The sequence below is a fragment of the Gobio gobio genome (assembly GCF_949357685.1).
Source record: "Gobio gobio genome assembly, chromosome: 25".
In the NCBI taxonomy this organism is placed as follows: Eukaryota; Metazoa; Chordata; class Actinopteri; order Cypriniformes; family Gobionidae; genus Gobio; species Gobio gobio.
The window spans coordinates 12,155,376-12,299,554 of record NC_137121.1 but is presented as its reverse complement, the minus strand read 5'-3'; positions in this window follow the sequence as shown (position 1 = coordinate 12,299,554).

Here is a 144,179-nt window from a genome sequence, read left to right as displayed (position 1 = left end):
ATGATTTTTTCAATAAAATATCAAAAAAACTCTTTCACACTGTGATATATTTCATGCAGTTGTGTACTTACATTATCCCAAAAGGTCCCAAGGATTTGTAAATCCAGAGAAATTCCAATTTTAAATAATGGATCGTGCCTAGTCGTTGTCGCCTATCAATGGCTATCCTCGGTTTCCGCTTGTAGAAACCACGGTAACACGAGAAATGTGGAAGTGGTGGTTGTACAGCATCTATAGCATCATCATGGATCACAATTATTCATTGGTGAGTACAGAAAATCCCCCCCAAAACGTAAAAGTAGATCAGGCTTTGGGACAAACTGAGAAATAAAGGATATATATCGGCATGATGGGGAGAGTTTTACGACAATCTTGGGCTTGACAGACTCCTCTCTCGCATTTGTTTAGACAGGTAAGCAAATATATATTATTTATTGTACAAGTAATAATCATGTACAGGTGATTTTATTAGATATGAATGAAGTTACAGATGAATATACAGATATGATGTGACAGCTGATAATAGATACTGTAGGTTGATTCACTTGAAGTGTAAGTAATTGTACATAATTATGTGTGGGTTATGCTGATGAAATTACACAGTTATATTTCACTTTGTTTGTTGATCAGAAGTGACAGTAAAGACATTTATAATTTTATAAAATATATTTAAAAAAAATGCTGTTCTTTTGAACTTTATATTTATCACAAAAAAAACTTTAAAATGATTTATGAAGGATCATGTGACACTGAAGACTGGAGTAATGGTGCTGAAAATTCACAGGAATAAATTATATTTTAAAATATATTAAAGTAGAAAAGAAAATTTATTTTAAACTGTAATAATATATCTACAATATTACAGTTTTACCACATTTTTTATTAATTAAATGCAGCCTAGACTTCTATCAAAAACACTAAACCCAACTGAACCCAAACTTTTGAATAGCAGTGTATGCAATATAAATGGTTATAATTATATTAAAAATGTTTATACATTTTTATTGAATAATTAATTTTATAATTCATATACACAATACAATATTTAACATTAAACTACGTGGTACGTGTCAAAGTAACATCCGCATGAATGGCAGGACCCAAGGTTTCCCAGCAGAACATTGCCCAAAGCATCCCACTGCCTCCGCTGGCTTGCCTTCTTCCCATAATGCATCCTGGTGCCATGTGTTCCCCAGGTAAGTGACACACACGTGATCCACGCGACCAGGCCACCGTCTTCCATTGCTCCGCGGTCCAGTTCTGATGCTCACATGCCCACTGTTGGTGCTTTCGGTTTCATCCATTCTAGTCCTAATAGATGATATTGTTTCACAAATATTACATTACAGAAGAAAGAAAAAAAAAGGAAGATTTGAATGCCATGTCATGTCCACTTTCAAGTAGTTCAATGCTAATCAACTGCTAAACTAGTGCTAACCATCCTAAACTCACTTGTGTTGCTTGTTATTCGGATAAAACTGACTAGACGATGTTTGAAGAGTGACGCCCGTACTGTAATATCTCGATTTTGCAGCGGAACAGCTCAGTGAGGGCTCGCCGCAGTTAGCCATGTTCAAACGGGCACCACCGTGAGCAGGGCTAGCTCTCCCTGGCATCGTATAATGCTTTAAACGCCATCGGCGGTCTGGTCTAAAAAGGCCCTCACCGGAAGGAGAGCTTATAGCACCCATGTAATCCATTACCATCAAGCACAGCAAACAAACCCGCCCCGAGAGGAAAAAGTGTATGCGTTTGAGGATCACATGAGGTGGGGTACTCTATTTGTATACTTGTTAGCAGGCCCAAAGGATAAGGCTTATTTTTACCAGGCTTTGGGAATGGATTAAAACAAAGAATCGGACTCCGAGTTAGCTTTAAACTAATCTAAGATAAACACAGCCCTACAGGATTTTAATTAGAGTGGCTCCATGCCTACCACAGGGCATTCTGATCTTAGCCGTTAATGACTACCTTTCTTCATTTTTCCACTGTTTATATAAAATACAGTTCAGAGTGGCTAAATTGATTGTTTCCATTGAACTAGCCATCCCCACAGACTTTAACCGGCAGATGGTTACACAGTCCCCCTAAAGTACTTATATAACACACACACAAAGCACCTGTGTTCATACCACACAAGCACATTCTTCTGATTTCTGAAGGATCATGTGACACTGAAGACTGGGTAGTGAATATACATACAGAATATTGGCCACCCCTGTTATGCGGTTTCCCCTAAAGTACTTAGAATTAACACACTTTTCCCCCAAAGCACGTGTTCGTACCTCACAAGCACATTCTTCTGATTTCTGAAGGATCATGTAACACTGTAGACCGGGTAGTGTATATACATAGGCTACAGAATATTGTCCACCCCTGTGTTACGCAGTTCCCCCTAAAGTACTTGGGATTAACACACTTTTCCCCCAAAGCACGGGTGTTCATACCACACAGAATATTTTGTTCAAAGAGGAATTTGTGTGGGTGCTGGGGGAATTGTTGAGTAAAAAAACCCAAGAAACACGATCTTAAAGCAAGTCGTTAAAAACAGGTGGCTTTAGACATTCGTCTGTGTAAATTAACCACTCTACACACAAACTCCCGCCTCAGGGTAACAGTAAATGACTATTAGCGGAGCGTGATGACCTTGGCACAACATAAATGCTAAATAGTGCACATGGATACTTACAGTAGCTACAGGGCATGCGTTGTAAAAGACAGGGAAATAATATACACAAGTGTCATTCTACCCGCTTGCTTCATCTTTCTGGAGCCCGAGGAGATGAGTGAACTACACTTTGTCATTTCGTGTCAGCAGATATAATTAAAGTTTGGCAGAGAGCTTCTCCAGAACGTCCATGTGTCCCGCTGTTGTAGTATATCTGTCACGCAGAAGAGTTCGACCTCAGGCTATTAGCTCCAGATATCACCCTTCCATTTTCACCCATTAAAGCTCCAAAAAAGATGAAACTCGCTAAAAGTGTGTCACCCCTGTCCGCGGTCAAACATGTCCTGTGTTTTAATGCATTGGTTGGTGAGCTTCATTACAGCTAAAATGTTGCTATGAACACACAGACACACATAGAGAGAGAGAGCTTGTGGTCAGTAAGATTATTATTATTTTTTTATGTATTTTATTTACTGAAAATGCATTACATTGATCAAAAGTGACAGTAAAGACATATTGGGCCAGATTTAGTAAACAGGGCAAATTAGCGTGACAGGAGTGGAAAGTTCTGTGCGTGCTCTACTGACGACGCGCAAATTAATGAACACAGACGCAGTCGGATCATTTCCATAATGACCAATGCAATCTACCCGTTAGCGTCTGGTTTAAGACGTGCTTTTTTGGGGGCGGTAAATAATGCCACAAACACCAGTAAATTGACGAGTGCAAACCATTGTAAATCACCTTGCATGATTCATTTAAATACACTCCTCCCATGAATTTTGTGCCTGAAACGGAAACTCCTACAAATGCATATGCAATAAGGTCAGCTGCAAAAATAACCCTGTCCACGCCTTTTCAGCGCAAATGTATCACTAGGTGCGTTTACATGGAGCCCTGTAATCGGTTTAAAAGTTCAATCCGAATGAAAATGCTCCATATAAACACCTCCATCAGAATTAATTCGGCCCAAACCGAATATGAACACAAATCGGTTTAGGGGGGGTGGGATAAACCTTTTCATCAACTGATCAAATGAAAAATTCCACCATGTAAACTACCTGATCCGATTACTTTGAGTGTAAGGGCGTTTTCACACCTGAAAGTCCGCACCAAGGTCCGAACCGAAGTTCATGTTTTGATACATTTTATACATTTGGTTAGTTTTGGTTTGGTTTCACATTGCAATTATGCGAGCGCACTGAAGAACTTTACATGATATATTCTCATCCTGTCATCATCATCTATGTGGGCTGCATCTGCACATTGATTGGTTTGTAAACGGACGTGCGTCTGACGTCAGCGTCTTTGACAAGAATGAATGAACGGACGCATATCGTTGCCACTATTGAAGAGTGCGCATTGCTTGACTATTTTCTTTTCGTTCCGTTTAAAAGTGGACATTTCAAGCTTTATAAACACATATTTCTCATACCTGTCAAGTATCCCGTTTTGGCCGGGAAAGTCCCGTATTTTACCCTTCTTTCCCGCCGTCCTCCCGTATTAGTATTTTCCTCTAAATCTCCCGTATTTTAACCTGCGTTATTAAAAACAATAATACCGGAGTAAAAAAACAAAAACATTTCCAATCTGAGCACTGTAACTAGCCTCGCGATAACTGGCATCTGCAGTAGCCTCCAGTATAGGTGTCAGTTGTCGCGAGGTTAGTGTGTGACTGAGGTCAGATGACGAGTGACAACGCGGGAAAAAAACAAAACCGAGACGGATGATGATGGACATAACGATAGAGACGGATTAAGGCACTCCTGCCAAAACAAACAAAAAAAAAACCCTCGTGTAAATACCGTGATCAATGGGACAGCGAATTTAATTATAAAATGTAAGTGACTTAATGTTAATTAATTGTTTATGGAACTGGCGTATGAAATCAGTGTCATTTCCAGTCGTGATGGTATTCAGGAAAACAACACTCTTGTTAGTGTAATGTTGCTTAACTGTATCATATGTTATAAATATAATAACTACACCATTTTAACCGTGTATGTTAACTGAGTTTCTGTGTGTGAGCGCCGCTCATTTGTTTTCGATTTTCTCCTCGAGAGGCTGCGCGAGCCTCAACCACTCAACATTGTTGTCAGTTCGTTTGATATTATTATCCACTATCGATCGCCACTTACACTAACTGAATGCAGAATCATTATTGCACTTTGGTGATTCCCTAGTTATTTTTTTGTTTTGACATTTTACTCAGGATACTTGTCTGTTGGGCAAGTAAAATTATTTTTCACTTGCCCCTTCAAAAAATCCACTTGTCCCGGCGTACAAGCGTTCATGTCGAGCCCTGCCCATAGCAATGCAAGTTCAGAAAGGGTATTTAGCATGGTACGAAAGATTGTTACAGAGAATAGGATGACATTAGACAACAGAACTGTTTGTGCTCTACTCTCATGTAAAATGAACCACTCTGGCCCAGCCCACAAATACACTCCTTCCAAAACAGTCTTAAAGAATGCAAAGTCTGCAACAAATGTGTACAATAACTCACTAAAAGAGTAAAGAAAAGTTGTGTGAAATGAAAAGAAAAGAAAAACTGTAAAAGAAAAGCAATATGAAATGAAAAGAATGTGTGGAATGAAAATAAAATCTAAAGACAAGCAATTTTAAATGAACAGAAAATATGCAAATAAGCCTTTAAATAAATGCTCATTATATATACCCTTTTGTGTTTTCATTTGGGCTATAACACCTGTCTTAAAATGTAAGGGATACTGGAGCTTGGTTGGGGTGGTGGGACTGCTTGCGGTGGGCGCCGAAAAATGTCCCTTATTTTCAAATCCAAAACTTGACAGGTATGTATTTCTCATGTTTGTGAGACAAGTAGCCTGGTTTATTTGAGACGCGCTCCAGTTCATGTGCAAAGCATGTGATCGCTCCCGCGATTATTGTCTGCTATAGGCTATTTGCTTCTTATTTATTCAATTTCAGGCAATTATCTTATGAAACATTGATTAAAATTAAGATACAATTTATACAAAACGAAATTCACATTAAAGAAAGGCTTTCTAAGCAAAATCATACAACATTTCTTTCAAAATCATTTCTGACCTTCTGTCTTCTGACAGATTGCGCATCTTTTCACTTTTCATAATCAATGTAGCCTAGATGAAATTTAAAAATAACATTATAATATTAAAAATAAACAGGAACTTCCTGTTAAATGGTCTGAGAGAGCAGGAAGTAGAGCTGCAATATCAAAAGCCCGCCCACACTCTCGCAGATGCAGAACAATTCATTATGTTGGTGTGAAATAAACAGTTATGGAAATGTAGAAATTAAAGCTAAAGCTCCAATCTCCTCCCGAAAATCCCAAAAAAAGTCTGTTAGTGCCTCAAAAACTTCACTCAGAGAAGCCGTCAATCTCAGTTGTCAATCATGACGTCACATCCCCCGTTTTATAGCATCAAATAACTAACTAAAACTAAACTTATTTAAAAAACGAACACTTGAAAACTAAACTTATTTAAAAAACGAACACTTGAAATGAAATCAGCGTGATAAAAGCTGCCTAAAATGACAGAAACCATCTTTAGGAAACAATTATTCGAAGAGTAATTTAATTGTTTAGTTTGTCTTGCGTCCAATGTAATACATAGAGGGGCGGGATTTATGAGCTATACTGGGACCAACCACCGGCGAGCGATCGAGGCGCGTAGGCTTCAGTTTCTGAGAGGAGTGCTGCAGGCTGGGATGTGATATACAGCGTGTGCGCCCCCACAAACGAAGAGTCTAATTTTTCTTTATTAAACTGTTTATTTCGTAAAAAGTTATGAACATAATGTTGGAATAATGACACAAACATAGCCTGGCTACACCATATCTTGACAGCGTTTGTCCTAGGCTTCAACTGCGCCTGACAGAAGAATTTATTTTTCTGAGGTGATTCTTATACTTTACAACAAACAATAAATATAGCTTTTATAAAACTGTATAAGTCCTGGTGGCCGTTGAGAGTTGCCATGGCAACGGGGAACATTCAAGCTGCTGGAGAGGACGTGTCAACATTTCTCTCTGTTTCTTGTAAGTTATATAAAAATGTTCAACAACTGCTTCAAATTGGTGAAGTACTTTTGTTAATATTTATACCTCTGTGATTATGGTATCTTTCCTTAATCATCTGAAATATCTATGCGTTTAGTAAGCTATGTATCTACTAGTAATGATGCGGAGCACGTCTTGAATGCTTTCATTAATGTTTCACTGTATATCCTGTTTTTATTCATAAATTGGGTGCATTTTATTGTTAATTTTGTGTTTTTCAAAATAAATGAATTGAATTCATTTTGATTCCGCATTCATCATTCACAGCTTTTGAAATAGCCATTGTATAGGACATAAATTAGGTTAAACTACTGCATGTCCACCCACAGAAAAATGTATAAATATAAAAATTACCAACACAGAACTATTGATCCACGAACGTCGCAGTTACTTTAACTGGCAACGGTGATGCAGCAGACAAACTGTGTGCTCATGTCACAAAATGATTCAGTTTGAAAGTCAGCACATGTAAACACCAGATCGGTTTAGATAAAGTCTCATGTAAACAGTCCACCGAATCTTTCAATCGGAATGATTTTAATCGGAATGACAAAAAAGTGTGCATGTAAACGTGGCTACTGAGTGTCTTTAGTAAATCCTGACAGTAGTTTTTTAACATCAAAAGAGGGTTTGTGCTGGAGCAAGCTGTTAGTAAATCTGGTCCTTATAATGTTACAAAAGTTGTATTTCAAATAAATGCTGTTCTTTAGAACTTTCTATTCATCAAAGAATCATGAAAAGAAATATATCAGTTTCCAAAAACAAATTAAACAGCTAAGGTATGGAAGCTTGTTTCCGCCACCAAATAAAGAATAAAAAAGGTAATCGTGACTTTATATCTTACAGTTCTGAGAAAAGAAGTCAGAATTGCAAGAAAAGTCTTTAAAAAAATGTCTGATATAAACTCGCAATTGTGAGATAAAAAGTCGCTATTATCTTTTTTTTTTTTATTATTCCGTGGCGGAAACAAGCTTCCATAAAGCAGCACTGTTTTCAACATTGATAAATGTTTCTTGAGCTGCAAAACAGCATATTAGAATAATTTCTAAAGGATCATGTGACACTGAAGATGACGCACTAGAATCATTGGTTACACTTTATTGCGATAGTCCACTTTAAACATTCTACTAACTATAAGTATCTTTGCAACTACATGTCAACTAACTGTCATTAGAGTATTAGTTGACTGTCAGTAGACTGGTAGGTTATGGTTAGGTGTTAGGGTTCGGATTAGTAGAATAAGTTGAATTGTAGTTGCCAAGTTACTTATAGTCAGCAGAATGACTGTTGGGGGACCAACAAAATAAAGTTTTAGTAAATATTAATCAGAGAGTCTACAAATACTCTAATGACAATTAGTTGACATGTAGTTGCAAAGTTACTTATAGTTAGTAGAATGTCTACCAAAATAAAGTGCTACCGAATCATTAAAGGTGCAGTGTGTAATATTTATGTGATCTATTGACATAAATGCAATATAATATACATAACTTTGTATAAAGACCTTACATAATGTACCGTTATGTTTTTATTACCTTAGAATGAGCCATTTCCATCTTCATACACCACGGATCCCCTTACAGGTGTCGCCATTTTGCACCGTCATGTTTCTACAGTAGCCTAAACGGACAAACTTCTCTACAGAGCGCTAGTCACTCTCTGCTCTTTCCGACGACGCCATTTTTGTCCTGTGTCGGTGAGCGGTGGGTGATTGCAATTCACAACCTCACTAGATGCCGCTATAATTTACACACTGCACCTTTAAATCCTTATTTAATCGAACCAAATTTGTAATTATTCAACTAGTACCCCCCGAAAAACCTTGGGATATTCATGGTTGCATGGTTACTTAACAACAATGTACTAAAAACGGAATTGTTTCTCCTTTGTATTTTTCGCTTACAGGCGGCAATGCTGTCAAAATGATCCCAGACTAAAAACACTGTATTCTGCTGCCAGGCCAGTAGTTGGCGATGTCACTTTGTAAAGAAACACTATGCACCTATAGACTGAACACGTGAATGCGCATGGCGTCACCGTTTTCGCAAATTCCATTTTTCGTAGTTTACATGGAGAAGATAACGGTATCGTTTTCAAAAACTTGCACTTTGAAACCCATTTTCAAAAGTTAGCGTTTTCAGGCCCCCAAAAAGCTGTTGTCATGGAAATTAACAGCTAAAACGTATTAAAGGTCTTTAGTAGTTTTTCCTTTTTTCAGTTGAAAACAGTGTCGTGTAAACAGCCCCTAAGTCTCTAAACACTCAGCTGTCATTTTGGGTGGCCTGCTATTATATAATCTCCTCCTCAGACGGTTGGCTGAAAGTCTGATGAATTCTACAAGATTTCCGGGAGATGTGTGTCACATTTTTTAATGGTTTTAAACAACCCCCCCATAATGCCAAACCCTAGCCTGGATGCCAGCCGAACTTAGCCCCGCCCACAACATTTGAGGTCGGGAAGTTCGGTCTGGACTTGATCCGTTGTGGAGCAACTATGCTCGAACCAGAGCTGTTCAGACCAATCAAGGCTTTATACGATGATGGACAGATGATCAACAGTAACATGGGTTGAATTCGTTCTTATCCTAAATGGAGAACATGTTTGTATATGCATTCATCTTTACTATTTCTCTTTAAAATGGTGACCGTGTGGGTAAGTACTCAGTGTATCCTTAAATTCTTTTTACAACACCGGCAAAGATCGTTTACACTCATCTTCTTCTTCTACTTCTTCCAGCGTGCGTGCAGTTGAGTTCTGTTGACAACTATGCGTCGCTCCGTTGCTCTGATTGGTTGTAGGTCTATCCAATTGAGTGCAGAGGCATTTTCTTTCCTGGTTCGGTTGAAACACGCCTCATAATCACAGCCCATTGGAGCAGGTTCAGACTCATATTCTGACTAGAATCTGAAACCCCCTCATGGAAGACGAAAGCTGTCATGTTTACAACTGTGACACTGAGCACTTAAAAGCTGGATTTTCAAGTATGTGAAGTTCATGGCATACACTTTTTAAAATTCCTCCAAGAGTTTTACAGGCTGGTCTGTTATTGTAGGGACATCAATATTACATTTTGATGCCAATCAAAACGAGCTGTGATTGGTTGCTTTACATGTCAGTCAGACAGCCACTGGGCGGTCCTTGGCCAAGAAAAGCTGCTATAAAGTCCAGACCGTCTGCCAAGACTAGATGTTATAGGACGCAGTTTCCAACGCTTCTCCCCAAGCATAGTATGCAACTATCTCTTTTCTTTAATTAGGTCAGCTGTAACATCATTACCTTCAAATGTGTTATTGTTTGATTGAATTTAGTATTCAGTGATTCAAAAATATGCAAATGCCGAGGAATTACCATGTGTCAAACACAGGAGTGTGATGGTTAGTTTTATGAAAGCTGACATTTAAGTGATAACAGCAATTGCTGTTTTGATCAAATGAAACTAAAATGACTGTACTGTTCTTTTTTATAAACGTAATCAGTTTTTGTAGTCTCTTCTCCAACAAATGCTCTTAAGTTTGTTCCGAAGTGTATCGGTGATTTATTGCTGAAGAAATGGCCACGAAAACACTATCAATCACAATTGTGGTCACCTTTCTACTGGATAGCTACAGTATATACTTGAACTTATAGTTCTCCAGGTTGGTTGCAGGAAAGTTGTCTGAATGTTCTATCTATACGTATGAAAGTGTGTAGTATGGATACAATCCAAACTCTGTGGGAAAAAATATAGCATACTATTTCATGAGTACTATACACCCATCAGGCATAACATTATGACCATGAAAAATGGTATTCATTGGTGAAAGCTGGGACCGAGATGGGTCTTCTGTATGTTGCCCACTTGGGTCCCACCTAGTGGCAAGTGCCATCCTATATGAAATCCATGTGGGCAACTAACATGGGGCCATTATGGAACCCGCGGACAATCCCATATGGGCCCCACATGTAAATGTTGGCTGGGTGGCTCTTTTAGCAGGATAATGCGCCCTGCCACAAAGCAAAAATGGTTCAGGAATGGTTCAAGGAGCACAACAATGAGTTTGAGGTGTTGACTTGGCCTCCAAATTCCCCAGATCTCAATCCAATCGAGCATCTGTGGGATGTGCTGAACAAACAAGGCCCCACCTCGCAACTTACAGGACTTAAAGGATATGCTGCTAACATCTTGGTGCCAGATGCCACAGCACACCTTCAGGGGTCTAGTGGAGTCCATGCCTCGACGGGTCAGGGCTGTTTTGGCAACAAAAGGGGGACCAACACATTATTAGTCATAATCATTGTATCTGTTTAGAATGGAAAACAATGCAGTACTGTCAATGTATCAAATTTAAATAAAATGTTGGTTACACTTTATTTTAAGGGGACTAAGTTAAGTTGTACTTTCTCAAATAAGTACTGAGTAATATTAATTAACTACATGTACTTACTATAGAGTAAGGGTTTGGTTTAGGGTTAATAATTATGCATTGATGCATTTACTGTTTTTACAATAGTAAGTACATGTAGTGTAATATGTAACTATGTCACATTAAAATAAAGTGTTACTAAGATGTGTATCTATATGTTCAATATAATAAGTCGATAAACTGATAAACAGATATATAAAATAAAAGACAAAATCAGTGCCAATAGTACAACCAGTTCATTCATCACACTGGAAATGGAAAGTCAAGAGCGCACTGCATTGTGGGAAACCCTTTCCCACGCAGAAAGCTCTGTATTCTGCTCATTTTGGCAAATATAATGGGTTATCTATGCATATTAGGTTTTATACATCCAGAAAATTAGCATACCGTGCACAACAGTAAGTAGACAGTATGCATGCCAGGCTTTTGCCTGAGCTTTCTGCTCTTTATACACAGTTAGCCGCCACTACAGCCGTCCTCTGCCTTGCTGAGTGGGCGGCAGCTTGTTTCTGCCGTTTGCATGCTGTGGTTGCCTACTTTGGACAAGCACCTGGACTGATAACGCTGTCGGCTTGTGTCACACAAGACCACTCCTGGCAAGAGCCACTCCTCTGACCAGCCAAGCAGATAGAATGTCTGTCTCCAAACATTTGTTCCCTCTCTAATAGGGATGGCGATAGGCTCTCTGGGAACAGATTAGGGCACTTTCAGCAGGCCAGGATTTGCCCCGAGCCACGATGTCTTCACACTGCACGGGCTTTATCAGCAGCGTCCTTGATGACAGCTTGGCCGTATGTTCATATTTTCAGCGGGACTGTTTAAGACCTCGTAATCCGAGGCCATTTTACATCCAGTTAGAGCTGCTCAATATTGGAAAAAAACTGACAATGCGATATTTTGTTTCTCTGCAATATATATTGTGATATAAAATAATACAAAACCAATTAATTAGATGACTTGAATGGCTTATTATCATATTTGGAAAGAATTAATCATTCTAGAGTGAGTGGGTGACATGTTGGGAAGTTTATCTGCATCGAAAAAAAAAATTATAATAAGATGAAAAATTACTTTTTTGTCTAATGAGTTTTTTAATGATGAATGATTTAGGAAAAGCTTCACTGTAATAAAAATGTGTATAAGTTGCGAAATAAAATGAAGATTAATGGAGTATGTTTTACAACAGAGATATTTTTTCAGTCTTTGAAAATTGCACGTTTAATTGTCGTTTTTTGTATTCATTTGTGAAATACACTGAGTGAAAATTAAAAGTCTTAAAGGGATAGTTCACCCAAAAAATTTTAATTTGCCCATGATTTACTCACCCTCAAGTCATCCTAGGTGTATAAGACATTCTTCTTTCAGACGAATTATATTGGAGTTATATTAAAAATGTCGTGGCTCTTTCAAGCTTTAAAATGGCAGTGAAGGGTTTTGTCGTTTTTGAAGTCCATAAAAGTGCATCTATCCATCATATAACTGCTCCACGCGGCTCTGGGGGGTTAATAAAGGCCTTCTGAAACGAAGTGATGCGTTTGTGTAAGAAAAATATACATTTTTAAAACTTTATAAAGTAAAATATCTAGCTTTCACCAGATCGCCTTCCGTATTCAACTTTCGGGAAAAAGTGTAGTGCCTCTCGCAGTTCAAAATGCTTACACTATGCCTGACGACATTTCACACCAGTTACGCGTTTTTTCCGATCTGACGGCAATTTCCACTAGAAAAAAAAACAGTAACTTCCAATGTACTGTAGAGAATACAGTAACACAGTAACCTATCATGTATACTGTATAGAGAAGGAAAACAAAAAACTGGCAGCTGGGTTTCCAGACAATTACTGCATTTAAATTGACCTCACTGTAATTCAATTACATTATCACTCTGAATAGAGAATGCAGGAAGCAAATGTATAATTTAATAAAACTTCATGAAATGTCAAAAATCACCAAAAATGATTCACAAGTACTGAAGAATGGATGATGAAGCTGTTATAATGATGAGCTGTTTAACTGTGACAGTTGATAAATGGATATTCATATTCAAATCATGCAATATGCATTACTTATTTATTTGGGTTGAAAAATATGAATAACACTTTAAAATAACAACACGCTATGAAGCATTAGTTAAGCATTAGTAAATAGTTAATTCATCATTTATAAAGCATTAATATACATTAGCAATTTATAAATACAGCTATAAATGCTTTATTCTTGATTTATAAGCATATCTATAATGTGTTTAATAATTGTATTTTCATACTTTTAGATTAAATAGTTTAAATCTCCTTTGTAAAAGCTTTACGAGGCATGCATAACTAGTCCTCACTTTAGATGAGCTCACAGAAATAGTTTACTGACAACTAGTAAATGTTTTAAAACCACCTGAATTAATCATGAATTACAGTAGGAATATGTGTTAATAAAGCATTTATTAACACACTGATTAACTATTACTATATGTCTAAATAATAAGAAGCATAAATGTATATTTAAATAGTTTATTAATCCTTTACTTACACTTTCTAAATGATCTGATGAACCACTGACAACTCCTAAATAACTGGTTTGTAAATAATGTAATACTTAATTTAGAAATTATAAATTAATCATTTATAAAGTATGAAAATATAATTATTAAACACATTATAGATACGCTTATAAATCAAGAATAAAGCATTTATAGCTCTATTTATAAACTGCTTAGTAATGTCTATTAATGCTTTATAAATGATTAATTAACTATTTACTAATGCTTAACTAATGTTTTATAGCGTGTAGTTAAAAGTGTTACCAAAAATATATAACTTAACATCACTTAAACATTAAGATCCAGTAGGTGCCGATAGCCTAGGGGTTAGTTAGTGTTATTTAGTACACTGACATACTGCAATAGCGGTGATCCGATTCCTGTCTCAAGGTCCTTTGCTGATCCCATTCCCCTCTCTTCACCCCACACTTTCCTGTCAATCACTACACTTTCCTGAAACTATATACATATACATGAGGAAAAATAAATGAGTATTAGTCTATTGTTGTTAATGTAGTTTATCTTATTTCCTCGCTGTTGACACCTGAGAATAAACAAGAGCCCGTCCCCGCGGCAACTGCAAGATGAAGATCCATGATTGGGAAAGGAATTCTCTCAATGATGAAGCCCGATAATGCCATTCGCTAAGCAAAGATGAAGCCTGATAACGCAATTTGCAAAGCAAAGAAATCGATCCGACATCTGATTGACGAGGAACTCTGACAAAGATGAAGCCCGAGAACGCCATTGGCTCAGTAAAGATGGAGTAGCTCGTGCTGATTGGCCATCGTGAGACAGCTCGCAGGTACCGCCTGTCTGAAAAGCAAAAAAAGCAGTACTAGCAAATAAGTCAGTTTTGCTTTACAGTTACACGGTTGCTACTGTAAATAAAAACAGCGAAAATATGCTATTTCTTCTACAGTAAGTTACTTGTCACTTGCTGCCAGTTAATTACTGTTTTTATTTTACAGTAAGTTATTTGTCACTTGCTGCCAGTTAAATACAGTAAGTTACTTGTCACTTGCTGCCAGTTAATTACTGTTTTTATTTTACTGTAAGTTACTTGTCACTTGCTGCCAGTTAATTATTTTATTGTACAGTTACTTGTCACTTGCTGCCAGTTAATTACTGTTTTATTTTACAGAAAGTTACTTGTCACTTGCTGCCAGTTAATTACTGTTTTTATTTACAGTAAGTTACTTGTCACTTGCTGCCAGTTAATTACTTTTTTTATTTTGCAATAAGTTACTTGTCACTTGCCGCCAGTTAATTACTTTTGATTTTACATTAAGTAACTTGTCACTTGCTGCCAGTTAATTACTGTTTTATTTTACAGTAAGTTACTTGTCACTTGATGCTAGTTAATTACTGTTTTTGCTGCCAGTTAATTACTGTTTTTATTTTACAGTAAGTTACTTGTCACTTGCTGCCAGTTAATTACTGTTTTTATTTTACAGTAAGTTACTTGTCACTTGCTGCCAGTTAATTACTTTTTTATTTTACAGTAAGTTACTTGTCACTTGCAGCCAGTTAATTACCTTTTTATTTTACAGTAAGTTACTTGTCACTTGCCGCCAGTTAATTACTGATTTTATTTTACAGTAAGTTACTTGTCACTTGCTGCCAGTTAATTACTGTTTTTATTTTACAGTAAGTTACTTGTCACTTGCTGCCAGTTAATTACTTTTTTATTTTACAGTAAGTTACTTGTCACTTGCAGCCAGTTAAATACTGATTTTATTTTACAGTAAGTTACTTGTCACTTGCTGCCAGTTAATTACTGTTTTTATTTTACAGTAAGTTACTTGTCACTTGCTGCCAGTTAATTACTTTTTATTGTACAGTTACTTGTCACTTGCTGCCAGTTAATTACTGTTTTTTATTTTACAGTAAGTTACTTGTCACTGGCTGCCAGTTAATTACTCTTTTTTATTTTACAGTAAGTTACTTGTCACTGGCTGCCAGTTAATTACTCTTTTTTATTTTACAGTAAGTTACTTGTCACTTACTTACAGTTCATTTAACTTCAATTCCTGAACGTATTTGTCGACTCGTGCCAGTGCTGCTGGTGGTGTTGCAGTTTTCCATAAGTGTTTAATGTGGCTGTGGTGTATTGTCTGGCCAAAAACAAGGAAGCTAGCAAGCCCGGCAAACACTTGCCAAACTTGCTTTCCAAGTCAACACTGTGTCACCGCCACCCGCCGAGCCAGGAAGGGTGCCAGGGCTCACGAAGCTCGGGATCTGAATTTCAAACAATGCCATCTGAGGGCAGCCTTCGAGAAGGAAGATGCAAAAGCCAATTGCCGTGAACTTGTGATGCAAAGTTAAGCGCTGAAGATCAGCCACGTTCCCAGATGGAGGAGACGGCTCGGGGGTTTAAACCCTTGGCGGTGTTACACAAAGACGAGTTTTCCAAGGCCCACGGCTGTTTATCTGAAGGCAAGAGAGCAGACAAATGGATTATGCTGAATGAATGACTTTCTGAATGGAAGAATATATAAACGGATTATGACACAATGCAGTGTGAAACCGACGCTCCATGTCATTGGTTGGTTGGTTAACGTGTAGATCCCTACGTGCACATGCAGATATCCGAGACCTGGTGTTAGAAAAAAGGTGTTTTATTTTTACCATGCAAACCCGATTAAAGTAGAACCATCCAGGAGGATATAACCAGTGGAGTGGGAGTGCTTTCGCCACGGAGCATCGCAACAAATCTAAGACCCTCCGAGATTTGTCACTTCTGTAAATCAATTTCACGCCCTGTGAATGTACAAATATTGTCAACAATCAAAATATTTGTTTCTCAAGGAAATTTCTTTAAACATCTCGGTGGTTTGCTTTATCCTAGGGCTTAGCGATATCTTTAAAGGCATCTTGAGCGTCCAAGTAAGAACAAAAACGTGAAATTAAAAATACTGTGCCAACACAAAACAATAAAGACAGTTCTTTCTTTCACTGAGCTAAATCTGTTTTATGAACACAGTTCATTTAGATTCATTTATTTAGATTAGATACATTTGAATGCATTTATTCATTTATTTATGCCGCATTTGGGGATGGGCATAATGAGTTGTTGCCTTGAAAAGTTTAGTCCCATGATGACTAATAATATATAAATCAGTGGTTCTCCACTGGTTTTGCTTCACTCATATGGCAGCCCAAAAAAGGACCAATTCTGATTATCTTTATAACTTTATAACTATAATATTAAAAAGGAAAAGTAAATGTGAAATACTATATTTGAACTATAAGCCTACTATATTTTAATAATACGTAAAGTCATATTTTAATAACTATTAAATAATTTATAATGAATAAATATTTTATACTGCATTATTATTATTATTAAAAATAAAATAAAACAAAAACTGAGCAAAATAAAGTGTATCATTCATTTAAACAGCATATAATTGATCATTAATAAATATTGTATATTATTATTATTATTATTAAACATAAAATAAAAAGGAGCAAAATAAATTGTCATTTATTTACACAGCATATGATTTATAATTAATAAATAGTTTATATTATTATTGTTATTATTATAAGAATAAAATAAAACAAACTGAGCAAAATAAAGTGTGTCATTAATTTACACAGCACATAATTTATAATTAATGCATATTTTATATTATTATTATTATGAATTATTGTTGTTGTTGTTGTTGTTAAAAAGTAAAATCAAATAAAAACTGAGCAGAATATAGTGTCATTTATTTACATCATTCATATGATGTTAGCTATTATTATTATTATTAAATAATAATATCATTAAATAATAATAATATGTTGTCATTATTCAATAATAATTATTATTATTTTTGTTATTTATTATTATTATTATTATTATTAATATTATTATTTTAAAAATCCAAGTTACAAAAAACAAGCTCACATTTACTTATATTATTGTTATTTATTTAAAACACACTAGACGCCCCCGCTTCATTTGCTGTGCAAATCAATGGCACACTTTATTTTGCTCAGTGCTTCTTTTATTATTTTATTTTTTATTTAAACATTTAACAATTTAATTTAATTATTTGCATTTTAAGCATTGCTTTTTTTCCTAGTGTCCTACCAGAACAGACCAACACTGTAAAGACTCCTTCTTGTATTGCTTTTTGGAAATCAGGGATTCTAGACTAAGCAAGATTTTTTCTTTTTTTGAACCCAAACCCAAGAGATGACATACCCAAATTAAAACAGATAGAATTCACTGAGCCTTCGCAACAAGACCCACGGCAACAAAATCAAAAGAACAACCAGCGGAATGTTGAAATGCATTAAATTCTTTGTAATTACTATGATCTGCATTTTTGGATCTGACACGAAGAGTGGATGTTTTTGAGGAAATAATGGATAAATGCTATTTGCATGGCTTTGTTTGTAAAAGAAAGGGTAATTAGGTTAGAGGGAGAGAAGACACCGCATCTGGCACTGAACGAGAATCTCTGTGTATGTGATTAGTTGCCAAGAGGGTCCCCAGATGGCATCTATTACCTGCGTGCATTAATTAAAGATCCAAGCGCGGACCCCATTAAAGCTCAGAGTGGCCCTGAGGACACATGTGAGTATACGTTCTGGAGATTTGAACTTCACTGAAGATGCTTTTCATGCACATTCTGGAATGAAAGTAAAGGACTTATGAAAGAAAGAAGGCGGGATAAGAAGGGACACATTTTGAACACTGGACGTGTTTCAAACATAACGCATTATGTTTTCATGTCGGAGAACAGTGAAAGACACCTTTCAAGCTGTACCTTGATTTATTTAGTTCATTTACTCGCCCTCATATCGTTTCAGACTTTCTTTCTTCTTTCTTCTGTCAGAAATGTTCAAGACAGAAATTCCAAAGAACTAAAGCTTTTAAACTTCAAAAAGACAAAAGTATTAAAAAAGTAATATTTGGTCTTTTGAAGTCATAGCCTTGTGTGAGAAACAGACTAAAAATGTAAGTCATTATTCACTAGTTATGTTTTCATCCACCTATTTTATGCAAAATTCGGGATATCACATACAAAAACGCTGGTTGGAAACAACAAGATGCGCATAATACTAAAACTGTGCATTAAGACACACTTGACGTCTTTCTTGACAAGAAAAAGTTGACAAGAGCGCTCTTTTAGTAAAAAAAAAAAAAAAAAAAGCTGGCAGCGTTTGGTTCAAAATAGCAGCCGAGGGCGTCTTTTGTTGCTATAACAACAGCCGTAACAACAAGAGCGCTGTGTGGTGCAGAGATACAACATGTCTTGATGAGAAACCCTACGAAATTTTAAAATACTACTGTTATTAATGTGTGACGAAATGTAGTTTTAAGACTTTTTCAGGCGATAATGTACTCAAATCTGTGGTTTATTTATAAAAAGAGTGCCTATTTGAATATTTTATATCGTTTTCGGAGTTGTGAGATCCAGTCGATCAGTGGCGCTCAGCGCTCATTAAGCTGAGAGCAGCCTTTCCTCTGCCAGTCCTTCTGACGTTTGCCGCTGCCTCTGATGTCTCTGTTGTGGTTAAACATGAGATATAATTTGTCTTGTGTAGATCTAACGGCCGATCTTTGGTCTCATGGATCTATAATTTGTTCCCTGGCAAATTAGTTTAGGCTGAGGGCAAAGTTTCATAACTTTATATTTGTAGGCTATTTAACTTTACATTACCGTTGTAGCCTACTAGCCCTGACTTTGTATGTTTGACTGAACTGTTTGCTTTATTTCTTGTATAGCTTCTTATGCCTTTTACTTATACTTTTATAAAGGCTATTATTGATCTTACATAAACTTACATTTAACAAAAAGAGACTGGGTTGTGTTTTATGTCATATTTAATTTTATTACAGTGATAATCATATATGCACACTTGTCTGAACCACATATTAATATGTTTAATATTGTTTTAAATGTAAACGAAAAGAGGCAGGGTTGTGTTTTAGGACATATTTAGTTTTTGTTACATGTCAAGACTGTTTTGCTTGTCTTTTGCTGTGTTCACATCAAACGCGAATAGAGCGTCTGGCGCAAGTGATTTCAATGTTAAGTCAATGGAATGGCGCGTTGACGCGCGTCTGGAGGTCCTTCGGCGCGGAAGGCGTGTTTCGCGCTGCACAAAGGACGCAAATTGGACGCGAATTGAGCGTATTGCGCGATACGCGCATTACACGCGAGTGGTGCTTTTGTTCATTCACGCGTTTGAAGCGAATTCGCGTCTGACGCGCAAGTTGAAAAATTTGAACTTTGGCGTCAATTTGCGCCACGTTAACCAATCAGGAGCCTGCTCGCTGCGGTCACGTGGTAAAGTGACGTAATGAGAAACCCTGCATAATTTAAAAATACTACTATTGTGTCACAAAATGTAGTTTTAAGACTTTTTCAGGTGAGAATGTAGTTGTTTAAAGCTCAAATCTGTGGTTTATTTATAAAGAGAGCGCCTATTTAAAAAAAATTATCTTCTGTTTTTGGAGTTGTGAGATCCAGGCGATCACCGGGCGCTCACCGCTCATAACCCCGACAAGACCAGCCTTTCCTCGGCTAGTCCTTCTGACATTTGCCGCTGATGTCCTGTAGTGGTGCATCTTCAGATCTAACGGGCGATCTTTGGCGTCATGAATCTGTCATTTGTTGTCTGCCAAATAGTTTTGACTGAGGCCAAAGAGAAGTTTCATAACTTTATTTTTTTAAGGATATTTAAATATACATGCAGTGAAGATAATGTAGGAGTTGCCTGGACCACATTTGTAGGGCTATTAATGCTTAATATAGATTTTTAATGAATATAAAAAGAGGCTGAGTGGTGTTTAATGACATATTTCTCCTGGAGCGCCTTGAATGCGCGTCTATTTAGCTTCAAAAGCTCAATTTCTATGCGCGTCCAATTCGCTGCTGACGCGCGAATGGATTCAAAATGTTCACGTGTCAAACTAGATGCGGTAGACGTGATTTTGACGCTCTATTCGCGTTTGGTGGGAACGCAGCATTTGAGTTTGTTCCTTTGTTCAGTTTTCCCGCCATTGTCATTATGGGTTCATTCCATCACCTGTGTCCAGTTAATTAGTAATGTCTAGCACCTGTGTCTTGTCAATTACCTCGTTTGCCTCTGTGTATTTAGTTCTCTGTGTTTATTCAGTGTTTGTCCGTCGTTCCTGTAAACTATTGTTTTGAGTATTTCCTGAGTGTTTGTCATTAAAGTTCCTGTTCCAAGTTCTCCTTCGCCTTCGTGAGTTGTTATCCACACTAAGTTTTGTAACAGTTTTATTGTAGACTAAAATATACATACAGAGATAACCGGCACCTTCTCCACTTTCAGGTGTTGCTACTTGCTTGACATTGGTCAGCTGTCAAAAAGGCACTTGACATAGGGCGTCTTTATCAGAAAAGTTGAACTTATTTCAACTTTAAATGATGCGCTGAGCTGCAGAAAAAGACGGCATTGGCGTTTAAAAAAAGCGCTCTTGACTTTTTTGAAAACACGGTTTACTCCGTAGGATTATAATGTAAAACAGACGCTGGGAGCTTCCAAAAAGACGTCAAGTGTGAAAGCAGCCTAAGTATGCGTTTAATTGAGGTGTATATTTTAAGAAGGCAAGTGCATAAACATATGAAACACATTTACCAAAGAAAATCCCTCGATACACAACAGTGTGCACGTGCATGTGCACAAGACTTTGCCTCAGCAGAGGATGTGATTGGATAACTTGACTAACCAGTGGACCAGTTTCATCACACAGCATCTCAAATGTTGGTTTGGTCATTCTGAAATGCCTCATGATGACATTCTGAAATGACTAAGTCTGTCATCAGAATGATTTAGTATAATTACCTCCCAGAACTGTCCCACACGATTGTGTTTCCAAACACCAGCCATCCGCCTCCAACCATGACAGCGTTTTTAGAGGGTATGCCTTGACGTCACTTTCCCGCCGGAACATGCCCCCACTTAGCCGGACTGAGTGGCAATAGAGTTGCTGCATGATGCAAAACAATGAACATAATCATGGTGAGGATGTGTAGTTTGAAAAGTGTGTAATTTATGTTATCTCTTCTACTCATCAGTGATGTTTAACTCTTTTGCCGCCACTGTTATACGGTAGGGGGTGCTATGACTCATCTTCTGAAAGTGTACAGAATCTCCTGATCAAAACACATGCGAAGAAGAAGCGGGACAAGCGATATCATAGGTAATCATATGCATATGTAAAATAATGGGATCACCAACGGTAAACATCATATAAATCAAAACTGCCTAATGTTGCCTAATGTCGACCCAGGATGAGCTATAGGGCAAGTGTTATGGGTGTTAATGGACTCAAATCTACTCCATCTGTGTTTGATCATCTTGCTGAATCTGATCTGGAAGTAGTCTATAGCCCTATTCGGACAGTAATTGTTTCTCACGTGGAAGTCCGTAAAAATTAATTTGCATGCCACCTCAATGATAAAACTCGTGCATTCGGATGGTGATTTATTCACAGTGGAGGAGCGAGTTTTGTGACCCTGCGCACCTGGCAATGCACTGCTCACGTTGTCCGTAACATAATTGTATGCTGTAAATAAAATGTCATATGCTTGGTATATTAAGAATAAAGGCATACTTATTTTAATAATAGGAAAATAATATCCTAATTATTATTTAATTATTTTAATCTGTTTAAAAATAGGAAGATATAGAAGCATAGTTAAAATGGTTTTCTGTCTTGTATTTTATCTCAAAATAAAGGATGTGATTTTATTCCACATGGAAATAAGTGGAAATAAGTTAATACAGCCTCTTATTTACATGAGGTAAACATAATGCTGCTTGGTTATTAACATATATAATTGCTGCTGTAATAACAGCCCATTTCAAATGTTTACATGCTTTTCTTATTTTTAATTTTTTGAGCGGTGATGAAATATAATGCTAAATCCAGCATTACAGTAATAAAAGTCTAGATCTTTAAAATGCATCCAAATTACAGCAAAGCGCAACCGTACAGTGCTCTGCAGTGGTCAAAAAGGATATAAACAGTGAATTTTGAAGTGATATATTCTTGAAAACTCAGAGATGTGGATTCGGACAGCAATTAAATGACCACACGACCTTGGTGTTTGTCAAAAACAGTAATTCGGCCTGGGATTTTTACGCGGGTGGTGGGAGAAAAACACTGACATTCTGGATTCGGACAGCAATAAAATCACTGACTATCCCCTGTAAATTATGAAAATACCTTACGACCCCACCAGAAACAATTAACGTCTGAATAGGGCTTTTGACAAAGATGTGATTTTCTCAGCTTTTATTCTCAAAATGTGGCTTTTTTATTAAACTTACCCACATTCAATTGTTGATAAAAATAAGAATGAATAAATCTAGAATAAAACAGGGAATTTGATTAAAAGCAGAGGGTCTGTACTATGTTCAGATATTCACACAAAATATTGTGAAAATGGTGCAAAACACTGGCAATGGCTGGCAAAAACAAGAAAAAAAAACGGTGGCGGGGAAAGAGTTAATGCAGATGTAACGGAGGCCAGCTAGTAGTTGCTGCGCGAGTAAACTTCACTCTTCTGATCTCAAGAGACGCTCTAGCATCTGACACTAGAGGTTGCAGCCTTTAGCCTCCTTGTTAGAGCATTAGATTAGATTAGATTCAACTTTATTGTCATTACACAAGTACAAGTACAAGGCAACGAAATGCAGTTTAGGTCTAACCAGAAGTGCAATAGCAGCAAGTGCAGGATATACAATGGATGCGTAAGTGCAGGACATGGATATGTACTGAATATGTATAAATATGTATAAATAGAGAGACGTTATTACTATAAACAGAACTGAATTTACAGGTGAATATGTACAGTGAATAAATATACAGATGGCTATTACTATAAAAAGAATTTACAGGTGAATATGTACTATGAATACAATATACAGATGGCTATTACTATAATCAGAATTTTACAGATAGAGGTATACAATAATATGTTAGGCTAATATGAGGAATAGCAGTGGATTAGGGTAGTGCAATAAATTATGGACAGAGCTATCCGGAAAAAAAAAGTGTAAAGTGCAGTGGAAAGTGGTTGCATATTACATTTAGAAGTACAGTGCAAAAATGCAAATGTAAACATTGGTACTATAAATACAGTCAGCAGTGCAAATGAGCATAATCCAGTTAAGATATGGCAGTGTAAGATGCATATGTAAACAGTTGTTACTGTGATAAACAGTCGGTAGTGCAAATAACAAAGTGAAGGTGGATGTGAGGTAGGAGAGTTATCAGTATATGAGGGAAGTGGATCAGCGGGGGTTGGAGTTCAGTAAGGAGACAGCTCTGGGGAAAAAACTGTTCTTTAGTCTGCTGGTCCTGGTCCGGTGGATCCTGAAACGCCTGCCGGAGGGCAGGAGAGAAAACAGTCTGTGGGCTGGGTGCGAGGAGTCCTTGAGGATGCTGCGAGCTCGATAAAGACAGCGTTTCCTCTGGATGTGCTCGATGGCAGGCAGTGGAGTCCCTGTGATGCGCTGGGCAGTTTTCACCACCCGCTGCAGTGCCTTGCGCTCCGCAACAGAGCAGCTCCCATACCACACTGCCACACAGTTGGTCAGGATGCTTTCTATTGCGCAGCGGTAGAAGTTCACCAGGATAGCCGAGGAGAGCTGATTCTTCCTCAGTGTCCTCAGGAAGAAGAGGCGCTGGTGAGCCTTCTTGACCAGGCTGGAGGTGTTGGTCGTCCACGACATGTCCGCCGAGATGTGGATCCCCAGGAACTTGAAACTGGAGACACGTTCAACAGCCATTCCATTGATGTGGATGGTGTCGTGTGTGCCTCTTGACTCCTTCCTGAAGTCCACGATGAGCTCCTTCGTTTTGGTGGTGTTGAGGAGCAGGTTATTATCAGCGCACCATGTGGCCAGGTGCTGGATCTCTTCCCTGTAGGCAGTCTCATCGTTGTTGCTGATGAGACCGATCACCGTTGTGTCGTCCGCAAACTTGACGATAGAATTAGATCCATACACAGGCTTGCAGTCCATCCGACTCTCATGCCGGCGGACCAGGGTTCGAGTCCCGCTTGGAGCGGGTGGTTCAAACAGGAGGGGTTACACAGTCTTTCTTACCATTTTTCCTCTATATCGCTTTAAAATACAGAATTCTGTGCAGAATTCAAATGGGTCCAATACGTTTTATGGTCTGCGCCAACTTGAGCATAAGATCTGCTCTGTGCTATTGTGTCTCTGGACCGGAGCAGACTGTGTGCGCGCTGCGGCGGTTCACGTGACACTAAAGCCGAAGGTATACTTCGCTTTATTACGCATATACGTGCATATACGCACAGTTGAGCGTGCAGCCTTGCAAAGTATAATTATTTTGACTCATACGTGTACACAGGCGTTCGACGCATGCGCAGTTTTGAGCAATCTCTCGCCGCGATTTATAACCATAGACTGTAAAAAAATATAGGCGTAGTGTCCGTGACGTCATCCATAGGATTCTGAAGAGCAGTTTTGAAACGTAAAGTAGGGACGAGCTGGCCGTTGCCATCTTGGCAGCGCGTCACTCCCAGATAACAGAAAATGGGCAAAAAGGCGGGACGTGCGCAGAGCTGAAGTGACGCAATGACTAACAGACAGCAGATAAACGGCTATCCACCTGTCACTCGAAGTGGCCACACCCTTAATTATGCAGAACTTTAATGCTTTATATAATATAAACGAATGAGTTATAAAAAAATTCACCCCCCTCACAGTTGTCATGAAGGGCAAAATTAGCCGTATAGACCAAAACCACAATTTGTACCAGGCTGTAAACATGTTTTATTCTGCTGTAAAGATGGCCATTTTAACATCTCAATGAGAGGGGCTCAATGAGATTCTGCTCCCTTCTTGAGCCGGTCCCTAGTGGCCAGTCGATGAATTGCAGTATATGTCATTTCCGTATTGGCTTCAAGAGAAACTGCGGGAGGTTGCAGCTTGGTTATAACCCATGTAAATACTGCAAAAAAATGTAATGCGCATGTGCAACCTGCGCGTACAAAGTACAAGGTTACAAAAATCTGACGTGCGCATTCAATACGCGTGTACTCTCCAATGACGAAATTTACGTCACGCACACTGTACGCTGACCCTCACGTACGCATAAAAAGTATACTTTGGCCTTAACGTGAAACCATACTTCATTCGCCCCAATGGAATGATATTTACACTATCTGAATTATTCCCTATATAGTGCACTATGTCCCATTCACCATGTAGAAAATAGTCATTTTGTGAACAAGTAACCAATTTCAAATTGAAAATCTGATGTGGAGCTAAAGTGCAGAGGGATTTCATCAAAATCATTGATCCATCTTGGCAGAAATGAGAGACTGTAAGTTTTGAACGCTTATCTTCTAAATGTGGATTTTGTCATTGTTTTGGAGATATTTGGAGATGTCATTGTCTTATAGATAACCTTAACGCTAACATATTCGTACTAAAATCCACAAAACTTTGGAACTTTGGATAGAAACATAGCTATTGTTGAACCACAACTAAACTAAAATGCTGTTTCATGTTGCACAGTATAAAGCCTCTCAGCTTTCATTTACCTCAAAATGCACCGAAACCGAACAGTTTTCCTGCTTATCATAGATTTTGTACATCAACGGTGGTTTTGCACTCAGATGTTGTTTTGCCCTGGTAAGCTTTTGGCAGATCGCAGGGGTTCGGCAGTGTGTGGGTTCACATTCGCCGTCTCTTAATCTCTCATGGCACTTGTGTTTTTACAGATAAAATTAACACATGTAAATATGCTCGTGAAACACATATCATGCACTTGACATGCATGACTTTACGTTAAATCATAAATTGCATAACATAACCTCTTCAATTACCCTACTTGAGTAAAGGAGACTGATGCACATGCTGAAAACAAGATGTGATGTTTACGTCTTGATACAAGTGGCAAAAACAGATGTTAAATCAATCTCTATTCCACAATGCCTGCAGAGTGTGACAATATAGGAGTTTAAAGGGAATTTTAGTAATAGCAGTTAGCAAGACAATAAACCAAAACGATCTTTGAATGTGACTGTCCATTTAAGCAGGCCACAAAACTGAGCAACGGAAGTCTGTAAACTGCATTTGGAGAGTAAAAACATGTCAGTTGGCCTGTAACTTTTATTAGAAATTGTAATATGTAATTGTTTTAAACTCTAAACTAAAATTGACACTGATAGTTTGACCCTCGCTAACGTAAGTGATAAGTTAACAATGTAATTTAAACGCATACAAACCACCTACTGAAAACATCTGCTGTCTATGAATGTACAGGTGGGGGGAAAGGTTCATTATTTTTTAAAGTCCCCCAGTAGTCAATAATTTTATCCCTAAAAACGCATCTTTGATCACCAAAATTACATATTTAAACTTTTCTTCCTGTGAAAAAAAAATCCTTAAAATAGCTTGAATGTAACTCTACACCCTTGCTTAATTTAGTTTACGTGGATTCATATGCAAATAAGTCCCGCCTCCACTCACTCGCACAAGCTCAGAGACCCACTCGCTCAACTTTACTCAAGTTACTGTAGTAAACACTGCACAAAGGTATCACTCTTTACAATGTCTTAACATCATAATATACATCAAATACATAATTCACCTGCTATATTGCTAAATGTACCCGATTTTTCTTTTTAACAGAAAAATATACCAGGATAACCTGGCTTCTATTGAGACTCCCCTGCTTCAAAGAATAGTTAATGATATGCTAAAGCCCGCCCACATATTGATTGGTTACAAGGTAGTTTGTGACGTAGTTTGAAGATTTCAAACCGCATTTTTGAGATTGTCTTTGGTTCACACGTTTTGGGACGCCTGCCTTTACATGTACATGCACTTTAATTACATCCCATTCTTAATCCGTAGGGTTTAATATGGAGTTGGCCCACCCTTTGCAGCTTCAACTCTTCTGGGAAGGCTTTCCACAAGGTTTAGGAGTGTGTCTATTTTTGACCAGGTCAGGCACTGATGTTGGACGACAAGGCCTGGCTCACAGTCTCCGCTCAAACTCCTCCCAAAGGTGTTTTATTGGGTTGAGGTCAGGACAGTCAAGTTCCTCCACACCAACTTGCTCATCCATGTCTTTATGGATGTTGCTTTGTGCACTGGTGCGCAGTCATGTTGGAACAGGAAGGGGCCATCCCTAAACTGTTCCTATAAAGTTGGGAGCATGAAATTGTGCAAAATGTCTTGGTATACTGAAGCATTAAGAGTTCCTTTCACTGGAACTAAGGGGCCAAGCTCAAACCCTGAAAAACAACTCCACACCATAATCCCCCCTCAACCAAACTTTACACTTGGCACAATGCAGTCAGGCAAGTACCGTTCTCCTGCCAACCGCCAAACCCAGACTCATCCATCGGATTGCCAGACAGAGAAGCGTGATTCGTCACTCCAGAGAACACATCTCCACTGCTCTAGAGTCCAGTGGCGGCGTGCTTTACACCACTGCCTCTGATGCTTTGCATTGCACTTGGTGATGTTGGCCATGGAAACCCATTCCATGAAGCTCTCTACACACTGTTCTTGAGCTAATCTGAAGGCCACACAAAGTTTGGAGGTCTGTAGCTATTGACTCTGCATAAAGTTGATGACTTCTGCATAAGAATAAGATCCAACCCCCCCTTCAGAGCATCTCCAAACCCACGCCTCCTTCAAAACACATGAATGCACACATCAGAGTCTGCTATGCCTCATGAGAGATGGCGTTAAATTTCCTCATGTCTCAAAGCACATAACATTACAGTAATAATGAACATAAACAACTCTTAGTTGTACCACCTGACTGCTACAGATTCATTTCAGCGTTGATAGTTTTGACACAGAAACACATCAATCCGATTCTGCCATTTTGTAATCACAGTTATGATATGGCGTGAACTCAGCCAGTTGTTTTGGTTCAGGAAGAACTGTAAAAGATTTGTTTACGGCGCCCGGTGACTGTGTCTATAACGCGCTGAGGACATACATATGTTAACAGGCAGGTAGGACATTGTATCATTGCATTCGGACCGAATTTAATGATTGGACGAACATTATTTTGTTCTGAGACTTCCACAAAAGATATACATGTTTTATATTTATACCATTTTGATTGCTAACAGGATGTGAAGAAAGTTTCAACCAGTATAACAAAAAGTTTTGCCTATGGCATGCTTTAATGGCTTTAATGCTTTAATGCTTTAATGACAATATATTTACAGCCCATAAATTTTCTCAATCCACTTGCCATTCGGCATGTTTGGCCAAAAGTTAATTTTGGATCCCTTTTTTAAGGGAGCGTGGGGGGGTTGGGCCCAACACACAGCTGTTTAGCCAAAGATAACACATTGTCACAGTGCAGGTAACATGCAGAGGGCCACTGTAGCATTCATTTGCTAATTCCTCATCCTATTTCCACACAGCACAGACCAATTTTTCTTTCTTTTTTTTTTTGCCTCTATTTTTTTGTAAATAATATCACTTGTTTTTGTGTCAGGGTGGGAAATATGGAAATTCATAAGCGTTTTGAAGCGCTCCGGTAACAGTGGGTTTCCTCCTATTCCTGTGTGACAGGAAGTGAAAAGACGGCAGGAGGTGGACAATATCCAGCACCCCTCCCTCTCGGCCGAAAAAGGCTGTCGCTCACCTCCTTGTGCGTCTGTCTCCCTCGCACAAGGAAAATGAGATTACTTTTGACAATGACTGATGGGCTAGCCATGAATACATTTGTTACTGAAAATGAAAATCCCTGTTAAATCTCATTTTAATGAGCAATGTGGACGGTCGACACCAAATTTTTGTTCAATAGCAGCAGCGTGTGCTGTCTTTGTGTCGTCGATTAAATATTCATAGAGGAATGTCGAAACTCATTCAACATTCATGTTTTGGGCCGTTGTGAAGAACTGTATGTTTTGAAAGTTGATCAAAAACTTGGGTTGCAAAGATAAAATTGGCAATATTTTGGTGAAATTTAGTCATTAAATCATCCTTTCCATTAACGTATTTTTTTTGCCGTCTAAATTTAGTGCAACATTGAGAATATTTACTGAAACTATTTTGATGTTTATGCTACAGGTGGTGATATGATGTAAATTGTTGATCTATGTATACATGCATCTTTTGGCTGTTGCATCATCTCCACGATGCATTCAATATCAAGGTAAAAATAGATCAAATTTTAAGGTGCATCTCAACATCCTTGTGTTCATATTCATTCAGGTACAAAAAAAAATGCTTGTCTGTATTTACAATCGACAGATTTGTCCAAAACAAATAATATATATAATAAAAATATGTTTTTAATCATTTATAATAATATTGTGATACACTAACATTCAAAAGGTTGTGGTCGGTAATTTGCTTTATTGTTATTATTAAGACATTAAAGCTGCACTATGTAACATTTTTTCAGTAAAATATTAAAAAACCACAAGGCCAGTGTTATATATTTTGTTCAGTTCACACGTCCCGGTTCCTTGGTTAAAATAGCAAATTTCTCGCGATTTACAAATAGTTTGGGGAAACGGTCCCCAACATTTGGGATATTGTAAAGCGGTCGGCTGAAACATTACTTCTATAAAGTTTTAAATATGGATATTTTCTTACACAAATGCATCGATTCGCTTCAGAAGGCCTTTATTAACACCCCAGATCCGCGTGGAGCACGTTATTCGACGGACAGATGCTTTTTTTATGGACTGCAAAAACAGAGCAACTATGACTGCTATTGTAATGCTTGGATTAGCCTGGACTTTTTTAATTTAACTCAGATTTTATTCGTCTGAAAGTCATATACACCTTGAGGGTGAGTAAATCATGGGCTAATTTTCATATTTGGGTGAACTATCCCTTTAAGCAGGAGCCGGAATAGCTCCGCCCTCTTCTGGAAAGGGGGCATGAAGCAGCAGCTCATTTGCATTTAAAGACACACGAAAAAAGCGTGTTTTTGCTTCCACCCAAATAGGGGCTTTTAAAACATCCTATAATAAATTAGCTGTAGGGTATTTTGATCTGAAACTTCAGTCCATTCTGGGGACACCTGAGATTGACATTACATCTTGTAAAAAAAGGTATAGGCCCCCTTTAAAAATCTTACTGACCGCAAACTTTTGAACGGTAGTGTTTCAAATTTAAATTAAACAAATAAAATGTTTATTATTAAACTGAATATATATATATTTTTTGATCTGGTTAATCTAAATAAATGTCCAAATTAACTTCCCAATGCATTAACTAGCGGTGCACTCCTTTAGGCCATATTTTGTGTATGGCCTGAAGTGTCTTACGAAGATAATTGTTCTGTTTCTCCTCCCCTTCACGTCTCTTCTTTGCGCCCCAGAGCTTCCCTTTTCTCCCTCCTGAGGTGTGGCCTCCTCCCACCCCCATCCCATCTCTGACATGAACCTGACAAACATCAACATTGTCAAGTCCCCAACGGATGACAAGCCAATCCATCTTCACCCCACGGTAGCCCTTTAAAACAAGCCCTGTCATCATTCTCCGCCCTCCGCCAAGGAGAATGAAGATGGGGACACGGATACATTTCATACATGCTGTCGACAAATTGCCGACAGATGTTGACTGTAAAAGTTCACCTTTCTGTTAATGTAAAAAACCTTCAGCAAACAGACACAATTATGAAACTTTCAAGCTATGCCATATATAATCAAATATTTTAAAGCAATATCGTTTTTAAATATGAAAGAATAATGTTAAGTGGAAAATATAAACGAATTAGCATGCAAATAAGGAAAGAAAACACAAGGGCTGTCTTTTGTATGGAACTTACACCACAAATTCCCGCCGTTGTTCAGGTGCTGTATGTAATTTTTGGACTCTACTAAAGCATAAAAATGCTGTATGTTTGCAGATATTTAGGAGAGGTGCTAAGTTTACATACTTGTTTCTCTGAAAAACAATGCTACAATCAGTTATTCTACAATGAAATGTGTGTTTTTGTTACGGTCTGTGTGATCCCGCCCACTGACAATTTACCCAATAGTATTTCGACACCCTGGGTTGCCAGTTGGCGGCAAACACAGCATATTTGTAGCCAAGGAAGCAAGCAAAAGAACTGGGTCAGAAATCGCAGATCCTACCCGTACCAAAAAGCCTAGAAATCCATCTAAACCTTTATGACCTGAAGTATAGGCCTAATAAAAAATGGATAAATATTGGAGATGTGTTTAAGAGATTGAGTTTAAAGCCCAGAAAGGTTTTGACTGCTGAGTTGGCAAATTTCCTCCTCGATAGGTAGGCTAAGCATTGAGCTTCAGCTAAAGTTAGATAGCTAATTTATCCACTCTATTAGTAGGAATGAATATTATCTGAGCAACTTACAGTGTAAGGCTCAATGCTTTCCATTGTCAATTGCACTCTTTCATGATGGTGTCATGGCAACCCACGTGAGTGTCGAGTCTGAGGAGAGGAGAGGAGGAGGGGGCAGGGGAAAAAAACCCTCTCCAATATTTAGAATTTGGACTGCAGTACCCGTTTTAACCGCTAGCTATCAATATTACATACTACACCTTTAATTCACATTGCGTAAGAATTGCGTTTCTCAGAATGTATTGGAGTAACGAACAACGATAGCATTTGTGATAGTACAACAAGAAGTTAACATTGAGAAACTCACATTTTATTGCCAGTTGTGTTTTTGCAACAACCCAGCAAACACAGAACGTTCCCCTAATGTTAGTATTTGGTTATTTTTTTAAGAACCATAGTATGTTTATAATAATGTTCTAGGAACATTCTTTTTAGGGTTTTTTGCAACCATAAAATAACGTTCCCAGAACGTTGCTGGTAGTTATTTTTAAATAACCATAAAATAACTTATACAGAACATTTCCTAATGGTTATTTTTAGGTTATTATTTTGCAACCATAAAATAACGTTCCCAATAAAGTATACAGAACATTCCTTAATGTTAAAATAAAGCTAGAAAAACATTAGGGAGGACGTTAGAATAACGTTAGAATAACATTCTACAAACTAAAAACTAACGTTCTATTTCCGCTAAGAAAACTTTCCTGGCTAACCAAAAACAAACCTTAAAAAAGAACATTCTGGGAACCAAAATTGTTACCTGGGAATATACTGTAGATTCATATAATAACACAACAGCAATTTGTTCCTGAATGATTCAGTTTGATCGAATCGGTTGAATTAATGATTTAATGACTCGTCGTTTGTTGCCACCGACTGGCATAACATTATAGCAACGTTTACGTTTTTAAATCTTATATATACATTTTATATATATACATATATACGTTTTATATGTTTATAATATTTTATATACATGTAAACATCATGAATACAGTACATACAAACTATATTATAATCATTACATAATAATTTTTTTACAGGACAGAAATTTTAAAAGAACTGCATTTATTTTAAAATGATTTTTGTACCTCTAGCCTATAGGCTAAATGCCTTTACTGTTACGTTTCACTTTTAATCAGAAAAGTAATCCTTTCACAAAACATTAGGCAGGCTATATAACCTACTATATCCCACAGACCCTACACCAGGAGTTTGTCTTTTACACAAGCGGCCAGCCACAGCTGGAGAAAATAAGATCACTTCCAGGCAGTTCATTATTAGAGGAACCAGCACTGCACATTCGCTCTCTGTGTAAGAGCTGCATCCACCAAAGCTCAATCTCACTCCGTCACACACACACAGATAAATGGCAAACAAGCCTCAACAACACAGATAAACACATGCCGCACACACGTGTGGCGGGCCATGGAGAGTACTCCTCGTATTTCACATGAGCAAAGGGACAGCAAATACCCCGTACATCATTTAGACCAAAAGCATAATCAATAACTTTCTTAGGATCGTTGGCGAAAACGGTCCCCAGTTGGATCTTATCCTGACGGTGCGTCATCTTATGGCTTCACTCCAAGCTATATCTCAAGGTATAGCCCATTATAACTGGATTTCACTCCCACCATAAACCATTCTCATTATTGTTGTGGTTTCTGCACCCCACCTTGATCTCAGGAGATGTAAGGGAATTTTAAATATTGTTGAGAAGTGTAAGAAATGAGAAGTTCATTAGTATTTATTAGGTATGTGTAATCAAAGCCCGGACAGATTTCTACCGCTTAAAAGAGATTTAAGAGGGTTAAAGGGTTCTTTGATAAGGGAAGATGTAAAAAAAAATCACCCTTTTTGAGACACGTGTGAATGAGCTTGTCTTTTTGATCCTATAGATGGACGCCTAGAGGCTTTTGAATCCTGGCAATGGCCTCTTCGAATCATTTTAGTGAATACGTTTTCACCTTTAACCCCTAGAAGTCTGCACAGTTTTGGGGCCCTTTTGAAGTTTTGACATGCTCTGATTTAACAGATTATAATGATGTATAACACTTGCATGAATGATAAAATCGACAGTTATTTGAGTCTCTTTGGCACTGATAAGAAAAAAATCGAGGTGGTCCACATCAAATCTAATCGATTCACTAAAATGATCCATCCATCCATCCATCTTCTTCCGCTTATCCGGGGCCGGGTCGCGGGGGCAGCAGTCTAAGCCGAGATGCCCAGACTTCCCTCTCCCTAGACACTTCCTCTAGCTCTTCCGGGGGGACACCGAGGCGTTCCAAGGCCAGCCGGGAGACATAGTCCCTCCAGCGTGTCCTCGGTCTTCCCCGGGGCCTCCTCCCGGTTGGACATGCCCGAAACACCTTCCCGGGAAGGCGTTCAGGAGGCATCCGGAATAGATGCCCGAGCCACCTCAGCTGTCCCCTCTCGATGTGGAGGAGCAGCGGCTCTACTCCGAGTTCCTCCCGAGTGACTGAGCTCCTCACCCTATCTCTAAGGGAGCGCCCAGCCACCCTGCGGAGAAAGCTCATTTCGGCCGCCTGTATCCGGGATCTTGTCCTTTCGGTCATGACCCAAAGCTCATGACCATAGGTGAGAGTAGGAACGTAGATTGACCGGTAAATCGAGAGCTTCGCCTTACGGCTTAGCTCTTTCTTCACCACGACAGACCGGTACATCGACCGCATTACTGCAGAAGCTGCACCGATCCGTCTGTCAATCTCCCGTTCCATCCTCCCCTCACTCGTGAACAAGACCCCTAGATACTTAAACTCCTCCACTTGGGGCAGGAACTCTCCACCAACCTGGAGTGGGCAAGCCACCCTTTTCCGACTGAGGACCATGGCCTCGGATTTGGAGGTGCTGATCCCCATCCCAGCCGCTTCACACTCGGCTGCAAACCGTCCCAATGCATGCTGAAGGTCCTGGTTAGAAGGGGCCAACACGACAACGTCATCCGCAAAGAGCAGAGACGAAACCGTGTGGTCCCCAAACCTGACTCCCCTCTCGAGGAGTGTGGTTCCAGAGCCCAAGCCATGCGTGGAGGTGATTCCGACTATCTCTAGTCGGAACCTCTCAACCTCACGCACAAGCTCAGGCTCTTTCCCCGCCAGCGAGGTGACATTCCATGTCCCAAGAGCCAGTTTCCGTGTCCAGGGATCGGGTCGTCTAGGCCCCCGCCTCCGACTGCTGCCCGATTCGCTTTGCACCGGCCCCTTACGGTCCCTCCCGTGAGTGGTGGGCCCACGGGAAGGTGTCCCCACGTCGCTCCTTCGGGCTGAGCCCGGCCGGACCCCGTGGGGGAAGGCCCGGCCACCAGGCGCTCGCATACGAGCCCCAACCCCAGGCCTGGCTCCAGGGTGGGGCCCCGGCTGCGCCATACCGGGCGACCTCACGGTCCTCCTTCTTTTTGGCATCATAAGGGGTTTGTGAACTGCTCTTAGTCTGACCCGTCACCTAGGACCTGTTTGCCTTGGGAGACCCTACCAGGGGCATATAGCCCCGGACAACATAGCTCCTAGGGTCATTCGGGTACTCAAACCCCTCCACCACGTTAAGGTGGCAGTCCATGGAGGAGTCACTAAAATGATTCCGTCTCAATATATAATTTCATTGAATCGGTTCGTTCATGTGAACCAAGTGGTTCACTACTTGATGCACTAAAATTAAGCTGTTGAATTCATTATAAAAGCTTATTATGCTGAGTTTAGAACAAACCCCAAACCACTGTGCTTGCAAAATATCAATGCATTTCTGCCTTGAAAGCACTGTAATAATTTTGAATTTCAAGAACGTTATGGGATATAAAGCCAGATTCTCAATTCCCTCTTCCATGCTGATTTTTGTGGCCATTGTTTGTCTGGTTCCTGATAAACACTGACAATATTGGGGTCTGTAGTCGGGCTGATTAGAAACAATAATGAAATACCTGCTTGAGAAAACCCTGCTTTAATAATCCATAACACATGAAAGAATGAACCACGAACCAGAATGCTCTCAGAAGCCCCCCATCAAAGGATATATTATTGCCTCATATCTCTTTCATGCTTGTTTTATGGCTCTTGCATTAATTGCTGTTTATTTTTCTCCACAACAAATGGAGTTGTGCATATAAGTGAGTCTAAGAAAGGTATTGTGCCAAAAACAAATGCCACCACGACCCTAATGATCTAATTAAATAGTGCTTTTTCATTGTTGTTTAACAAGCCACACCGTTTCTGGCACAGCCATGCCATTCCCGCATGTTAAATTCTTAAGCTTTGTTTACGTTGCATTCACATGGGTCGTCAGCGTCAACACTTAAAGGAGGGTGTGTCTGAAGTTTGGTGATGACGCGACAACAGCCAATCACATTACTTTTCCGGTGTTTCATGAACACAATTGGCTAGGGTCTGCGCTAGGGTATTTGCATATGCGATCTGATTGGCTGATGCCTGCGTTGCCGCTTGAAAACCCAATTCAGTTCAGAAACGCATGATGTCACCCATTCAAAGTAAATGAGAAGCGTTGATGCTGACGTCCTTTGTGAATGTCGTGTTAAGCCCCGGTTATACTTCAATTTACGTGTCCGGACACGTCTCGTGAGCAGTCTCGTCCACACAGCTTTCAAAGTATACTCAACCGTGGATGGCCGAGTTCGAGACATGTGCAGTTAAAAAAAAATGTAAACAAGCCCTTGACAAAATGTAAAACTAAAAGATAAAAGAGTAAAAAATGTAAAAAGTTACAAATTTGTAAACCAACATAAAAAAATAGAATATCTGCAAATACTTTTTATATAAGATAGTGTTGTCACGATACCAAAATTTTGACTTCGATACGATACCAACCAGACTAAAATACCTCAATACCGATACTGAATCGATACCATGGCAAAAATCTGTAAAAGTAATTGAATAATATGACAGAACTTACTATTATTCATTGTTTTATCATTGTTTTAGGGTTAAAAAACCCTAAAAACTCACTTGGCTGGCATGTTCCTGCCCTGCTTCAGACAGAATATTAGGTCCGGTGTTCTGTCGGTTTGTCCTACTTTGTCAGATTTTGCTACCTCCCATTAAAACAGTATGTAGCACAATTCGACAGCAAAAAATGCTGCCAATAAGATTGTGCTACCAGCATCATAAGCATGTGATTTGAGGCTTATTAATATTCATACCCCTACCCTAAACCTACCCTTAAAACTATGTAAAAAAAATAAATAAAAAATATTGATGTAAAATGCTACCTATCAGATTATGCTACCAGCATCATATGCATGTGATTTGAGGCTTTATTAATATCCATACCTACCCCTACCCTAAACCTATCCTTAAAACTATGTAAATATTTTTAAAAATAAATATTAAATATTGATGTGCGCAGGTGCAGTAAGCCCTGGTAGGACAATCTGACGGGTAGGATGAAATGTCAGGACACCGGCCCTTTAAGAGCTGCACGAACCAAATTCATTGTAACACCCAATTTCTCATTCAACTCTGTATACGTTCACTAAAGACATACCCGACTGCGTTTACCCGAATACTCACCAGGACGTGCATTTTGACATATTTTTTACCATTCAAACTCAATAATCCACGAAACTGGCGTCGCGATCTGTCTGAGTGAAAGGCGGCTGCGCGCGCTTCAGGTCAGAGTCCGGCAGCGCGTGCGCGAGCACGCCCTGTTCTGCTTCCATTTTTTAGTGAACGGTGGAAGCAGAGCTCACACACATGTCCTCACTCCTGCTGTCACACATCGACGCAGATTAAGAAATACTGCTCTTATTAGAGTGCTGTCATTTTTAAAGTACAAGTACTAATACAATTTCATATCGTACCCAACTTACCCAGTCGACTAAAAATATTGACGTCGACTAACTTACAGCGTCGACGCAGTCGATTGTATCCTCCAATTGCGACAGGCCTAGAATCTACCACAGCAACACAGTTCAGAAGAAACAACAACGCACAAACTTCGCACAAGCGCTCTTCAAGTTCGCCATCCATTGAGGTGTTTCCCTCCTGTTTCAAGCATGCTTTCGCACTCTTCTTCGACAACTGCACACTGTGCACAGTACTGTGCGTATTGCCACCTAGTGGCCTCTTTCTGTATTTCTTGTACGTGCACTGTCCGCGTGAAATTTACGTCATGCGGATGGTGCGCAGACGGTCGAAGTATACTTTGCGCTTTATACCTGACGTGTCCGCGAAGGTGTTCACGGCAAACATGACGCCTTCGCGGAGTAGGCGGTAGTGCGTGTTGAGTGCGCGAGACCCCATTTCGCTTGTCGGTGTGCAGGGTTTTTTTTGTAACTTTCCACTCGGTTTTACTGTTTTACTGTATACATATGTATAATACGATATATCGCTTTGTTTTAAGTGATGGGGGTGTCCCAGGGCTCGAGATTCGCTGGGTAGGAGGGGGTAGTCAGGCTGGGTGCAACTAAAAAGCTCTGGAGAGGTCCAGTTTGGGAGTTATGGACGGCCTGGCTCTGCAATCTCATGTTGCATGATCTTATTAACTGCTCATCTCCTGAACAGCCATTTTATTTAGCGTGCTATTCAGAGCAAATCCCACCCGGCAGCCAATTTAATTGGTTAAGTTAGGGTAGGGTTAGGGGTTTGTATTTGTTGTAGCATTTCATAGAAAATCAGCACTATGATTGACATGACCAATGCTGAAATCACGCATGTGTGCCCTATTTTGGAGCTTCCACCCCGTTTTGGAGTTCCCACCCCCATTTTGAGAGCTCCACGCCTTTCCATGCTCACGGCCAAAGGAGTATACTTTGAAAGGCTTGAGAGCTCAACTGTGCGTGAGATAGAACGGAACATGAAAAAATGAAATATACCCGGTCCTTTAGAACCCTAATCAAGAGAGTATGTGATTTCGGACGCAGCCACAGATTCATTCAAGTGATTGGGTCACTCAATCGATTTGTTCAACAACACTGAATCATTCAATAAAACAAATAACTATTTTTATGAGTGAATCATTTACTCAAATGACGTGTTCAAAACACGGAATAATTAATTCATTAATTGTATTATGTAATAAAAATAAGTTCATTAAAAAAGTATAATAAAAAGCCAAACAGTGATGAAGAGAGAAGCTGCTGCATTGTGGATAATGCTGTCTTTGGACCTGTCCTTCGTATTCAGGCTTTCTTCATTACATGTTCCTTTGCCCTTGATTTCATTATACTATTTCCCTTTCTATTCTTCTCTAATATTTTTATGCTCTCTGCTATAACAGGTGGCAAGTCACTCAATTAGTGTGTTACGCAAAATCATTTGTGTCAACTTTGAATGCAAGTATGTTGTATGGATCATTTTCTAGGGCGGGAATATAGTGGATGGCCATACTAAAAGCCTCTCTCTTGCTTGCCATTGTAAGAAGACGCAATAGGGGACATGAGATCTTTAGATTGAAGCCTAACAGTTTTATGGCATGATGGACTCTTTGATAAGACGCCCCTAATGGGCTTGATCCATCTCAAGACAAAGCCTGCGCCTCTTTAATTGCTTTTGAAGCGTTCCGTCTTTAATGAATGAGAATTGGCTTCAATAGAAAGATGTCAAGAAGACAATAGCTCCACTTTAAGAGTTGGTGACATTACCATTATGTGCCTCCTAAGAAAGTCCCCCACTCAAATCATTTAATAATAATAATAATAATGATAATGATAATAATAATAATATACACTACAGTTCAATAGTAAATTAGCACTTTAAATTAACACTTTTTTATGTTTTGAATTGGTTCTGGAAGTTTTTATTAAATAATTATCTACATGTAGAAAAAAATGTAAATGCAAACTTCTTGAATCATGCTTGCTTTTGCACGAGACCCAGTGTCGCTTATGTGTGCGGGAAACAAAACATTAACGGTCGCGTTTGTAAAACTGTGTCGGCTGGCAAGATTTCCCTCCTGTTGAGAGTGTTAAACCCAAGGACCGCAGATTCAATCTCAGATGTGGCGTTGTTCCAAAATGTCTTTTATCAGGCAACAAACTGTCTGCGGTCACTCCCATCCCCCTGTACGACGCCTCCTGCCAAATACTGTGAATATTAGCACTTGAGGAGCCATACACACTGCGTGAAATGCTTTCAGAAAACTTTTTGATGAAGTGCTGGGCATATCAGAGACCCCAGACGGAGGGTTTTGTAAAAGGTTAAATCTCAGACACAGTTCTTCGCAAATTAAATAAAATTCTGTCATTATATACTCACATGTCACTTGAAATCTGTCTTCTTGTGGAACACAAGAAGAAATTCTGAAGAAAGTGTTTATTTTTTCTGTGGTTATATATTATAACTGCTATATAATTTGTTATTTATCAATCCACACTTTTAGAAGAAAAGGTTCTATATAGCTGAACGATGTAGCTGAAGTAACGTTACAGCGCTTCACTAGATGTGTTTGTATAAGTTGATGTGTGGGCGTTGATGCGGGGATCGTCAGTATTTGAATCTGAAAGAGTGCGCGATCTGTGGGCGTGGTCGCATTAGCGGATAATGAAGTGGCTCGCGGATGAAGGACATCTATCGCTTTTCAACCAGATTACATAAACACAGAATATTTGTTTTCGATTTGGTTTACATTGTTTAAAACCTGACATTTCAACGTTTCTTTAGACATATGTCTCACGTTGTATTCACTAAGCTAGAGTTCCTTTTCTGAAGACTATCTGAATGAACGTCTTTGACAGAGAGGCTGCAGATCACGCATCATGTTTGTTTTCTTTATTTTGCAAAAAGCGAAACATTTAGTTTTTATTGTGACTGTACACAAAAAAAAATGAAACTTAAAAGATTATAATGATGTATAACACTTGCCTGAATGATAAAAAAACGACAGAGTTATTTGAGTCTCTTGGGCACTGATAAGAAAAAAAGAGAGCCGATCGCGCCGGCGCGGCCGCCGACTCGAGGGGGTTAAAGGATTTTGTCAGGCGCGATCATTTTATGGATTTAGTTCATTTTGTTTTAATGAAATTTTAATTGTTGAATTTTAAGAATTAAACAGCTCATAAACATACTGTCACTAGAGGGAAAAAAAAACATTAAACAGTATGCAATCGTATGCAAAAGTCAAAAACCCAAGGGTTCTTTATAGAACCCCAATGAAACCCCACTGAGTTCACATATATATAGGATATTTGGATTAAAATACCCAAAAACCACTAGAACAATGTATATTTTGTTGACTTGTACTTTTATTACAAACTTTACAAAACTTTAATACATTAGCTCATCGATGATTTCATGCCCGAGTCCTGTCAGATTCTTTCCCACCGGCTATATAGGTGAAGACAACCACTCCCATGATTCCGCAAAATCAAGGCGTCATCAAGCTACGCTTTTGTTTTTGAATAAGCGGCTTCTAAAAATGACATATTGTGCCTTTAATATGCAGTGTTGGTGAACGGTACTTTTAAAAGTAATGCATTACAATATTGCATTAATCAAAAGTAACTTATTGCATTACTTTTTATGAAAGGTTGAGTTACTCTTTCTCACCTGGGCTGGGCACGCTTGTTTGCTTTTTTTAATCATTTAGCAAATGTAAAGGCACTTTCACCAAAAGTGAAGGCTGAAGGAAATGCAAATTCACACCTGCACAGTAGAGGGCGCATCTCAAACAAACTTTATTGCAGAAGAATAAGATGCAGGAGAAGAAAGTTTAACACTCTTACTACAGTAATAAAAATAAAATAATAGAACACAAATGTAATGTTTATCTAAAGTCATTTTTGATTACTCTTTTTAAAAATACATCTTCCAGACGTCTCCGAGATGTACGTGTGCTATCAGGGTTGTATTGCATTTCTCCCAACACTGTTAATTAACTACTAATATATAAATAAACTGTTTATATCCACGTGAAAATAAGCTTCCAATTGAAAAAAGAAGATAAATCTCCAACAAATAAATACAGATAAAGGTGACATCCCTCTTGTTCAAAGGCTGTTGTGGTAATTATGAAAAAGCTCATTGATTTGAAGCATCTGTTGTGTGGGCTCTGACCCTCTGCCCTCAGCCACAACATATTTGCTTTTTATGAAAATGAATTCATGGCGGTCTTGATTCATTAGTGGACACAACTAATTGTTTTCCCACTCACAGCGACAGGAATGATTATAGGGATGAGGGTATTAATCAAACTTCAAAATACGAGGAACCAAAGAGAGAGAAGCCAGAGGGGGGAAAAAATAAGAGATTTATGAGCATCTCTCACAGGTGGACGCTGCCTTCCATCCACCTCAGCGTTTGCTGATCATTTCTAGGTTGTTTACAAGAAGAAAATGATCCCGACCATCATTTCACCACACTTGGAGGCGTTTAGTAATTTGTAATGCCATTCTGATACACTACTGCCCAAATACATCCCAAGTGCAGTGACCCACTTCATTTCTGCAGCCCTGAAATTACACTTTATTTGTTGGCAGCGTTTATTTACACTAAGTGAAAATTACATATTTTCTTAGCGATAGATACACTAAATACAAGTACAAAATGCTATTTACACATTTTAATCGATTCTACACTAAGTGCAAGTAGCAATAGATTATATTTACACTAAGTGAAAATAGCATCACTTTACGCTATTTACACAATACAAATATTGTGAAATACAGTATAAAATACAGTGATTCATTCTTTTTAGACTATATGTAAAAATATCATTAGGCCTATTTTCTTTGCAACAAGTGTAAATAGTATAAATAGTGGCAGATACTATTTGCACCTCAGTGTTGTTGTGCATTATGTGTAAATGATTATACTCATTAAAATTATTAAATAGATGCAGCCTTATTGGGACAATAAAGCCCTCCTACACCTAATGGATAAACACTTTATTTACACTTTTCAAATATTTTCTTCATTTTTATTGAAAATAAATGCCTTTCCGATCTGATATGTGATGGGAAAAGGGAGTAGAGCGGCAAAAGGCGGATTCGAATTCACATCGATTTGCGTCAAGACTTTGTGCCACGCGCCTTACACCACATGCGTCTTCTGTAATTTTGTCCGACCCAACCAGATATCAGTGGGCAGAGTTAGTGTAAATAGCCTCGGCCAACAAAATAGACACTCCGTTATTGGTGCTTCAAAAGAGTCCAGGTACTTTCAGAAAGTATAAAGTAAGGTATAAACTAAAATCAATGCTTAATATCATAAATATGCTAAATATTATACTTATTTCACTGTATATTTATCCATGCTAAATGTGCACTGTAAATTCTAACAAGTTCAGTTTACTTAAAAATGAGTTTGGAAACCGATTGCCTTATTTTTGCTAAGCAAACTTAAAGGGAAAACTGAAGTTAATTTAATAATCTGCTAAAAGTAAAGAAAGCTAACACCTCCCAAGTGAATTACATATCAAGTTAGTTTCTAGTTAACAACATACTCTAGAATATTCACTTATCTTACTTAAGATTTAATAGTAAGATTACTTGAGTAGTTCCATTTAACTAACCGTGTTATATTATGTTCTGCAAACATCTTAAATACTATTATTCTCAACATAGTTTTAATCTGTAATTTTCAGATATGGCGACTTAAAAAACTGCAATAATTTGCACATTTTCTTCAAGTAAAGTGAACGTATTTATAGTAGTTCAAGCATTGAATACTTAAACCATTTAAGTTGTCAACGTAATTATATCTGTGATCTGAGAAAGTGTACTCCCAGAATGCACTGCAGCACAAATAAATTAATTGCTTTGTTTTACTATTTTTGGCTTTATTTTGCTGTCTTTTGTCAGTATAACCCCAATAACGACAGCAAATAAATTAGAAATGGTCTTATTAAGTAAAAAAAAAAATACTATATATACAGCTCTGGAAAAAAATTAAGAGACCACTTAACATTGAGAAATCAATGTTAAGTGGTCTCTTAATTTTTTCCAAAGCTGTATATATTATTTATTACTTCCCTTCCTTTAAACTCAAAGAACTGTGATTTCTTGTTAAATCGCTGCATAGGAAGATAATTACAATAATATAAATGAAGTTCCAAGTGCCCAACCAAAGGGAACACTAATCACCATAATGTTGAGAAATTTTAGGAAATCAAGATGAATTTCTGAAGTCAACTTATGTGACGTTCTCCCAAAATGTTTAGTTCTATTGTCAATAACATTCAAGATGACTGGAAAATTAGTGAATGCAACTAAGAAGAACGATGACTGCAGAAGTGGAGGAAATTAGTGAAAAGTCTATTAAGAATTGCCCCGCCTCAAAAACCTTGTGTTTTTTGCTTTGGCAAAATGGTACTCAAACCAGTCAAGTTATGTTTACTTGGGTTTTCTGAGTAACAAATGCATAGCATGCAAATAGTTCAGATTACTTAATTGTTTAAAGTAAGTTCAACTAATTGTTGGACATTAAGTAAAGTTAACTAAAAAGTCTTAGTAAGAACAACTGTTGGATTTTACAGTGTGTAGAATACTGTAAATGAAACCTAAAATGAAATCTAATATTATAAAGTTGGTAGTACAATTAAATGTCACTATATGTGGAAAATGACTAGAAGGGATGACTTCCTTACATATTGGGCTGCCTACACACGATCCCTTACAAGTGATGCTAATACAAACTGTCAACGCTGTGATGTCAGGAGCAGAGGATAATATTTCCCAGAGGGTTTTGTCACCTCCTGCTGTCAAGAGCCCTCCTCACAAAAAGATCAATGTCCATAATATGATATCCCATGAGACAATGCCGCTCTGTAATGTGCACGAGCAGCAGAAAGCCACCAAGAAACCGCTAACTGCTGCAATACATGTGTACATTTTCACTTCAAACAATAAGAATGTGCATACATGGATTTTATATTGCATGCAATCATGATCTTATGTGAAGGTATATATTCAGAAATCTGAGTTTCTTTGTATATATTAACATGATTTATGATGAAAATTAACCTCATAGTTTTAAAGTAAATCTATGTCTCTAGAGGGGATTCTAAATTATGGGAATATGATAGGGAAGCTTTAAAATATGCCGGATGAAAGAAATATGCGGTGTCAGCGAAATACAAAGTGCAAGGTTAATATTTCGACAAGGCCTTGTCAGAGGTTCCACACATCTTTAAATTAGTTGGGAAGAGATAAGCATATTAAATATAATGCTAAACACACTTGAAAATGTCAAAGTCACTGCAGTGGGATCCGCATATCATCTATTACAATAATGCGGTAATGTGGCACTCAGTCATCTTGCAAAAGCAACAATAATTTTAGACAATTGCCCATTTGTGGTGACAGCCAGAAAAAAAACCCTATAAAAACAAAGACTAATATCCAACTTGCATGCACATCTTTTTGCACACTATAAAATCGAATTAGTTAGACTTAGTTAGAAAAGCATGCAAACAGATTGCCTTAAAAACAAGTAAAGTGAAAAAGAAATAGTATGTTGTGCTGACAAATGCTTAGTTGGTAGACTGTAGTTCACTTACACAAGAGTTCTAGTAAGTAAAAAAGAAGCACTTGATAATTTACTTTAGATTTACTCTTGACTTAGCTACCATTATTGTTACCATTGTTGTGTTTTACATGCTGAATGTTAAAGTCTGTGTGTGACTCAAGCGTGATCAATTGCAAGATTTTGTCACAAATATAGAGGGATTATATCAACCCAATTCAAAGTTTCACAAGGTGTTTATGACATAAATGTTAATAATACAATTGTAAATGATCTCTATATTCAACATGAAGGGAAGTATTAATTGCTTTTAAAATGTGACCTAATTCCAGACTAAATCGTTAACTATAGTTAATTATTCAGTCAGAAGCTTAACTTTGTAAAGCCACCTATTTGTTACTTATCTTCCTTTGAAACCAAATAACTGTGATTTATTGTTGAATCGCTGCATACATAGGAAGAGAATTAAAACAATATGAATGAAGTTCCAAGTGCCCAACCAAAGGGAACACTGATCACCATAATGGTGATGTGTTTTTATTTATTTTTTGCTTGACAAAATGGCACTCAAATCAATCAATTAATTTTATCTTGGGTTTTCTGAGTAAACAAGGTAGGAATCACTGTTGGAGTTTACAGTGCAGTAGGATACCAATGCTATTCTGTGTGTCTGGGAAGTTGCAGTGACATTCCAATGTATGTTTTAAATGGATAGTTTACCCAAAAATGAAAATTTGATGTTTATCTGCTTACCCTCAGGGCATCCAAGATATAGGTGACTTTGTTTCTTCAGTAGAACACAAATGAAGATTTGTAACTTTTTAACATCATCGCTCAGAGAAGGCTGTTGGACATAGTGTTGTATTTGAGGTAAAAATGAAATAAATACTGTCCGGTTTCTCGCACAAACCGATCGGTTCATGTCTTAAGACATCAATGTGTTGCCTTTAAGGGAGTAAAGCCTCTATTTATTATTTTGTATTAAGAAAAAGTAATTTTTCCAAAGAAAGAACTTTTATTTGAAAAAGTATCATTTAAAGCACCCTCAGTGATATGATATCATCACGCTTAACACTGAGAATTTGAATAATTGTAATGTGTCGATCAGGTGCAGATGAAAATCGAATGTTCCGGTGGGTGGATGATTTATTTTTAACAGAAGATTCGGGTGACGTTAGAACTGATCCACACATATCTAACATACATTTTACAAACAAATACAAAAGAGATCACTCTCGGAAATACTTCAGTATTATTATTACCGTATTTCCTCAAATAAAAGCCGGGGCCTTTATTTACCTGAACTGCAGAAGGTCACAGGCTTTTATTTGAAGCAGGCTTTTATTAGGGGCAGGCCTGTTTTTCGAAATCCATCTATTTGAAAAAAAATTACTGTTTTAATTAAATCTTTTTTAATGGAAAGCGATAGCATTCCAGAGGACAGATATCATCAGGGGCACGGGAAGTGGGGTGGTTTCAAAGAATTGCAAATGCAATGCAATTTTTTTTTCTACATTTTATTCATTTTTAGAATGTAATAATTTATTTGTAATAAACATTTTAAATGGCCCATTTAAAAAGTATTATTTATAAGTTGAATTATGTTTTTAAAACATACATGAGGTCATATTGTGACTGTTGCGGTGTGTGCGTAGAGCGGTATATTTCCTCCAGTGGAGATCAAGCGCCTTTCTGAATATTCTGTTCATTTCTGAAGCTCATTCCGCTCAGCACCGCGCACTCAACCTAGAACTCCCTTTGTGATATGCTGGATCAAATACTATAGGTCTATCTGAAATAAATAGTAAGGGCTGCCCCTGAGTAAAGTTTTTTTTCTTTTCAAATAGTTGTTCATTTAAGCCGTTGTTCACGCGGCGCGGCGCAGCCGCCTCCGCCTCCATGTCATTGTATGTTATAGGCTATTTGCTTATTATTTATTTTATCCGGGCAATTTGGTTGATAAAACAGATTAAAATTAAGATACAATTTATACAAAACAAAATTCACTTTAAAGAAAAGCTTTCAAGAAAACAAAACTATAATTTCGTTATTTTTCGAACCCAACTAATTACTCATTGCGCGCACTTTTCTCAATCTATTATGGAGCTATTCAATTTAGATTTTGCATATTGTTTTTTAAACGTTCGTTCGTGTAGTTTAAATGACCACTTTACAATATTTCAATAACATAATTTATTTTGAAGCTTATGCTGTTTTCTTGTACAAAATAAAATATTTTAAGTTAAATGCAGAGTAAGACATGTAAAAAAGACAAAAGGCTAAGAGATTGTCAAGATAATTTGTGTAGCCTGCCTGACACGGAATTTTCACAGACTAACACACGTCACATCTCTCATAGACTACAGTATTTAAATTAGCATATATGCATCAGTTATATTCTCAATTTAATTTAAATTTAACAAAGTTTTTAGGTTAAGTTGAGAAGTTGAGACCGACACAGATGGTCACAATGGTTTCGCTCCTTCGGCACAACCCTACTGTACATTACAAAGAACTTGAATGCACATGAAATGAAAGGCATTTAGGAGATTATCCACACTAATTTTTTCCCGGCCTTAATTTGAGACCGGCCTTTATTTGTTTGTGCTGGCCACGCCCCCTGCCACTATCAGAGGCCCGGCGTTTAATTGACTACAGGCTTTTATTTGAGGAAATACGGTAAGTAGTGTTCACACGGAAAATGCAATGAGACGTGCACTATGAGTATAATTACTTGTTAAGATGGCAAGATAATAAGTGCAAGTCACATTTAGGCACTTACCAGGTTAGCTAACATGCTAAAGCTAACAGCAAGACCAAACACAAAGCCATGGGAAATACAATTTCCCTCAAATTAGCACGTGAATCTATGCTTAGTGCCTGATTTACTAAACGGCAAATTAGAGTGCAGAGCACAATTCCATAAAAGCGCCGATGGGAGTGGAAATTCGGTGCATGATCTATCGATGCCGTGCAAATTAAAGAACAAAGACGCAGCCGGATAATTTCCATACAAAACCAACGCAATCTACCAAGAGCAGCGCACATTAGCGTCTAGTTTAAGACATTTCTGGCCTGTAAATAATGCTGCAAATACCAGTAAATTGACAAGTTCAAACCTAGTAAATCACTGCACGATTCATTTAAATACTCTCCTGACATAAATGTTGTGTCTGAAAGGGAAACTCCTACAAATACATATGCAATAAGGTCAGCCACAAAAATAACCCTCTCCACACCTTTTCAGTCTTTAGTAAATAGCAGTAGTTTTAAATGCCAAAAGAAGGTCCGTGCTGGCCTTAAATATGTTTCATATTGGTGAGTATGTAGGTTTTAGAGTATAGTTCAGACTCTGTGACTTCTATCTCCTTGTTTCTTTCTCTCTATTCGTCTTCTCAATCAACATTGAAATTGTATTCGGCATCTAACTAGCCATCAGTCAGATAAGTCACATTTCATTCTCTCCTACAACTGCGGAGCGTTGCGTGCCTTGGGGCTGTGACTGCAGGGCCTGCTAACCACTTCTCTTATCTCTCCAACTGTGCTGCCATCATCCAATGAGATCGCCTCAAACCATTGGCATCCACTTCTCCAACTCTCCAGTCAATTACCCAGCTCCTGATTTATTCAAAGAGGACGTCTTTGTTATGGATTAAAATTTAATTGCTAGTTTTGCAGGCTTATCCAAGAATGTAACCAATATTGCCCAACCTTGAGAGCATTCTCAGAAAGAACAGTGGGTTCATTCTCGGGTGCAAGGCCTCCATTTTTATAGTTGTTGTTGATTAGGACAAGGTGGAGGACCACTCTTTCAAAAAATGTGGTTGAAATCAAGCCGCAAATTTGCCCCCAGTGCTTTTCTGAGAATTTGAATGGCTTTTCTCAAACAGGGGAAAATACACAAAAATGAGTTTTCAATGACAGAGGACTGGAAGGTGGTTAATTATAGCGCATTTATGTGTTGTGAATGTCTCCTCCATTGGTCATGTTTACCAGCTAATCTTAAGAGGGTGGTGTTGAATGACTTTGACATGCTTTTGGTGACAGAGAATCGTAAGGTGTTTCTTAAGGATGAACCAGATCCTGAGTTAATTAAGGGTTCATAAGGTTCATGATCCTTTCTAATCCACCCTGACAAAAGACTGAATGAATGATTAAATGAACCATTTAAAGAGCAACAGCAAAATAGCAGGAATCAGATCCGTCTAAAATGCTCAAAATACTAGAGGGAAACGCTATCATGACATTTTTTAAATTTCAGTACCGACTTAGTACCGAAGTCTGTACTTTTGACAACACTAAATCAGATGACGCTGATATACACGATAGGCCTACATATGATACAGTCAACTTTATACATTACTTAGGAAAGAAAAAAGAGTAACCGTGCATTCATACCGCCGCCGGCGAGAGCGTCAAAGTGGCCGGAAGTCATTCATTTTCAATGTCTTGGACGATTTGGACGTCAAGGAGAGTTGAAATCAGGTTAACTTTATGGCAATGAGCTTTGACGCGGTTTGGTGGCAACAAATCGGAATGTACAAGTCCTTGTTCCAGAGAACACAGTCCTATAAATTTTGGTTCCGACCACATTAGTTCCCAAGCAAAATGGTGGAGAGGTTGATCATTGCTGTGGCGGGTTTGATAAGAAGGCGCGCAACACTATTTACTGGCAACATTTCCGCGCTTGAATGCTTGTTTTTCAGCAGGAATGCAATTAATTTGCATTAAAGGGTTAGTTCACCCAAAAATGAAAATTCTGTCATTAATTACTCACCCTCATGTCGTTCGACACCCGTAAGACCTCCGTTCATATTCGGAACTAAAATGAAGATATTTTAGTTGAAAGCTGATGGCTGAGAAAGTCTTCAGATAGGCCTCCATTGGCATTCAGTATATTTATACTCCCAAGACCCATAAAAGGCACTTAAAACGTCGTTACAAAGTCCATCTCACCACAGTGGCTCTACAATAATTTTACGATGCGACAACAATAGTTTTTGTGCGCAAAAAAAATCTAAATAACACCTTTATCCAACTTGTTATTGTCTTCCATGTATGCCTCCACGACGCATGCGCGGGAATATGACGTAGCGCCAGCGTTCAGGAATACATGAAATGCACACTTAAGCCCCATTTTGAGAACTACGCCAAGACCTAAAGCACGATGAATGTAGAATCCAACAGCTTAGACACGCGCATCTTCCTCTGCTTGTAAACAAATCGCTTCTGGGTCATGTGTCCGAACGCTGGATCTGCGTCATATTCTCGCGCATGCGTCATGGAGGCACACACGGAAGACAATAACAAGTTGGATAAAGGTGTTATTTTGATTTTTTTTTGCGCACAAAAACTATTGTCGTCGCATCGTAAAATTATTGTAGAGTCACTGTGGTGAGATGGACTTTGTAACAACGTTTTAAGTGCCTTTTATGCGTCTTGGGAGTGATGTAAATGTACTGAATGCCAATGGAGGCCTATCTGAAGCCAGCTTCAGAGAGTCCGCAAATCTTTCGACAGAGTTGCTGGCAGGGCAGCCAGAGTGAATGTTGACGCTCTCGCCAGCGGAGAAAGAACGTTTTTCCTTTCCACTGCACTACTTTTCCATTGTTTTTTCATGTTTGACCGTTGCATTCTAAATACACGGCACTAAAATAAAATGAATTTCAACTTTTATAAAACGAGAGCTTGCTTTTTTTTTTCATTCCACTGACCTGCATATCGCTTTTTTAACTGCAAAAACATGTTCCATGTGAATGGTCCCTTACTGAATAATTTACTCAACTGATTCGTTCAAAAACACTGAATCATTCATGAACAAAACATTCCCGGCACGTCTGAAATCGAGTACTGTCTGAGTAGGTACTACATTTGCTTTGCCACCGATAAAAAATGATGTTCTATATAGTATGAATGTGTGTAATGAGTGTAATCCAGACGTACTACATCCGCCATGTTGTCATTATCACGTGAACTTGCTTCACTTCCATTCATAAAGCCTCTCCCCGTGGCCTCATGGGATAGTAAAGTGTAACGATATTCCACTGGAGGCAAGTTGTTGGACCCAAATGCAGCTTTATTCCAAACAAAAACATAAAACAAGGACTTGGCAAAAACAAACTATAAAGAGCTTTAACTAACAGAACTCACCGACAGCGGGTTACAACATTCAATACTTGACAAAGACACATGGCAAACATGAGGGCTTAAATACACACAGACTAATGACAAGACAAGTGACACCTGTGAACAGTGATGAGACAATGAACCAATGACATGACAACACATGAGGGCATGGGAATCACATGACAAAACCAGGAAGTGCATGACAAGACTGTGAACATGACACTAAACATAAGCAAGAACATGATAAACTTAAAACATGAACAAGGAACAAGGAACATGAACCAACACCAAAACACCCTGTGACATAAAGTGTCCACTGAATGCGCACTTCAAAATCTCACCATCCGGAGATGTTGCCTACTGTTTTTCGAAAACTATGAATTCGGAGTACTGTTGGCGTACTGTTTTTTGCATACTATATAGTATGGAAGTAGTTCCGACGCTGCGCACTACTTGGAACTACACAAATATAAGTACCTCAATATCTGTAAGCATCTGTACAGGCACTGTCAATCGATCTTTACCGATTCATTTAAATGAAGCGTCCAAATTAACCGATTCACTAAATGAATTGGCCTTGCTACGTATAAAAAATGAATCTCAATCCCTGCCGTGAAAAGCACAAACCCGATCAGATAACTACATAAGGTTAAATGCAAGTCTTTGTGAATTAATCGTGAGGCGAGAGCTTGTGTTTTTTCTGCATGGGTCAGCAGCAAGCAAATGCAGGCTTGAGAATTAATGATCTGTTGGCCTATAAACATTTTGTGATACATTATTATTGCTTGCTTAGAGAGCGACCAACTTCACCCTGTTGTTATTCAAATGCCTCACCAGCACTAAGGACCATCTCTAAATTAAATGAGATATGATAAATAGCTGCATAAGCAAATTGCAACAGAGCCAACCATGAGAATGGGCATTTGATAATGACCATTGGCTACAAAATAAAGTTTTGAGGGTACATTTGGCTGTAGCCTACTGAAACAATACGTCCCTTCTTTTATATGCCATTACAATAACTGTGTTCGCTTGCCAAAAAACGGTATTCATAACATCTCACAACATTCATATCATATAGGCCTAATATTAAATATCCTAAGCTCATTGGACCGATGTAATTTAAAACCTGCTCAATGCCAGTTACATTTGCCTGTAGTTGTTCAAGTGCTTTTTAGATTTGCGCCTGCTCTGCCAGATTAAAATGAGTGTTGTTGAGCAAAATCTTAAGAGTAGAAGGGTGGAATGAAGAATGTGGTGATGCCTCCCTTGACATTTCATTCATATATCTTGACATTTTGAGAGGTGCAAAGATTCCCGCTGTGCTCATCATGTGTACGGTCAGTGCCAGGCCATTCCTGAAATGTTCAACCTCTCAGGCATCAAATCTTGCTGCGTTTACGGACTTTCATCTCACTTGGCGAGCGTTCACGCGTTTTAAAATTTCACTGAAGTAAAACCATTCTAGACCAACGTATTTGACCGTTGGGATCACGATTTGTGCAATTCCTCATTCGTTAAGAACTCTGTCAAATCTGACGACGAATGCATTCTGTGTAGATAAAGACCTCTTTGTGCTTCTTTATGAATATTAGAATGGCTTTCTTATATGGTCATCAATCAAATGTTGGACAGCTAAAATTAAACTTACCCCAGGTTCATCTAATATCCAATATTTGGATATTAAAAACGCAAGATATTTTAAAGACCTAGTGAAATGGCTTGAAGACAAGGTTTACCTTTTATAAGTTTGTGTGTTTCCTTGCATGGGAATTAAATCATATAATTATATTTTCACCTTCCACAAGATTTATATTTTTCCTATTTTATGCTACAAAAGATTTCTATTTCAGATAAATGCTGTACTTTCTATTCAACAAAGAACCCTGAAAAATGTATCATGGTTTCCATAAAAATATTAAGCAGCAACTATTTTCAACATTGATAATAGTATTGATGCTGAAAATTCAGTTTACTCCTCTGAAAGATGTACATTCTAAAATAAAAATTATTATTAATTTGTAAATATGAATAAAAACCAAACAAACAGGAAGTAGCAACAGAGCACATCAATTTAACAACCCTTACGAAAAAGAATTATATCAAGTTTATTTTATGAAGTAGACTTAATGGTGCTGTATGTAAGTTTTTGACTGTACTAAAGCATAAAAATACCATAACATGTTTGCAAATATTTAGGAAACATTCTAAGTTCACATACTAGTTCCTCTGAAAAACAATGCTACAGCCAGTTATTTTACTTTGAAATTTGTGTTCCGTGTCAGAATGTCTGTTTTTGTTTTGGTCTGTGCAATACGGCACAAGTTGCCAGTTGGCGGAGAAAACAGCATATTGTAGCCATGGAAGCCAGCAAACAAACTGGGTCAGAGCTCGCAGACTCTACATGGCCTAAAAAGCCTCAGCACCCATCTAAAAATCTCGAACGGGAGCATATTAAAACATGATATCAACTCATTATAAATAAATAAATCAACTCATCAACTTACAGTGTGTGAGTCTCCTCACCTTCCATTGTCAATTGCGCTCGTTGCTGTTGCGTGTCCCCAATTTGGCGAGGAGGAGGAGGGGGCGGGGGAAACAACTCTCCGATATTTGGAATTTGGACTGCAGTACCCATTTCAACCACTAGCTGTCAATATTACATACTGCACCTTTAAGTAAAGTTCAAGTAGGCCTATAAAGTATACTTTATATAGTAAGTATACTAATATCAATGTACTAGTAATAACCTTGTAAGTGTACAATTTCAATACTTGCTTGGGACTAAATTGGCCCACTTTTTAGTGTATAAAAGTTTAGTTTAAGTGTACAATAAGTGTAGCAGTAGTGACTAGTTCACAAGTTTTTTAGTAGTTTACTATTTTAAGACTTAAGTTGTAATACATTTTTTAGTTTATGAAAGTACACTTTGAAGTGTACTCTAGTTGTTTTATACTGCAAGTATACTTGTACATTTCCTCTTCATGGGTTCAACATTTCATTCTGTAACGTTAGACTGTTTTGGCTAGGCTGTTTAATGTTTGATGATCGCGTTATTTTACATTTGTGTAAGCAATCTTCTATCACTTGTTTCAGTTTCTTCTTCACCTGTGTTTTGATCTGGAGATTATGTACTAGAAGATGTGTAATAGTACCCCCTACCGTTTAAAAGTGAAAACATGGAAAGCCGGAAAATTCTGTCAATGGTGGGGGAAGAGTAAAGTAGATTTGAAGTAAATTCCTAAGTACACTACCAGTGGACTAGCCTACACAAAAATTCAGAAACGCGTTATTAGGAACATATTTGTTTTCTGTATAAATCAAACAATGTAAGTTTATAAGACTAGAAGCTAAGTCTACTTACAAAAGATTGAGTACATGTATAGTCCAAATATACTTAGAATATATACTATACTATACTTAGTTTAAAAGAAGTATACTAATAGCACTCTTGAATAAACTTCTTCTAAATCACCTTATTTCAAGACACTGTAACAGTACGACAACGTTTTTGCCAAGTGGTTGGCAGATACATTTCAAAATTATGTGCGTTTGGAGAGCAACCATGTTCTTGCGATGACAAATATGGGACAGCGCTGTCTGGGAAATTGGAAATGACAAAGAGGGTTAAAACAGGTTAATTGCAGAAACCCACAATTTACCGTCCAACAGAATTATTAAATCTATCTGAACGCTCGGCCATAAACATCTCCTTTGGGTCACTTTCTTCAACATATTCCTGGAAAGAATGGAAAATTTAATGGACTAAACAGAGATTCAGTCCAAAAGTGATGTGAAGGATATATTTTACAGACGGGCGATGACAACCTAAACCTTTTTTTTTTCTTTTTTTTTCGCTTTTTAGAAAGAGGAATGAGATCTCTAGGGAGGATATGTTTGGTGAATTATAAAGGCTCCTCTAACATGTCACCTCCTCACTGGCTGCCGACCAGGCAAAGCCAACTGGAAGCAACAGATAAGAGGCCAGAAATATGTCAGAAGGATTTCCACAGAGAGAGAGACAGAGAGAGAGAGATAGAGAGAGAGAGAGAGAGAGAGAGAGAGAGAGAGAGAGAGAGAGAGAGAGAGAGAGAGAGAGAGAGAGAGAGAGAGAGAGAGAGAGAGAGAGAGCGAGTGTGAAAGAAATAGAGTGAGACAGAGAAAAAAGAGAGATATGAACGAGTAAAGAGGTGCAGTTAGAGTTTGAGGGAGTCAAACAGGCAGGACACAAAGGTAAAATCAATGTCCCCTTTAAGCCATAATCGATTGTCTTCACTGCGTAAAACACAAGAAAGAGAAAAGAAAATCAGCGCTTTAGTGTTCCCATTCATTATGGCATAGTCGCGCACACACACACACACACACACACACACACACACACACACACATATATATATATATATATATATGCATATATATATATATATATGCACACAGCATGTTCACCAATGCCATTATTTATAACTGTCACATTGTAATACACAAACTGTGTGGTGAAATTATGGTTTACTTCCTGCAGCGACCTCAGCCAGGAAGCAGATGCAGAAAGAGAACGAAGCTGCTTGGATTTTTTGGTGACATGGAGGGCCCTTTGAAGATCAAACGTGTTCAGAGGGAGTATCGGGGCCCCTTGGTCGAGTGTAATTAAAACCTGGGTGAGATAGACATGCGCCAGAGCGATAATGAGACGAGGCTGCTTCTCTGCTAATCCTCCCTAATTATGTTTAGCCATAAGGTCGGGCCTCCACAAACAACAAGCATTGCCCTCTAGAAGATCACATACCAGAGGTTTCTTGAGCAGAGGATCGAATGTGCGTCTTATTGTTCATCTAGGACAAGATCCCTGCATGTAATTCCTGACCTTCAAAGAACCTGCAAAGTACATGTCAGATCTGTATGCAAATTACATTCTCACAGGTTTTTTTGAGCCTTTATGTGATTTTACATCTCAAAATTGCAACCTTATATTTTGTAACTGTGACTTTACCGCTCACAATTGCAACTTTATTTCTCATAAGTGACTTTCAATCATGACAAGTCTCGGAATAGTTTTAACTTTTTATTGAATAAGGCAATGTTAATGTATTTAGTATTAGCGGACTAGATCTACCACTCTGCGGCTGCAAAGCAACTATGGACTTGCTACTGCATATATATAAACAGACTTGCTGCTGTGAGCATGTAAGAAATGCTGCTGCTGCTGCATAAATAGACATACATAAATCCCGTAGCAGATTTAGGCAGGTGGAGCTGGGGGAGGTGGAGGATTTTAGAGTCACGGTCAAACTAGACACTTCAATGGTTGTGATATAACGTCACTCTCCGAAGTGTCTTTTTATAATCATGCATTCAACATATAACAAATAGTAATACACTCAAAATGTAAAAAGAAATACAATCTACTCGACTATACTGCAAAAAATATTGTTCTTTTCAACCCTTCCGCACGCACGATCACACTGGAGCATACAATCACACCGGTGTTTTTAGAACGTTCACGTGATCAACTGCTGATTTCAAACGTGCTTTCGCGCTTTGGCTGGCGCTGAGCCAGAGACAGACACACTCAGCTCTTGTCATATACAACAACTGTTCAGTGTTTTCAACCGCACACTGTTTATTTTAGGTTTCAGACATTTAAATACACATGCGTAGCCTACAAGCAAAACAATACACTTAGAGTTAGAGTGTAAAATACACACTGATGTCTATGGAAGCAGCAATAATAATCCTTTCCATTATAATTAGACAACACGTTTTATTCATATCAGATACACATTGTGTAAGTAAGGCCGCGTGTCCACCAAAGCGTTTTTAGCCGGCTGAAAACGCCAGGCGCTCTGCTGAAAACGTCTCGCTGTGGGCGCTTGAGAGCGGTTTGGCAGTGCAGCGTTTTTTTCAGTTGAGACTCTTTGCTTGTTATGATACGGAATATTCGCGGAAGTATTTAGTGTTAGTATCTCATTTCACAGATAGTTTGTTTCTGTATTGATTCTATATAAAATGCTGATACAATGTAAAGTATTTGCTCTGGCTCTTGTTTTAAATTATTATCTTCCAATATTATACTGCTTGTTGTCATCTGTTGACATTGTACAGTACAAGCAGAATGTTGCGGTTGGTCAGTGTCGTATTTGTCCCACCCCTCCTCCACTCTGATTGGACGGCTGGGTGAAAAGTGACAGTGATGAGCGCTAAGTTTTACTCAAAGTTGACCTGTAAACTCTAGGCGACCAGTAAAAAACGCTGAGCGCTCAGCACTTGAGCGTGAAATACTTGCTCACCGCCTCGTTACGCTCATGGCGTTCTAAAAACGCGGCGCTCCCATTGAAAACAATTGAATATGCCAGCCAGCTGTGTGAAAAAACGCTTTGGTGGACACACGGCCTAACTTTAAAGTTTTCTCTATTCTTCTCCCAGGTCACTTACTTTCATGTATTTCGGGAGAAGTGGATGAATTCACGTGTTGTAAATCCAATAGATCCGATTCTCTCAACTGCGGCACAAACTAAAATGCGCATTTAGCTCAACTAGCGCAATCGTTATAAAGCTGTTTAAACAAAACACATCCACTTGCCCATATTTGCCAGTCGGAATATCAGATATTTCAAGCTATAGCTAACTAATTTATGAATATTTTTACTTAAAACGGAAAACTCAAAATAAAAGCAGATCATCAGTCATACAGCACTATTGTGACTGCGGTGTGACGTGTCACCATGGAAACAATAAAGTGATACGTTCTAAATAACAGTCGCCTTGAAAAACTCACGCTGGGGGGATCAGCCAGAATATTTTTAATATGGGTGTGAAAGGATTCATTTAGCCAATAGGTCACGTCATGACGTATCGATCTTCTGCTGGTCACACGTCATCACGTGATGCAAATTCGCAGCTCAGAGTTCTCCAAGCTTTAACTTTGGAATGCAGCCAAATGCGCAACTTTTTGATGCATTTGCATGCATTTGAATGTAAGTCAATGGAACGAAAAGTGCAGTGTGACCGCCCCTTAAATCTGATAGCGTTAAAACCATGCAGCACTAGCCGCGTTTCCATTACCCTTTAAATTGCGCAAATTGAAATTGCGAATTGAAAATACGCGCAATGGAGACACGTCAATTTCACGATAACTCCCGAATATATCGCAAAAAAGTTTTTGCGCTCGCATGAGGTGGTTTCAGACATATTTATATCTCTCAGAATTACATAATTTGACCTTATTTCTCATAATCAGTTGCAACATTATTTCTCATAATATATCTTCCAGAATTGCACCTTTATTTCTCCTAATTGTGCCTTTATAATTGTCTTTATAGCTCAAAGCTGTAACTTCATTTCTAATATTTGACTTTATATCTCATAATTTTAACCTAATTTCTCAAAATGTATTTTATACGCAACTTTATTTATTATAATTTTGGGACTATTTATCTCAGAATGTGATTTTGTTAAAATCTTATCCTCAGGTAGTCTGTGTGACAACTAGCCCCGGTGTCCCCTGCTAATATGAGATGCATGCTTTTCAACATTTCACACAATAGCATCATGCAACAGCACGTGGTTTACAAGGCGAAAAACGAATGCTTTCGATTATTTAATTGCTAGCTTTCCTTGTAAACGCTAGCTGGTAAATGTGTCAGCATTTACCATGAAATCAAAGTGGAAATGAGTCGACCATTTATAGTGAATGTCAGCCAATCAGCAAGCCCCGTTCAGAATAAGCCCTACACCCACAATCAGTGACATTTAAACACCGCAAAAAGCACGTCTGTACAAATGTCAATAGTTTAACTTTTACCGTAGCATAGAAATGTGTTCAGGAGGTACATGGTGAACTTGACAAGGATCATTTGCAAATTTGCTTGATGGGTAGATACACGGTCTGTGCGCAAACACACACACATGCATGCAAACAAATAGTTTTATCTTGCTGAAGGCTCTAGTGGGGTAATTAAGTTCCATAATGGCCGTCCAGAGCTTCATTTTCAACCTGGCAATCATTGCCCTCTCCTGGAAGAGTAAAGATCCAGAATTATATGAACAACAAAATAAAAACTGTTGCATTCTAAAATATGAAATTACATCAGAATGCCATTGTGGGTTATTAGTGGTTGGAAAATGCTTAGCGGCCCACACTGGATGAAGATAGATGGTTTAGTGAGAGCGCACGCCGCTTAATGAGATCCCACCCCTGTCTCTCTGTCTTTCACCTTCCGTCGTGAGGTGATGTGCGAGGAGATGGTAATAAAAGCTGAAGTACCTGCTCCTGCAGGGCGGGCCCTTTTCCCCCATCCGCTTCCCCGCAGGCTGGCCGGCCTCTGAGCCTCTGCCTCATTTCATCCAGCCCTGCCTCCAATCAAAATCCAATCCCCTCTGTGGGCCACCACAGTCCCAGTGGAACCGCAGTAGAGTTTGCAAAGTCATTCTGAAGATGGCAGAAGGGCAGAACTCTGGGATGAAACTGCCCTTATCTCTCCGCACAGCGGTTTCTATTGTAAAAAAAATAAAAAATAAGAATTACACAAAAAATACAACTTTTCTAAATGAATGAATAATAAATAGATAGATCTATCTATCTATCTATCTATCTATCTATCTATCTATCTATCTATCTATCTATCTATCTATCTATCTATCTATCTATCTATCTATCTATCTATCTATCCATCCATCCATCCATCCATCCATCCATCCATCCATCCATCCATCCATCCATCCATCCATCCATCCATCCATCCATCCATCCATCCATCCATCCATCCATCCATCCATCCATATACAAATTGTTCTTTTAAGTTTATAAAATATATAGTTTTATAATATCTTTTTTAATAAAATAAAGGCGTAAACAAAACTTAAAAAAAAAAAAAATACTTTAAATAAATTAGAATATATGATCTTTATACATTCAAATAATTTTAAATAAATTACTTAATAAATAAAAATAAAGGGTCTTTTATTTTTATAAAAGCTATCTAAAGTGGGTCTTTTAAGTTTTAAAATGTATTGTTTTTTAATGTTTTTTTTTATAAAATAAAACTAAACAAATTTTTTTAATTATTTTATAATAATAAAATAAAAACTTTATAATATATATATATATATATATATATATATATATATATATATATATATATATATATATATATATGTATGTATATGTATATGTGTGTGTGTGTGTGTGTGCGTGTGTATACATTTCTAAAATATATCGTATACAAATATTATTTTATATTTTATAATCTTTATACACTTGTAAAAAAATGTTATAGTAAATGTAGTAAATTACTTAATATATAAAATTAAAAAATGTAATTAAATAAATATATTTAATCTTTTGAACAATCTTTTAGCAAGACCCTTCATCTCCTTCATCTATAAATAATATTATAAATACATTTGCAAAGCATGTATAAATAAAGATATGAATCAAAACATTTTATATACATTTTAACAGATTTGTTCAATATAAATAAATAATAAATGTGAACTTTGAATTAACTTTAATACCATTACATTCATGCACATTAGAAATGAAAGATTGTATACAGAACACTGAAGATAAGGTTTTGTCATTATTCATTTACACTTGCACACCCTCTTATGATACAGTTACAATACAGTTATCATTTTTCTCATCAGCTCCAGCTGGATTTGATCAATACTGTACGTGCCATGTGATTCATACCCCTCTGAATCCATCTCACCATTCAATTCCAAATGTTCCCTCGCCTCTGATATATTTTTTTTTAGCAGACGGCATAACATTTCCTCACTTTCTCTCCTTTTTTGGCCTCGGCAATGACAGCTTCCATAGAGTGGCACGGTACCATTAGCTGTCAGACACAGACGGAAACAAAGCTTTTCTCCACCAGAGTACAAGAGGGAAAAAAATCAGCACAGCTTAGCCTGTGATTTAGACCACGGGTAACAACACTGACAGTTGGACAACACGCACAAGCTTCACTATCTGGAAGAGCGATGAATGACAGCGAACTGAAAACGTCAAGCATTCATACTCAAAATTTCACAAAAAGAACAACAACCTGGAGCAAGCTGGAATACATAAAAAGCGGATATACACAAATCTATCGCAACTGCTCACTCTAAGCTCCAAAAGGAAGCAGAAACACCATAAAAGTGGTCCATGATTCATGCACTATATTCAAAGATCTATATAATAGCGCTGTGTGAGGAACAGTGTTGTGTTGTGAACGAATCGTTATTTTGAGTTGAATCTTGTCAGTGAGCCAGTTGATTCTTTTTCAGAAAAGCGGTCAAAATTATTTTCATGTACACCCTTTCATGGAAGCGGTATTCCCTGGTGGCTATGGCTCTTTCAGCAGATAATGTGTCCTGCCACAAAGCAAAAATGGTTCGGGAATGGTTTGAGGAGCACAACAACGAATTTGAGGTATTGAATTGGCCTCCAAATTCCCCAGATCTCAGTCCAATCGAGCATCTGTGGGATGTGCTGAACAAACAAGTCCCATCCATGGTGGCCCACCTCGCAACTTACAGGACTTAAAGGATTTAAACTTGGTGCCAGATACCACAGCACACCTTCAGGGGTCAAAAACGAATCAAAATGGTCTAAACTAACAGTTTGATACTAAAATAACACTGGCTTGAAAGCTTCATTACCCGTTAATTGCAGTTGCATGGAAAAGAGCGACCAGCACAGTCTTCAATATTTCTCCTTTTGTGTTTCATGGAAGAATTAAAGTCACACAGTTTTCATCTTTGGTTGAACGTCCCCTTTAAAATACCTGCTTTCCAAAAGCCATCATGACTTTGACTGATAACAACAAAGCAGAGGTCTGCTTATATTACTGTATTCAGGAGCAACCTCTCTATTTGAACCAAATTAAATAAGGAGACATGCGGGAAACGGTAATCAGGTTTGATGTTGATTTAAGCCATTCTAAAAAGTGCCCTTCATTCTGTATGCCCTTGATTTTGGAGGGCACTCAGATAGCCCATCTCAGCATCTTATTCTGATTGGTAATTAAATAAAGGACATGTGGTTGATTGATAAATTCAGCTTGGGTTATTCGTTTGAGAAGAAACAGAGCGAAGCGAAAAACAACAGATTTAGGCCAATATATAATAAAAAACAAGTCAAGTTTTCATTCTGCATTTCACTTCCACAGACAGAGGCAGTAGAGAACAGACTGTGAGTGTTCACTAGATATTACTCACAGTGGGCCAAACCTTGTTTTGAGTAATACTACATGATGTTAATAGCAGCCCTACCGTGCATATGTTCCATGCATAAATATATTCCTCCACTTGACGAACCAGGGAAGCGGTGCCATGCCAAGCTTTACAATATCTCAGTCACAACTCAACTCAGCAAGCTGCTAAAAAGTTTCAGCGAGGCAGCTGTCCAAGATGCTTTATAGTGTGCATCAAATCAGAGAACACTGAGGGAAGGGTCGTGGTTTCACTAAGTATGTTAGCTCTGAATATAAAGCAGACTATGGCCATCTAAACAGGTCAACAGTAGAAAAATTCCCTTTTATGCAAAGTCAGCCAAGATATTTGATTGGATTCGGAGAACATTCAACATTCAAATCAGTTTTTTTCCTACTGCACAGCTCAAACACAATCTGCGATGATCTGAAGTTTGAATAATTTAGGGTCGAGAGAAGTAGGAAATATAAAAACATTTCCACTTGACCGAAGCCTTGATCAAATTACTTGACACGTGGATCGGAGCAAACTTAAACACGCGCTCAAGACTGTCGAGCTTGCATTTTCTTTTAAACATCCAGCTTATGAATTGTTGATGAACGTCAAGTAGCTGCTGGACAAAATGATGTCTGAGGGAAGTGATTTTGCCATGACTGCTGGTTTTGTTCCAGACAGTGAAATAATTCATTCTGCACATGATCTTGTTGTCCAGACTGCTTTAGAAACACATTGTCAGAACTGGAGGGAAAAATCAAATGCTTTTAAATATAAAGGTTCCACTGGAGGCGAAAAGGTTTTACAACCCAATGCTATAAAATAACTTTTAAGTGCCACAAAGAAATATATATTTGATTTGATTTATTATGACACCAAAATGTAAGATACCAGTGAAAATTCACAATTCTCTATTTCGATACCACAGCTAAAACTACTAGTCTAACTAATATAAACTTAAAACATTATTCAAGCTACACTGTGTAACTTTTTTAGTTTATTCTTAGCTAAAAACACTTAGTTCTTTCAAAAATATATGTGCTCATTAATGTATATTTACTTCTTTCAAGTAATAAAGTATTCTCGTAAGTTTATAAAATGCCATTGAAAATACATACGGATGAGGGGTTCGAATGCGGGTCGCCATGTTGCCCCTCCATCTTGAAAGTACATTAGCCAAAGAGGGACATACCCGTAAATTCAAGCTTCGCCTTTCGCGTTTTAACACTCGATGGCACCGTGTCGAATGTGGACGAGGTCGAACTGGTAGCCATGTTAATCTTGGGCTAAATCGGCCACTGAGGAGTTAAAACGAAATCGGAATTGAGAGGAACAGAAACTAATATTCACTGGATGGTCATATACCTTTTCACCGCTAGATGGGGGAAAATATCACACAGTGTAGTTTTAAAGATGTACAAGTAACGTTGAATAAAATAATCAGTACAATAGCACTGGATAGTCTTCACAAATTAAACAGATTAATGCTTAATAAAGTTACAACATTTATTAAAAATACAGGCAGCAGCAGAAATATTAGGCTGCTGTCACTTTAAAGGAGTAGTTCACTTTAAAATGAAAATTAGCCCATGATTTACTCACCCTCAACCCATCTTAGGTGTATATGACTTTCTTCTTTCAGACGACATACAATCAGTTATATTAAAAAAATATGCGGACGCTTCCAAGCTTTAGGGACGGGGTCCATTGAGTTTGAAGCTCAAAAAAGCACATCCATCCATAATGACAATACTCTGCACAGCTCTGGGGGTTAATAAAGGCCTTCTGAAGCGAATCGATGGGGTTTTGTAAGAAAAATATCCATATTTAAAACTTTATAAAGTCAAATATCTAGAACATAGCATAAGCATTTTGAACTGCGAGAGGCATTACACTTTCTGCATAAGTTGAATATGGAAGGCGATCAACCAGAAGCTAGATATTTTACTTTATAACATGATAAATATGGATATTTTTCCTATTTTTAAATATAGATGGATGTGCTTTTTCTGAACACAAAAACTACCCTGTAACGAGGTTAGTTCGTGTGGGAAGAAGGAGGCGGGAACCGGCGAACAATAAACAACAAACTTTAATCAAAAAGAATACAAAAATAGTGAAAGTAAAAGCGGCAGCCCCTCACGGACGACTGCCGCACACACATAACAAAACATAAATAAAACACAAATTAAAATCCAGGCCTGGTCCTCTCTCGTCCTTCACTGTCGTCGCTCCTCCTTTATACTCCCGTCACTCCTCCGCGAGAGACGAGGCCAATGCGGCACGCAGCTGGCGCTCATCATCATAATAATGGCCGCGGCCTCGTCCCGCTCTCACGGTCCCTCAGCCTCGCTGCTCGCCACATACCCCCAACGCCCTTCGCAGGCCGGGGGGTACCCACGAGCCTGCGCTCTACTCCCCCCCCCCCCCCTCCCCGCGGGGCCCGATCACGGCGGCCGCGGCACCTGGGGGTAAGGACAGCGAGGTGAGAGAACGGAGCCGGGAGCACGAGGAGCGACAGAGACGAGAGAGTGGAGAGAGGAGAAAAAAAAATATAATTAGTCCGGTTCTCTGACACACTGCCGCTCGGTCCTCAGCCCGCCGAGAGGCTCTTCCTCGCGGTGCTATACGATGGCACTGGACGCTCGGTGGACGGCTCGATCCTCCTCCGCCCCCTGGCGGCCGGCGGTGGCTCCTCCTGTCGAGGGCAGCCGGAGCGAATCCCATTCCCGCGCTCCCTGCTCCTCCCCAACATGGCGGACGGCAGCAGGCTCCGGCTTAGGGCAAGCGCTGGCGATTCCTCCGCTCCCTCTCGGACGGCAGCCACCCCACCTCAACCCAGGGGCACGGCAGCGAGTTCTCCGTCCCACCGGATCTTCATTCGCTCCAGCACCACCGCCTCGGGCAGCTCCTCGCGGTCTTCACGCATCCGTGCTGCCCGACCTCCTCAGCACCGCGATCCCCCTCAGCAGCGAGGGCTCTTCGACAGCATGTCTCTCCTTCCTCCCGGGCTTCGCCACCAGTGTAACGATGTTTGTTCGTGTGGGAAGAAGGAGGCGGGAACCGGCGAACAATAAACAATAAACTTTAATCAAACAAACAAACAAACAACGTGAAAGTAAAAGCGGCAGCCCCTCACGGACGACTGCCGCACACATACATAAACAAAACCATAAATAAAAATACAAATTAAAATCCAGGCCTGGTCCTCTCTCGTCCTTCACTGTCGTCGCTCCTCCTTTATACTCCCGTCACTCCTCCGCGAGAGACGAGGCCAATGCGGCACGCAGCTGGCGCTCATCATCATAATAATGACCGCGGCCTCGTCCCGCTCTCACGGTCCCTCAGCCTCGCTGCTCGCCACATACCCAAACTCTGGATTTTTATGGTGAAAACAGAATCTGGGTTACACAAAAACTACCCAAACACTGGGTTGTTATGGCTGAACCAGGATCTGGGTTAAAAAAAACTACCCAAACACTGGGTTTTTACCACCAACCCAGGAGCTGGGTAACACAAAAACTACCCAAACACTGGGTTTTTACGGCTGACCCAGGATCTGGGTTACACAAAACTACCCAAACACTGGGTTGTTACGACTGAACCAGGATCTGGGTTAAACAAAACTACCCAAACACTGGGTTTTTACCACTGACCCAGGAGCTGGGTAACACAAAAACTACCCAAACACTGGGTTGTTACATCTGACCCAGGATCTGGGTTACACAAAAACTACCCTTGACTGTTCTAGTTGCTTCTTTTGCTCTCATTTGTAAGTCGCTTTGGATAAAAGCGTCTGCTAAATGACTAAATGTAAATGTAAATGTACCCAAACACTGGGTTGTTACGTCTGACCCAAGAGCTGGGTAACACAAAAACTAACCAAATATTGAAAAGATAACCCCAAAAAAATTACCCAAAAGGCCCAACCCAGGATTTTGGATAGAAAAAAATTACCCAAGATTTTTTAGTGTACTAATAGCTAAAAAAAACCCCGACCCAAACACTGGGTTGTTATGGCTGAACCAGGATCTGGGTTAAACAAAACTACCCAAACACTGGGTTTTTACCACCGACCCAGGAGCTGGGTAACACAAAAACTACCCAAACACTGGGTTTTTACAGCTGACCCCGGATCTGGGTTGCACAAAACTTCCCAAACACTGGGTTGTTATGTCTGACCCAAGATCTGGGTTACACAAAAACCACTCAAAGACTGGGCTACACAAAAACTGCCCAAACACTAAGTTGTTATGTCTGACCCAGGATCTAGGTTACACAAAAACCACTCAAAGACTGGGCTGCACAAAAGTTACCTAAACACTGGGTTATGTCTGACCCAAGAGCTGGGTAACACAAAAACTACCCAAACACTGGGTTGTTACGTCTGACCCAAGAGCTGGGTAACACAAAAACTACCCAAACAATGGGTTATGTCATGTCTGACCCAGGATCTGGGTAACACAAAAACTACCCAAACACTGGGTTGTTATGTCTGACCCAAGAGCTGGGTAACACAAAAACCAAACACTGGGTTGTTACGTCTGACCCAAGAGCTGGGTAACACAAAAACTACCCAAACACTGGGTTGTTACGTCTGAACCAAGAGCTGGGTAACACCAAAACTACCCAAACACTGGGTTATGTCATGTCTGACCCAAGAGCTGGGTAACACAAAAACTACCCAAACACTGAGTTGTTATGTCTGACCCAGGAGCTGGGTTACACAAAAATGACCAAAACACTGGGTTATGTCATGTCTGACCCAGGATCTGGGTAACACAAAAACTACCCAAACACTGGGTTGTTATGTCTGACCCAAGAGCTGGGTAACACAAAAACTACCCAAACACTGGGTTGTTACGTCTGAACCAAGAGCTGGGTAACACCAAAACTACCCAAACACTGGGTTATGTCATGTCTGACCCAAGAGCTGGGTAACACAAAAACTACCCAAACACTGAGTTGTTATGTCTGACCCAGGAGCTGGGTTACACAAAAATGACCAAAACACTGGGTTATGTCATGTCTGACCCAGGATCTGGGTAACACAAAAACTACCCAAACACTGGGTTGTTATGTCTGACCCAAGAGCTGGGTAACACAAAAACCAAACACTGGGTTGTTACGTCTGACCCAAGAGCTGGGTAACACAAAAACTACCCAAACACTGGGTTGTTACGTCTGAACCAAGAGCTGGGTAACACCAAAACTACCCAAACACTGGGTTATGTCATGTCTGACCCAAGAGCTGGGTAACACAAAAACTACCCAAACACTGAGTTGTTATGTCTGACCCAGGAGCTGGGTTACACAAAAATGACCAAAACACTGGGTTATGTCATGTCTGACCCAGGATCTGGGTTACACAAAAACTACCCAAACACTGGGTTGCTACGTCTGACCCAATAGCTGGGTAACACAAAAACTATCCAAATATTGAAAAAAAGAACCAACCCAGGATTTGGGATAGAAAAAAATAACCCAAGATTTTTTAGAGTGTACTAATAGCTAAAAAACTTGTAAAGTCTTGTGACGATGCAGCGCTGTCCTTTGCGTCATTCACATTTGTTTACATTCATCAACCATGGCGAGTTGTTATTTATTATAGAATATATCACTTTAAAACATATTTATATAAAATACAGTAAATAAAATGATGAATTATATATACCACTGCAAGACCAGACAAACATTCCTTCAGTCATCATGTGTTGTGTAACCGCGTGAGCCAGCGCCTCAAATGCAAACCCAACGACCGGCTGCAGTAATATGATAATGATTCTCTTTCAGCACATAGATGAGTCACGCGAGACCCGTTGGGGTCTGGCTGCAGGTGGTCTGTCTCAACACATCATCTCATGTAGCAAGCCTGTCATAATGTGTGCAGACAGGTACGTGTAGGACACAATCCAGTCTTGTAAATGGTACAATTACAGTCAAACCGAGGATTGCGACGGCACACGACGCTCAAGAGTTTGAGCGAGAAAAATAACAATGAGAAAGCATGATTACACTTGACAGTTCGTTCTGTTCATCGCATTTAAGACCTTTTCATGGCTATTTGTGGCTGTCCGTTGCAGCATGTTTACATTATACAACACTGCGGGTGTGGGTGTAGGTGAACTTTGATTTTTTTGCAGACAATAATCCCCGTCAGAGATGTCTTGCATTTGTTCTGTTCCTTTAAATCCTCCAGTCAATGCGTATCTGCCACATGTGCAAAACATTTGAACGAAGCATCACAATGGCTTTACAGCCTCTCCTTCAGTTGCGCAGTGTCATTGGCCTTGTGTCAGCAGTGCATTGTGGGAAAAGTGCGGTCCCAGCTTTAATTCTAATTCCCATTTCTGAATGCATGAATAGCCTACCTGTTATCGGCACTGTTTAATTGTACATAAATATCACTGACGCCAAAATACAGTGCAAAACGCCGCATCTCCCTCACCTTCAGGTTGACAGGGGGATCTGGAAGACGCTGAGGACAGGTAGCAGCTGTATTTTATTAGCCGCGGTGCCTTCGGGGAGCTGACTACACTGTAAGTTTGTCATGCAGGATTGATGACTCTGTTCTATCTGGAAAAATATTTAAATAAGATGCTGTAATCCCTAAGGATGCGACGGCCACAATGAGCTTTAATACTGCCTGCGGTTTTCGCCTGCTGATATGAGCTTCATTCATTTTAGAGTTTACTTGCTTATTTATTTACTTCCCCTGTCATATCTTTTTAAGCGCAGAATCGACGGATACCTTGGGCCAGAGCACTTTAATTAAGAGCCCTGCTATAAATCACAAATTTAGACTGGTCCGTGTGATCTACACTTTGTTTTTTTTCACAAGCATCGCAGGTGAAACTTTACAAAGGCAGGTTTTTGCACTGCAAACATCCGTATAGTGAAGTTTCATTCAGCCAGCGTTTATTCCATAGACTTCCAACAGCTTTCAGTTGCCATAGTGACAGTGAGAGCTCTCCGAAGAATCGAGATCCTGAACTGTGTGAGGAATGTTTGCATTTTTGCCATCCCTTTGCACACACATTATGTCTTTAAAACAATAATGATTGGTGTCTCGGAAACTCTCATCTCAGGGGGTTTTGAGGGAACGCAGAGGAGGAAAAAGAGAAAGGATCCTTTTTTTTTGAGGAGCTGTAATATTACATCCATTTGAAGAAGAATTCTTCCACATATCTCTTCAGGGTGATACAAATCAATATCGCGATATGTCGGGATTTGTTCACATTATATAAAAAAAACCTAATATGCATAACTGAGTAATTTTTGTAATTAACTGGCTGAACATTATCCTTTACATCTAAATTATATAAAAAAGGGGGACCCACTTTATATTAAGTGGCCTAATGTAGGCCTACTAACATTTAAATTAATAATTTGATACAATGCATTTATTGTGTGCATACATGTTTTTACATTGTACTTACATTTTTAAAATTACCTGCATGTAATAACATCTGTAATTATTTTCTGTAGTTACATTTATTATTACACTGTTGACCCTTCCCTTACACCTAACCCTACCCTTAAACTTACCCATACCACCACATCTGTCCTTAACTTTACCCGTATCCCACCTCAATTTCAGCAAATGTGTTTTGCAATACAATATGAACACAATAAGTACATTTTACTTTCTTTTTGATGTAAGCACATAGTAGTTAAGGCCACTTAATATAAAGTGGGGCCAAAAAGGGGTTTAAAAACAAGAAGGAAAAAATTGAAAAAATTAAATAGCCTACATATTTCAGTATATATATAAGTATATATATATATATAAAATATTTTGTGCTAAAACATACCAAATGGGTTCAATCTTTACATATATAGAATATAGTGTGTGTGTGTGTGTGTGTGCGTGTGCGTGCGTGCGTGCGTGCGTGTGTGTGTGTGCGTGCGCATGTGTGTGTGCGTGCGTGCATGCATGGATTTTTAAAAACAATAAAAAACGTAATTACATATTTTAGGAAGCAATAGTATATTATAAGTAGTAATATATAAATATATTTTGTATTAAAACATACCAAGTGGGATCAATCTTTTCATATATACATGTAATTTATATATATAAAAATGAGATAACAATACTGAGTGAATGCTCTCCACATATAGTATATGTTCATAAAATACTTTAAATTCAAACTTACTAAATCCCAGCCTCAGCCCATTCAGAAGTACCAGTACTTAGGTAGAAACCTATACATAGAAGCCTGACGAAAATGCTTATTTTAAAGAAAAACGTCAGACGGATTTAGAGGCTTTTGCATCTGAAGTCTTCACATATATATATAATAAAAATCTATGAGAGTAAAAAAAAAACATGCACAGACAAATCCATTGATGTCTTAAGACACGAAGAAACCGAACAGTATTTATGTGATTTTTTTTACCCCTAACACCACTATGTCCCTTTAAATACACATTTTCATTTATCGGTATATGATTTTAGTCCAAATGCCATGCATACGTTTTTTTGCATTCTGTTCAATTATCTCATTTAAGAAGAATGGACGATAAACCTCCACGGAATGAAATTAGGGGAAAATATACAGAGCCAATTTCCCTTTTTATTGTGACTAGTAAATCATGTGGCACATTTCCCCACTGCAGCTAGTGAGGCATGTAGTCATATGTTTGTTGATTGCTGGTCTCAAGGATAAACCATTAATCTTGGCCTCTGATGTTGTGAATGATCTGTCGACTTCCGTTTTTCTCTTCCGAGAGAGAGAGAGAGAGAGAACGGGAGGGTAAGACATGAAAAGAAAGCACATTTCCTTTTCTTCTCCTCCACCTTGTTTTATGTTACCTCTTGATTTATGAAGAGTGGGTCGTCACTGATTGAGATGAGCATTTGTGGTGCAAGAATTATGGACTATGTCTTCTTACCCAACTCCAATTCTTCCACCTCTTCTACCGGATGATCCGATTTTCAACCTCAGCTCTGTCCCACACGTGGAGCTCATTTCCCAAGCCCTCTGTCGATTCCAGAGCAATCTGCAACATGTTTACAGGAATGTATGTGGAGGAAGAAATCATATGATCAAAAAGTCTAACTTACTTCGATTTTATTCTAGATTTCGCAAATCTGCATAACCAATCAAGGTGAAAGTGACCAGTTCCAGCTCAGTATAAGAAGGGATTAGCCTACGACGTCTACATTTTCTGCATCTTACTGAGGGAAGCCTCCGGTAAACAGTGGGTAATGATTTGTTGCTATTCTACAGAAGAAATATCAATAAATAATGATTTCATGCTGTCAATAATGAAATGGCAACTGATTAACATGTTAATGTGACTATACAAATGTCAATGGAGAAATGACACTTGGATCATAGAGACATTGATAAAATGGAGGAATATTAAGTAATGAAAAAAGCCGGAATAAAGGCCAGGCTTTACAATGTCAACAACACCTGGATCATAGAGCCATTGATAAAATGGAGGAATTTTAAGTAATGTGGGGGGGGGGGGGGCTGTTATGGAAATTGATTTCGTCAGCAATGTTTACAAACCAAATCCTTACAATCCTGTATAAAAATTCTGTAAAATGTCTGGCTAAAATAAATAAATAAAGACTTTGGTTTCCAGAAATTCACTTTCAGAATGGCATTTGGTGTTTTTTTTTTTTTGTTTTTTTTTTTTTAATAAAATTTGTAAACATATGCCTTATTAATTAAAAGCCTATAATGATACTTTAGTAAAATCTGCTTTGGAAACCACAAAAAATAAAAATATATTTTTATAATACTTTTAGATTGCATTATCTAAAAACACCATGAATATGCATAACTGATATTAAAAATTAAATAAATCCTAGATATGTAATCAATTAAACTCTGATGTGTCACACAGGGAATTCTGGGATGAATTAAAAATATAATAAAAAAAAGAGCACCTATCATGGCATTTAAAATGTTCCAAATATTGTTTTAGAAGTCCCCAACAACAGTTTTGCATGCATGCAATGACAAAAAAGACTTTAGTTTTCTTATAATAATATGCATTTATTTTTACCTGTTTTGACAGCGATTCTCAAATGATTCCTTTAGTGATTCACTTTTCAAAACCCCGCCTTTACGTGACGCTAATCTGCGGTGATTGGTCCGATGACCCAGTCAGTTGTGATTGGTATAGTCTGTGCAGATATTTTCGGAAACGGAATGCCCATCAAAGTCTTATAGTGACAGTAATTTGTTAATATGTGTCAGGAGTTATGAATATGAAAACCGCGTCTGTACCTTTTGATTGTAATATGAGCCTGAGCTGATCTCATTCATAAAAAAAACTCCTCTATTCTCCTCACGAAGACTCGCGACAAATCAACATCCCTCAGGGCTTTTAGTTCAAAAGTGTGCAGATGAGGAGACATATTGATAGATTCTCATATGTCTGTGTCAAATTTCTAAACAGAGGAGTATTTTTTATTCAATACTTCCTCAAAATGCGCAGATATAGCCTAATCATGAGCGATTGAGTCTCTTATGTGTTGTTTTCAATTCATACTGGCAGCCGGAGGGCGCTCTGTGCACATGTAGTCCATATATGGTACAGACAGACGAAGAAGAACCATGTGCCATAATAGAAGTCCATAATGAAAGCTTCCTGAGATCGCGAAACATACATTTGACGACTAATAAACACTCAATCGCGACGATGTATGGTTTGTCTTCAAGCCACTTAGTCTTCAAATGCTCATCCTTGGGCAGATGAAAAAAGTTTGCTTTTGAGTCGCACTTCAGACACAGGGTCTCGTCGCCATGATGTTTTGTAGTTTTCACTGGCGTCTTGGAGCGCAATAAGTGGGCGTATCGTATTCAAATAACTTGACAAGCTGACGTCATCTAGTCAGAGAAAAAGCTTCGGTCTTCTAACGATTCTTAAAAATGACTCCGAGTCAACTTACTTTTGAAAGAAAATAACTATATATACGGTGCACTGTCATATTTCAAACTATGCAGGATGTTTTTGTTCACTTAGATCTATGTTACACACTATATGAAAGGTACATTCCAAATTCCATGATAGGTGCTCTTTAATTTTTTACTCATATTAAAACAATTTAAAATGTTTTACAGAAAATTTTATTTTACATGTAAATACATGTATTGTATTATATATATATATATATACACTCACCTAAAGGATTATTAGGAACACCTGTTCAATTTCTCATTAATGCAATTATCTAATCAACCAATCACAAGGCAGTTGCTTCAATGCATTTAGGGGTGTGGTCCTGGTCAAGACAATCTCCTGAACTCCAAACTGAATGTCAGAATGGGAAAGAAAGGTGATTTAAGCAATTTTGAGCGTGGCATGGTTGTTGGTGCCAGACGGGCCGGTCTGAGTATTTCACAATCTGCTCAGTTACTGGGATTTTCACGCACAACCATTTCTAGGGTTTACAAAGAATGGTGTGAAAAGGGAAAAACATCCAGTATGCGGCAGTCCTGTGGGCGAAAATGCCTTGTTGATGCTAGAGGTCAGAGGAGAATGGGCCGACTGATTCAAGCTGATAGAAGAGCAACTTTGACTGTAATAACCACTCGTTACAACCGAGGTATGCAGCAAAGCATTTGTGAAGCCACAACACGCACAACCTTGAGGCGGATGGGCTACAACAGCAGAAGACCCCACCAGGTACCACTCATCTCCCCTACAAATTGGAAAAAGAGGCTACAATTTGCACGAGCTCACCAAAATTGGACAGTTGAAGACTGGAAAAATGTTGCCTGGTCTGATGAGTCTCGATTTCTGTTGAGACATTCAGATGGTAGAGTCAGAATTTGGGGTAAACAGAATGAGAACATGGATCCATCATGCCTTGTTACCACTGTGCAGGCTGGTGGTGGTGGTGGAATTGTGTGGGGGATGTTTTCTTGGCACACTTCAGGCCCCTTAGTGCCAATTGGGCATTGTTTAAATGCCACGGCCTACCTGAGCATTGTTTCTGACCATGTCCATCCCTTTATGACCACCATGTACCCATCCTCTGATGGCTAACTTCCAGCAGGATAATGCACCATGTCACAAAGCTCAAATCATTTCAAATTGGTTTCTTGAACATGACAATGAGTTTACTGTACTAAAATGGCCCCCACAGTCACCAGATCTCAACCCAATAGAGCATCTTTGGGATGTGGTGGAACGGGAGCTTCGTACCCTGGATATGCATCCCACAAATCTCCATCAACTGCAAGATGCTATCCTATCAATATGGGCCAACATTTCTAAAGAATGCTTTCAGCACCTTGTTGAATCAATGCCACGTAGAATTAAGGCAGTTCTGAAGACGAAAGGGGGTCAAAAACAGTATTAGTGTGGTGTTCCTAATAATCCTTTAGGTTAGTGTATATATATATATATATATATATATATATATATATATATATATATATATATATATATATATATATATATATATATATATATATATATATATATATATATATATATATATATATATATATATATATATATATATATATATATATATATAACAATAGTTAAGTTAACCAGTTCAAAGTTGCTTAGTAGAATGTCTAAAGTGGACCATTGAAACAAAGTGTTGTCAAATCTTTTCAACTCATCCTCCATGTTTTTCACCCTCCTCTGCAGCACATTCTTATTTTTCCTGGAACCATTAACCACACCAAGCGCACATCATCTGACAAGATAAAGTAACAACAGGAACATGAAAAGAACAACAAGGGAGAACACAGAACAAGTCGCCCACTTTTCACTGTAATTAGTACGACTGACTAATTTTCGAACACACACACACAAACACGCACAGCAGATTATTTCCCGATGCCTTAGTCCACAAAAAAAACAACAAAAAAACAGACTAGAGTCGCTGTGACTGGTGTTTGTGGCTAAAATGCAGGCTGCTAAAATGCTCCAGCCCTCCCGCTGCTTCTCTCAGGCCCCCGGCGGCTACTGAAGCCCCACTCAGTCCAGCAGAAATCCACCACCATGAATCAACGGATACACAAATCTGTACTGATACGGGCCGGCTGGCAGCCAAAGTGCTGTATATGAAAGCAGTTGTAAAGTTTGTTACCGCCAAAGCTCAAGCTGAAGCTCTGTGGGTGGAAGAGTTACGGGGGAGATTTTTTACTGCATTAAAGTATGAAAACTGAGGAATTACTTCAGGATTGTGAAACTATATTGCATCAGATGGAAAAGTTTCACCTATCTAACTACTTAATGCGCATCAGTGTTATTATTACTGTATAACTCAAACTAAAACCATAAAAAAAACATTTTAGTTACTTGAAATAAATCAAACTTTAACTGAAAAAACTTAAACTTGTTTCTTTTCAGCCAGATTTTCCCCTTTTCATTTAGTTGAACTAAAAACTATATGGACATATTTATAAAAATAAAAAATAAAAACTTAAACAAAACACTTTAAACACAACTGAAATGAAAATGAAAATGGAAATTATACAAGAAATGTCAAAATATTAATAAAAAACCTATAATAGTTTCTTAAATTAAATAACACGAATGCGCATTTTTGTCTTGCTTTCCAGTAAAAAGATCATTAAAACCTGATAAATTGTTTGCTTTATAGTTCCATCAATAAATGAAAATCTGAACAAGATCTTAAGAGTCACCACGACAATGCAAGGCTTTTGACTTGAAAGGATGTAGTTAATATAATTGCATGCAAGCCTATTAATACCCAGCTTAACATATTTCATCTTAAATGTTTAAGCATGCACACTCGAGTCTTTATTTCTCAGGCTGTATCTGATGACATCTACTCGTTTTACAATCCTCTTCAGAAACTTCTAGAACTGCATAATTGCAGCCTGGTGGTGATTATAGAGAGAGAATGTGTAGGTAAATTGCTTAACTGAGCTGATAAGAGGAACAAAGGCGATGCATTTGGAGCTTTATTACCCTCCGCAATAATTCACTTCTGTGATTAGGTGCAGAATGAAGGCTGAGCCAGATTTTTCTTTTAAACAACAGAAGGCAAGAGGGGGTATTCGTGCACACATGAATATAAAAAGAGTTGCTAGCTATGATTATATTTGTGACATTTTTCTTAAGTATGATTTTGAAAATGTTGGTAACAAATTCAGTCTAAAATGTAAGACAGGTGTCACATTTTTTTATAATGTCACATTCTGTGGATAAAGATGTGTTTCTTGGCGAACATATGAAATAAAATAATAAAAAAGAATAACAAAACAAACTAAAATAAGTAAACTAAGTAATAATAATGAATGAAAATAATAAGCTACTCTAAAAAAGATACTAAAGATTGCAGCCCTGTAGCATCACTCACTCCCGTCTGGGTCACAGCACCAATGGAACAGTACCACCGCCACGGCAATAGGAGGCTACACTAACAAGGATGCTAAAGACAGTAGCCCTGTTGCATCAGTCACTAGTTCGCCTCTTAAGGCCACTACACTCACCCTCCTAAAACTCACTCCCATCCGGGTCACGGCGCTAATGCAACTAGTCCTACACGCACTCGCTCTGAGCGGGATTCAAAATGCTGTTACCAGCATGGGAATGGGAGGCGGCCACGCTAAAAAGATGCTAAAGATTGCAGCCCTGTAGCGTCAGCCGTTAGTTCGCCTCTTGAGGCTGCAACACTCACCCTCCTAAACCTCACTCCCACCCGGGTCACGACACCAATGGAGCAGTTCTTATTCACACCCACTCTGAGCGGGATTCGAACTACCATCACAGGCATGGGAATGGGAGGCGGCTGCGTTAACAGGGATGCTAAAGACCGCAGCCCTGCAGCATCAGTCGCTATTTTGCCTCTTGACATACACTCACCCTGCTAAAACTCACTCCCATCCGGGTCACAGCACCAATGGAACAGTTCCTACTCGCACCCTGTAGCATCAGTCACTAGTTTGCCTCTTAAGGCCGCTACATTCAACCCCCCTAAACCTCACTCCCATCCGGGTCATGGCACCAATGGAACAGTTCTTGTTCACACCTTCTCCGAGCGGAATTTGAACCGCCATCACCGGCATGGAGGTGATGGGAGGCGGCCACGCTAACAAAGACGCTAAAGATAACAGCCATGTAAAATCAGTTACTAGATTGTTTCTTGAGGCCGCTGCAATCACCCTCCTAAACCTCACTCCCATCCGGATCCCGGCACCAATGTAACTGGTCCTTCTCGCACCCCCTCTGAACGGGATTGGAATCACTATTACCAGCAATGGAAATGGGAGGTAGCCGCGCTAACAAAAATGCTAAGGACCGCAGCCCTGTAGCATTAGTCGCTAGTTTGTCCCCTGAAACCGCTACACTCAACCCCTTTAAACCTCACTCCCACCCAGGTCATGGCACCAATGCAACTGGTCCTACTTGCACCTGCTCCAAGGAGGATTCAAACCAACATCACTGACATTAGAAACGGGCACAGTAACAAGGATGCTAAAGACCACAGTCCTGTAAAGCTGCTTTGAAGCAATCCGTGTTGTAAAAAGCACTATATAAATGAAGGTGACTTGACTTGTCTAGACTAGTGTCAGTCGCTAGTGCGCCTCTTGAGGCCAGGGGAGTGAGGTTTACGTACACAGCTTTTTACTAGCTGGCCTCCATTACACTAACTATTAATATTAATAAAGAACATTTGAGGACCCTTCAATATTAATAGAGTTCACTATGGGTAATACGTTACTCAGAGTTCAAGTGTTTCTGATGTTGCCAATGTCTCTCACTAGTTCTAATGCACCTAAATTATATAAAGGACTATTTAACATTATATAAATGCATATAATGACATTTTCTGTGGCGCCTAAAGTAGATTAGACCTCGCAGATTTGCATGTAACGCGATTAAAGCTAGATGGATGCATTCGGATCCATAGTCTGTCTAACAAAGGCACATTTCTATTGCAGGGGAGTAAATGCAATGTGTAGACATCATTGTCACAATCACCCTGGACTCTGTTCCGTCATTCACATGCTTGCACTTCCCAGAGCATTAATGAGCTCCAACCGGCGCTCATGAGAGTGTGTGGAGCAGATATAAAGGCTGAAACTAAAATAAGTCCTTGTCATGTTTTGATTACGGTGAGTGATACTTTCCTTGCTCTTCTTGTGTGGACCTAACGCTCCGTGATCGCCGTAGTGACTGTATTATTCTCTGTATGGACTTCAACTTACCTGAGATGCAGTCTGCGCTCTTTTTTCTGACTGATTGAAAGACTTTGGCTATGAATATCAACCTGAGTTATGTTTGCCATTTACCTGCCAAGACTGTTCATGGACAGTATCTACCTGAGAATTCAGCCCTGAGTTATGTTTAATATCGCTCAACAAAGACTGTGAAAGAAGTGGCCTGTTGATACTGTGCGAAATTAGTTTTGATGTCGTGTTTCAAAGAAATTATCTCCTGAGTTCTGCTTTCTGCTGTGTGTCTATGACCTAGTGATTAAAAAACGACCTTAAAAAAACGAGCTTAACGCGCCGGCGCGACCGCCGACTCAAGAGGGTTAACCTGCGGATACTAACCTGTGTTAAGTTGGGGATTTATGTCCTTCTGTTAATGCAGCTTTCTGTTATATGTGGATGGCACACTGAAAAGACTGTTATCACTATCTGTTATCCTTACCTGCATGTTCCACAGCCTGTGATTATCTCATCCTGTGATCTATGTTATGTCATCTGCAACATACTAAAGACTGTTATCGTACTTGCCATTGAATACTTGTCTTTGGTATTCTTATGCAGCTTCCACGAATCTGTGAATCACCTTGTCTTGTACAATAAAGCTCCTACAATGGGAATCATTATCCCAACTTTCATTATCTTCATTATCATTAACTTTATATATTATCCAGATATTATGAGGATATATGGACTGAATAGTGTAAACAGAGCCTCAGATGTTTCCGAGAGCCTAAATTTGGCTGATAATGTTAAGGGTCTTTTGGATCAACAGTGCTCTTTCTAGAAATCTACACTGAGGTTATTTATAAGCTTATTTGACTGTATTTAATCAAACAACGTTCCATTCTGAAAGGTTTGAGGATTTTTTCCTTTTTGCTCTTTTAAATAGTCTACATATAGTTTCAAATGTGATTTGTGAAGTACACATACATCCACTAAATCACACAAAAACTGTAAAAAAAAGAAATAATTATACATTCCTGAACAATTTTTTTTGGTATCTTTAAGATGTTTTACATTGTGAAAATATTTTCATGACACATTTGCATCCCTAGAATCTGATTACCTGCAAAAATGTAATCTTGAGGGGGGAAAAAAATGAAATGTTAAGTGTTTATACATCGTGGTAGTATTTGTTGTACTACCTTTAATTATGCAGATTTAAATTAAATAATTTCTTGGCAGATGAGAATCTAATGAGAATAATATAAATAATATAAAATAAATAAATAAATGTTTTTTGTGAAAATGTAGTTTCTTATTTAGGGAGAATGTAGGTCATCGCTGTGGTGGTCTATGAACACACTAGCCATAAAATTGCTATTTTTAGCTGGAATAACATATGGTACACAACATACAGAGCTGCTAATGGATAATTTATTATCTCCAGCTCTACAAGTCGACAAAAATAAAATAAAAAAATAAACCTATAAAGCCAAATAATGTTGCAGAAAATGATGTGAATCTGTAGTTTCCCTAAAGTCCTGATTGCTTGTATTGTTTCCTGTGACGTTCCCCTACGATCTTTCATTGGATAAATGACATTAAGATCTACCATTTCAAATAAGAAAAATATTATGATAAATATATCACATTTATATTCAGATGAATTTGATAGTCCAATTTATTTATCTCACTCTGCCTCTGAAATCCGATGAGCTGGATCGGTTCGTTCCAGCCACATCAAGCGCTTTTCATTGTCTCACAGCACGTTTGCCGGGAAAGCCGTGCCAATTCGTCAATCAACTCCATCTCGACCGGCCGCTTCGGATTTGATTGTTTTGAGTGTTTTAATGCATCTGTCCAGGCAAATGGTGAAGAGAGAGTGACAAAACAGATTTGTGTAAATAAAGATGGAGAGTAAACGGACGTGGCAATTTTGAAATTGGGCCAGTTGCGACAGACACCAATCTTTCCTCCAGGATGGCAGCCGGGCACATCCAAAGCCTGCTTCTTATTTCCATTTCCACGCTCCTAAAATCCTGTCAGCTCCCTCACACACGCAGACAGCCCTCGCATTTCACACCGAATTTCTGTCCGGGTCTCTGGAAACGCTCGCTCGCTCCATGCTGAGGGGGAGAGAGAGGGAGAAAGAGAGCTTATCTAATCCATATTCACTGACAGAGAATTGAAAACCTAGACATAATGAGTAAACACAGATTTTGCAAATGTCTGCAGAGGAGATGTGAACTGTGATGAATGTTTGTGGCCCTCTGTGATGCATTGGACCTGCAAACATGAAAATGTGATGTCTCGCCCACCATTAGCTCAACAAATCGCCTGCCCGGAGCCCTCTGCCATGATTCATTCCACCTTTAAAAATAACACAGTTCGTGCACATGCTCTGACACGTTGAGCTGCGGCGCACATCCGGGCGAAGAGGGTTTGAGTCCGGTATAGATCTTTACATGCATTCTTAAAATCCCCAAAACGTACAGCGCAACCAGTCTAGTCTAAATCACAAAAATACGACTCTTTCAGTGAATCGAAAACATAAAAGGGGACCAGTGCAGTCTGATTCACCGACAAATGACTCTTATGAACCGGTTCTTTTTAGTGAATCAAAAACATACAGTGTAACCAGTGTAGTCCAATATATAAACAACTAAAGAGTCATAATTACTTTAATGAAGCGGTTATTTTCAGTGAACCAAAAACCAACTAGTGTAATCCAATTCACAAACAAATGACACTTATGCACCAGATTTTTTTAGTGAATCAAAAACCTATAGGGCCCTATTTTAACAATCTGAGTGCATGGTCTAAAGCGCACAGCCCAGGTGCACTTAGGACGTGTCCGAATCCACTTTTGCCAGTTTAACGAGAGGAAAAATGGTCGGCGCGCTTGGGTTGTCAAAGGGTTGTCCCTATTCTCTTAATGAGTCCTGGGTGTGTTTTTGGCATAACGTGCAATAAACCAATCAGAGTGTCATCTCCCATTCCTTTTAAAAGTCAGTTACGCTTGCACCATGGCGGATTAACTATATACATGGCGGAATTTGCGAGTGGAAAGACTGAACACTTCTCCAAAGAAGAATCCTTTTATTTGTAATATTTAAAAATGTTTGTGTGCTGCCCTGTGTGTGTAATAAGCATATACAAATATGTTGTGGACCTGCCTATAGGCGCATATTACTAATGTGCCCTTTAAAAAAAAAAAAAAAAAACAGCAGTCGTTTTCAGTTGCCTCTTTGTAAGTGGGTCGGGCTGAAACTAGTAAAAAACACTTGACGTGACGTGACGTCTGCCGCCGCATTGCACCGGGTGTATGCTAGGGCCCATAGTGTGACTAGTGTTGTCTGATTCACAAACAATGATTCTTATGAACCAGTTCTTTTTAGTGAATCAGATACCTAGTGACCAGCCTGATTCTCAAAAGGACTCTAATGAGTCAGTTCTTTTAATATAGGGTGACCAAACGTCCTGTTTTCAAGCCCTGTCCTGGCCCTAATATAACAATTTTATATCCATACAGTGGGGGCATACTTTAAATGTATTGAAATTAATAAGGAATCTTTGAGTAAACTTCAAGTATCATTTGAGTATCTCATTGCCGGGCCGAGTGTCCTGGTTTTCGGTAATCAAAATATGGTCACCCTATTTAATAAATACTTCAAAAAGACAAGTTACCGGTTTTAAAGTGGTGGTAAAACACATTTTTTCGAAGGCTTGATTGTGTTTGTGGGGTGCACTGTAACGTGTAAAAATTGCATTATTTTTCATATATTTCACCTTTATTATACACTGCTCTGTCCCTCCTTGTAAAAACGGTCTGATGGTTTCCGGATTGTATGAAGCCAGTCCCTCAAAAATACGCAATGGGCTCAGATTGGTTAGCTGGCCCAGTGTGTTGTGATTCGCTAACCGCCTAGTGCACGTTTTTCGGATAAGTCACGCCCCTTACCTTTACCGGTAGACTGTGCTTTGGGTAGTATTAGAAACAATGGCGTATACAAAACCATACCAATCTGAGCCCGAATCAGACCCAGACAATTTTAGTGAAGATGATCGAGCAGAACCTGTTCAACCTGTTCAGTCCTCAAGAGTAAAGACTGCGGATCTATAGTGATCGCAACTGAATGGCACTGTTACTTTTGTAATTTTAGAACGATTATAGCCAAATATCTGTCGCAAGAACTATAAACCCAAAACGAACACTAAACATTGGCTTTACTAGTAGCCAAATCAAACACAGAACCATGTTTAGCATGCCTGTAGATAAACAATAAATAAAGGTCTAATGAAAGATTAATTTACACTAATGCCAAATTCGCTGTTGAGATAAAAAAAAAAAAGTTTGTAACGGTAGGTGTTTGTCGCATAACGTTAAGTTTGAATGAGCATTTAACAAACTGGTTTGCAGAGCCAAACAGCGTTGTCATCTGTGTACTTCCTTGCTACAACGTACAATTAACAATACGAACTATTACAGGAAAACACATCAACGAAAAATAAATCATACTTACAGGTTGTGGCCCGTAAACAGCTTCTGTTTTTAAATCCATCTTTCAGGACAAGCCGTTGTGCGAATCCTTCATTGAACTTGCGAAGATCGTGGAAGCTTTCCTCCGTGAAATGTGCAGCGGGAGCCGTGCACGCCCGTTGTGCATTCACACGGGCACTGTTTGTCTCGTGCAGCTGAACCGCGGCTCGTGTACAGACAAATATTGTCCGTTATGTCACATTTTCGGTCTTCTCCTCCGACCCCTGTCTGTCTCGTGCTTTGATTTATGATGGGCAGCATATATCTGCTGCAAATGCGACCTGTTCCCCTCTGTCTCATACACACATGCATATAGCATGTTGTATGTTAAACGCACTGCAACGCACCCCCGTCCCTAGGAAGGCTGAACAAAGTGGACCTGCAATCCGGATGAAAATAACAGCATTTCGTCGGCATTGCGGCAACAACACTCCAGCCTCCCCGCGGTGATACAAAATGGCCTCGCCCCCCCTTTTTTCATATTCTCGGAGGAGGGGTTTATGTAAATATTGGGGCTGGGGATGTCAGAGACCCTGGAGGAATGTCTGTAGTCCCTAGCGGCCGTTTGCTGTAGTCCTTAGAAATGTATTTCTTTAAAAGCAAATATCTCCCTTTGCTTTAAACTTTGAACGCTGTAACTTTGCAGATGTTGTTTACGCTCAAACAGCAACATTACACACTAGCTAAAGTTAGAAAAGTGAAATCGTGTTTAATAAATGTATAAATGATAGTTTTTTTAATTATAGAATCGCAAATTCGAAACAAATTGAGCTTGTGAATCCGAATTTGCTCTCTCTACTAATTAAAATTAGATTCCTACACTTCAAAAACTTAGATTCAAAAACTTTATTAGGTGCACACTTTCCTTATTCAATATTTCTGTCTTGTTTTCCAGTAAAAATTCTTAAATCACCAGCATGCCTACTGTGCTCCAAGCGAGGAACCCTGGAGCATATCTTGAGCTGCTGTCCAAAGGCACTTGGAGAAGGCCGGTACCGATGGAGGCATTTCTGAAGACCATCGCCGAAGCTATCAGCGCAGAAGTTGAAAGGGCAAAGAGGTCCCGACCCTCCAAGCAGAGAATTGCTTTTGTTAGAGCTGGAGAGCAGCCTGAATCTACTAAAAGGAAATCTGTAGGCATGCTGGCTTATGCAAGAGACTGGCAGTTGTTAGTGGACGTGCAAAGGCAACTAAAATTCCCTAGCCATATCGCATTTACCACCCTGCGACCAGATATCATCCTAGTGTCAGAATTCACTAAACGAGTTGTGCTGCTGGAACAGACAGTCCCATGGGAAGATCGCTTGGAGGCGGCTTTTGAGAGGAAGCTCTCCCAAGTATGCAGGACTGGTCAGCGACTGCAAGCAGGCATGATGGAAAGCGAGGTGTCTCCCTTTGGAAGTTGGATGTAGGGGATTTGCAGCACGTTCCTTGGCCAGAGCCTACCGAGAGCTGGGAATTGAGGGAGTGAGTAAGAGGGCAGCTACACGCAGTACTACTGAAACAGCAGAGAGGGCTTCAAGGTGGCTATTGCTCAAGAGAGGAGAGCCATGGAGTGCTAAGTAGCAAGCCAGCTGGACACAAGCTGGGGTCTGATCAGCCCCTGCTGGGTCACCTGGAGGAGGGTGTATGATGTTGTAAGACCCGAAAAACCCGATGATTTCAGGAACATCACTGAGGATGTGTCCAGCGGCATCAGAAGATGTATGTGTACAACAAATCAAGATACATTTACTTACTTAAGATCAAGACTTAAGTCTTGTTTTCTGTGTAAAAAAACCAACAACAAAAACATCAAAATGAAGTGAGCTTATGCTTAAAATTAAAAGGGAAAACAATATTATATTTCTTACCTCACTGACAGATTTTTATTATTATTATTATTATTGTTGTTTTAAGCATAAACCAAGCAACAACCTCCCGCTGTTTCTCTTGAAGCCAATACGGAAGTGACTTAAACTGCAATTCATCGACTGGCCACTAGGGACAGGCTCCAGAAGGGAGCAGAATCTCATTGAGCCCCATGTTAAAATGCCCAACTTTACAGCAGAAAAACATATGTTTACAGCCTGGTACAAGTTGTGGTTTTGGTCTATACGGTTAATTTTGCCCTTCATGACAACTGTGAGGGGGGTGAATTTTTTAATAACTCACTCGTTTACATTATATAAAGCTATAAAGTCCTGCATAATTAAGTCCTGCAGACTGCACAATTTTATCGGATCACTACTCTATTCACACTGCATGACTATCTGTGGTAGCATTAGGTTGCTGCTGTGTTCACACTGCACGATGGATCAGTGACAGGAGGTTTCACACTGCATGACTGTACAAGAGGAAAAATCGCAGACTACTCTGTCCTGTCCGCAAACTACGTTTCACAACCAAACACACACGAGAAGTGACAAGGAAACAACGTGAGATCACACGTGCGTCAGGTCGGAGTTCTCGCGCGAGACTGGAATTGTTATTAAAAACGATAAACTGCAGAAAGCTTGCAATCCAAATTGTCTGTGCACTGATTTGCAGCGAAAAGGAGAAAAAGAAAACAAGATTATGGAGGAGGAAATGGATGGGAGCACAGGGAGCAATGATTGTGTTCTGCAAAGAGAGTTGGAGGTAAATAAATCATTTTGCACTGTGCTGCTGTTGCGGCTGGTCAAGCAAAGGTTTGTGCTTTGTTTCTGTTTGATAGAATTGTAAATATATCTATTAAAATACTGATATTCTGGTCCATAACTCCTCCCCAAACGTCCCACTGCCCTGCGTCTTGCTTTCTCATTGGCTGTCGGTCATCGCCGGTGTATTTTTCAGTCAGACTCAGAACACATTTCACACAGCAGGAGTTCGAATCGCAGACAGGTCCAGTATTTAGCGACTCGTCTGCGATTCTCTCTGATCATTCACGTGCACGAGCACCGATTTGTTTATGATTTCGGGCATTTGACTGCGATTTTGCAAAACTTGTCGGCGCGTCAAAATCGAGGCTAAAATCGGGCAGTGTGAACTCGGCATTAATGAAAACAGACGCAGCCGATCATTTCCGTATTGATCAACGCAATCTACCCGTTAGCGTCTGGTTTGAGACATGCTTTTTTTGGGGTGGTAAATAATGACGCAAACACCAGTAAAATGATGAGTGCAAACCTTTGTAAATCAACTTGCGTGATTCATTTAAATACTCTCTGTGGCAAGCAGCGAGGCGAGGGACCGTGAGAGTGGCCCGGTGGTGATTGATAATGAGCGCCAGCTGCGCGCCACACCGATCTTGTCTCATGGTGGAGAGACGGGAGTATAAAAGGAGGAGCAACAAGGCCTGGATTTTATGTTGTGTTTTGTTTGTGTTTGTTTTGTAAGTAGTAAGGTTGTTATTTTGTTGATTTATTTTATTTAAGTCTTTTAAATGTTCGCCGGTTCCCGCCTCCTTCTTCCCTTATCTACAAAGGGAGTCCGAGAGGGAGCGGAGGAGTCGCCGGGGCTCGCTGTGAGCCGAAACCTGCTGCCGTCCGCCATTTAGGGGAGGAGCAGGGAGCGCGGGCCTTGCTGCCGGCTCCCTCAATAGTAGGAACCACCGCCGGCCGCCAGGGGGCAGTGGAGGATCGAGCCGTCCACCAAGTGTCTAGTGCCATCGCATGGCACCGCGAGGAAGAGCCTCTCGGTTGGCTGAGGACCGAGCGGCAGTGTGTCCAGGAACCGGAACAGAATTTTTTTTTTCTTTTCTCCTCTCTCCTCTCTCGTTCTGTCGCTCCTCATGCTCCTGGCTCCGTTTCTCTCGCCTCTCTGTCCTTACCCCCAGGTACCGCGGCCGCCGTGATCAGCCCCCCCGAAGAAGGGGGGGGTAGAGCGCAGTCTCGGGAGTGCCCCCCGGCCTGCGAAGGGCGTTGGGAGTATGTGGCAAGCAGCGAGGCGAGGGTCCGTGAGAGCGGGCCGGTGTTGCGATTGATAATGAGCGGCAGTTGCGCGCCACACCAGTCTTGTCTCACGGCGGAGTGACGGGAGTATAAAAGGAGGTGCGATGAAAGTGCAAGACGAGAGAGGACCAGGCCGGGACTTTATGTTGTGTTTTGTTTGTGTTTGTTTTGTACGCAGTGGTGGGCTGTCAGGGCCATCAGGGCCTTCTCTGCTGGCCCTGTCAAAATCAAAAATATATATATTTTTCATAATTAAATGAATGTGTGTCTGAACGTATCTAAATTCAATTACTGTCTATTTCAGTATGTTAAAATTGTATTTTCAGAAAGAATATGGTTATTTTTTGTGAGGCTGAGCTGTATTTTCATCATCTAAATACATCACAGCTCCTTGGACCAGCACAAGTAGAATAGCAAGCCTTCAGTTGAAGCTGCCATTTTCCATTGGATCATAACTTTGATTGACGTGGGTCATCAGCCAATCAAATTTTGATGTGTAGTGCTACAACACCCCAAAGGCCCAGCGATGTGTCGGCGCTACCCCCCGCTGATGTCATCTGCCGTTTGAAGTATTCGCGGGTTGTGAGGGATCTATGTGAAATAAGCTATGACCGCTGCGGATGACAGGCTGCGCAAGCTTTGTGTGCATCCTGATGTCAAACCGGTAACGTTATACAAGCTGTGTTTTTCTGTGTCTCTTTTGATGTTCTTGTTGTTCTGTGTTGTTGTTTGTTTTTTTAAGAGTATTTATGTCAGTGAGTTGATTTTGATTCATTTCACCAGTTGCCTAAACGGTGACACGTGAGTGCAGTGGTATCAATAAATAGTTAAATTGCCTTTTTGTCTCGCGCGTCCTTTTATGTTGTTTGCCCCCTTCCCAACGAGCACTTTGAAAGCGGGGTTCGTAACAGTAGTGCATACAGTGCATTATTGTATTGTATCGGTGTGTGTGTGTGTGTATGGTGTTGTTACGGCAGCGGCGTGGGGTGTGTTGATCGTTAGTGAAGGCCCTGACTGAAACCCCGTGGTACGCCACTGTTTGTACGTAGGCGGCAGTCGTCCGTGAGGGGCTGCCGCCGGTTATTTTATTTTGTTGATTTATTTTATTAAAGTCTTTTACATGTTTGCCGGTTCCCGCCTCCTTCTTCCCTTATCTACAAACCTTGTTACACTCTCCTCTTGTAAATTTTAAGTCTGAAAGGGAATCTCCTACAAATGCAAATGCAATAAGGTCAGCTGCAAAAATAACCCTGTCCACGCCTTTTCAGCGCTAATTTATCACTGCGTGTCAGTAGTAAATCCTGACAGTAGTTTTTTTATGCCAAAAGAGGGTTTGCGTTGACATAAGATGTTAGTAAATCTGACCCTTAATAGGCTATCTTATCAATTTAGGGGGATTTTTTTTACCACGCATAAACTTAATTATTATTTTTTTTTTTCAAAAAACAAAGCTATAAGTAATTTTGCTTGTCATGTAAATGCATCTTGATTTAAGAATTTATAGACATTTGTATTGGACAAATCAAGGTTTAATACTTATTTGGACAATCCCCCGACCCTAACAATGAGCAACAATAAAAATGATTTGTTATCACAACTTTTTTTTCTCCTTCATTAGAAAAAATGAATTCTCATTCATTAAACAATCTCCTTCATCAACTCAAAATTTGAATGCCAGGTAACTTACTTTTTTAAGTTAAACCAACAATATTTTCTTACAGTGAATTGTAATAGTGATGCTTAGTGACCAAGCACACCATACTGTGAGAGCTGTCCATTTGATTGCAGTAGACACATACTTGCTTTCGACTACCGGATACATGGACCCGCTTTCCTCTGGAGGCCGGAACGAGATAGATGAGAGGGCCAGCCGCACGGCGCAGATCCAGGCCAGAAGGTGTTAATCCACTAGGGGATGATGAGGGCTCTGAGTCTGGCCTGAGTGGCATCTGACAGCCCCCTCTCTCAGCTGTGTCGAGTGCCTTGTTTTCACACATTCTGAAATACACATCGCGCTCAGGAGTAAATGAGATTCTGCCATCTGAGAAATTACAACTGCACAGGCCATCCAAGAGCTCCGGCAAGAGGTAGTCACGACAGAGCTTACAATCAATTTTTTTTTTTTTTTTAGTAAAACCACACACTCCAGCAACGAGCCGAGAGAGAGAGTGAGGCCGAATGACTTGTTTCATTTTTGGCACTTGGGTCTGACACTCCAGACAGAGAGATGTTACATCCAGAAGAAGCAGGAAAAAAACATAAACAGCGGCCAGCGTATATGTCCGAAGTCCCATGAAATATAGAAAGATTTGAGTGAACACCCCATTGAATTTCAAAAAACTAGGAGGAATAACATGAATGTATCTACACTGGGATGAAATGCTTGACAACAAGCAAATCCGAGCTTTGGAAAAATGAAAGCTGAAATGTATGAATTCCCTGTAGCTTTACTGCAAAAATCCCTCTGTTCATACACAATACACTCTCATAAGCCAGTTCCTGCCTAAAAAAACAGGCAGCAATGGACAGTCTCTGTCCAGAACGTGATCTTTTCCCACAACTTTGCATGTCGTTGTATAAAAACGCTTTTACCTTAGAGCTCAGTGATGGAAGTGAAGCAATAAAAACAACATGCCTCTACCTACAGTTCTATAAAACTGCAAAAAACTTAATATATTCACTGCAGTTTTCCTAGCTGAACACTATAGTGGCATTAAAACACCAACACTTTTTATTCCTGTCCACACAAATTAATATGCAGGGCCAGATTATCAATTAATTAAGTCTTATTTTCACGCAGTTCCTTGAAATTAGAGATGAACCGATTGCAATTTTATTGGCTGATTCCGATTTCCGATTTTTTTGTGAGTGTGACCTGCCGATACTGATTTTTGCAGATTCCACTATAATTGACAGCATATACAAACAAAATACATCAACACTTTTTTTTTTTTTATTCACCTCTTAACATTCTTTTGTTTAATTTTCTTGTTAATTTAATACATTTCTTGAAATCAGTTTGTTGTTAGACTCCCTTCTTTGTAAACTGTCATAAACTGACTATATCAAGACAATCAATCCTAATCCCATCAAATTTGTGAGGGAGAACTGTAGTCTGTACATGCATGTGGTACTAAATACATTTTCCATTCTGTCCAGGAAAATGTATTAATACAGAGTTTTTTCATTAATTCTGGAAAACATCCTTATAACAATGACCTTGCATGTGATTGGAGGAGCCCGACGAGCTTCTCGCCCTCGTCCAATCACGTGCGAGGTCATGGCCATGACGCGTACAAAACTTGAAGACGAGCTTTAAACAGACGTGTTTTGGACTCTTTTTTTTTTATATACATTTCCTGTGTTTTTGCTGCTTTGCTTTTTCGTGATCAACAATGACAGGACGCCGTCTCGCCTTCAGCTCCCCTTCAACTCCTCTGCATGGACGCGGCCAACTTTTTCGACTATTTTTCAGCAGTCTGGCGTTTTCACAACTCTGAGGCAAACTGCAGGCGCTATGAACCAGAGCATGGGTAATGTAACGTTACGATTTAAAGAATATGCTTTTATTCAGCTGTATAAGGAAATGAATGCGTTAATAGATCCGAGCTTAAAACTGCACATTTTGTTTACACAGACTATACACAGACTATCCTCACCTCATAACGAAGCCGTGACCTCTTATCAGCTTGGAGCGATTTCCGCGAGTCCAGATTTAACCGCTGATCACGACGAAATTGTGTGTAAGTATAACTTCTAATGTTTTTCTCATTCCTTGTTTAATTTTACCGTGACTGTTTTTATTAATACCAGTCTCATGTAATTGTTTTCCAGCTGCCTGTAAGACGTATTATGAATCGACACGCCGGAGCTTCAGATACAAACAACCTGAACTTACATCGCAGGCGGAAACTGCGAAGTTTAGCTCGGAGTCGATCAAGAAGAAAAAGGGTAAGATTTATTATATTAGATCAGTTTTTGTCAATGTGAGTATTTTTCAGGTTGCTTATTGTCTTTATGGATTGTATTACAGTTGCTGGAAGCGAGAGTGTGCTGGCTGAGGATGAGGTGGACATTTGGAAGTCCGCGACCATTGAACTCATATCTGATGAGGAAGACGGCATTGTTGACGGTGTGTCTGGATGGATTGTGCGGCCACCGCCCTCTCGCAGCCTGGAGCTCGCCGAACTCTGTGCAACTTTTCAATCCAGATTAGAAGCGATACCGAAATACAGGGCAACTCACCATATACGCCTGTGTTCCCCGAATGTGTTGGGCGCTTCTTTTTGACGTTTTTGGAGGACAAAATAAGAGACATTACTGCTGCACTGTACATAGTTGTGTGTTTAACAATAAAGCTCTTTCTTTGAATAAATAGCTGTGTGTTTATAAATGAAGCTCTTTCTTTGAATAAACGGCACGGTCCGGGCAAATTTTCCCATATATTCCTTGATGGTATGAATAGTGTAGTTCATAGCACAATAACAATAATATAAAACATAAATTATTACAACATAAATTATATATTTATTATTATTATTATTGGGGTTTACATTTATAATGAGCCAGGGTGACCAATAATGATTGGTTTGCAGTGATCTGCCAACCAATCACGAGGGATTTTTCTTGTTTAAAAGTAGTGGCTTCAGCCAATACTGAGTGAGTAAATTCAAGTCAGGCCGTTGACTCTCTGGTTTCGCTGCTATTCATATGCTAATTAGATGTGTCGCACCTCCGCTGTCTCTCAGCGGGGGGCTCTCCACCTACGTCATGGTTCGTTTATGACAATTTGTGGCACAGACGAACGCGACGTTCGCTGCCTCTAAATTGACGAAAACTGCCGAAAATTAGGGAGATTTCCGGGAGTCTACAGGCGTTTACGGGGTCGAAAATCCCACTTTTCATGCAGTGGTTGGGGGTATATTTAGGTAAGAAATACTACAAGTAATCACATGTAAAATAACACTGCATAGTCTTTGTTGTAAAGGTTAATGCTTACAGTCAGTTACAAAAGTTATTCAGTCAAGAGCAGAGAGTAAGTTCTCTTAAGAGAGGTTCTCTCGTATTGCGTAAGTTCCTTACGCTACGGGAAAGTATTCTTTCTTCGAGATTTCTGAAAAACCCAAAATTATCCTTAATTTTGTAACATTGTCAACGCAGTGCGGCAGCCTGGCAGACCATAGCAGGCTATTCCAGCGTGCCATTGGCTGCTCTGCTGGCAACTGCAGCAGCCTATCGGTGAGCCCGCGTGACGTGGCGACCAATGAGGGCGCTTCGCGCCCACCTGGCTTCATTTGCCTACAGGTGGGGCGTGGCCACGTGTATATAAGCAGGGCTCACGGGCTGCATATTCGATTTTCTTTTCTTCAGCGAAGCCCTTCGCATCGCTGGATCTGGAACCCGCCGCCGTTGAACGTGCAGACGAGCAAGCAGAGGACAGCGCCTGAAGAAGCCGGCAGCATCGCGCCACCTTCAGCCATCCGTGCCTGCTCTGCTATCCGGCAGCATTATATCCTTTTATTGCTCAGTGTTGTCGCCGCTGCGTCACACTTTCACAAAAAGAGCCGAGCGTTTTTCTAAAAATGTCTCGTTCCACCTGCGGCTCGTGTCACGCGCAGCTCAGTTCCGGGGACCGCCATGTGATCTGCGCTCTCTGCCTGGGCCGTGATCACGCCGCCGCCGCACTTCTCGCCGGCGGATGCCCGGAGTGCGAAAAACTAACGATGTCGACCCTGCGGGCTCGACTCGATCAGTTCGAAGATGACATCCCTCCAGTCTCTGCTAAGCCGCGCAGGAAAAAGCGCCGCTCGTAGCGGACTCCGGAGTTGGCCGAGAGAAGCTCGCCGGAACCCTTCCCGCCCGCTTCACTCTCGCCTTCCCCGCCCCCACCCCAGGCCGCCATTTCTGTTGCCGCCTCTGGGGATGAGGCGGATACGGCCGCGGAACGCGCCGACAGCTGCTCCATCATGGCTTCCGACAGCGAGGAATGGTCTTCCGCGACCTCTTCAGTCCGAGCCTCCGGACGCTCTCGAGCGGGTGAGGACGCCGAACTGTTGCGCCTTCTCACCCGGGCTGTCGAGCAGCTAGGCCTCGAATGGGCCCCGCCTAAGGTGGCAGCGCCGAATCGGCTCGACGGATGCTTCCTGAACAGTCGCCGCCGTGCGCCCACCGCCAGGACTGCACCCTTTCTGCCAGAGCTTCACGAGGAGCTCGCGAAGTCCTGGAACGCGCCATTCTCCGCGAGGGTCTCGTCTCAGGCTTCTTCGACGCTCTCACAAGTTGACGGCGCGGCTGAGAAAGGCTACAACGCTATCCCTCCGGTGGAAGAGGCGGTCGCAGCACACCTTTGCCCGCCTTCTGGTTGGCGCTCAAAGGCTGCCCTCCCGTCTAAGGCCTGCAGAGTGACGTCATCGCTGATCGGCCGCGCTTTCGCTGCCTCCGGTCAAGCTGCGTCTGCTCTGCACTCTATGGCCGTGCTGCAAATCCTCCAAGCCAATCTCCTCCGTGATCTGGACGAGAGGAGCTGTGACGCTGAGCTGATCACGGATTTGCGAAGCGCGACGGATCTCTCCCTCCGCGCTACCAAGACCGCAGCACAGGCCCTCGGACGCTCCATGGCCTCCCTCACGGTAGCTGAGCGCCACCTCTGGCTCACGCTCGCGGACATGCGAGAAACAGAGCGCGCGGCCTTCTTAAACGCCCCGCTCTCTCCATCTGGGCTCTTCGGACCAGCGGTCAAGGGGATCGTCGACCGTTTCTCCGAAGTACAGAAGACGACGCAGGCCATGAACCTCTTCCTGCCTCGACGCCCAGGCGCCAGCGGTAGCTCCGTTGCTCGCCGTCCTCGCGACCAGCCAGCACCGAGCTCCACGCAGCGCCCAGCGCGGCCCCCTTCGTCTCAGCGAAGACCGAGCGGCCGCCCCAGATCGCGCTCTTCCAGCCACGGTAAGCCGCCTCCCCCTCGGGGCCCCCGGCCTAGGATCGTGCTGAAGTCCGAGCCTCCAAAGCCCTCCTAGCCAGAGGCAAGAAACGACGGTTAAGTCCCGCTGCGGCCGGACCACCGTCAAAACTCTTTTTCCTGTCAGCCCCCACCACTGTGGCTGCTGCAGAGGAATTTCACGCAGCCAACGAGCCGGCAAAAACGCCCTCTCGCCTGTCAACCACCGCCGTTTTTACGGCGAACCAGAGAAATCACAAAAGTTGCATTATTTCTGGTTGCACGGCTCACGCCGTATGTGTTTCAAATGCAGTAAATGTGCCCACTTTTCTGTGTTCACCCCTGCACATAAGCACAATAAACCCCGTGTCCCCCACTCACATAAAGCGGCCTCCGGCCGCTCGAGTGCTAGAGTTAGGTCACGTGTCTGCTTGTCTGCGTCCACGCCTAGCCACCACACGCGCTGTCACACAGCCACTCTTAACCGGTCATGTTCCACGCGTAAGAGTTGTGCCCGCTCAAACGCGCTCACACATTTTCGCGAACATTATGCCCCAGGCGCTACGCGCTGCGCCACACACCATTTGTTTTCCGCCCAAGGTGGCCGAAGCGATGAGTTTAGGGCAACACACAAGACATTCCCCGCTCAAAGCGGTAGAGACACAGTGTGTAAGGCGGCCAGCCACCGAAAGCGAGCGGCTGGCCCACAGCACAGAGAGCGCGCGCACCGCGCCCGCCCCTCTTATACGGGCCGTCAAACCCGCAAAACGCGGCGTTTCGAGCCCAGAGGCCGTTCTGTCCCGTTTGGCACACGCGAAAGCGTGGGAAGCCATTCCAGGTGTATCAGAATGGGTGCTGAGAACAGTGAAGCACGGCTACACTCTGCAGTTCGCTCGCCGCCCTCCGCGCTTCTGTGCGTGTATAGAGACGAGAGTGAGCGAAGAAGTAGCACATCTACTTCGAGCGGAGATAGCCACGCTGCTGTGCAAAGGGGCTATAGAACCGGTTCCCCATTCTATGAGCGAGTCAGGCTTTTTACAGCCGATATTTTCTCGTGCCAAAAAGGGACGGGTCGCTCAGACCGATTCTGGATCTGAGGCGTCTGAACAAAGCTCTTTTGAGGAGATCGTTCAAGATGCTTACGACCAAGCAGATCCTCGCGCATATTCGCCCGAGAGACTGGCTAATTTCCCTAGATTTGAAAGACGCATATTTTCAAATCAAGATAACGCCGCGTCACAGGCCATTCTTACGATTCGCCTTCGACGGCCAGGCTTATCAATACACCGTCCTTCCGTTCGGCCTGTCACTAGCACCCCGTACATTTACGAAGTGCATGGACGCGGCACTCGCTCCCCTGAGAAACCGGGGGATGCGAATATTGAACTACTTGGACGACTGGCTCATCCTGGCGCAGTCAGAGGCCGAGCTCCTCGCCCACAGGGCAATGCTGCTCAGCCATTTGGACAGCCTGGGGCTCACGGTCAACTGGACCAAGAGCTCATTAGTGCCCACGCAATCAACCTCATTTCTGGGTTTGAATCTGGACACTGTGGCTATGTCTGCCCGCCTGTCACCACAACGCACGCGCCAAGTTCGGCGCATGGCTGCGTACTTCCGGCCGGGCAAAATCGCACCTCTCAAGCTTTTTCAGAGGATGCTGGGACGTATGGCCTCAGCTGCAGCTGTGCTCCAGCTGGGCTTAATGCGCATGCGCCCGCTGCAACGCTGGTTAAACGCCCGAGTGCCTCACAGAGCCTGGGCTGCCGGAGGTTTCAGGATCAGAGTGACTCAGGGCTGTGTTGCAGCCCTTGAGCCCTGGTTAGTAGCCGACTGGTACCAGCGGGGAGTGACAATGGGAGCCATCTCACACCGCAAAGTCATCTCGACGGACGCCTCCACCTCGGGTTGGGGCGCCGTTTTCGAGGGCAGACCGGCCTCGGGCCTCTGGTCGAGCGGAGAAAAACTCCTACACATAAACTGTTTGGAGATGATAGCGGTAGAGAACACGCTCAAGCAGTTTCTCCCGTTTATACGGGGACACCATGTGTTGGTCCGGTCGGACAATACCACGGTGGTGTCCTACGTGAACCGGCAGGGCGGTGTCAGGTCCAGGTGTCTGGGCAATCTGACGGAACGCCTGCTCGTGTGGGCACACAGCTCGCTGCGCTCGCTGAGAGCGGCGCACGTTCCGGGCCACCTCAACGTGGGCCCGGACAAGCTGTCCAGGGGCCTCATTCTCCCAGGAGAATGGTCCCTGCACCCCCAGACAGTCCAGCTGGTATGGCGCCTATTCGGCAGAGCGGAGCTCGACCTCTTTGCAACAAAAGAGAACGCCCGCTGCTCGACGTTCTTGTCCAAAAGCGAGGATGCGCTGTCCCAACTTTGGCCCAGCCTCCCGCTGTATGCTTTCCCGCCGATTTCCCTATTGACCCAGGTTATAGCGAAAATCAGGGAAACGCGCCGCCCGGTGCTCCTTATAGCGCCGCGCTGGGAGAACCAGATTTGGTACCCAGAGCTGGTGAAGCTGTCGCACTCACCCCCCTGGCCAGTTCCGCTGAGAGCAGACCTCCTCTCTCAAGAAGGAGGGTCAGTTTGGCATCCCCATCCAGAGCGATGGTCTCTGCATGTATGGGTGACCAACGGATACCCGTTGACCTGCCCGAAGGGGTTATGAACACGATCTCACACTCTAGAGCCCCCTCGACGAGGCGGTTATATAGTTCTAAGTGGTCGGTGTTCACTGAGTGGTGTGCTTCCAAGGGATTGGAACCGCAGCAATGTGGGGTCCAGCGGGTGCTCTCCTTCCTCCAGGAGCTCTTGGAACTGGGCAGGTCCCCTTCCACGCTCAAAGTGTATGTAGCGGCTATAGCAGCGTTCGCCCAGACGACGCTAGGCAGCACGCTAGGAAGGAACGAGCTCATCATCCGTTTCCTCAGAGGAGCTAGACGGATGAATCCCCCGCGGCTCCCATCGGTTCCTATTTGGGATCTGGCCTTGGTCCTAGAGGCCATGAAGGCTCATCCCTTTGAACCGCTCGAGACTGTGGAACCAAGGTTCCTTTCGCTAAAAACCGCGTTCCTGATAGCTCTGGCTTCAGTGAAACGCGTGGGGGATCTACACGCGCTCTCAGTGAGCCCGACGTGTATGGAGTTCGGTCCTAATGACTCTAAGGTCATTCTCAGACCGAGGCATGGTTATGTCCCCAAAGCGATCGGCACTCCTTTCAGGGCGCAGATTATCTCCCTCTCGGCTCTGCCAGCATCCGACGAGGGGGACGGTGGCAATATCCTCTGCCCTGTCAGGGCATTGAGGGTTTATGTCACACGCTCCGCCGCCTTCAGGCGTTCTGAGCAGCTATTTGTTTCGTTTGGAGGGCGCGCTAAAGGTCTCGCCTCCTCGAAACAGACCCTGTCCAGGTGGATAGTGGACGCGATTGCAACTGCATACGCTTCCAAACACCTGCAGTGCCCGCTAGGTGTCAGAGCACACTCCACCAGAGGCATGGCCTCTTCGTGGGCTTGGGCCAGAGGGATTTCCATCCACGATATTTGCGTGGCGGCAGGCTGGGCCTCCCCGTCTACGTTCGTGAGATTTTACAATCTGGAAGTTCCTGCCTTACAGGCGAAAGTGTTATCAGTTCAATAAGGCTGTTGGTTCTGCCCGGTGATTCTGCGCAGACATAGCTCACATACTGGTAGTAAGTTCGGTACAAGGCTTATGTAAATTTGAAGGAGACCGGCGGTACCGTTCCCTCATTTACGAAAAGAGCTATTGTGAGTTTGAAGGTGACCGGCGGTGCCGTTACCTCACTCATATGACAAGATATTGTGAATTTGAAGGCGACCGGCCTTGCCGTTCCCTCATTCATGAGACAAGGTGTGGTGAATTTGAAGGCGACCGGCAGGTGCCGTTCCCTCATTCATAAGGCAGGGTGTTGTAACCACCCGTTGTAACCACCCGTCAGTTCAAACGAAGTGTCCGTATATGTGGTGGCCCGTTTCCTTTACCGGCCACCCTGCCCGAGCAGTGTTATGGTCCCCGGTTCCCTGGGATACATATGCTGTATGCGAGGCGCGCACGGCGTTGACAATATGTTCCCGTAGCGTAAGGAACTTACGCAATACGAGAGAACCTCTCGTAAGAGAACGATACTCGGTTACTTAACGTAACCTCGGTTCTCTCTAGAAGAGGGAACGAGTATTGCAATCCTTGCCGTGCGCCCCGCAGGCTTTTACGCTTCAGAACTACGAAAACCGAATATGCAGCCCGTGAGCCCTGCTTATATACACGTGGCCACGCCCCACCTGTAGGCAAATGAAGCCAGGTGGGCGCGAAGCGCCCTCATTGGTCGCCACGTCACGCGGGCTCACCAATAGGCTGCTGCAGTTGCCAGCAGAGCAGCCAATGGCACGCTGGAATAGCCTGCTATGGTCTGCCAGGCTGCCGCACTGCGTTGACAATGTTACAAAATTAAGGATAATTTTGGGTTTTTCAGAAAGCTCGAAGAAAGAATACTTTCCCGTAGCGTAAGGAACTTACGCAATACTCGTTCCCTCTTCTAGAGAGAACCGAGGTTACGTTAAGTAACCGAGTATCGTTTCTTTGTCTTTTGTTCTTTTATTAACATGACAGCTGCAGCAGGTTTATTAGGCTGCTGTCACTTTAAGGAGGAATGCACAGATCCAATATACTGTTACACAACATGCATTATCTTTCTCAAGTGATTAGGTTCCAAAACTGACTGTGTTTAACTGAATACTCGCCAAGACGGGCATTTTGACATGATTTTGTATGTATTTGAACGTTTAAGAGCCACTCATTTTTGCGACTCACAACCTGCTTGACTGAGAGGTGGCTAGGCGCTCCACTTATATAGATCAGTGGTGTGCACGCTTTTGGTGTGAGCGAGAAACCTGCGGGAATTAGTAAAATTATGCGCAATACAAGCACTATTTAACTGGAGCGAATTAAACGAGTGAGTGACAGGAGGCGGGTGTGTGCACCGGGCTGATCATGTGGAAAATCTGACGATTCCGGTCTCTGGACGCTAGATCGAGGCATCTCTACTTGTAATACTATGTTATGACCTCAAAACGCGAATGTATGGCTTTTCTGATGCAGTATAGCACTGGTCAGATTCGCCTTAATCTGTGTTTTTAATACCACTAACTGGACACTTAACTATACAGAGCCCTGCATACAAAAATATATACATATATATTTATACACTCACCTAAAGGATTATTAGGAACACCATACTAATACTGTGTTTGACCCCCTTTCGCCTTCAGAACTGCCTTAATTCTATGTGCATTGATTCAACAAGGTGCTGAAAGCATTCTTTAGAAATGTTGGCCCATATTGATAAGATAGCATCTTGCATTTGATGGAGATTTGTGGGATGCATATACAGGGCACGAAGCTCCCGTTCCACCACATCCCAAAGATGCTCTTTTGGGTTGAGATCTGGTGACTGTGGGGGCCATTTTAGTACAGTGAACTCATTGTCATGTTCAAGAAACCAATTTGAAATGATTCAAGCTTTGTGGCATGGTGCATTATCCTGCTGGAAGTAGCCATCAGAGGATGGGTACATGGTGGTCATAAAGGGATGGACATGGTCAGAAACAATGCTCAGGTAGGCCGTGGCATTTAAACGATGCCCAATTGGCACTAAGGGGCCTAAAGTGTGCCAAGAAAACATCCCCCACACCATTACACCACCACCACCAGCCTGCACAGTGGTAACAAGGCATGATGGATCCATGTTCTCATTCTGTTTACGCCAAATTCTGACTCTACCATCTGAATGTCTCAACAGAAATCGAGACTCATCAGACCAGGCAAGATTTTTCCAGTCTTCAACTGTCCAATTTTGGTGAGCTCGTGCAAATTGTAGCCTCTTTTTCCTATTTGTAGTGGAGATGAGTGGTACCCGGTGGGGTCTTCTGCTGTTGTAGCCCATTCGCCTCAAGGTTGTGCATGTTGTGGCTTCACAAATGTTTTCCTGCATACCTCGGTTGTAACGAGTGGTTAATTCAGTCAAAGTTGCTCTTCTATCAGCTTGAATCAGTCGGCCCATTCTCCTCTGACCTCTAGCATCAACAAGGCATTTTTGCCCACAGGACTGCCGCATACTGGATGTTTTTCCCTTTTCACACCATTCTTTGTAAACCGTAGAAATGGTTGTGCGTGAAAATCCCAGTAACTGAGCAGATTGTGAAATACTCAGACCGGCCCATCTGGCACCAACAACCATGCCACACTCAAAAAAGCTTAAATCACCTTTCTTTCCCATTCTGACATTCAGTTTGGAGTTCAGGAGATTGTCTTGACCAGGACCACACCCCTAAATGCATTGAAGCAACTGCCATGTGATTGGTTGATTAGATAATTGCATTAATGAGAAATTGAACAGGTGTTCCTAATAATACTTTAGGTGAGTGTATATATATATAGAGCCGTAGCAGATCTATACAGGTGGAGCTGGAGAAGGTGGAGGGTTTCTGTAAGCGCACAGCAACTGCTACAGCAAATGCTGAAGGTTGAGCACTTTGAAAGTGACGCGAAATTCACACTGACTGTGTTTAACTGAATACTCGCCAAGACGGGCATTTTGACATGATTTTGTATGTATTTGAACGTTTAAAAGCCACTAATTTTTGCGACTCACAAGCTGCTTGACTGAGAGGTGGCTAGGCGCTCCACTTATATAGATCAGTGGTGTGCACGCTTTTGGTGTGAGCGAGAAACCTGCGGGAATTAGTAAAATTATGCGCAATACAAGCACTATTTAACTGGAGCGAATTAAACGAGTGAGTGACAGGAGGCGGGTGTGTGCACCGGGCTGATCATGCGGAAAATCTGACAATTCCGGTGACGTGAAACATATTATAATTGCAGAAATGTTGCCACAGACACGTTTTTCCAATGAGCTTGGGTTAGATATGCAGGAAATTTCCTTCTCAGCCTTTTCCTTCTCCAGTTATTTTATTATTTTAGCTTTAAACATCTAAAAATACTTAAAGTCAATTAAACAGGTTTGACAGGAGATATCTTGATCCTGATTTACTAACCGTGATCCTGTAAATGTCACAATGCACAGAACCAACAGCCAAAAAGGGTGCTGAACTAGAACACGGGCCTAAATGAAATGAATAACCTTTTTTTTGTTGTATAAATCACCTAAATTGAAGTCATATTCATTAAAGATTTATGTAGCTGTCTTATGATTATTCCGAAAAAGCCTTTCAGTGTGAATAAAATAATTAATGTGATTAAACATTTTTACTTCAATACAAAACTAAAAAAGCTTTGCTTTCAGGTCTAGGTCATTTCTGAATACATCAAATATGTTATCAAACAGCATTCAGATCCTAAAATACTCATCAAAACACATTTTCTTTGAAGGCGATAAAAAGCTGATAGCATAAAAAGCTGAATCATTTTGTTACTGATTCTGAGTTCATTAACAGCTTCTATCCATTCATCCAAAAAAAGTTTAAATAAACTTCTACAGTAGCATCATTCCAAATTGGGCAAGAGAGCGGGGAAAAATGCTGTCTGACTTCATATAATCGCTGAAAAGATAAAAGAGCAACAGATCTGAAGCAGCTAGCGCTCATGCTAAAGGCGAAACGCTTTGATCAGTTTGGTGTTATCAAAATGACAATAACTGCTTGTGTCCTTTTTACAATTGTGTTGGTAATATGCAAGAAGTATGTGGTGTTGTGGAGTCACATTGCGTTGTTGTTTTAGACTGTGGCAGCCTCAAGCACTGGTGTTGACGCTAGTTTAGCGGGGAAGCTAATTCTGTTTAGCGCTGAATGGAAAGATCTGTAGGTCTCTGGAGATCTTGGTTTTATCCTATGCGACGATGCAAGGCTACAAAGATGGAACAGTTTTCCCCAACATCCAGTTAAAACCATTTAAACTGCTCCAACTAGCGCTTGAAAAATTGACACAGCCTATTAGAAACATCAACAAGAAACAGGAGCAAAACTGCTTTTTTAGCATGAGGCAATTGTTGAACTGTTTTCATGTCTGTAAAAGCTTTATACTGTGATGTGGCAAGGACCATTCAGAGTGACCATCTGATACTGCACACAAAAACAGCAAGAGTTGACTGCAATTTTATGTGGCATTGTTAAATATTCATGACCACAGATGCACATTCTGCATTGTTTTCTGAGACTTACTGCTTTTTTATGACAAGAAATTCACTAAAAAACCCACCCAATAAGAGTAATTTTTTGGAGAATCAGATTTCACTGTTGTGCTGTAAATGATGTCAGAATGTTCATTTTTGGGCGACTATCCCTGTAGTAGCACTGCAAGCTACCCATGTCATAAACCATTTCAGATTAACTAAAACTGAGAAACTATAAGCAATTTATTATACCCTCAATCCATTAAACTATATCAAATCAGAATTGACTCGGCTTCTGATTCATTCACCACAAAAAAACTGTTCATAAGAGTCATTTGTTCATGAATCAGACTACACTGGTCGTTCTATACGTTTTTGATTCACTACAAAGAAATAGCTCATTAAAGACATTTGTTCATGAGGAAAAAAAAGGTTCTTATGAACTGTTTCATAAGAGTCATTTGCTCGAGAATTATACTAATTCACATACTCTTATTCATTAACTACAAAGAATCGGTTTAGTCATTATTCATAAACCAGTCTACACTGCTGTATGTTTTTGATTCACTGCAAATACACAGCACATAGGCACATTTGTTAATTAGAACAAACTAGTTCTTACAAAGTTCATAAGAGTCATTTGCCATGAACTACAAAGAACCGGTCCATAAGAGTAATTTGTTCTAAAGTCAGACTTCATGTTCGGACTGAATGGCTGAATCCGAAATCGCCCCCTAAACCCTCAATCACTATTCCCTACGTTAGTCCACTAATGCAGTTCACTTGAAGGAGTGAATGAAATCAAGTGAGCGAATTCGGACAGCTGTTGAGTGTATGTACACTCGTTATTGCGGTGCAATGTGGGATAGAATGAAAGCACTCAATAACGTCCACTATGGTTTTCCGACACCACTACAAATGGCTGTCCCCACAAATAGTGCCCTATTTAAGGGTATAGGGGATGATTTCGGATTCAGCCTATGTTTCTAATTCCTTCAAGAACCAGTTCATAAGAGTCATTTGTTTGAGAATCAGACTACTCTGCTCGCACTTCGATTCCTTCTCTACAAAGAACATAAAAAGAACATTTTGACTCTCCAAAAGGACAGAAATTATTTGTACATGTTAAATGTATGAAAACAAAGATATTGAAAACATTTGTTTCAGCGTGCCACATATTATTATTGTGATGGTATAATCAATTTCAGAACCCCCACCCCAAATAAACTGTGAATGGTCCATTCAAATGTCTGTCAGACCCTCTCATAAGAGAGTGGTTCTTTGCAAGAAGAAACTGCAATCTAGACCAGATTTATGCCATATGTCAAGTCTGGCAACACAAGACAAGATGCCACAGACACCTGTAAACTAAATTGGAAGGAATGTAGATGATTTTGCTTTGGAAAAACTCATAGAGGCCGAGTTATTACTTTGCACCTTATCACAGGACCATGAGGTGTGACTAGAGCCAAACCTGTTTCTCTCTCGCTCCCCCCTGAACTCTCCTGTTCTCTTCTTCAGTATTAACTCAGTTTTTCGTTCCTCGCCGTTCTTGCATGAAATTGGCTATTAAGTGATTTTCTGGGATGGACAGCACTTGTGACACTTACAACCGAAATTGCATTGGCATTATCTGTGACTAGATGTACAGTCAAACAGTACACCGTCTTCTGTGAGTGAGCGTTGGTGGTTTTTGCAGGTGTAAACAAACAGAACAAGCATCAAAACTCCATTCACAACATCTGCAGAGAGTGTTTTCTCTATTGGAGACTTCACAACATGAAGTACACATCTGAATTTCACCATAGCGAGTGCCTCGCAGTATCCTAATAACTCAATATGTGATTCAAAATGGGGAAAAAATTGGAAATTCATACATTACACACAGCACGATGTCCAAAAGAGATCCATCTTCCATTAGAGTGTTTTCATACACAATTGCACCTGTAAAAAGCAGGGTTCTATAATAGCAAAGCCACATGAATAATGAATTAAATAGGCACATGCACAATTGAACAAATCCGAGTCTGTGCGAACAAAGGCACTTCAGAGAAATGTCAAAACGACTAAGTAGCTAGTAGCTTCAGAAGCTAGAGCTTCACAAGTTAGCAAATAGCTAAACTATAGCCAAGCTATAGGCTACTTCAATGTAGCTACACTAAAAGTAGCTACAACAAAGCTATTAAAAAACCTAAGAAATCTTTTTCAGTGTGTTAGCTTTGAGGCTATGCTAGTTTACTGCGAAACGTTGACCAGCTATACCTATTCATTTGAACAGTTTTGTTGAATCAAACACTCTAAAAGGAAGTTGTGGGGTTTTTGATTAATTCCAGTGAATCAAACGATTAATTCACGGATTTGTTTAGTAACCATTTTGTCAGGTTGCATATTTATGCCAGTATGTAGTGACAAACACCTTTTTTAAAGGGATAGTTCACCCAAAATTAAAATGACCCCATGATTTACTCACCCTCAAGCCATCCTAGGTGTATATTACATTCTTCTTTCAGACGAATACAATCAGAGTTATATTAAATAATGTCCTGCTAATCCAAGCTTTATATTGGCAGTGAATGGCAGCCCAAAATACAGAAGGTGGTCTGGCGGAAGCTAAATATTTTACCTTATAAAGTTTTTAATATGGATATATTTCTTACACAAACCCATCGATTTAAAAGGCCTTTATTAACCCCATGGAGCCGTGTGGATTACTTTTATAATGGATGGATGCACTTCAAATTTTGGGCCGCCATTTTCTGCCATTATAAAGCTTGAAAGAGCCAGGATATTTTTTTAATACAACTCTGATTGTATTCGTCTGAAAGAAGAAAGTCATATACACCTAGGATGGCTTGAGGGTGAGTAAATCATGGGGTAATTTTCATTTTTTGATGAACTATCCCTTTAATGACTCACTAAATTGCTTCATTTCTAGGTCTTAGTCTTTACAGTCTACCTTTTTCCTCAAATAACAAGGCAAATGTATTTTTCCTCTATTCTGTGATATGTTTCTCATGCTCAGAAAAAAGAAGAAGACATTTTTAAGGGTCAGAAGGCCAAAAACAAAGCGATTCCATTGCAGGAATAATCATATTTGTCCATCTGATCCTCATGACATTTCACGAAAGTAGCCCACTGCTATCCTATAAAGTCCCATTATTTATTTAGAAGAGGGAAAACCATGTGATGACAGGTTATAGTTTGCTGAGATGACAGCAATATTGTTCAAACCCCTCACAGAAGATTTGAAGTCACCAAGCCACGTATACAGGGGAGAAGGGGTCCTTTCACTTTGATTTACTCGGGCCCATCACTTATCCTCATATTGCAATTAACACAGACCCGGGCGGGCCACGACCCCACCTCAATCCAGTTAATGCAATCCAATCGAGGTGCCCCGACCCGTGTCGCCTCCGGAGCCAGCTGTTCACAGCCGAGGTGCGGGCATGGCAGAGTCAGATATGAGTGTCACGAACGTCAATTGGAAAATGATGAGGCAGACAGACACGGTGCGTCCAAACCCGTATGCTGTTATTTTATTCTGCGGAACACAAAAAGAGAATGACATTTCTATATAACGATACTCCAGAGTCACCGTGTCTTTTAAATAGCTCACCCAATTTTTTTTATTTTGTCATCATTTACTCCTAATACAAGCCTAATCCTGTTCCACTCCAATGTGACCTCCTTTTTTTAATGAGTGTGTGTGTGTGTGTGTGTGTGTGTGTGTGTGTGTGTGTGTGTGTGTGTGTGTGTGTGTGTGTGTGTGTGTGTGTGTGTGTGTGTGTGTGTGTGTGTGTGTGCGCCTATGTGATTTACGAGGACATTTGACATGAATACACGCCACACTATGAGGACATTTTGAATTATGAGGACAGGGCCGATGTCCTCATAATTCGGGGAATGTAGAAGTGCTCCAGAAGCTAGGGGGAGCTAAAATCCAAAATTTCTCCACATGTCTTTATAATTCACATAGACCTGAATTTGTGTATGACGTGTGTATCGGAAGTGCGCCTCTGTAGGACGGACTTGGTACTGCGCCTCCTCATTAATTATTAATACGTGTGTATGAATCGCGGCTTCTGATTGGCTGACCGCTAGAAGTCCTCATAATGTTGGAATTTGTCAAACTCAAGCCCCTTTAACACAGGTCGACGACAACGACGGTATTGGAAAATATATCATTCTAAGTATAAAATAATAGCCACATGTTACATGGACTAAGTTATAAAAACACTGCACACTGAAGCCTTTTCTCCTGACCGAAGTCTTTTCTGACGATATCATCACTCATCGCACAGGTAAGATCAATGATCAGCACAGCTGCTATCTGTGTTAAAATCTGCTTTAGTTTATAACGATTTAAACTATGACTGTTATTAAGACAACTGTGAAATTAAAGAGCATGAACTTTTAATCAAGTTAGCTTTGGTGAAACATCCCTTACGAAAATAAACCATGGTTTTATTATAGTAAAAGTGTAACCATGTTTTGTTTGGCTTACTGATTACCATTTAAATAACCACAGTTTTACCCCAAACTTTAGTTTAACTATAATTACTGTCGTTTAAGATCACATTATTTAGCGAAATGTCGTAATGCTTCTCAGCTTCAGCTGTTACTGTAACACATTAATCTGAATCTGAATGATAACGGTACTGAAATAATTATTTGTGCATCCCTAAGAAATGAAACAGATTCTGTAACTGCATGATAACTTTAATGTTGTCATTTTACTTAGTCTGAGCTAATAGATCGCTATGAGTTATAAATAATGTGTCTTAAGGTTTCAGGTATGTTTCAGCTGTAACCCTGTCTGTCAAATCATTAAGTTCAGTATTATTCAGTATTCAAAATATCAAGGATATGTTTTCACAGAATGTTTCTTTCATTATGTAAGATGCTTTTATGTATAAAACAATAAATCACAAAAAAATGACTTGCTGGACCTTTGCAGAAAATTGCAGGAATAAGGCCCAGAAGAGGAGGCTGTATATTATGATCAATGTGTAAAAAGACAAGGATGGATTTGAAGCAAAATATATCACTTCATTCAAAGGTAAGTAACGCAGACCTATGTTTGAGTCAGGGATTTCCACCCCTGCTCTAAATCTTTATTTAAAACTTTTCTCTGATTAATCAGACTAATTCTTTTGTTAGGTCGGGAGTGTTCACCACTTCTCACTTTCAAAAAGGAGATGTTCTGATGGAATATCGAGGAGAGGTCATTAATAAAGAGGAATATGAAAGAAGACTCCAAACCTATGACAGTTCACTTGAAGTGTTTTTATTTGAATTCCGTTCTAATGGAAAACAATTATGGTATGTATATGGTTTTATTGGTTCTTATAAATATATTTGTAAGTTGTAAGTGAACCAGAAATGCAAACTGCATTTTCTGCAAGTAATAGCAATAGTAATAGTAAACTAGTGACTTTCATAACCCTTATTTCTTAAATGTTATTTTGCTCTAAACAATTATTCAAACATAAGCTTTAATCATGTTAAAGATTTATTTATAGTTTATTGTTAATCTACGCAGGTAACTTCGGAGACTGAAGAACCTGCCTCACTCGTCTGTGGAGATGGAATTAAAGCATCGCAGATGGTAAGTGTTCATGAAAAGTGACTGCATTTTGGGTCTTCTCGTTTTATTCTATATATTCTCCTTCAAACATGCATGTCACACAGTCACGCACACAGTCACGCACACAGTCACGCACACAGTCAGGCACACAGTCACGCACACAGTCACGCACACAGTCACGCACACTGTCACGCACACAGTCACGCACACAGTCACGCACACAGTCAGGCACACAGTCAGGCACACTGTCAGGCACACAGTCACGCACACAGTCAGGCACACAGTCAGGCACACTGTCAGGCACACAGTCAGGCACACAGTCACGCACACAGTCAGGCACACAGTCAGGCACACAGTCAGGCACACTGTCACGCACACAGTCACGCACACTGTCACGCACACAGTCACGCACACAGTCACGCACACAGTCACGCACACAGTCACGCACACTGTCACGCACACTGTCACGCACACTGTCACGCACACTGTCACGCACACAGTCACGCACGCACACAGTCACGCACACAGTCACGCACACAGTCACGCACACAGTCACGCACACAGTCAGGCACACAGTCAGGCACACAGTCAGGCACACTGTCAGGCACACAGTCACGCACACAGTCAGGCACACAGTCACGCACACAGTCACGCACACAGTCAGGCACATAGTCAGGCACACTGTCAGGCACACAGTCAGGCACACAGTCAGGCACACAGTCAGGCACTGTCAGGCACACAGTCACGCACACTGTCACGCACACTGTCACGCACACAGTCACGCACACAGTCACGCACACAGTCACGCACACTGTCACGCACACTGTCACGCACGCACACAGTCACGCACACAGTCACGCACACAGTCACGCACACAGTCACGCACACAGTCACGCACACTGTCACGCACACAGTCACGCACACAGTCACGCACACAGTCACGCACACAGTCAGGCACACAGTCAGGCACACTGTCAGGCACACAGTCAGGCACACAGTCACGCACACAGTCACGCACACTGTCAGGCACACAGTCACGCACACTGTCACGCACACTGTCACGCACACTGTCACGCACACAGTCACGCACACAGTCACGCACACAGTCACGCACACAGTCAGGCACACAGTCAGGCACACAGTCAGGCACACAGTCACGCACACAGTCACGCACACAGTCACGCACACAGTCAGGCACACAGTCACGCACACTGTCAGGCACACAGTCACGCACACAGTCACGCACAGTCACGCACACAGTCACGCACACTGTCACGCACACAGTCACGCACACAGTCACGCACACAGTCACGCACACAGTCACGCACACAGTCACGCACACTGTCACGCACACAGTCACGCACACAGTCACGCACACAGTCAGGCACACAGTCACGCACACAGTCAAGCACACAGTCACGCACACAGTCACGCACACTGTCACGCACACAGTCACGCACACAGTCACGCACACTGTCACGCACACAGTCACGCACACAGTCACGCACACAGTCAGGCACACAGTCAGGCACACTGTCAGGCACACAGTCACGCACACAGTCACGCACACTGTCAGGCACACTGTCAGGCACACAGTCACGCACACTGTCACGCACACTGTCACGCACACTGTCACGCACACAGTCACGCACACAGTCACGCACACAGTCACGCACACAGTCACGCACACAGTCACGCACACAGTCACGCACACAGTCAGGCACACAGTCAGGCACACAGTCAGGCACACTGTCACGCACACAGTCACGCACACAGTCACGCACACTAGGGGTGTAACGATTCGTTTTAACAACGATTCGATTCGTATCACGATTTGAGGTTGTCGATACGATTCAAGGACGATTTTGGTTCATTTAGAACGATACGATCCGAAACGATTCAGTGACCTGAAATCGATTCAGTAACTTTTTAGCCAAAAATTGTGTGACTGAAATAAATATCTGGACACTGGTCAGTGCAGGTGAAGTTTCCTAGATTCCTGTTGTTTCTTGTAAGGGAATCAGGTATCAATTAATTATGGATATAAACAAACAAGTAAACAACAATTAATGGCAAATGCATTCAAATTTTATTTGAATAAAGTGCAACCAACAGTTTAGGTTGAATTAACAGGAAGTTAACCTTTTCTGCTCTCATTTTCAATTTTCAATACATTTTCAATAAAAGCACAGTAAGTGCAACCAACATTTCAACAGTAGGTTAACCTGCTACTTCTGCTTTTGTTATCCAACATAATAATATTACAATATTAATATCAAAAATAAAGTGCAACTAACTTCTCTTCAGGTTTAATTAATAGTAGGTGTACCTGTTACTTTTGCTGTTGTTTTTCAACATTAAAATAATACAAATACAATATTAATATCAAAAATAAAGTGCAACCAACATTTCTTCAGTTTGAATAAACTGGCTGAACCTGCTACTACTCTCAGTTTAATAAACAAACAATATTTAACAAAAGATAAAATGTAACCAACTACTCTTCAATGACTCTACAGATTTCTTTTTCAAAAATATCAACATGATCTGACCGCAGAACACTTCTCTGTGCGTTCACTATGTCACCAGCTGTACTAAAAACTCGCTCTGCTGGCACACTGGTCCCAGGAATGCACAGGTAACATTTAGCAAGGGTTGAAAGTACAGGTAACACGTTACTAACTTAGCTCTTTCTCCTGGTGGCTTGATAATTTCTCGCTGGTTGGCTTCTCCTCTGCCATACGCCATGCTGTTTTGTTTTCTTAGCGCTGCTGCTGGTGCGTGCGTTGCGATGATGTCACAGATTGGCAGACTGAATCGAGTAACGTTTAACGCCTTTATCATTAAAAGTGCTAAGAAAAAACATCCATTTAAAGTCTGACGTGCTTAAATCCAATGCGTTATTTCCTATGATCGATACAATCGATTGATTACCTTTTAAAACGATGTTAGATCGATATATGTCGTCCGGAAGGCCAACTTGCCGAGCACAGATCGTTGTAGTTAGATCGTAGGAAAATAAATCGATACATCGATGTAGTAGATGAATCGTTACACCCCTAACGCACACAGTCACGCACACAGTCACGCACACTGTCACGCACACAGTCACGCACACAGTCACGCACACAGTCAGGCACACAGTCAGGCACACAGTCACGCACACAGTCACGCACACTGTCACGCACACTGTCACGCACACAGTCAGGCACACAGTCAGGCACACTGTCAGGCACACAGTCACGCACACAGTCAGGCACACAGTCAGGCACACTGTCAGGCACACAGTCACGCACACAGTCAGGCACACAGTCACGCACACAGTCAGGCACACAGTCAGGCACACTGTCAGGCACACAGTCACGCACACAGTCAGGCACACTGTCAGGCACATAGTCACGCACACAGTCACGCACACTGTCAGGCACACAGTCACGCACACAGTCACGCACACAGTCACGCACACAGTCACGCACACTGTCAGGCACACAGTCACGCACACAGTCACGCACACTGTCAGGCACACAGTCACGCACACAGTCACGCACACAGTCACGCACACAGTCACGCACACAGTCACGCACACAGTCAGGCACACAGTCACGCACACAGTCACGCACACAGTCACGCACACAGTCAGGCACACTGTCAGGCACACAGTCACGCACACAGTCACGCACACAGTCAGGCACACAGTCAGGCACACTGTCAGGCACACAGTCACGCACACAGTCAGGCACACAGTCAGGCACACTGTCAGGCACACAGTCACGCACACAGTCAGGCACACAGTCACGCACACAGTCAGGCACACAGTCAGGCACACTGTCAGGCACACAGTCACGCACACAGTCAGGCACACTGTCAGGCACACAGTCACGCACACAGTCACGCACACTGTCACGCACACAGTCACGCACACAGTCACGCACACAGTCACGCACACAGTCACGCACACAGTCACGCACACTGTCAGGCACACAGTCACGCACACAGTCAGGCACACAGTCAGGCACACAGTCAGGCACACAGTCAGGCACACTGTCACGCACACAGTCACGCACACTGTCACGCACACAGTCACGCACACAGTCACGCACACAGTCACGCACACAGTCACGCACACAGTCACGCACACAGTCACGCACACAGTCACGCACACAGTCACGCACAGTCACGCACACAGTCACGCACACAGTCACGCACACAGTCACGCACACAGTCACGCACAGTCACGCACACAGTCACGCACACAGTCACGCACACAGTCACGCACACTGTCACGCACACTGTCACGCACACAGTCACGCACACAGTCACGCACACAGTCACGCACACAGTCACGCACACAGTCAGGCACACAGTCAGGCACACAGTCAGGCACACTGTCAGGCACACAGTCAGGCACACAGTCACGCACACAGTCACGCACACAGTCAGGCACACAGTCACGCACACTGTCAGGCACACAGTCACGCACACTGTCACGCACACTGTCACGCACACAGTCACGCACACTGTCACGCACACTGTCACGCACACAGTCACGCACACAGTCACGCACACAGTCACGCACACAGTCAGGCACACAGTCACGCACACAGTCACGCACACAGTCACGCACACAGTCACGCACACAGTCACGCACACTGTCACGCACACTGTCACGCACACAGTCACGCACACAGTCACGCACACAGTCACGCACACAGTCAGGCACACAGTCAGGCACACAGTCACGCACACAGTCACGCACACTGTCACGCACACTGTCACGCACACTGTCACGCACACAGTCACGCACACTGTCACGCACACTGTCACGCACACAGTCACGCACACAGTCACGCACACAGTCACGCACACAGTCAGGCACACAGTCACGCACACAGTCACGCACACAGTCACGCACACAGTCACGCACACAGTCACGCACACTGTCACGCACACAGTCACGCACACAGTCACGCACACAGTCACGCACACAGTCAGGCACACAGTCAGGCACACAGTCACGCACACAGTCAGGCACACAGTCACGCACACAGTCACGCACACAGTCACGCACACAGTCACGCACACAGTCAGGCACACAGTCAGGCACACTGTCACGCACACAGTCACGCACACTGTCACGCACACAGTCACGCACACAGTCACGCACACAGTCACGCACACAGTCAGGCACACAGTCACGCACACAGTCACGCACACAGTCACGCACAGTCACGCACACAGTCACGCACACAGTCACGCACACAGTCACGCACACAGTCACGCACACAGTCACGCACACAGTCACGCACACAGTCAGGCACACAGTCAGGCACACTGTCAGGCACACAGTCAGGCACACAGTCACGCACACAGTCACGCACACAGTCACGCACACTGTCACGCACACTGTCACGCACACAGTCACGCACACAGTCACGCACACAGTCACGCACACAGTCACGCACACAGTCACGCACACAGTCACGCACACAGTCACGCACACAGTCACGCACACAGTCACGCACACAGTCAGGCACACTGTCAGGCACACAGTCAGGCACACAGTCACGCACACAGTCACGCACACAGTCAGGCACACAGTCAGGCACACAGTCAGGCACACAGTCACGCACACTGTCACGCACACTGTCACGCACACAGTCAGGCACACAGTCAGGCACACAGTCACGCACACAGTCAGGCACACAGTCACGCACACAGTCACGCACACAGTCACGCACACAGTCACGCACACAGTCACGCACACAGTCACGCACACAGTCAGGCACACAGTCAGGCACACAGTCACGCACACTGTCACGCACACTGTCACGCACACAGTCACGCACACAGTCACAGTACATTTACACTCACAAGACCCATAAAAGGCACTAAACACGTTATTACAAAGTCCATCTCACTACAGTGGCTCTACAATAATTTTACAAAGCGACGACAATAGTTTTTGTGCGCAAAAAAAAATCAAAATAACGACTTTATTCAACACAAACTTTGACCTCTGCCGTGAACTCATGAACCACCACGACGCATGTGCGAGAATATGACGCAGAACCGGCGTTCGGGAATCCATGAAATGCACACTTTAGTCCCATATTGAGCTCTACGCCGAGACCTAAAGCAGGATCAATGTAGAATTCAACAGCTTAGATACGGCGCGTCTTCCTCTGCTTGTAAACACATCTCCTCACGTCTGGGTCACGTGTCCGAATGCCGGATCTGCGTCATATTCTCGCACATGCGTCGTGGTGCTTCGTGAGTTCACGGCAGAGGCCAAAGTTTGTGTTGAATAAAGTCGTTATTTAGATTTTTTTTTTTTGCGCACAAAAACTATTGTCGTCGCTTTGTAAAATTATTGTAGAGCCACTGTAGTGAGATGGACTTTGTAACGGCGTCTTTAGTGCCTTTTATGGGTCTTGTGAGTGTAAATGTACTGAATGTCAATGGAGGCCTTTCTCAGCATCAGCTTTCAACAAAAATATCTTCATTTGTGTTCCGAAGATGAACGAATGTCTTACGGGTGTCGAACGACATGAGGGTGAGTAATTAATGACATAATTTTCATTTTTGGGTGAACTAACCCTTTAATAAGGGTAAAGGAATCCTGCTCCTAGAGAGCCAATGTCCTTCAGAGAGTTACACCCATTTCATACCGCACGTGTAAGCAATGCGTAAGCAACACATCTTTTTTTGGCACCTAAGAGCAAATCACAAAGCATTCATAAGCAGTGCAGCCATCATTAGGGCCCTATAAAATCTGTTTTATTTTTTCCCAAATTCCGTTTTATTTCCCCAAATTACATTTTTTTCCATTAAAATTTTTGGGAATTATATATTTTTTTATCCTTAACTGTTATTTTAGTCGTAAAAAGATTGTGCTTTTCATGTTAATATAATAGAACATAGGAATGACCTAAAATTGATTGAGGAAACAAACAAACATTTACTCTGTACTTCAAGACAAATACTGCATGATGCAACATAACACTGCACTCTAAGTACCTCAAGTCACAACAAAATATTAGTGCTGTGAATAGATCAATTCAAATTAATAAAAAAAATTCTGTAATTAATCATGATTAATTGCATTAAAAAAACATTGGAGTTTTTAATATTTTGATATTGTATTAATTTCAGTTACTCTCCAAATTAATGTAGATACAATTTTAAAGACAGCAGATTTTTATGAATGAAGGCCAGTATCACTGATACTAATGTCTCTTTGAAACATTAATGACATTACATTACAGTATCACTGAAAGATACCAATTTAACATTTATTAGGCTTTAAAAAAACTTTTAAAACAATCTTTACATAAACCCATTATAATAAATGTTATATTTACCCATGGCCTAGCCCTGTTAGACATAGCCTAAATAGAAATTGAATAAAGTTATCAACACCTTTATTAACTGCATAAATAATCTAGATTATTCATCATTAAAGCTACATTTGTCTCTGGTCCTTTTGTTCTTTGATGAACATTAATGACAGACATCATCAGTGCTCCTGTCCCTTTAAAAACGGCCACTGACGAACATGACGCAGATCTGACGCTGTCCCGCGCATCTCATTTTCTCACAAGTTAATTTAAGAAATTTTCCATACAGTACATTAAAGTGAATTAAAAGCAAGGGAAAATACAGTAAGTACTCCCCGCGAGGGAACTGCTCGGTACCGAGGGCTTAGCGTTGAGTTTCTTAACTTTTTCGCCAACGAAAGCAGAGCCGTGGTGATCCGCTTTGCCATGCTTTCATTGTTTTGAAGGGGGGGCTGAAATGACGGGGGGGGGTTGTGCTTCCCCCGGTCTGCATTTTCCCCAGACATGCGTTCTTCTCCCACACAAAACAGCATTGCATTCCAAATATGTAAAATTCAGTGAAATTCCGTGTTAACACTAGATTCCGCGTTAATATGCCAATTCTGCGATTCCGTCTGCCCATCCGTGATCGCGGAATTTATAGGGCCCTACATAATTTCAGAGCCAAGTCTATTTTTACTGCGTTGCTCATGCTGACTGGGGTATATGCTTATGTGGCGATGACATATTTCCGCTAAAATCTCAGCCAGCTTTGTTCCATCAAGCGCATGTTGCTTTAATAGGGAGCAATGTTGTGTGTTTAGTCATTCACACAGAAGCCATACATCAAGAACAGTAAAGGAGAAGGGCTTCAAACTACACATTTCATTCGCCATTCACAAATATGAAAAAAAGGAAAAATGATTGCATCACAAATCACTCTCTCCTATAGTGAATAAACCCTTTATGCCCCCACATCATCAATATACTGCTTACATGTGCAGTGTAAAACAGGCGTTTCCCTTAATGGATCACAAATTGTGTATAATGTCCTCATATTTACTGTTGATGTCATGTTGTGGGGGTTGGGTGAAGATCCAGGTGAGGGTTCTACAGTCAGATAGGGATACGTGTTGTGTATAATGTCCTCATATTTACTGTTGATGTCATGTTGTGGAGGTTGGGTGAAGATCCAGGTGAGGGTTCTACAGTCAGATAGGGATACGTGTTGTGTATAATGTCCTCATATTTACTGTTGATGTCATGTTGTGGGGGTTGGGTGAAGATCCAGGTGAGGGTTCTACAGTCAGATAGGGATACGTGTTGTGTATAATGTCCTCATATTTACTGTTGATGTCATGTTGTGGAGGTTGGGTGAAGATCCAGGTGAGGGTTCTACAGTCAGATAGGTATACGTGTTGTGTATAATGTCCTCATATTTACTGTTGATGTCATGTTGTGGGGGTTGGGTGAAGATCCAGGTGAGGGTTCTACAGTCAGATAGGGATACGTGTTGTGTATAATGTCCTCATATTTACTGTTGATGTCATGTTGTGGGGGTTGAGTGAAGATCCAGGTGAGGGTTCTACAGTCAGATAGGGATACGTGTTGTGTATAATGTCCTCATATTTACTGTTGATGTCATGTTGTGGGGGTTGGGTGAAGATCCAGGTGAGGGTTCCACAGTCAGATAGGGATACGTGTTGTGTATAATGTCCTCATATTTACTGTTGATGTCATGTTGTGGGGGTTGAGTGAAGATCCAGGTGAGGGTTCTACAGTCAGATAGGGATACGTGTTGTGTATAATGTCCTCATATTTACTGTTGATGTCATGTTGTGGAGGTTGGGTGAAGATCCAGGTGAGGGTTCTACAGTCAGATAGGGATACGTGTTGTGTATAATGTCCTCATATTTACTGTTGATGTCATGTTGTGGGGGTTGAGTGAAGATCCAGGTGAGGGTTCTACAGTCAGATAGGGATACGTGTTGTGTATAATGTCCTCATATTTACTGTTGATGTCATGTTGTGGGGGTTGAGTGAAGATCCAGGTGAGGGTTCTACAGTCAGATAGGGATACGTGTTGTGTATAATGTCCTCATATTTACTGTTGATGTCATGTTGTGGGGGTTGAGTGAAGATCCAGGTGAGGGTTCTACAGTCAGATAGGGATACGTGTTGTGTATAATGTCCTCATATTTACTGTTGATGTCATGTTGTGGGGGTTGAGTGAAGATCCAGGTGAGGGTTCTACAGTCAGATAGGGATACGTGTTGTGTATAATGTCCTCATATTTACTGTTGATGTCATGTTGTGGGGGTTGAGTGAAGATCCAGGTGAGGGTTCTACAGTCAGATAGGGATACGTGTTGTGTATAATGTCCTCATATTTACTGTTGATGTCATGTTGTGGGGGTTGGGTGAAGATCCAGGTGAGGGTTCTACAGTCAGATAGGGATACGTGTTGTGTATAATGTCCTCATATTTACTGTTGATGTCATGTTGTGGGGGTTGGGTGAAGATCCAGGTGAGGGGTTCTACAGTCAAATAGGGATACGTGTTGTGTATAATGTCCTCATATTTACTGTTGATGTCATGTTGTGGGGGTTGAGTGAAGATCCAGGTGAGGGTTCTACAGTCAGATAGGGATACGTGTTGTGTATAATGTCCTCATATTTACTGTTGATGTCATGGTGTTGGGGTTGGGTGAAGATCCAGGTGAGGGTTCTACAGTCAGATAGGGATACGTGTTGTGTATAATGTCCTCATATTTACTGTTGATGTCATGTTGTGGGGGTTGGGTGAAGATCCAGGTGAGGGTTCTACAGTCAAATAGGGATACGTGTTGTGTATAATGTCCTCATATTTACTGTTGATGTCATGTTGTGGGGGTTGGGTGAAGATCCAGGTGAGGGTTCTACAGTCAGATAGGGATACGTGTTGTGTATAATGTCCTCATATTTACTGTTGATGTCATGGTGTTGGGGTTGGGTGAAGATCCAGGTGAGGGTTCTACAGTCAGATAGGGATACGTGTTGTGTATAATGTCCTCATATTTACTGTTGATGTCATGTTGTGGGGGTTGGGTGAAGATCCAGGTGTGGGTTCTACAGTCAGATAGGGATACGTGTTGTGTATAATGTCCTCATATTTACTGTTGATGTCATGTTGTGGGGGTTGGGTGAAGATCCAGGTGAGGGTTCTACAGTCAGATAGGGATACGTGTTGTGTATAATGTCCTCATATTTAGGGGCCAAGCACCGAAGGTGCGAAGGCACCTATTGAAACCGTTCCCGTTCTTATTATTATTATTCATCTTCTTCTTCTTCTTCCGCCACGAAGTCTATGGCAGCCCATAGAACCGTATGGTAAAAAGTTGTGAAATTTGGCACACTAATAGAGGACAGTCTGAAATGTCACCGTAGCAAATTTGGAGTCTCAAACTCAATCCCTCTAGCGCCACCATCAGTCCAAATTTTGACTCATGTTTATGCTAATAACTTTTGAACCATAAGGGCTAGAAACAAAATTCTTTTTTCCTCTGATTCCTTGGCTCAAGGCGATTCGATTGCACCCTATGACGTCATTTTCCGTCATAAAAATTTTCCCGCCATTTTTAATTTTCCGAAAAACCTACTTTTACGAACTCGTCCTAGACGGTTCATCCGATTTGCACGAAAATTGATCCAGATCATCTTCAGACCATGCTGACAAAAAATCTTGCAAATCAAGTTGATTCGTCAAATCATTTGCGATAAACGCGCAAACAAATTTTACGTAGCGGTTGCAAAAACACTCTTAAGGCAATATCTCCGCAACGCTTTATCGTATTTAAACCAAACTTGGTACATGTCATCACAAGCATGACTTGAGGCAACATACAGCGTTTCGGCGCAGCGCCACCTACTGGTCCGGAGATACGAAAATTTGCTATTTTTGCTTATAACTTCTGAACTGTTTGTCCAAAAATCATAAAAGTGGTCTCGTTACATTCAGGACGGCATGCCGAGTCGTCTGATATTCAATTTTACCATATCGGCCATTTTGGCTGTCGGCCATTTTGAATTTTGTCAAAAAATGCGATATTTTACAAATGCATTAGTATATTGTTACTAAACTCGGTATGTGACTTCCTTGCTATGCCCTGAAGGTACTCAAAAAGTTTTAGGGCAGTGCCACCTTGTGGTCAAAAGATATAACAAACTTGACAAAAATGCTAATAACTTTTAATTAAATTAGCCTAGTATATTGAAACTGGTCATAATAGAGTCATTGGCTCATGCCGATTCAATTGCAACCTATGATGTCATTTTCGGTCATGATAATTTCCCCGCCATTTTTAATTTTCCAAAAAACCTACTTTTACGAACTCGTCCTAGACGGTTTGTCCGATTTGCACGAAAATTGAACCAGATCATCTTCAGACCATGCTGACAAAAAATCTTGCAAATCAAGTTGATTTGTCAAATCGTTTTCGATAAACGCGCACACAAATTTTGCGTAGCGGTTGCAAAAACACTCATAAGCCTATATCTCCACAACGCTTTATCGTATTCAAACCAATCTTGGTATATGTCATCACAAGCATGACCTGAAGCAACATGCAGCGTTTCGGCGCAGCGCCACCTACTGGTCCGGAGATACAAAAAATGGCTATTTTTGCTTATAACTTTTGAACTGTTTGTCCAAAAATCATGTCTTCCGCACCATGCTTTGAAGGTACTCAAAACGTTTTGGGGCAGTGCCACCTTGTGGTCAGAGGTTATAACAAAATTTACAAACATGCTAATAACTTTTGATTAAATTAGCCTAGTTTAATGAAACTGGTCATAATACAGTCATTGGCTCATGCCGAGAACAGAGATACTAATTTTTCCATATTTGGTCAAACATCCTGTCCTCAATGTTCTTATTTGATCAAAACCTACTTTTTCAAACTCATCCTAGACCGTTTGTCCAATTTCCACCAAAATCGAATCGTATCATCTTCAGACTGTGTCAACAAAAAGTTAGGGATTTTGCATCAATAGATGAAACCGTTTTTGTAAACCGCAGCGACGAAGTTGAGCCATTATGCCAAAATTACTCTTGAGGCTGTATCTCTGCAATGCTTTGACATATTGGCATCAAACTTTGCATGTGTCATTGTTCCCTTATTCTGACCACACCACATCAATTTCGTATCTGTGCCACCTATTGGTCAAAAGTGATAAACCATTAACTTACATTATCAGTGACTCAATATATGATATTTCAGCCATTTTGCCTAATCTTCTTAAACTGTATAATTGTTAATTGTTGCAGTTGGTCTGACACTCTCAGACTACAATGCGTTTTTCAGCCTTTTGCCTAAAATCATCTTAAAATGTGATTAATTGCTCATTGCTCCAGTTGATCTGACACTGCCAGCCATTTTGGCATGTCTTGTCTTCTTCTTTGCGCTTGGCCCCGGTATTGCTGCTTGCAGCTATATTTACTGTTGATGTCATGTTGTGGGGGTTGAGTGAAGATCCAGGTGAGGGTTCTACAGTCAGATAGGGATACGTGTTGTGTATAATGTCCTCATATTTACTGTTGATGTCATGTTGTGGGGGTTGAGTGAAGATCCAGGTGAGGGTTCTACAGTCAGATAGGGATACGTGTTGTGTATAATGTCCTCATATTTACTGTTGATGTCATGTTGTGGGGGTGGAGTGAAGATCCAGGTGAGGGTTCTACAGTCAGATAGGGATACGTGTTGTGTATAATGTCCTCATATTTACTGTTGATGTCATGGTGTTGGGGTTGGGTGAAGATCCAGGTGAGGGTTCTACAGTCAGATAGGGATACGTGTTGTGTATAATGTCCTCATATTTACTGTTGATGTCATGTTGTGGAGGTTGGGTGAAGATCCAGGTGAGGGTTCTACAGTCAGATAGGGATACGTGTTGTGTATAATGTCCTCATATTTACTGTTGATGTCATATTGTGGGGGTTGGGTGAAGATCCAGGTGAGGGTTCTACAGTCAGATAGGGATACGTGTTGTGTATAATGTCCTCATATTTACTGTTTATGTCATGTTGTGGGGGTTGAGTGAAGATCCAGGTGAGGGTTCTACAGTCAGATAGGGATACGTGTTGTGTATAATGTCCTCATATTTACTGTTGATGTCATGGTGTTGGGGTTGGGTGAAGATCCAGGTGAGGGTTCTACAGTCAAATAGGGATACGTGTTGTGTATAATGTCCTCATATTTACTGTTGATGTCATGTTGTGGGGGTTGAGTGAAGATCCAGGTGAGGGTTCTACAGTCAGATAGGGATACGTGTTGTGTATAATGTCCTCATATTTACTGTTGATGTCATGTTGTGGGGGTTGGGTGAAGATCCAGGTGTGGGTTCTACAGTCAGATAGGGATACGTGTTGTGTATAATGTCCTCATATTTACTGTTGATGTCATGTTGTGGGGGTTGGGTGAAGATCCAGGTGAGGGTTCTACAGTCAGATAGGGATACGTGTTGTGTATAATGTCCTCATATTTACTGTTGATGTCATGTTGTGGGGGTTGAGTGAAGATCCAGGTGAGGGTTCTACAGTCAGATAGGGATACGTGTTGTGTATAATGTCCTCATATTTACTGTTGATGTCATGTTGTGGGGGTTGAGTGAAGATCCAGGTGAGGGTTCTACAGTCAGATAGGGATACGTGTTGTGTATAATGTCCTCATATTTACTGTTGATGTCATGTTGTGGGGGTTGAGTGAAGATCCAGGTGAGGGTTCTACAGTCAGATAGGGATACGTGTTGTGTATAATGTCCTCATATTTACTGTTGATGTCATGTTGTGGAGGTTGGGTGAAGATCCAGGTGAGGGTTCTACAGTCAGATAGGGATACGTGTTGTGTATAATGTCCTCATATTTACTGTTGATGTCATGTTGTGGAGGTTGGGTGAAGATCCAGGTGAGGGTTCTACAGTCAGATAGGGATACGTGTTGTGTATAATGTCCTCATATTTACTGTTGATGTCATGTTGTGGGGGTTGAGTGAAGATCCAGGTGAGGGTTCTACAGTCAGATAGGGATACGTGTTGTGTATAATGTCCTCATATTTACTGTTGATGTCATGTTGTGGGGGTTGGGTGAAGATACAGGTGAGGGTTCTACAGTCAGATAGGTATACGTGTTGTGTATAATGTCCTCATATTTACTGTTGATGTCATGTTGTGGGGGTTGGGTGAAGATCCAGGTGAGGGTTCTACAGTCAGATAGGGATACGTGTTGTGTATAATGTCCTCATATTTACTGTTGATGTCATGTTGTGGAGGTTGGGTGAAGATCCAGGTGAGGGTTCTACAGTCAGATAGGGATACGTGTTGTGTATAATGTCCTCATATTTACTGTTGATGTCATGTTGTGGAGGTTGGGTGAAGATCCAGGTGAGGGTTCTACAGTCAGATAGGGATACGTGTTGTGTATAATGTCCTCATATTTACTGTTGATGTCATGTTGTGGAGGTTGAGTGAAGATCCAGGTGAGGGTTCTACAGTCAGATAGGGATACGTGTTGTGTATAATGTCCTCATATTTACTGTTGATGTCATGTTGTGGGGGTTGAGTGAAGATCCAGGTGAGGGTTCTACAGTCAGATAGGGATACGTGTTGTGTATAATGTCCTCATATTTACTGTTGATGTCATGTTGTGGGGGTTGAGTGAAGATCCAGGTGAGGGTTCTACAGTCAGATAGGGATACGTGTTGTGTATAATGTCCTCATATTTACTGTTGATGTCATGTTGTGGGGGTTGAGTGAAGATCCAGGTGTGGGTTCTACAGTCAGATAGGGATACGTGTTGTGTATAATGTCCTCATATTTACTGTGTAACCAACATAATATTAGAAGGGGGGTCTTAATGTTATACCTGATCGGTGTATTGGGAAAGCAATTAAACATTAATCTTAAAAGAATGGTAAAACATTTTAATGGTACAAACCTGCTTCCCTATTACAAAACAAGCAGGCCAAAACAGCCACTCAACACTTTAGTAAAGACTAGCAATCATTCAAACAAGCCTAGACCAAAGATAATTATTAGACTGGTTAAAAGAATACTGAGATGAGATCTAGCCATCATGGTGTTTACTCTAGTTTATTCTTGTATATAAATAAACATGTGACACCAAAACCTTAATATTAAACTATATTATTCATACCACAGCACTGAAGCGAGTTAGGCGACCTGTCGAGGATCTTCCAGGCACCTCAGAAGGTATGGGCATTAATCTCATTTAACTAGCATGTTTAGCAAGGTTTGATTCAGTTCATGTAGACCAAGCAGTGCCTACTGTATATTACAGTATTATTTTATTCTTGGATTATTAGCCTTGGAAAGCCCTGACCTTGAATCTGCTGGTAAGACAAGATGGAAGTTTTTAACTACTAATCGATTTTAAAGATATATAAATGTTAGTCGAAGCTAAAAAATCAGTGGCATATCTAGAATTTGAGATTCTGGATCACTTTTTGCATTTGCTTGATTGATTTAAATTAGATGTGCACATGTTTCTGTTTTGTTTTTAAGCAGTTTACCAAAAATGTAAGAAGAAGAAGAAGAAGAAGAAGAAGAAGAAGAAGAAGCAGCACAGCAGTAGGGAAGAGCATGAACAAGCTAGTAAAAAACACCAACAAAAATGTACAATAAACACTTTATTAGATCTGTAGATCAAGCCGCCTTAGCATCTGTTTCTATGAGCCGCTATACGTAGGTAATTCACCATTTTGGAACAGTCCAAGCGGTTGGGGATGCCAAGTCCATCCCCCTAAACTACACTACTTTTAAAGGGGTGGTAAAACACATTCTTTCGAAGGCTTGATTGTGTTTGTGGGGTGGAATGTAACATGTGTTCATGCTTCGTTTAAAAAAAAAGCATTATTTTTCATATATTTGACCTTTATTCTACACTGCTCTGTCCCTCCTTGTAAAAACGGTCTGATGGTTTCCGGGTTGTATGAAGCCGGTTCCTCAAAAATACGCAATGGGCTCAGATTGGTTAGCTGGCCCAGTGTGTTGTGATTCGCTAACCGCCTAGTGCACGTATGTCGGAAACGCCACGCCCCTTCCCTTTACCGGTAGCCTCAGGCTACTAGCCTGTGCTTTGGGTAGTACAATGGCGTCTATAAAACCATACAAATTTGAGCAGTTTGTAACGTTAAGTGTTTGTCGGATAACGTTAAGTATGAATGAGCATTTAACGAACTGGTTTGCAGAGCCAAATGAGCATTGTCATCTGTTTATTTCCTTGCTAACGTACAATTAACAATACAAACTATTACAGGAAAACACATCGACGAAAAATAAATCACACTTACAGGTTGTGGCCCGTAAACAGCTTCTGTTTTTAAATCCATCTTTCAGGACAAGCCGTTGTGCGAATCCTGCATTGAACTCATTGAACATGTGCAGCGGGAGCCGCGCACGCCCGTCTCATGTGGCGTTCACACCGGACGCGATTGACGCAAATAAATCGCGCTATTTGCGCGAAGGTGGACGCTTGAACATTTTGAGTTTACTCGCTTCATTCGCGGGTGAAATTCGCTTCATTCGCGTGTGACATTCACTGCACAACAGACGCAAATCCGTGTCATGGACGGGGCTTCTGCCAGCGGCTCGTCTCGTTGAGAAATGGCTGACATGGGCTGCTACACATCTTTTTTTTGTTAAAATCTACTGTTAATGTGTGACAAAACGGAGTTTTAAGACTTTTTCAGTCGATAATGTAGTTGTTTAAAGCTCAAATCTGTGGTTTATTTATATAAAGAGTGCCTATTTGTACATTTTATCTGGCGTTTTCGGAGTTGTGAGCTCCAGTGGATCAGCGGCGCTCACACTGGCAGTGTGTGTCCCGTGCAGCTGAACCGCGGCTCGTGGATTGCAAATACAGGCAAATATTGTCCATTCTGTCACATTTTCCAGTCTTCTCCTCCGACCCCTGTATGTCTCGTGCTTTGATTTATGATGGGCAGCATATATCTGCTGCAGATGCGACCTGTTCCCCTCTGTCTCATGCACACATGCATATAACATGTTGAATGTTAAATGCACTGCAACCCCCCCGTCCCTAGGAAGGCTGAACAAAGTGGACCTGCAGTCTGGATGAAAATAACAGCGTTTCGTCGGCACTGGCAACAACACTCCAGCCTACTAACTATACCACAGCAACACTCCAGCCTACTAACTAGCCTACCACAACAACTATTCCCCGCGGCGATACAAAATGGCCTCGCCCACCCTTATTTAATATTCTTGGAGGAGGGGTTTATGCAAATATTGGGGCTGGTGATGTCAGAGACCCCTGAGGAATGTCTAGTAGTCCCTAGCGGCCGTTTGCTGTAGTCCTTAGAAATAGATTTCTTTAAAAGCAAATATCTCCCTTTGCTTTAAACTTTGAACGTTGTAACTTTCCAGATGTTGTTTATGCTCAAACAGCAACATTACACACTAGCTAAAGTTAGAAAAGTGAAATCGTGCTTGCTCTATTGCTCTAAACTATAGAATTAAACTATTATTCTTCCGCAGTTTAAAGGTTAAATTTTTTTTTTTTAGCCAGCTGTCTTAAGGTGCGTTCTGGTTTCACCGATATCTATGGTTTCTCCACGGGGTTTGCAGCTTTTCGATGACCGTTGGCGTCGGGTGGCGTCACTTCAAAGCGTTCCCATGGCAACAGGGGGAAATGGCGGCTCTTGTGTGAAGTAAACGAACATTTTTCAACTTTCTACTAATATATGTGACTTTATTGCAACGAAAATGCGGGGATTATGAAATCATGCTAGCCCCAAATATTTTGCACGCGGAAATAGGCAATTTACGCAGCGAAAGTGCGGCGTATTTGGAAAAAAATGCTGTCCCCGCATAAATAAGCAGACTTTGGCTGATTATGCATTAACTCTTGCGATTGCCTAATCGCGTTTTTCTGGAGGGACTGTATTTTATTTAACAGAAGTTCCCTTTCAAAGCCTACAGCGAACTGCCGGTTTGGACTACATCCCTCTACTTCCTGCTTTAATTACGTCAGTAGAACAGACTAACCTCCGCCCACAAGAATACGCCAAAAAGGGGGCGTGGTCTTGTTGCTCTCCCACGTGGAGAAGAGGAAGTGTTGCGTTTGAGTGTGTTTGTCGCCATGTCGTCGAGACGCTGTTATTTTCATCCCGGAGTCAAATCACCTTTGTTTGGCTTTCCCAGGGACGCTGTAGAGATTATTGAACGCATACATCTCCCCGTTACGGTAAGAGGCGTGACCTTTCCGTACAACGTGCGCTAAGCTGCTGTCCAATCACAACACGGGAACCGGGCAACGTGCGCTAAGCTGCTGTCCAATCACAACACGGGAACCGGGCAACGTGCGCTAAGCTGCTGTCCAATCACAACACGGGAACCGGGCAACGTGCGCTAAGCTGCTGTCCAATCACAACACAGGAACCGGGCAACGTGCGCTAAGCTGCTGTCCAATCACAACACAGGAACCGGGCAACGTGCGCTAAGCTGCTGTCCAATCACAACACAGGAACCGGGCAACGTGCGCTAAGCTGCTGTCCAATCACAACACGGGAACCGGGCAACGTGCGCTAAGCTGCTGTCCAATCACAACACAGGAACCGGGCAACGTGCGCTAAGCTGCGGGCCAATCACAATACAGGAACCGCTGGCACAATCAGAACTCGTTACGTATTTCTGAAGGAGGGACTTCATAGAACAAGGAACTCATCAGCCGTTTTTAGGACAGTGAGAACAGCGGTGTACAGATGAGTAAATTGTGTGAAAAATACTGTGTTTTTTTACACGCGAAACATGAACACATGTTATATTGCACACTGTAAACACAATCAAAGCTTAAAAAAAAACACGAAAACGGGACCTTTAATGTTTTTGATGAAAGCATTTCTCCATATAATGGACTTCGATGGGCATCATTCTGTTCAAGGTCCAAATGAGTTTCAGTGTAAATCGTCTGGTGTCGTTTGTTATTATTTAAAGGTCCCGTTCTTCGTGATCCCACTGTTCAAACTTTAGTTAGTGTGTAATGTTGCTGTTAGAGCATATATAATACCTGTAAAATTATAAAGCTCAAAGTTCAATGCCAAGCGAGATATTTTATTTAACAGAAGTTCCCTTTCAAAGCCTACAGCGAACGGCCGGCTTGGACTACATCCTGGTACAGCCTGCTTTAATTACGTCAGTAGAACAGTTGAACAGACTAACCTCCGCCCACAAGAATACGCGAAAAAAGGGGGCGTGGTCTTGTTGCTGTCCCACGTGGAGAAGAGGAAGTGTCGCGTGGAGAAAAGGAAGTGTTGCGTTTGAGTGTGTTTGTCGCCATGTCGTCGAGACGCTGTTATTTTCATCCCGGAGTCAAATCACCGTTGTTTGGCTTTCCCAGGGACGCTGTAGAGATCATTAAGCGCATACATCTCCCGTTAAGAGGCGTGACCTTTCCACGTGCGCTAAGCTGCTGTCGAATCACAACACAGGAACCGCTGGCACAATCAGAACTCGTTACGTGTTTCTGAAGGAGGGACTTCATAGAATAAAGGAACTCATCAGCCGTTTTTAGGACAGTGAGAACAGCGGTGTACAGATGAGTAAATTGTGTTAAAAATACTGTTTTTTTTTTTACACGCGAAACATGAACACATGTTATATTGCACACTGTAAACACAATCAAAGCTTCAAAAAACACGAAGAACGGGACCTTTAAAGCCCTTTTGAAGCTGCACTGAAACTGTCATTTGGACCTTGAACAGAATGATGCCCATCGAAGTCCATTATATGGAGAAATGCTTTCATCAAAAACATTAATTTCTTTTCGACCGCAAAAAGAAAGACATGGACATCTTGGATGACATGGGGGTGAGGAAATTATCAGCAAAAGTTTATTTAAAAGTGAACTAATCCTTTAAGTTTATCAAAGGGAAATGATAAAGTGCTTTACCTCAATTCGCATTTTAGTTATTTTTTATTTTTGTATTTGAAAAAGCACACATTAAACTTTGCTTCTTGTTCCCGTACTTGGTGTACTGTTTTATGTTCCTATACACACACACACATATATATATATATATATATAAAAATGGCCTAGTGGTTAGCGTTAAACTTTTCGTGTTTGTGTTAAACCATTTGTCCTCATAGATCACTTTTGTCCTTATAAGACACAATGTTTTCACATTTGTGTGTGTGTTAAACCGTTTGTCCTCCTAGATCACTTTTGTCCTTATAATACACAATGTTTTCACATTTGTGTGTGTGTGTTAAACCGTTTGTCCTCCTAGATCACCTTTGTCCTTATAATACACAATGTTTTCACATTTGTGTGTGTGTTAAACCGTTTGTCCTCCTAGATCACTTTTGTCCTTATAATACACAATGTTTTCACATTTGTGTGTGTGTTAAACCGTTTGTCCTCATAGATCACCTTTGTCCTTATAATACACAATGTTTTCACGTTTGTGTGTGTGTGTTAAACCGTTTGTCCTCATAGATCACCTTTGTCCTTATAATACACAATGTTTTCACATTTGTGTGTGTGTTAAACCGTTTGTCCTCATAGATCACCTTTGTCCTTATAATACACAATGTTTTCACGTTTGTGTGTGTGTGTGTTAAACCGTTTGTCCTCATAGATCACTTTTGTCCTTATAATACACAATGTTTTCACGTTTGTGTGTTTGTGTTAAACCGTTTGTCCTCCTAGATCACCTTTGTCCTTATAATACACAATGTTTTCACGCTTGTGTTTGCGTTTTTAAGTTTTCAATTAATGGTGTTCTAGGGGGTGCATATAAAAATATATGGCTTGGTTGTCCAAGGATAAGACAAAGCTCACACATTCACACTTAGTGTAAAAAGATGAACAGAAAAATAATTACTCTTGATTCTGATTGAGCTAATTATTGTGGCATTATATTGTTTTTGCATTGAATTATGTGTATGCATGGTTAAAGAGATGAGTCTGTAGACTTAAACTGATCAAGTGTGTCTGAATTCAGAACGGGGCTGTGGAGGCTTTTAAAGTTTAGAAGTCAGAAAACTGTTTACTACCTTTTAAAGGATTTAGATATTCAGGGCATTATTAACAGACCAGAACTTTGTGACTATAAGGTTTGACTGACAGTAGTCTCATGAGGGTTCACAAATATATTGACGTGATAAGCCATTTGTCCTCAGGTCAGCGATGTCATTTCAATACTCAATGCATTGATTTTGTGTATGTTTAGATATGTCCTATTAATACATTTGTGTCCCTTTAATACACGATAATAACATGTGTGTGTGTGTTATAGCTACTGTCCTTATAATAATGGTTTGTGTCATAGGCGGGGCTTGCATGTAATTATAATATGTCCTCATAATTGTGTATTTTGTCAGGTTGTTACATTATCACTTGTGTTGAGTGTAAACTAATTCTGAAGTGAAATCTGTGTTGTGTGGCTAAAACAAAATTTTTTGATATGCACCACAACTCTGTAGAGCAAGTGCAAAGGGGTGTCCCCCTAATACAGCAAAAAACTGGTTTGGGCTGAAGTGTCCTTGTAATACACATAAACCCGTATGTGTGTGTGTGTGTGTGTGTGTGTGTGTGTGTGTGTGTGTGTGTGTGTGTGTGTGTGTGTGTGTGTGTGTGTGTGTGTGTGTGTGTGTGTGTGTGTGTGTGTGTGTATAAAGGTATAAAGGTATATGTACGGTATAAAAACCATTACGCCTATGGAAAGTCCCCATAAAACATGAAAACCCAACATAATAGCTAATCCAATTTTTTTTTTTTTTTTTTTTATCATTTACATCAGTTCGAGTCTCGTACGGAATGATTCTGTGCAATATGAATTTAAACAAACAAACAAACAAACAAACAAACAAGCAAAATAGAAATAAAATGTAAGTTATTACATTTTCGTGATTAATCGCTTCCAAAATAAGTTTGTGTTTACATAATATATGTGTGTGTACTGTGTATTATTATTATGTATATAAATACACAGACATGCATATATTTAAGTGTATATATATGTATATATTTTAATAAAATAAAAATGTGTTTTATATATATATATATATATATATATATATATATATATATATATATATATATATATATATATATATATACACAGTATATACATGCAAATATTTCTTAAATATATACATGTACGTGTGTATTCAAAAATACATAATAATTATACAGTACACACATATATTTTGTAAACACAAACTTATTTTTTGTATTATGGATGCGATTAATTGCGTGCAGACCTTATCATATATATATATATATATATATATATATATATATATATATATATATATATATATATATATATATATATATATATATATATATATATATATATATATATATATATATATAATTTATTATGTTTAAAAAAAAGTCAAAAAAAATTATTAATCATTATAACTTACATTGTAAAGATTACATTATCTCCCAAAAATGGACATTTTGTCATTATTGACATAATTTATTATGTTTGAGTCTGGTAAGACCTTCTTTTATGTAGAACATGAATTAAATTAAAATAATAAAATAAAATGCTATTCTATTCCATAATATATTTTATTCATTGTATAATACAAACTACAGAATTCATTCCAAAAATATCCCTATAATATAGATAGAGCCATAGATTCAAAAGAAAGAGTGAAAAACAAGTAGCTTAGTATGAAGGAGGGATGGAGATGGAGAGTTGGTCTGAACTCACGTATGGTTCCTCTGTTTGACCTCGTTCGGTTGACGACCTCTCCCTGATTAAAGCGACGACTGCAGTCTTCAGCAAGAGCCGGCATGTCACCTTGCTGCTGTAATTAACATTATCAGTCCTTTCATTCGCGTCTATTACAATGACATATGAAATTCAATGACATGCCATGGCCGTGTGTGCGCATTTTTTACATTGTCTTTCATTATAATACTGTGTTTGAAAAAAATTTGCTTTACAGCAAAGTTAGCCAATTTAAATTTTGATGTTTTTTTATGTATGAATATATTAAATTTTAGTTTTATATATTTTAATTAGTTTTAATCAGGAAGAAAATAAGCAGATTTGAAGATTTACACAAGTAACAAACTGCAGTTTTTTTTTTCTGGAGTTTACAGATACAGTCGCTGATGCTTTGGAAAAGAGCAGTGTGAACATTTGTCAAAACTTCTTCAATTGTGTTCCAAAGAAGAACGTCTGTTTCTTCTAAAATATAAAAAGAATTACCAAACACATATCTGGTCAGGTATATACTGTCTGTAGGTCAATGTCTGTCCTGAAAACACATTCAGCAGGAAACTAAATAAAATAGTTTCAGAACAATGCAATTGTACAATATCTAATATAAGTTATATTTCTTTCCAATCAAGCCAGTAAGTCGGTTGATAAGATCCTTTGTTTCACACAAACATGTTTTTGAAAATATGTGGATGTTAATGTTTTTCAATAAGCACAGTAACTATAGTACAGGTTGTATAAATTCCCCTGGTTGGCATGTCGGCACTGAATGTTCTCTATAAAGACTCTTTTTCACATTCTCTCTTTGTTTGCGCTGTCTGGGTGTTGTCATAGCAGGTGTGTGTTTAATGTATTTTTCAGTGGCCACACGACTGTGATTAGCATAGCATAGCTTATTAAATCTCAGAGAGGGTTTGAATCCAGGAATGGCATGATGTTTTTTTGTTCCCCGTGGAAACGTAAAAAAAAATCTTACTTGGCTCACAAGAACACGTTTTTTTATTTGAGTACTTTTTGACCTATTTATCATTTGCAGTATCTATCTATCTATCTATCTATCTATCTATCTATCTATCTATCTATCTATCTATCTATCTATCTATCTATCTATCTATCTATCTATCTATCTATCTATCTATCTATCTATCTATCTATCTATCTATCTATCTATCTATCTATCTATCTATCTATCTATCTATGTTACTTTTAAAAGTGTTACTCCCTAAAAAGTAACTAATTGCATTACTTAGCTACTTGCTTGTTATGGAAAGTAATGAGTTACATTGCTTTTGTGTTATGTTCAGGCTGAAGGAAATGCAAATGCACTCCTGTACAATAGAGGACGCAGCTCAAACAAACCAGCTGTGCTGCCATTCTGGATTGCAGAAGAAGAAAGTTCATATCTTACTTCAGCAGTAAAAGAAAGAAAGAAAAATTTTCATATTTGCTTATTCATATGAATTGGATCATTAAAGGTCAGCATAAGACATTGGTTAATAAAGTGAGATTAAATACATAAAGTACGTATTTAATTAAATTTAAATATTTTGAGTTTGCATTTCAATGTTTTTATTCAATTTGAGGAATACTGAATCTGTTTTTGTGCAAGTGAGATGAGTAAATGCTCACATTTAGTCCAGAACTGCAATAACCATCATGTTTACACAGCGCACACAACACCTCTGTACTTACTCCTGATTTCTCTCAGCATGAGGATAGAAGAGCTGTCAGTCAATAAGTGGGGAAACAAAGTAACTTGTGTTACTTATTTGAAAAAAGTAACTCAGATATTGTGTTGTCAAATTACAAGTAATGCATTCATTTACTAGTTACTTAAAAAAGGAAATTAACACATAACCCTTAAACACATACCTCGGGTCTTTAGTGACCCGGGACGTCATTCACTACCCACCTCCTCATCATTCATATTTTAAAGTTAGACATCAACCTTCTTAGTATTCCTCAATATATTCATTTTAAACAATATAACAAGAAAAAATAATCATTTTCCCATTCACTTTTTGTAAAAAGGGTATAGGGTCGCAAAAGAATAGTGTAATAGTGTAAGTATATTTTTTCTGCATAACAATAATTGAATCTTTGACGACTGAATAAGTGCAATTCACCTTTATTCCACAAGGTTGCAATGTCTGATACAGAATGATTAAGTTTCACTCATAGTTACAGCAGGCAGAAAACAATAGATTAGGAAGTACCATCAGCAAAAAATGGCTCAGCGATTTACTGCAGAGCAACCTACTGAGTACTGAACGCAATCAAATATTAGTGTCACTATCACTTGATGGTGGATCTGGTGAAGAATGTGTTAAAATCAATAAAATATTGATTTTGAAGAATATGTTTGAGATGGCGAATATGAGCCAGATGCTGAATGTACTGGGAAATGAGCTCTGACGAGTTCAGTGATGATGGTATAAAACATCTGCTCAAACTGAACCCTTCCAAGCTCCAAAAGGTAATGAAATATGCTTTGTTTTATTCTTCTGTAATTGTTACTCTAATATCAGGAGAGTTTTATATTATCGCGACAGGCAGAGATCCATATGTGTTAGATATAGATCCGGGTCGCTAAAGACCCGAATATGTAATAATGATTGACGAAACATTCATGTATTTAAGGGTTAATCTGTAACTGTAATGAGCCTATAAGCACCTTAATACACAAAGGAGGTGGCACAGAGGAGGAGAAACGTGTGAAATATTCAGCTGTAATGTATAGTTAATGAAACCTTGGCTGCGACTCACAGCCGATGGCCAGGAAACTCAGAGCTTTGTGTTCTTGTGTCAGACTGTTGACTCTAAAGACCTCCATATCCTGAGGCTACAGCGCCGATTTCTGACACAAGCACGGATGACCCTTTCTGGCTGACAGAGACGCTGACAATCTGTATTGACAAACCTGCCACGCTGGCGTAAAACCAGGATGAAACGCAACACGGTCGTTGCCTGCTGGCACGGAGCTTGGGCAACAGCGGGTGTGAGGGGAAAGAGAAAAGAAAACATATACATATTCATTCATTTTTGAAGAACACGCATAAAAGAAACACACACACGCAAGTGAATTCGGGGAAGGGTGGATGATTTCGGAACAGTGAGCATACATAGCCAGAGGAATGCATTAATATTTAAAGTTATTTAATAAAATGTCCTCTCGCGCAGTTGGAGGAGGACAGGACCGGTTCTTCGCTATCCGAGACCCCCTGTCCTCACAACCCACACTAAACATGTCTAGAAATGACTGATGGGAGTTATCTGCATTGGGCAAGTGTTTAAAATATGAATTTCTCACTAGCAGCCTTGGGAGGAGATGGGTCGCACAGAGAGGGTATCATTAAAACGTATAAATAACGTTGCATGGAAAAAGGCGAGCACCTTTGCTCAATCACGCTAACGGCCTGGCGGTATCGCATGGATATCTTCGAGGCTCATTGCCCAGCGCACACAGCGTGAGCCGATGAAGACTATAGCGGAAGATTGAGAAGTGAACGGACAGCGTATGTTCTAAACGACACGATCCATTTTCCTTACGTAATGCTCTCGGGAGCATAACTCATTTAAGGGTGCAAGGTCTGAGACATTCATTTTGATCATAGTACAGTGATTTTGCTTGTAGCGAGAGGCAACTGGCATGCGAATGAGTGCGGGGAGAAAACTTTTTCAAACTTTGAGTGCAAGGTTCCTCAGCATAACACAAATTCAACAGGTCAAACCTTGTAACTCAAATTATTTTCCTGAAGGTTTTCGTCAAATTTATCTGGAATAAAGTGGTCACTGCGACACAAGGACACGCAAATGCAGCAGCAGACTAAAATGAACTTTTTTGAACCGTTACATTTCAGTCTTAACCTTCAAAACTCTTCCATACTCATTTAAATCTTTGACGTGTTTAAATGATAAGCAAATGGTGGCATTTACTATCATCACACAAATGGGCCTTTCTACTAAACAGTTGACATTTGTGTCTTTCAAGAGTGCAAAAAAAGTGTCATTTTTTTCCTATTACAGTTTTTCTCAGTCGCTTTGGTACATTTCTCAGATCAGAATTGAAATTCTCAAAACTACCTGTTCAATTCTCACATCATTGTGTCACTATGCACATCAAAAAAGCAGTTTCTCATTTATTTGAACTAGTTGCAAAACTAGTTGTACATCCATGCAAATGATTATGTACAATTTTCTGTTGTTTCCTACATTATCAGTTGCTTATGTTTATCAAAATGTATTATATTGGGTCTCTGTTGAATAGTCTTACCCCCCACAACATTTAGGCATTAATTCATACACTCTAAAAAAAAGGCTCGTAATCATAGGGGAACCTTTTTTAGTGCTATATAGCACCAATTTTGGTGCTTCAGTGGTTCTTCAGCGGTTCTTCAGAGGTTTTTCAGTTTTTTTTCTTTTGTGCTATGCAGTGCTGTCTTTTTCTCTCTGTATGGCAATGACATGGTCTGTCAACAAATTACAGTACAAACAGTAAAAGTGTATGTGAATCTTGTCCAGTCTCTTACAATCAAACTCACACATACACTAAGGTGTAACCAACAATTTACAATAATTGTCATCAAAACTTTAGCCATAGTTTACATCAGAACATCCCTCCAGAGTATACTGTTATATTGACAACATGACTAAGCAATTTGACTGTCTTATCCGTACACAATGATACAAGGACTTGTCATTCTGATGGCACTGACATGTTCATTGACACAGGTATTTACTTTTGAGAGATGAACTAAGGATTTTGAGCAAGAGACTGGCTTTTGCAGGTAATCCATGGTGTTTTGCTATTTGTACGAATTGTTTTGAGAAATGCACTTACTGTTTTGTAAATGTCGAGGATGATTCGAGAAATGTACCAAAGCGACTGAGAAAAACTGTTAAAAAAAGAAGTGTCAATAAATCACTTGTTTTAATCATAATCACATTATGATTAATATTTTATATAATTATTTGGCTTAAGATGGCTCTCTCTCTCTCTCTCTCTCTCTCTCTCTATGTATATGTATATGTATATGTATATGTATATGTATATGTATGTATGTATGTATGTATGTATGTATGTATGTATATATATATATATATATATATATATATATATATATATATATATATATATATATATATATATATATATATATATATACATATACATACATACACACACACACCGATCAACATAAATAACACTGATTGTCTCTTCATCACTGCACATGTTAGTGGGTGGAATATATTAGGCAGCAAGTGAACATTTTGTCTTTAAAGTTGATGTGTTAGATGCAGGAAAAATGGGCAAGCATAGGAATTGACAAGGGCCAAATTGTGATGGCTCAGTGTGTGGCTGAGTCAGAGCATCTCCAAAACTGCAGCTCTTGTGGGGTGTTCCTGGTCTGCAGTGGTCCGTATCAAAAGTATTCCAAGGAAGGAACAGTGGTGAACCGGCGACAGGGCAATGGGCGGCCTAGGCTCATTGATGCACGTGAGGAGCGAAGGCTTGATCAAACAGACGAGCAACTGTAGCTCAAATTGCTCAATGCAAAAGAAGATATTTTGAAGATTATAGTTAACCAAACAATTGATAGACCCCCTTAACTTCCAGTAGGAAAAAATTACTATGGAAGTCAATTGGGTCCATCAACTGTTTGGTTTCCAACATTATTCAAAATATCTTCTTTTGTGTTCAGCAGAAGAAACAATGGGTTTGGAACAACTTGAGGGTGAGTAAATGATTGACAGAATGACAGAATTAAACATTTCGGGTTAACTATCCATTTAAGAAAAAAATAGGTCGTAGTCAGTAGTTAGTTAATAGTGAGATTTGGACTATTAACTATCTACTATATGTGACCATATTTATTTTTTTAATAATTTTCCAAACCAAAAACAACACTAGAATGACCCAACCGTTTTTGCAACTGGAAGAGCCATCACGTTTGTCCTGTACTGCAGCCACTCCATCTGCTGCACCCATAATGCAATTCTCCTCTAATTTCCTAATGTTCTTCTAATGACCGCGCCGGGTGCAGGAAGGCTAATAGAAGGGTCGTTTGTACTAGCCCATCCTGGCGACAGAGTTTAATAAGAACCAGAGAATGCAAACTCCATTATAAATTCACCAGACAAGAATATTCTATTACAAGAGGGAAGGCCATGAAATGCTCATTACGGAGGTAAATATGCCACGCAGGTTTGTGCTAAGCCTTGAGCAGCATGAGGTCATGGTTAGCACCGCACAACCAAAGAGTCGCCATTATGATGAACAGAAATTGAGGTGCTTTAGTATGTATAAAGGAGGACGCAAGTTGTAAGCAAAAAATAACTTCATTTTTCATGCTGTGTTGACTATTAATATTTATACTGTTTAGCATAAATAGCTCTTACCGCAACACTTTTTTAAAGCAGATCAGCAGTACATTCATTAGCAAAAGAGTGAGTCATACTTTCTTAAGATGTTTTCACCCTTGAATCACAGCGCTTTTCAGTCGCTCTTCAAAAGAGGGGTTTCCTTTAGATATGCTTATGTATGCTGGATTTTAGATCATTGGCATAAAGCCCTGGCACAGAGCAGAGGAAGCCCCTCTACAACAGAATCCGTTCATTTTATACGTGTATAAACTCAGCAGACCAATACGCTCAGACATAAATTTACCTTGACTGTTCCAAGCTGGCGGAATGACCTGCCTAACTCAACCTGAGCTGCTGAGTCCTTAGCCATTTTCAAGAAACGGATGAAGACGCATCTTTTTTTGTCAACACATGACCCATTAATACTAACACATGCCATTCTATATATCTATTAACTGGGACTAGTCACAGCACTTGCATATTGTTGACCTATTGCTTCTCTTGCTCTCCTCATTTGTAAGCCGCTTTGGATAAAAGTGTCTACCTAATGATTAAATGTACATGTAAAAGCTGCAAGTTTACAAAAAGAAAGGAACCGAATAATGATATTAAAGTTGCATGCAAAACAAAATATGTCCTATTAAGTATTTTATCTACATAGATTTAAAAAAAAAAAAACTTGAGATTGACTAAAACCAACGTAACAGTGATATTAAGGTAGTTTATTAGGTTTTTAAAGATAAACTTTAAGTGAGCGTTAGATGATGGCAAATCTGAATGCATGAACAACTGAATAAGCAATATTGACCAATTAACAATAAATTAAATAATAATAAATCTAAAATTGGCCAATAACTGATTTTATACTGATATACACTCTTATAAAAAAATATAACTATAAAAAGTGATCAGTTGACAACTTAAAGTGAGGAAGCCCATTGCCTTAAAATTATTAAGTAATAAACGTTACAAGTAGTTGAAAAAAGTTACGACAAGTCCACACAACTTGCGTAATTTACTTAATAATTTTAAGGCAACAGGTTTCTTCACTTTTTTTAAGTTAAGTCAACTTATCACTTTTTACAGTGAAGGTTCAGTGGGGTTCTATATATAGAACCCTATGGTTCTTGACTTCATTTTAAAGAACCCTTTATGCCAAAAAGATTGTATATAAGGAGAAATGTCTTAAATGATTGCATAATACTTTCATGTTTAATGGGTTATTTAATTTTTGTCTAATGATAAAGTTTTACAAGCTGATTTATTTAATTTATTTAATTGACAGTCCATAAAATTGTCGGAAGCCGTTAAGCCTTCTTTTGAGGGTGATAAATGTTTCCCTAATATTATATTTTTTAGTCATTTCATAACTTCTTCTGTTGTACCAAGTATATAAAATAAAATAAAATAAAAATGTAAAGTACTCTTGAACTCAAGAGTTACTCAAATTATTCTTGCCATTTTTTTTTTTTTTTTACCCCCAAAAGTAAAGGATTGTAATGACATAAAAAGTATAAAATTAACTGTATATTGGTGTAGTCAGTGTTGCCAAGTCTGCAGTTTTTCAGCGGAATTGAGCTACTTTTTACCCTGTTGTCGCGGGGGGGGGGGTTCCTCAGGTCGAAGTGACACCCCTGCCCCTGGAGCACGATTTTTACTATGGGACCCCACTGGAACGTGATTGGGCTGGTTTTGTTATGCAGACCTGGCAACCCTGGGCGTAGTTCTGCCATATTGAGTGCCATATTTACTTAGCGTAAGAGCACAATTCCAAAAAAGTGCTAATAGGATTGTAAAGTTCTGTGCGTGATCTAATGATGACGCGCATATTAAAGAACACAGACGCAGCCGGATCATTTCCATAATGACCAACGCATAATGACCAACTACTAGGAGCAGCGCAAATTAGCATCTGGTTTAAGACATGGGGGGTTAAATAATGGCACATATACCGATTTAAAATATAATTTAAATACACCCCCCCCCCCCCCCCCCATGAATATATTGTTTTATGTGAATGAGTAGGCTCAATGATTCTCACATCAGTTTAAAGCAAAAACTCTAAACAAAAACACACAATAATCAAAGGGCTTGTGAACACATATCTATTGTGTTTTGAAGCCTTAATTTAAAAAATGTTTTTCTTTTTTTTTCAAAAATTATGCATAAACATTATTCTCTCAAAAATACAAGCATGTACATACATGTTGCTCACATATTATGGTAGCCCAGCTTGTGCTGAATACAGTGTAATTACACTTTTGCCATTAATATGTTTATAAGCAACTGAAGAATGCACAAATGTCAGAGCATGTCAAAACTTCTAAAGGGCCCCAAAACAGCTCAGACTCCTAGGGGTTAATGCCAAAAGAGGGTTTGTGCTGGTGCAAGCTGTTAGTAAATCTGGCCCAAAGGCCCCGATCAGACAGAACGCATTTTTTGCAGTGAGAGACGCCTTTTTTAAGTAGTTCTCTATTGGCTGTGAGCACTTTGCGCGCTGTTTATGTGCCCAGGCACCTCGCGTTTTTGTAGCAGCACTCTGAGCACCTGAAGTTTTTAAAAAATCAACTCTGAGAAGAAAAACGCCCGACGTCATTCGCATTTTTTTTTTTCAATTGTCCAAATGAGTGAATGGAGAGGTGGGCCTTCCATTGTGGTGACGGTTACCTTGATTAGACTAACAGCACAGCTGATAGCAACGTTAAAAAAACGCAGTGCACTGCTCTTTTCTAATAAAAAAAAACATCACCAAAAAAAAAAAAAAAGGCAGAACGGCGCACCTTGCGTTTTCAAACCTGAAAAACGTGTTCTGTCTGATCAGGGCCTAAGCCTGTTATATTTCCTCTAGAATTATGAGAACAGTACCTGAACTAAAGTGCAGAAGCATACCAATACCCAACAGTAGGCGTCTATTCAGGTTCTCTTTCAGGTTCAGAAAGCATTATGGAATGATTAAGAAATAAACAATGCTCAAAAATCTTTTTTTTAGACATAGATATCTACAGTATTGATGTGAATATGTTAATATCAACCATGTTTAGGACACATCATGCTGACACAAGCGCTAACCTGACACTTAATGAACTTGAATTCTAACATACCAAACAAGCAGAAATACTCTCAATTGGTCTTGCATGCGGCCTTGCAAGAGTAACAGGAAGTGATGCTTTTTGACTTTATTTCATTTAACGATGTCTGTAGGACATTGCTGGAAATCGCTTTGAATGCGGGTGACTATCTCCTCTACACTCTATTGAAATTTTGCTCAGCAAAAACTCATTAATATAATAGTACATGCTTGAGAAAGGCAAATTAAATTTGCTGAGAGATTATTTAGGGCAGGCAGTCTAGCAGACATCCTTGCCATTTTTTTCATTTAACCTTAATTAAAAGCAAAGAAACAGGCAACAATACCACAGATTCTTTAAGAGGTCTCCACTGTTTCCAATCCCCAAGAGTTAGAGAAGGGAAAAATAACATTTTGATAAAAAAAAATTATGTTGTGGACACTATTGTTAGAGCTGAATGAGACCCATCTCTCTACCAAATTCTGACACATTAACTTTTGAAGACCTTCAGCTTGCATTCATAATGCGTAGGTTTTGGGTTGAGATTTAACGCTCATATTATCATTGGTCAAGTGTGTCATTCTTTTTTTTATGCCACGGACCCCCACATATGAGGATCCATCTGAGGGACCCCCTTCCTAAAACCAACGCTATCTCATGAGAAAACAAAAGTATTTTACGGGGTTGCGATTTTGAATACATTTGTACAATACGATTCCTACAAAAACATAGGATTTTTAGAAATTCAGGGAAAGGTAAAATAGTTACACATTTCCATGGAATTGTGTTGCCTAAAATATGAAGGCAGCTATAGATGTTAATGTATTTATACTGTGAAAATGTTTTACTGCAATACTGTTAGATGTGTAAATCTGACATAAAATACCCTATATAGAAACCAAATAGCAATGCCCTTGCAAACTATCAGAAATCCCTCCCTTAAGAAAAATAAGTATATGTTAAGTTCCTTTTATTAAGTATACTTAAAGTTCAAGTATATTGTAAAGTATACTTTATGTAGTGAGTATACTAATATCAATGTACTAGAAGTATAGTAATGTTTCAATAAAACTTGGGACTGAATTTTCCCACTTTTTAGTGTATAAAAGTACACTTTTAAGTATAGGCTATGTTAAGTGTAACAGTAGTAAACTTTGAGTACACAGTTTAGTACTGTATCTGTACGATTGTACACTTTCAGTAAACTACTAGTTTTGTAGTTTTGTACTGCAAGTATACTTGTACGTTTTCTTTAAGTGAACATAACATCATATATAGTTTACCGTTTATATATTATTTTTGCACTTTCAGTATGCTACTATGTTCATATTTAGGTATTCATTTTTTATACTTGCAATATACCTTTAAATGGACTTTAACTCTTTCCATTTTATTAGCATTTTATTATAATTTCATGTATCTTTTTTGTCAACACTGAATGTGGGTAAGTTTCTTTCTTTTTTTAAAGCAACATTTTAAACAAGATGCTGAGAAAATAGCATTTTTGTCAAAGACTACATGCGGATGGGATTCAGAGTGATGATCAAAAAACAATTTTGGAGTAGATCGAGTCCATCAACACCCTCAAAGCTTCACAGTCGTTTCCTCTTCATGGGTTCAACATTTCATAGTAACATTATGCAGTGATTGATTTATATGCCGTTAAATGTTTGCTGATTGCATTATTTTACATTTGCTTTAGCAATCTTCTATCACTTGTTTCAGCTTCTTCTTCACCTGTGTTTTGATCTAGAGATTCTGTATTAGAAGATGTGTAATAGTGCCCCCTACCGTAAAACAGTGAAAACATCAATAGCTGGAAAATTCAGTCAATGTGGGGAAAAAGTAAGGTAGTAAAGTAAATTCCTATGTACACTGCCAGTGGTCTAGCGCCTATACACAAAAATTCACATACTCAGAATTAGGAACCTATCTGTTTTCGTTATAAATTAATATTTTCAAATGATGTAAGTTTGTAAGACTTATAAAAGTATAAAAGGTCATCATAAAAACGTCCTTGTTAGTCAAAGAATAGCTTTTATTGACAGCTGGCTCAGCAAGCAATCAATCTGCGAATGTGCTTCCCTGTGACATCAGAGTGCAGTGAAACGCCGCCTCAACAGAAGAAGAAGAACGTCTAATTTTGTAGCCCTGCCCACCGACTCGCGCATGACATGTAGTATAAATAACATGGGCCTACGTGGCGCTAAACCGGATCGAGCTACCAAGCAATAAACATGCCGTTGAAGATTTCAAAATATTGTACAGTGCCTGGTTGTGGAAGAACACAGTCGCTGCATAAGCTTCCTTCAGATTCCAATATTAGGAATGCATGGTTGAACTTTATTTTTAAGTTCCAGCTCACGTGGGTAAGACATTGTTTGCGTCATGTCACCACGGACTCTTTTGAAAACAAGAGACTGGATTTGCAGACAGAATGAGATTTAAAAACAATGCTGTGCCTTCTATATTGGATCAGACAGGAATGGTGCAACACACTTATTTGAGTATTTATTTATTTATTTTTATGTGTGATAGTATTGCATTGTTACAGATCGTTTGATGTACTGATTATGTGTACATGTCTAACTAAACATAATTAACAATAACTTACCACGCTGTCACAGGCTGGAGTATCCTTTGTATTTGAGGTGTTGTTGGTTCATTGTCCTGCATTTCGGGATCAGACTCTGGGTCGAACATGTACGGGCGAATCATTCCGATTGCCATTTTTCCACATTGGAAGTTTTCAAAACAATTCCCCACGTGTACTGAGGGGGGAGTCAAAACTCATTATAATATGCAAAACTGTTATCCAATCATAGCAGTGGGCGTTTACTTCCAAGTCTTTAGTGCGGCACGCCCATAAAAACGTTTCAGGAGCTAGGCTCAAAACCAGGGAAGAAATAACCTATTATTATTCATTATGATGCTTTTGAATGTAAAAACCATGCAAACGTCATAAGTTGACCTCAGACAACAGTATAAAAAAGCAAGTTCATGACTCCTTTAATAGGCTACTCAATCAAAAGAGTAAACACAACTACAAGACAAGCATACTTAGAATACTTATTTCAGTCAAAAGATTGAGTACATGTAGTCCAAATATACTTAGACCTTTTTGTCAGCATGTCAAGTAGAGCAATTTTAAGTATATTTCTAAGAAGTACATAAAAAAGTAGAAAGTACTTTTAGAAAGTATACTTCCTTATTTTTAGTTTAAAAGAAGTATGCTTATTAGCACAGTTGAATAAACTTCGTTTTTTCGTAAGGGCCATCATGCTAGAAAGTTTTATATGGGAAAGTACCACTCACATTTTCTCTGAACATGTATAAATCCAGCATTTTTTTGACATCAGACTGATAAAAAGAGGTTTAGTAATTGGCAGAGCGACAGAAGATAAGGAAAACGGGCAAAGACTCATATCTCAGGGCACTGCATGACATTAGCCAAGAACAAAACAGTTCAACTGGCGGCGGACCAACAGTCCAGCATAAATTAGTTGCTCATGCTGCAGAGGGAAATCTTTGATTGAAACAATAAAATCTCAGTGACTGGAGAAGAGAGACACGGGACGCTTTCCTCTGGGGCTTGTTTGGACACGTTCGGAGAACTCCGATGCTTCTGATCTCGGTTCAAATTCTGGGAACTTTGGCGTAACATTTAAATGACAAAGTGGCCCATTTGACACGATGCCA